At 41.0% G+C, this 144179-nt stretch overlaps 3 protein-coding genes across 4 annotated transcripts; 2 read left to right on the top strand and 1 right to left on the bottom strand.

The window, feature by feature from the left end:
- Positions 1–30211: 30211 nt before the first annotated feature.
- LOC310987538 (somatostatin receptor 3) lies at positions 30212–33136 on the top strand (the record flags this gene model as incomplete). Its single annotated transcript, XM_083973846.1, has 2 exons — positions 30212–30994; positions 32447–33136. 2 exons carry the CDS (start codon positions 30212–30214, stop codon positions 33134–33136), a joined length of 1473 nt encoding a protein of 490 aa, XP_083829972.1.
- A 1118-nt stretch (positions 33137–34254) lies between these two features.
- On the bottom strand, positions 34255–41802 carry LOC310992098 (protein CutA homolog). Of its 2 annotated transcripts, none has more exons than XM_083980087.1 (7): positions 41538–41558; positions 40192–40257; positions 39356–39504; positions 38379–38438; positions 37831–37876; positions 35995–36044; positions 34255–35834 (listed from the first exon to the last, which is right to left on the bottom strand). In XM_083980087.1, exons 2-7 carry the CDS (start codon positions 40252–40254, stop codon positions 35735–35737), a joined length of 468 nt encoding a protein of 155 aa, XP_083836213.1. In that variant the 5' UTR covers positions 40255–40257; positions 41538–41558; the 3' UTR covers positions 34255–35734. The 2 variants fall into 2 exon arrangements, with proteins under 2 accessions (XP_083836213.1, XP_083836212.1); XM_083980086.1 differs by lacking the exon at positions 41538–41558 and adding an exon at positions 41731–41802 and having other exon boundaries at positions 34256–35834.
- A 22911-nt stretch (positions 41803–64713) lies between these two features.
- On the top strand, positions 64714–139343 carry cacng2b (calcium channel, voltage-dependent, gamma subunit 2b; the record flags this gene model as incomplete). The annotated part of the gene is made up of 4 exons (XM_083971364.1): positions 64714–64930; positions 117982–118065; positions 134706–134846; positions 138811–139343. Exons 1-4 carry the CDS (start codon positions 64720–64722, stop codon positions 139341–139343), a joined length of 969 nt encoding a protein of 322 aa, XP_083827490.1. The 5' UTR covers positions 64714–64719.
- Positions 139344–144179: the final 4836 nt, after the last annotated feature.

The following is a 144179-nucleotide window of genomic DNA, read 5'->3' as shown; positions in this document are numbered from 1 at the left end:
GTTGTGGCCCATGATTGAAGCTGCAAAGAAAGAAGGAAAGAAGGCTCATTTTGCAGGTACCCGTGTCATCATTGATGGAAAAGAGGTACGTCCAGAGCAACTTGATCGAGCCCAGATGACCACTTCACCCACTGGTGCGGCTCCCCACACTTAAAAAAAAAAAAAAAAAAAAAACGGAACGAAACAAGCATACATCATCCCCTACTCTTACATCTCACACACAAGACTGTTCACGATGTTCTCCAAGTTGTTTATTATTTTTTGTGTGGTCATCACCCTATTGCATTATTGCTTAAACTTGTGACTGTTTGTGTGTTCCACCAAGAAATCTGCTAGGGGATGCTGAAGATCTATCTCTAAATTCAAGACGATATGACATAGACAATGGCTTATTATTACAATGATGGGGGACAAGGAAAGAAATTAGGAATGTAAAACGTACTTTTTGTAATTGAAAGTTTTTTTTCTTTTCAGTTTCTCCCCCTTAATATTTACCTTTTTCTATCATTTAAAAACTGGAAAAATGAAGCCTCACTACTGATATTATCTACCTCATGTGGAGATTGTTTAACACTGGATTATACAGTATTGCTGTTCTATTTTATTAAGGGATAGAGACTGTTCCCTATATTTTCCCAGTACTTAAGACCTTTACCTTTTATAGTACTTGTTCCTAGTACTTTTTGTTACATTGTCTTTTTCTGTTTTTTCTCTTAACGCCAGGGGGCTAAGACAGAATATCAAACGAAAAGCTTTATTTCTATTTGCAAAACAGCAAAAAACAGATTTTTCTTTTTTTCAAGAGACGCATTCAGTTAAGAATGATGCACAATTATGGAAAGCACAGTGGGGTAATGATATTTGGTTATCACATGGCTCAGAAAGATCAGCGGGCGCTGCTATTTTGAAGAACTCCTTTAACGGGGACATTTTACACTCTGAAGGTGATCCTAAAGGACATTTCTTTATTTTGATTATTAATATCAATGATACTGTAATTTTGCTAGTTAACTTGTATGGGTACAATTCGAAGGGTGAAAACGATATATTGCTTGATGTGTTAGAATCTCGCCTCTTACATTGGCTTTCTAAATATCCAAACGGAATGATAGTGATGGGGGGGGACTTTAACATTGCTCTGGATGGTCTTCAAGATAGGTGGCCTCCGCGATCCAATTATTATATGGCCTCCAATTTAATACAATTTATGCATAAATTCAATTTAATTGATATATGGAGAGAAAAAAATCCTGGTGTGAGTTCATATACTTGGAGCAATAAAACATGTTCTAGCTTATCTCGCATAGACTTTTGGTTGATTTCGAACTGTTTTGATAGTAATATTATCAATGTCAATATCCTCACTACTCCTTTAACAGACCACAAAGCAATTTCAATACAAATCTCTCTTAATCCTAATATTCACCATAGAAGTTCATATTGGAAACTGAACAGCTCTATTCTAAAACATGACACTGTGTCTAAAACTGTCCAATCATTAATTGAACGCTTTTGGCAAAAATCTTTATTAGAAAATAATTTTTGTAGTAATTGGGAACTTTTAAAATTCGAATTATCAAAATTCTTGAGAACATATGGAAGTTCGATTGCTAAGGCCAAAAAAGCTGAAGAAGAAACTCTAATCTCAGAAATTACATCAATAACGCAAAAAATTAATGTAAATTTAACTGAAAATGATTCTCAACGTTTAATTAGTTTACAAAACAAATTAGATGACATTTATAAATTGAAAGCTGAAGGGGCCTTTGTGAGAAGTAGAAGAAGGTGGCTAGAGGAAGGGGAGCAGAATACTGCTTACTTTTTCAGACTTGAAAAATTTTATGCTAAAAATAACACTATACAAAAATTAAATATTGATGGAGACATTACAGATGACCCCCGTAAAATAGCTAAATATTGCTCAGATTTTTATACCAAATTATATGAATCCAAATACTGTGAAGAATCTACCTGTCAATTTTTAGGGTCTCTTACAGAAACAAAATCTATTGATATTGACTTAAAGGAATCTTGTGACAAACCACTAACACTACAGGAAGTTTTATTGGCCATTGAACACCTCAAACTTAATAAATCTCCAGGCACAGATGGTATTACTTCTGAATTTTATAAAGCCTTTTCTAAACAGCTTGCACCTTTCCTCTTAGGTCTTTTCTCAGAATGTATAAGAAATGAATCGCTTCCTCCTACCTTAACCCAAGGCCTTATATCTCTAATACCAAAACCAAAGAAAGACAAACTTTTTATTGACAATTGGCGTCCAATTTGTTTACTAAATAATGACTATAAATTATTTGCGTTGATTTTTGCTAAAAGAATTAAATTTGTTTTAGACTATATAATTGATGAAACTCAATCCGGCTTCATGAGAAATAGACATATTTCTAACAATGTCAGATTAGTGCTTGATTTAATTGATTATTCGGACTTATGCCTTGATGAAAGTTTCATTCTTTTTTTAGATTTCTACAAGGCTTTCGATACAATCGAACATAAATTTATATTTCATGCCCTAAAAAAATTTGGTTTTGGTTCGTACTTTAGCAGTGCCATTAAAACAATGTATACAAATGGAAACTGCTCAATCAAATTGCATGCTGGTACTTCTCCCCGTTTCTTCCTCAAACGCGGGGTCAGGCAGGGATGCCCTATATCTCCTTACCTTTTTCTCCTATGTACGCAGTTACTCACCGACTCCATAAAGCTTAGTCCATTAAAAGGTATCTCTATGGCGGACAACGAAGTTATCATCAGCCAACTGGCTGATGATACAACCTTATTCTTAAAAGATAGCTCTCAGATACCTTTAGCCATTGATTTGATAAGTACTTTCTCTATTGCGTCCGGACTTTGCTTGAATGTAAAGAAATGTGAATTGCTTGCTCTTAAATCCTGTAATATCCCTTCCATAAGTAATATACCTGTAAAAGACTCTATTACTTACTTAGGTATTGTCATTACTAAGGATAAGGAAGCCAGATGCGATCAAAATTTTAATTTAATTATTGATAAAACCCAGAAAAAATTAAATCAATGGCTGCAGAGAGATTTGTCATTGAGAGGCAGAATTTTGCTGACCAAAGCTGAGGGATTATCCCGTCTTACATATGCTGCTTTATCTCTTGATGTTAATAAAAAGATCTCAAAAAACATTGATAAGATATTATTTAACTTTGTATGGCGAAACAAAAACCATTACATAAAAAAATCAGTAATAATGAATTCATATGATAAGGGCGGTCTTAACGTCTTAGATTTTCACACTTTGAATAATACATTTAAAATTAATTGGCTAAAACAATTCCTCAAGAAACCCTCTTCAATTTGGAACTCCATACCAAACTTTATTTTCTCTAAATTAGGAGGCTTAAATTTCCTTTTATTTTGTAATTACAATATTGTAAAAATCCCCTTAAAACTATCCAACTTCCACAAACAGATGCTTCTCTCCTGGTCATTAATCTATAAACATAATTTTTCCCCACATAGATACTACATATGGAATAATAGAGACATTATATATAGAAACAAATCCTTATTTTACCCCCATTGGTTTATGCACAACATACTTTTGGTTCATCAGTTGTTTAACTCAAACGGATCATTATTTTCATATCAAGAATTTATCCTAAAATACAGAATCCCTGTTCCTATTAGTGAATTTAATATTGTCATAAATGCAATCCCTTCTGGAGCAATTATGTTATTTAGAAGTACATTAGTACAAAACCCAACACTCTTGCCCTTTGATCCAACCAAATTAGATATAGGCCAAATTTGTTTCTCCTCGACACGCAATAGTAACCGTAATATACGCTCTTTATTTCAGAAAGAAGTCGTATCAACTCCATATGTAATAGCTTATTGGAATAACTTTGTTAATAACCTTAATTGGAAAAAAATCTGGAATTTACCTGCTAGATATATAGTTAATAATAAGGTAAAAGAAGTATCTTTTAAAATAATCCACAGAGTTTACCCATCAAAAGTTTTTTTACAACGATTTAAAAAAGATATAGATTTAAACTGCTCTTTCTGTGTAGGACACCCTGAAGATGTTTTTCATTTATTTTGGTCTTGCCCTTTCTCAACTAAATTATGGGAAGATATTTGTAACCTGATTTGTTTTTCGATTGAACCTCTTTTTTCCCTGTGCTTTGAACATGTATTGTTTGGCTTCACTGACAATCCATCTTCTAAAGAAAAACAATACTATATCATCAATCTTATTATACAATTAGCCAAATGGCACATTCATAAATGTCGTTACACTAATCAAAAACCACTTTTTCTTATTTTTGAAAATGAAGCCAAACAATACATTAAGTCTATTAAAAAATCCATCAACATGAAAGCTATAAAGACTTTGAATTTATGTACACTATATAATGTTTTTGTATGAAAGCTTGTCTCTGCATTGTCTGTATTGAAACCCCCTGGCGATGTTCTGTTGGTGTATTGAATTGTATTGCACCATGATGTCTTAATAAAGTTTCTTAAAAAAAAAAAAAAAAAAAAAGTAACAGTTGTTTCCTACTCACCGAGCCACAGCAGGAGGTAAAGAAGAGCTGGACGAGCCATTGCTGTCATTGACCATCTAATGACTGCTCTGCTGGTGCCACAGCCCTATATCCTCTAACTATCATCACATTAATATTACTTAACTGCCGGAGCTACAGAGGGCCATACGTTTATGCAAATGTATGATTTCTTATCAACAGTAACTGTCACATGACCTTCATAAAGTTTTAGGAGGGACTGCAACACCGAGGAGGAAAAAAGTCAGTTGACACTGACCAGGATGAATATTCTGTTTCTGTTTTAAGGTGAAACAAAATAATCATCAGTCTGACCTCTCTGCTTGGAAACATGAAAAAGATGTTGGACAACAGTGTTTTGTCCGTAAATGAGACGCAACAAACGTCCTTCATGTTGCTCTGACCCGTTATTGTAAAGCAATTTGAATTTTGTTTCTTAATCATGACGGTCTTTACACACAGACACCTGAAGAAGCGCTTCATTCAGCTTTACTGCCTGCAATGTCCCAGATAAAGCTGGTTCAATAACATGGTAATGCTTTCTATCAGGTACATGTAAAACCATTATGTTCTGCAAAGTGAAGGGAACACAGTCTTTACTGTGTGTCAGTCTAGGTCCTGGGTTTAATTTGACTGAATTGAGACTCAGTTCAGTTTAAAAAAACATAACATAGGCAGCTCGAGGTAGGACTGCTCTTTAAAATGTCCCATTTTATCAGAATAAATCAATAAATGTGGAAGCATTTTGTTTTTTGTTTTGAGTGTGATGAACAATGATTAATAATAATAATACAATCACACCTCCCCATACACAATGTCATTATAACGGTCCAGTTGTCCTCTTTAAGGAACACCATGACATAATAAGGTCACATGTAAGAGATATGAGCTAAAACATGATGCCTATTACATGTATAAGAGGACATCAGACTGTAGTGTTTCAGTGTGACCACATGGGGGCAGTGATGATTAAATATTATAACACAGAGCACTGCAGTAGTGATTTCCTTTATAAATGTTTTATAATCTGACCCAGGTATTTACTTTGTAGTGAACACAAACAAATGTGGGCATATGTAATGTTTGTAAAGTGTAATTTTTCCATTGTTTTTTTTTTCTTTCTTTCTTTCTTTTTGACTATAGGGTCGATCACATGAAATACCAGAAATTATGCTTTGTAAAAAGGAAGATAGCACACAATTATAATACTTGAGGCATCTAATTACATTTTGATTTACTGAAAATTAAATCTATTTTGGTACCAAATCTTTTAACAGCTGTTTATTCATGGGACATTTTGAAAATAAATTTCTAATATTACACTTGATATAATATAATAATACAATACCTATGATTAGGTTCATGCTTACTAACTAGAGGAAGAAATTAGAAGTTAATTAGATTAGAAGTTATTTTATTTACTGACAACAAAGGACAACAAACATCAGTCTTGTGGCTTCTTTATTATGAATGCTCACAGATGTCACTAGTTGTCAATAGTTTTGTTAATCCACTCCAAATAGCTGCAGACTCTCAAGAAAACACATGGTTCCACAAATGCATGTGTAGAATGACCAGAACTGCGGACACCATAAATTCTGTTGTTGAACACTGCTCCTCCACCAGAGTCGCCCTGTGAGACAGATGCACTGATTAAGACAATAATTTACCTGATGAAAGATATTCTTTCATAACTCTTCAGACTTTGAGCTCAGATCAGATCAAAACCACAAAAACTCACATGGGCGGTGGCCCTTCCACCAGTTTGGGCACAGAAGTAGTTTCCCAAGGGTATGTCTGGATTGGTCATTCTCAGTCTAACTCTAACAGGCCAGCAGGAAACAACAGGCATGTCAATACACTGGAGACGTGGTGGACTAAGATTTACTGCCAATCAAAGGAGAAAAGGACAAAAAAGAAAAACAAGGAGAAACACAGATTTAACTTATGTCAAGAAGCTGTGTTAATAAAACAGACAAATGTATCATCTTTGTTTGCTGTAAATACATGCAGGTATTGTCATGATATAATACTGTAACAAACAATCAAAACCTTATAAGTATAAAATATAATATTTAAAAAAGAAAAGGAAAAAATATCCTCACAGAATTCATTTAGTAGTGTCAGACCAACGTCTCCAAAACCGGCGACCCTAAACCATTTGTTTCTGCAGAATAATAAAAACATAAAGTCACAGTTTATCCGAGGAAAGTCACTGAGCAGTCTTCACATGAAAAGATGTAGAACTGCTGCATTTCCTGCAGTTCATTAAAAGTCATTGTTTCAAACATGAAATTAATATTTCTTCTTGTCACAGTCTCAGATCACATGTTCATGTATTAGAAATAATTAGTAGAAAAATACAAATACAGCTCACATTTTAGGATCATTTTCACACTGATCTGCAGTTGGAAAATCAAGACTATAGATGTCCCGAGGTTTCCCAGGAAGCCTCAGTAGCATGATGTCATGACCATTTGGTTCCCGATGGACATCATGAGGTGAAATCCACATTTTCTCTTCTTCATAACCTGGGTGAGCATTCACATACGCTAAGATGGGCCTATAATTAGAGGGAAAAGAGGAACCTCACATATATAAAACACATATTTGAATGTCATGGACCAGTGAACATTATCTGTCACATGTCTGAGGTGTTTAGGAGTCTGGCTGATTTTCTTTTAAAACCCTTGAACAGCCACTGGCACTTTCAGGATCCAACTGGCCCAGTATTAATTAGAAGCAACACGACCCGTACGGCAGTGGAGTTGACAAAAACTACCATGTGCTGGGGGACACATCTGTTTAGATGGAGCCCTCTCCTCTCCTCTCCTCTCCTCTCCTCTCCTCTCCTCTCTACCTCCCTTTCCCTGCTGTTAAACCGGCCCGCCCTCCCTCCCCATGAACAAGTCTGCCATCCAGTCCTCCCATTAAAGGGACAACGAGGAGTTTCTATTCGGTTATAAAAAAGTCTCTGTTAATGTGGATGAATCTACGCTACCCACACTTGTTAATGGGCCCATTTTCGATAAATATATCGTTCTGTCTCTATCGTTATTTTGTTATTATTAGTGGTGGCGGAAATGCTGGTCGAGCCGACCAGCGTTTCCTTCGTGGCGAGTCATCAGAATAATGCAGCTGAATCGCCGTTTATGGTCGGAACTACGACGGTATGTGAACCTCTTTGAACCTCTGACTTTAATTATTGATGAATGAAAACATGAGTCCGTCTTGCGCCCGGTCAAAGAAATGTGGAGGAGGCTCATAAATGTAGTGTGAAAACGCTTCGCTTTTCCAAAACTCCTCGTTGTCCCTTTAAAGGGACAGTTCAACATTGGCCCATTGCCATAATCCCTATAGTCATAGCAGTAGGTTTGTTACCTTTAATTGTCAGTGCAAGCTATTTTTGGAATGGCGGGGCAGAGCCGTGAGCTGCTCAGAGCTACGCTATGGAGGCTAATGGGATTTCTTGGTTTCCCCCATCAGCGGTGACAGCGGTGACAGCGGTGACAGCGGTGACGGCAACGCAGCAGAACGATAGGGGCTGTCCATGGTTACTTAACCAAAAGTCTCTTGAACTATCAAACAAACAGAACTATGGACTGTGGAAGTTTGAATAGTCAAAATACAGAAGTTATCATGACGTGAATCCTATGTTGCGGTAAAAAAATAAATTATTAAAAATGATTCGATGGAAACCTGGCTTTATGGGGGCGGGGCCCCCACAGCATGCAGGGGCCCTCTGCCTCACGGGGACTGCAGGGGTATACTTTACGGCCCAGCTTCAGAGACAGTTTTTCAGCAAGCAGTCTCTGTATCGGGGGGGTATTTAGCCTAGTCCTCACTGCAGGCGACCCCGGTTCGAATTCCGCGTCGAGCGGTCCTATCCTGCGTGTCATTCCACCATCTCTGCTTCCCATTTCCTGTCTCTCTCTAAACTGTGCTATCCATTAAAGGCGAAAAAGCCCCTAAAATATATTTAAAAGCAGTCTCTGTATTTACCTCAAAAACGGCTCTGTTTCGTAACGTTCCGTTATTATCTCATAGCGTGGTGAATGTGCAGGTGCTGTTGGATTGTGTATTTGATGAGTTTGATGAGTGGAAACCAAGAAATCCCATAATGAGCCTCCGTAGCGTAGCTCTGAGCAGCTCGCGGCTCTGCTGTGCCGTTCTAAAAATAGCTTGCACCAACAAATAAAGGTAACAAACCTACTATGACTATAGCAATTATGGCAATGGGCCAATTTGCCAAAATGTTGAACTAACCCTTTAAGCTGGCCTGCCCTCCCTGCCTTTCCTCCCACCACAAGCTGCCTTCATCAACTCTTGTTAACATTTCCATGTATTTTCCATATTCTGTGTTATAAAATGTTTCTTGTCTGTAACAACATCTATTGCACGTCTGCCCATCCTGGGTGAGGGATCCCTCCTCTGTTGCTCACCCTGAGGTTTCTCCAATTTTTGCCTGTTAAAAGAGTTTTCCATGGAGTTTTTCCTCAGTCGATGTGAGGGTCTAAGGGCAGAGGCTGTTGTTAGGATGCCATGTAAAGCCCTTTGAGACAAATTGTTTGTAAAAATGGGCTACACAAATAAAATTGCTTTGCCTTGCCACATACTCAGACATAACATTTTCATTGCAGTGTTGTAGATATCCTGGACATAACATTTGGCAATTCTGTCTCAGATATAGATATTTTATTAATGGATTATGTAAATATTACTCACAGTCCAGGCACCGAGCAGTGAGCTGCAGTCAGAACCCACTGGTCTCTGATCAGAGAGCCACCACAGACACCGTTGCCTATTAACATAACATACTGCCGTTGTTCAGCGTTATCACAGTTGTGACCTCCGATGATCCTCTTCTCTAGATCCATGGCTGAACTCAGTGTGACACCTGAAAGACAAAGTGGTCACCAGGTGAGTGTGAGTTAGAAAACAACAGTAGTGAGTGGCCACAAAAAGTCAATGAATTCATGGAACAGTCAAATCTTTGTGTTTGTCAAGGTCCAGAAGTTGAAAAGTCTTTGTTCCTGTAGCTCCATGATCCAAACCAAACCTCCCCCCTCATCACAGCTGGACTCAGTAAATCAACACAGTGTCACAGGATCATTTCTAACTGGTTGAAACAGTAACAGTTGTTTCCTACTCACCGAGCCACAGCAGGAAGTAAAGAAGCGCTGGACGAGCCATTGCTGTCATTGACCATCTAATGACTGACTGTTCTGCTGGTGCCACAGCCCTGTCTTCTTAAGTACCTTCACACCGTCCTGTCCTCCTCTGACACAACTATCATCACATTAATATTACTTAACTGCCCGAGCTCCAGAGGGTCATATGTTTATGCAAATTTAGGATTTCTTATCAACAGTAACTGTCACTGACTTCCATAAAGTTTTAGGAGGGACTGTGACACTGAAAAAAAAAATGTTGACTGTGACCAGGATGAATTCTAACCCCTTAAAGCCTAAACTATCAAATAATTGACAGAAAATTATACATCTAAAACTTCAGCTTTTATTGGACCTTCTGACAGAAAAAATAGGAAAGAAAATAGCGATTTGCATATTTTTAAAATGTATCACTGACAGTTGATGTGTTTATATTTTATGTTTTATAAGATTTTTAGAAGAAAAAGGTTGACACTGATGATTACTGTAGAGGTCTCAAAAACTATTTGTATCAAATATGTTGACTTGTCAGCAGCAAGCTGACATTCCTGCACAAAATAGGATGCTTGATGTGCAAATGAGCAGTCATCTAGAAAACTGGTTGGCACCCTTAAACAGATTGCGCTTGCCCACTTCGCCCAAAAGCCGCATATGAACAGGGAGCCGAACAAAGTTGTATTTCAATAAAAGTTATTAGATGTAATCTTTGTTGTGATATTAAAATGAAATAAAATAATCTTTAATGAAGTCAAATGTCTCAGAATGTGATCAGAATCAGAAGGAGGAGCACTGCAGTAGTGATCTCCTTCATAAATGTTTCATAACTGACCCAGGTTTACATTTATTTTGGCAGTGAACACAAACAAATGTGGGTATATGTAATGTTTGTAAAGTATAAATTTTCCATTTTTTTTTTTTTAGGGTCAGTAACCCGAAAGACCAAAAATGATGCTTGGCAAAAAATAAAAAAAGACAGTACAAAATTACTACAAAAATATTGATGAATACTTGAGACATCTAATTACACTTTGATTCACTGAAAATTTAATTCTATTTTGGTACCAAATCTTCAAACAACTGTTCATTCATGGAACAATTTGATTATCATTTTCTAATGTTATACTTGTTATAAAATGATAGGTTCATGCTTACTAACTAGAGGAAGAATTAGATTTACATAAAGTAAAGTTTTATGACAACAAAGAACAACAAACATCAGTCTCGTGACTTCTTTATTATGCATGCTCACTGTAGTTGTCAATAGTTTTGTTAATCCACTCCAAATAGCTGCAGACTCTCAAGAAAACACATGGTTCCACAAATGCATGTGTAGGATGACCAGAACTGACGACACCATAAATCATGTTGTTGAACACTGCTCCTCCACCAGAGTCGCCCTGTGAGACAGATGCACTGATTAAGACAATAATTTACCTGATGAAAGATATTCTTTCATAACTCTTCAGACTTTGAGCTCAGCTCAGATTGAAACCACAAAAACTCACATGGGCGGTGTCCCTTCCACCAGTTTGGGCACAGAAGTAGTTTCCAAAGGGTGTGAATAAGTTGCCCATTCTCAATGTAACTCTAACAGGCCAGCAGGAAACAACAGGCATGTCAATACACTGGAGACGTGGTGGATTAAGTTTCACTGCCAAACAAAGGAGAAAAGGACGAAAAAGAAAAACAAGGAGAACAGAAAAGCAAAACATGAAGATTTAACTTATTTCAAGTAAATGAAACAAACCTATCATCTTCGTTTGCTGTAAAGATATTGTCATCACATAAGGTTTGGAGAGTTTTCCAAACCTTATAAGTATACAGTATATTATCAAAAAATGAAATAGTAATAACAACAACAAAAATAATAATAATAATAATAATAATAATAATAATAATAATAATAATAATAATAATAATAATAATAATAATAATAATAATAATAATAATAATAAGCAAAACATGTCCTTACTGAATTTATTTTCTTGTGCCAGACCACTGTTTCCAAAACCAGCAACCCTAAACCATTTGTTTCTGCAGAATAATAAAAACATAAAGTCACAGTTTAACAGAGGAAAGACATAAGAAATCTTCACATGAAAACATGTAGAACTGCTACATTTCCTGCAGTTCATTAAAAGTCATTGTTTCAGGCATTAAATTAATATTTATTCTTTTCACAGTCTCAGATCACATGTTTATTTACAGTATTAGAAAGAATTAAATACACAAGAAAAAATGCACAAGACTATAAAACATGGAAATTACATACAATTGAATCGTCATACATGATGTCATCAACATGGGTGTGCAAACATGCTGCTTCATCAATAACTGTGTATATTTTTATCGTCCAAACAGAGAGATATAGAGATCAAGACTTACACTTGCAGATTCTTACATTGCTCTGCAGTTGGAAGAGCAAGACTATAGATGTCCCGAGGTCTCCTAGGAAGCCTCAGTAGCATGATGTCATGACCTAGTATCTGATAGGTGCTATTAGGTGCAATAGACATTTTCTCTTCTTCATAACCTGGGTGAGCATTCACATACGCCAAGATGGGCCTATAATTAGAGGGAAAAGAGGAACATCACTGCACTATATAGAACACATTTGTCATTTAAATGAATGTCATTTGAATGTCGTTTACTATAGGAGTCTGGCTGATCTTCTTTTAAAACCCTTGAACAGCCACTGGCACTTTCACTGTCCAACTGCTCCAGTATTAATTAGAAGCAACACGACCCGTACAGCAGTGGGGTTGACAAAAACTACCACACACTCGTACACTTGTAGATATTCCGGACACAATATTTGGCAATTCTGTCTCAAGTGCTTCAGATATAGTTATTTTATTAACGGATTATGTAAATATTACTCACAGTCCAGGCACCGAGCAGTGAGCTGCAGTCAGAACCCACTGGTCTCTGATCAGAGAGCCACCACAGACATGCCCACCGACTATTAACATAACATACTGCCGTTGTTCAGCGTTATCACAGTCATGACCTCCGATGATCCTCTTCTCTAGATTCATGGCTGAACTCAGTGTGACACCTGAAAGACAAAGTGGTCACCAGGTGAGTGTGAGTTAGAAAACAACAGTAGTGAGTGGCCACAAAAAGTCAATGAATTCATGGAACAGTCAAATCTTTGTGTTTGTCAAGGTCCAGAAGTTGAAAAGTCTTTGTTCCTGTAGCTCCATGATCCAAACCAAACCTCCCCCCTCATCACAGCTGGACTCAGTAAATCAACACAGTGTCACAGGATCATTTCTAACTGGTTGAAACAGTAACAGTTGTTTCCTACTCACCGAGCCACAGCAGGAAGTAAAGAAGCGCTGGACGAGCCATTGCTGTCATTGACCATCTGATGACTGCTCTGCTGGTGCCACAGCCCTGTCTTCTCACACCATCCTGTCCTCCTCTGACACAACTATCAGCTCATTAATATGATTTAACTGAAAATTTAGCATACTGTAACTGCCTGAGCTACAGAGGGCCTTATGCAAATGTATGATTCGTCATCAACAGTCACAGACTTCCATAAAGTTTTAGGAGGGACTGTAACACTGAATAGAAAAAAAAAGTTCACACTGATCAAGCTGAAGGAAAAGCCTTTGTGCATGATGTACAGTAAAACAGAGAGGAGCTCTGTGGCTTTTTGTTTTAAAGAGAAACATACTGTAATGATGCTTCAGACTGAACTTTCTGATCAGAAACACAGTTGTGTTTCACCAGGAAAGAAGGAGTTTTCTTCTATCTCTTTAGATAGAAGAAAACTCTCACAGTGACTCCAGAGTTTCTTGTTACATTGTGTCACGATACGATTTTTTCTTTACAGACATAGTACTAAGAATGACAATCTACAAATAACAAGAACCAAACTCGAATTAGCAGTCAAACATTGAATAAGGTCACAAAATGACTGACAAGTGGTTTCAGTATCACAATGAACATCATAACTGCATTGGTGTGTGTCCTCACAGCTCTGCAACACAACACTATGAGTCTTTTTTAATACAATTATGCCATTTCATCAGTTAATTATTACCCATACTGTTGGCTCTTTAAAACAGCAGAGCTCAGGTGGTAGGGTTAAAGCCAGGTTGGTGTAAGGCCATAAACTCACATGTTGAATGTTTTGCATCCTGAATTTGACTCACTCTGCGATACGTTCAGGGACAATATTGACATTTCCTGTCAATTTAAATCTTGTTATCTCATTGTTATCTTACAAAACAGTCTTTATTGTCAGACACTCTTTCATTTACCACTCATCTACAGTAACAGACACACCTGCATAATTTCCTTGGCGCTCATGGTACAAGGACACTCCCCTCAGTTTTCTCATGTTCCCATGTTCGGTATTGTTCTGTCGGGAAAACCCTCTCTCCATTTCTCTGCAGTGTGTTTCTCCTCCTCTCTCCTTCACACACTTACACATTCAGATGCTTTCTCACTCTCTTATGAAAAACGTTTCAATAAATATGTAGCTGCACATTCACTTTATCATCCAACCCTACATCTTCAAAGGCAAGGAAGATCAGAGTATAAGAGTTGTATCATGTGTTGGAACAAGTGGACGTACTGTAGCACAGGTCCAGGTTAAAGTGACACACAGAGCTCATACATCAGACTGTAGTGTTTCAGTGTGACCACATGGGGGCAGTGATGATTAAATGTTATGATACAGAGCACTGCAGTGGTGAGTTCACTAAACACAATAATATAAGATCATTCTACACAGGAGAGTCATAAGATATTGAAATCTTGAGTGTGTGTGCGTGTGTGTGTTAAAATACCTCATGCACAAACTTCTATACATGTGTGTGGTCTTCATTGTTATAGGTTCCTCCAGGACCAGAGAGAAGACACAAAGAGATTCAGACTGTTGAACCCCAGTTATGACAAGATGAAAATAACTTTTGAAACTTTGAATGTTTCTAAAAGAAAAATACAACAAATTTCCACTAGTTAAAAACAAGCTCCTACAGTGATAATAAAACAATACAACATTTTCTGTACAGCATAGTCTATGACTGAATTATAAAGTGTATAACACAGACAGAACCAGGGAGAACTGCTCTGTAAAACATCCCATTTTATCAGAATGAATCACTAAATGTGGAAGCAACAGACTGTCCTTCAGACTGTCACACACTATACTATACTGTAGATTCACTGCAGCTTCACCCAGTTCACCACAAGTCCTGCACACGTGTCACTGCCCTTTGTGGAGCTCACCAGTATAGAAAGTGTCCTGTGCAGCTTTAAATGATGATAATACAAGTTAGTGAGTGAAAACATGGTGTTACAATGAGGTGAATTGATCATGTGTTATAAAGCTGTTGTTCTGAGAGTGATGAACAATGATTAAGAATAAGGATCAGGAATGTAGGTTCATATGAGCAGGAAGCTGAACAATGTTCTATAAAAGTTATTATGAATGTGTTCTTTGTTGTGATATTAAAATGAAGTAAAATAACCTTTAATCAAGTAAAATGTCTCCTTTTTCTCACGTAATATTGTCACACAAATGTGATCAGAACCAGAAACATATTTAACGGTTGATGACTCTAGAATATTTATCATGAAATAAGATCAGCTAATGATCATTAGGAATTACACAAATGATGATGATGATGAGTTATTTATGTAGCTTTGTGGAGAGTAAAGGGCTGGAGGTCAGAGTGATGGATCAGTGTCACCACTGCTGATTTCCTCCAAGCTTAACCTATTTTTTAATGATACTGTTTATGCTTTAGGATGATACACTTTAAGATGAATAAGAACAACAAACATCACACATGGTTCACTGAAGAGCCAAGGTTTCATGGCTTCTTTATTATGAATGTTTAAATATGAAGTTCAGGGCACAGCGGTATTTTCAATCCAAACCCTGTAGCTGCAGACTCTCACAAAATAAAATGGTTGTGCCGCTGTAGGTGGATGGCCACCTCTGACGATACCATAAACCTTGGTGTTGAACAGTGCTCCTCCACCAGAGTCACCCTGTGAGGGAGAAATACAGATCATGAGAAAAAACAAAGAAATTATTATTTTTCTCAAACATCTTCAGACTTTTGATGACAAAAAATGTCAGATTAGTAATCATGACAACTTACTGGAGCGGTCTGCTTTCCTGTATCTTTGGCACAGAAAATGTTTGCAAGTGGACAAAGACCTGCATCTATAGACTGTGGACATGCAACGACCGGCACCATGTTAAGACACATAAGCTGTGTTGGAGACGGATTAACTAAAGAGAAAACAAAACAAATGTAGTTAATTAAATGTGCCTGATCGGCCTCATTTCAGTAAACTCTGTTTTGTTTTTTCAATAAAACCAAAAACTCAAGTAGCAACAATATTAAAAAACACATTTTAGAAGATAAAATTCCAAAAAATAAATATAAATGATCTCACTGTATTCATTTTTGGGGTCATAAGCAGTTGGCCCGTGACCTGCAACCTGAAACTTGTCTTTGCTGAAAAATAAGAAAAACATTAAGACATAATTATTTTTGTCAGAGCACAAAAAAAGAGAAAAGAATGAATGTTTCATTTTGTTAGTTTCCTTCGACTCTGAGGCTTGTGGTCTGAAGTGGTTCCAGAACACAGCCACACACTCAGACTGTGAAAGTCCAACAGTGAGAAACAGTGTCACCTCCTCAGCTTCTACATGTCACCAAACTAAGCAGCTGTAATAGAAACACACAGGCTGCTGTGTTCACTGTCACTAACCTGTCAGCTCCACTTCATCTGGTTACTGCTGCTGACACAAGCTCACACTCACTCATCTGATTTACTGGAAATCATTTTCTTACATTTTGATGAATACACGTCTCTGAGAAAATGTTAACTTATTCAGTAACAGTGCTTTGTAAAGACTTTACAACAGTTTACTTCTGAATAGTCTCTGAACAGTCCATCCATCATCTGTACCACTGTCTGTTAAAAGGTCACAATCTCAACAACAGAGAACCCACATATGTACAGGGAGAACATATAAGCTGCACCGAGTGGGTTAACCGAATGACACTTAATGACGTTATGACATTGACATAATGTTTATGACACGCTCTTATGACAATACCTTCAAGTAAAGTGTTACCAACTACAGTAAGATCTGACAGAGGAAGATAGAGAGAGAGAGAGAGAGAGAGAGAGAGAGAGAGAGAGAGAGAGAGAGAGAGAGAGAGAGAGAGATGCAGAGAGATCACAACTTACTCTTTAATGTCAAATTGGCATTCTTGTTCACTTGGAATAGCTGTTTTATAGATTTTGTTGGGTTTCTTCGGCAGCTTCAGCAGCACAATGTCGTGCTCATTTGGTCCCAAACGAACATCAGCAGGTGCGATATCCATTTCCTCTCTTTCAGTACCTGGATGGACATTTACAACCACTCTCACAGTACTACAAGTAGAAGAAAATGAGGAACACAAAATTAATTATAACAGATGTTTGAATGTAACAGATCAGTCTATTATCAGTTTCATCCTTATTATTATCAAGACAAGAACTGTAGTTCAGATGTTTGTGGTTTTTATGTATCTGGGTTTCAATATCATTTTCATCACAGATACATCAATTGTCAATTCAAATTCAAGAGATTCAGATTATTTCATTCAATAGTCATAGTTGTGTTACTCACTCTCCCCTCAGCACACAGTGAGCTGCTGACAGAACCCACTGGTCTCTGATCAGAGAGCCTCCACAGTGACACTCAACGCCAGTACAAGATTTTGGCAACACCTTAACATGATAGCGACGATCATCTGGATGACAGGGTTGACCTCCGATGATCCTCTTCTCTAGATCCATGGTTGAACTCAGTGTGACACCTGGAAGACAAAGTGGTCACCAGGTGAGTGTGAGTTAGAAAACAACAGTAGTGAGTGGCCACAAAATGTCAATGAATTCATGGAACAGTCAAATCTTTGTGTTTGTCAAGGTCCAGAAGTTGAAAAGTCTTTGTTCCTGTAGCTCCATGATCCAAACCAAACCTCCCCCCTCATCACAGCTGGACTCAGTAAATCAACACAGTGTCACAGGATCATTTCTAACTGGTTGAAACAGTAACAGTTGTTTCCTACTCACCGAGCCACAGCAGGAAGTAAAGAAGCGCTGGACGAGCCATTGCTGTCATTGACCATCTAATGACTGCTCTGCTGGTGCCACAGCCCTGTCTTCTTAAGTACCTTCACACCGTCCTGTCATCCTCTGACACAACTATCATCAAATTAATATTTAATATTACATAACTGCCAGAACTACAGAGGCCATACGTTGATGCAAATATATGATTTCTTATCAACAGTAACTGTCACTGACTTCCATAAAGTTTTAGGAGGGACTGCAACACTGGGGAGGAAAAAAAAGTTCATACTGACCAGGATGAATTTTCTGTTACAAAATAATTCTTCAGTCTGACCTTTCTGATTATTAGAAACATGAAGTAGATGTTGGACGACAGCGAAGTGAAACAAAACGTCCTTCATGTTGCTGCTGACCTAGAAACACATGAGGACACTGAGGAGTCTGTTTCTCTTGATAGAGGAAGACACTCTGTGGATCTAGAGTTTTGTTGACATTACTCAGTTTCATTTTTGTTGTAGCACGTCTGCAAACAGCGTTGTGGTTGCATCACTGATCAAAGTTTATTATTGGACTGTATCTTCTTCATGTACCTTGGGCTTTAGTCATGTGATGGTCAGAGTGGTGTGTGTGACCACCATGTTGGTGTGAACTAATAACGCTCAGTTGATTTAGATCAGAACAAAATCACCAATTTGAGATCCTGTACATCAAATGGGACATTCACTAATCGTCAGAGCCAGCGGTTTGATTCCCGATTCCTGTTTCTGCTTCTACAAAGATACAGAATCCCAATTTAGTGTATTATTACTGTGTGGATGTGTACAGAGAATGGTTTAATGTGTGTGTGTGTGCGTGGCCTCCAACGAAAGAGATTTGAATTTATTTTCCTTATCGTGACGATCTTTACACACAGACACCTGCACATGAAGAAGCACTTCATTCAGCGTCACCGCCTCCAATGTCCCAGACAGACTTGGTACAATAATATGCTAATGTTTTATATCAGATACAGTAAATGTAAATCCATACAGTACATACACAGCACTGTCTTTACTGTGTGTCCTTTAAGGTCCTAGGTCTAATTTGACTGAAATGAGACACAGGTCACGACACCAAGAGTGTTTCATCTGATAAGAATAAGAATAAAAATATCTTTATTCATCCCAAAGGGAAATTCATTAGTTGGGCAGCTCATCTATTAGAAGTATTTTTTAAAATGCATTTGTTAAGTTGGAGGCAGTTTTTAGTCACTGATAAGTTTTTTTTTTTTTTTCTTGGTACCTTTTACATGTATTGGTCAGGCTGCAGCAGCGGCACCATTCATCCTATTAACCTTTTTTTTTTTTTTTCTACTTTAGTGAGTTTAGAAACATTATTTTAGGCTAAAAAAAACTACATAGTGTTGTTTTAATATTTCAATAATTATTTTTTATTTTCATTATTTATTTTTTTTACTTTATTCTTTTTAAGCATATTTTTTCTGTCCTTTATGAAATATACAGGTTGTTTCTAACTCACTGCCCTGTGTGAAGCTCTTTAAAGCTCAAAGATGTTGTTTATAATAATATTATAATTAAATAACAAAAAATGAAATTAAATGAATAATTAATTCATTCTAAATGGTAAGAAACGAGTATAGGTACAGCAGGACTGTGTCTTGAATTGATAAAGGGGGAAGTGATAGAGATCGTTTCATGACCTGTATTAATTAACAGGTCGATAACGTCATTAACATCATACATTGTGTGTGTGTGTGTGTGTGTGTGTGGGGGGGGGGGGGGGGGGGGTTTCTTTCTCTCTCTCTCTCTCTCTCTCCCTCTCTCCCTCTCTGTCCTCTCAGCTCTGCATCACAACACCACCCCAGTCCAACTGGACTCTCCCTCAGCAGCAGGTTCACTGATGCAGCATCAGACTCAGAGGACAGAGGTGAGTTTAGCTTTTATTTCTTCTTATCTCTTCTCTCCTTTAGTGTTTCCATCCTCACTGTCCACTCGATATCAAACACGAGCTCAAACACTTTTTTTTCTTCTTCTTCTTCTTTTCCTACGTTTACTGTTGCGCTTCGTTGGTCAAACATTAAACATTAACCCGTTGGCTTATCGGAGGTGAGTCGATGTAAAAGTCCATAAATTCACGTTGGATGTTTTGCATCGTATAGATTTGCCTCCCGCTGTGAAAGATAATGCGCTACGTTCACGCACTGTAGTAGCCTACGGACACTCTGGAGATCAATATTAATTTACATTTCTCATTATTCTTTTATAGGCGACAACGGACTTTGTCCTCAGAGACACTTTAACGTCTGCTCATCTAACTGACGCACTAATCTGTGTGGTGGGACAAGAATACTCCAGTTTATTTATTAATATTTCCATATCAGGGAGCTGTTATTGTTCTAGCAGCGCTGGTGGATGTTGGTCCCCTGACAAATGCACGTGTGTTCAGGTGTAAGGTGCAGCAAGGTCCAAGCAGACTTTAGATTTGTTTTATTTTGTTTTATGGGGGGCACAAGGATAAAAAAAAAAAAAGTGGGGAAACCACTGGGATGGAGAGGTGAAGACACTGTGGAGAGGAGAGAGAGAAAGAGGGAGTAGTGGAATAGAAAGTGGAGGAGATGATGAACAATACTCTGTTTATCCATGTGTTTAAACATTTCTATTTTTTTTTTCTTTTCTTTTATTGACCTTGTACCTATTGAAATCTTGGAGTGCAGTACAGAAAGAAAAGCAGCACCTCTCATGACTGCTTTCTCTCTCTCTGTCTCTCTCTCTGTGTGTCTGTCTGGAAACACAGGAGCTTTTTATTTAATTGGTAAACATCCACTCTAATGTAGCTTTTAAGCCTTTTTATTCTATTCTGTTCATCTGGCCAATTTGGCCTGTAATTACTTGCATTTGTATGGACTGCGTGTGCCGCCGCGCGCTGTGTGGGAAGACTTAATTGTGGCTAATATTGTGTGTACAGAGTCACAGGCGGTGTAACACAAACATCACATAAACACACTCCAACACAGTTTACTTTCCTCTTTCTTTTCTCTGTGGTTAATGCAAAGTCTTTTATTTTTTTTAATCCTTCTACTCGGGGAACAATGACTCACTGCAAGGTGTGTGTGTGTGTGTGTGTGTGTGTGTGTGTCATGAGAACACCTGGACATAACTGTGTGTGTGTGCATGTGTGTGCAAAAGGAAAACCACATTTATTAGCGTCCTGTGAGCACGTTTGTGTGTCGTGTACGTGCGTTTTGCATGTATACTGTAGGATGACAGGCTTGTGGGAGTATTGATCACGCTCACACTAATCTTTGAGCTGTTGTCAGTCTTTGTAATGAAACATGTGGGGGCAGTATTTGTGGGATGAGGGAGGGGTGAGGGGTGGGAGGTGGGTGGGAGATGGTGGGGGTGGGCTGTCACCTGGGTCCAGCCCTGTAAATCCGTTAATTGAACAGGAGGAAGTGGAATCTCTCGGGGAATAAGACTGATGGATCGCCAATTAGCTGATGGCGTAGCATCTCTCTTCCACTCACATTTTCTTGTTCTCCAGTGGAACCGTGTCGATCACCTGTCAACTAAACAAACTGCACATTCACATAATTAGTTCCCTGTGTTCCCGCGAGGAGCGTCGAGTGCATGCGACAATGCCGCGATGCTGTACAATCAGGCTGAAACGTCCTTCTGTATGATGGCGCTTTAATTGGGCGGTGTGTGTCATTATTATGGAACTTGTGATATTTTTTTGTACTTCCACCAAGAAGCGTGTCTTATCACCTGTGTCTAGGTTTGTGAATTTGTCAGAAATATAACATGAAACCTAAAGTGATTCACATCAAACTTGATGAAGAACACAGGCCAGTGAAGAACCCAGTAAATGTCGGTTTTGATCCAGTTACAGGGCAAAAATAAGGAATACATTTTTTACAGCATGTTCTCCTGGTGCCTGTGTGGCCTCTTTCTGGGCTCCTCCCTGAGCCCAAAGACACGCAAATTATGTTAATGGCCCTGTGATAGACTGGCCCCATCCACACAAATACGCGGCTTCACTGAACCCGATCTTTTTCATAATCGTTTTGAAAAAAATCTCCGTAAACACGGCATCGTTTCCAGAAATATCTGCGTCCACACGGATCCACTGAAAACGACCCAAAACGCTGTAGTACATCCTCCAGGCGTGTGTGGAGCGTGTGTGCCGCTGTAGCGCTGCCACACATAAACACTTAAAGGGATAGTTCACCCAAAAGTCAAATTGCACTCATTATCTACTCACCCTCGTGTCGACTAAGGGCTGGGAGAAGTTTCAGAGTTATCCGTGGCTTCTCTGAGGTATGTAATGTCCGTCTTGTATTGAAGCCCCCAAATGCGAAATTGTCCTGAAAAAAATTAAATAAGTCTATATTTCAAGCTTGTTTGTAGCGGAAGCTCCTCCTCCTGGTCCGTCTAATTTGGACGAACCAGGAAGAGGAGCTACAAAAATACAGTTTTCACCTCCCGAAAACGCCGTATCCGTGTGGACGTGAGGCTGGTCCGATAAAGTATTTATCCGGATTCGAAAAAAAAACAGATTTGTGTGGACGGCCTCTGATAGATGACCTGTATGGAGAAGCAGCACTGTAATTCTGTATAGCTAATGGATGTATTTTCCTTTCCAGTGCAGGGTGAAGGCTTTTCTCAACCTCAGTTTCTCAGGATGATGTTTGGATCTTGATGTGAAGAATCAGACATAATGATTTTGAGGAGTGCAGCAGGTTCAGACCCAGATCATAATCTGCATTTATCAGATTGTTATTTCTTCTCAAAGTTAAGTGACATTTTCAGCAGTTTTGCAAGAAATGCTGTTTACATCTTGATGTCTAACATCATGCATATTTATGGTTATTATGAGTTTGTACAGTTTGTCTGGGTCCACTTAATAACGCAGATCTGGTGGAGGAAAATGATGTGTCCTTTGCTGAGTTACGTATGTGCTCCACTTAGTGCCAGTCCAGCTGCTAATGCGTTTATGAGAAGTATTTTAACTGTTGTGGCCTGTCAGCTCTACATTAATGCATCATACACACTGAAGTGACACTAAATTAAAACAGTCTTTAAGTGCTGTTTCTTAGTTACCTTCCACCACCATCTTAAATCGATTTGCTTTGATTAGCTTTTCAAACTGTCTCGTCTCAGCCCTGTGTGTAATTTATGTTCAAACAGTGCTGTTCAAATGTATAAAAACAGGTGCCACTGCCTAACAAGTCTGGTTATAAGTCACGTCAAGTCATTAACAGTAAAAGGTGGTCTGGCTTTTTAAGACATTTATTAAATCTGCTGTTGTTATTGGATTATTTTTGGTCCAAGTGCTCTGTTGCTCTTTTACACAAGACACAGTTCAGTGATGGGTTCTTCCTGGTGATTAAACATATAAAAATAATACTAATAATAAACACATAACACCCTAAGTGTGAAGCTGGAGGAGCATAAACACCAGTCACAACCTGACAACACAAAAGATTCACATTAATGACTTATAATAACTGATGTTTATTTCATAACAGAGTCATTTTCTGTGGTCGCCAGCTGTCTTTATATTAATTTCCTCTACAATGATAAAAGCAATACTCTTCTCTGAGTGCAAGCAAAAAATTGTTATCAGCAGACACACCAGCAATATCTGTTCACCAAATGATACATATTCATAGATGCAGGCCGGGGTGTGTGTAGATTGTGGTTTTATGTCCTTTGGCGTCACATGGTACTGTATGGAGCTATTACTGCATAAAACATGTGGAAACAAGCATGGAAAGATCTTTATCAATGTAAAGAGAAGATCTATAATGGCATTATGGATATTGTAGGTTAATAAATTATGTGGAAGAGAGGAAATTAAAACTCAGTATTAAGTTGCAAATTTGCAAGAATCTTTCTTCTATCAAGAAAGGAAACACATCTGCAAGGTTGGACAAACACTTGTTTCACTTTTCTTCTTGCAGTGGAAGAGCCTTTCAAACCCTACAGTCCGATAAGGCAAGGGTTATTATTGTTTTAACCAGTGCTCCTCCAACTCCAAAAAGGTTTTTTCTTGAAAATTTGTGACGTTAAACTTGAAAATCCTGAGTTTTAAACCTATGATGGCCCAAAAACACCATCAGTTAATTAACAACTCTCTTGAACATACTTAAATTCTGTTTGTTAAAATGTTATGCAAATACTGTATGTTTCAAAGTCAAAAAAAAAGAGAGAGGTCACCAAATGGGAACAACTTCTAATTAGAAACCAGTGACAATGCCCTAAAACACATTAATTGAAGGTAATAATGATGTTGGGGCGTTTGAATAATTAGCATGAATTAATTCCAAGGACTAAATGTCCAGCAACAGACGGACATTCGTTTTAATGGTGACCTTGTAGTCTCTCGATCACATCAGCAGGTTGTTTTGTACTAAGCGGCGGCTTGAACAATTACGAGGCAATTGCAGAGGCATCAATAGAGTTTTTCAGTGCGGAGGAAACATCCCAGTATCAACCGTGTAATCATGTAGAGTCCTCTCAGACTCACTAGATTCAGAAAATTCAGCTGCTGAAATTCATTCAAAGGCCGTGTGGATGTTTGTAAAAGGATGTATTTGTATGTGTTTGCCATCTCTCTAAACGTGGTCCTTTATCTGTGTGAGAGGTTAATTGCTGTCAGTAAAGTGGCCTGTTGGAGCTCAGCTGATGCCTGTGGGGCCTCACAGCACAGAACTGTGTCATTTCTGTAAAACCGCAGCTGCAGAAACGTCAAAAACTGATGTTAAAGGGGTCCTTCATGAAAAATGTTATTCTTTAAATATCAAGTACTCAACCCATAGGAGGCTTTGAAAAGTCATCACACTGGTTTCCTTCTGAAGCTCTGGATTCACAGTAGGTGAATAAACCAGTATTGATGTTGTTTGCTCTGTTCACTTTGCCTGTACATCTGTAAATACTATACACTCCCAGTGGAGCTCTGGAGTTCGGACTGACCAACATGTTGTGTAAGTGGTGGTGTATTCACGAAACAAAGACTGGCTGGAACACAATGAACATAATTAAATCAATGGCGGTGTGGAAGTGGATCATACTGCAGGAGTGGCAGCATATGGCCCCCCAAGTGGATCTTTTAAAGAGGCAATAACTGTTGAGTGAGCATGAATAGAAAGGTTCAGTGTCACTTAATTAGCCTAAATATTCAAATCAAATCAAATATGAACAAACACTTGCTTTGCTTCAATTAAGTGAAACACAAACCCTGTTTTATTTGCTTTGAGCAGAGTTCTGAGTTCTGTGGCGAAAGAGAGACTTCACTAGATTGTTGTGACCAAAGCAATTTGGGTTAATAATATTAAGATATCAATAGATTGTTGGTCAGATTAATCTTTAACTTGGATAATTTTATGTTTTGGACGAAAGAAGAGAAGTTCATCTCAGATCATCGCTCAATCAGTCTCGAATCATGTTCAGACATGTTTGACATTTTTTCTGTGTTAGTCACAACGAAGATTTGACGAATTGTACTTTGCACAGAAAACACACATTAAGGGAAAATCATTGCCAAGAGTAAAGACGTATGTTGTCTTGTTACCTCACTCTCCTCGATCCTGGTGATCAATAGTGCCAACAATCACACTAAGTAGCAAGAAGATGAGTCACACGTGCATCAATCTGTCTGTCCTCTATTTAGGTTGTTTGTGTGCAGTTTGCAGTTACGTATGAATGTAAACGTGCCCGCCATGAGTCATGTGTGATACTACAGTACTCTCCTGTCCGCAGGTGTTTACATTGTTCATAAAAAAACACATGTTGGTATGAGGCACGAGTTGAGTTACAAATCAAATGCTAATTCAAACGCACCAGTTTGAAGTTGCTCTCAGAAATATTCTATTGTTGAAAGCCCTCGAAACGTGAATTAATTACCAGCTATAATAGCGTGGTTGCCATTGTTTCCACTCATGTGAGTGGGTGTGTGTCAGCGTGGCTGAGGTCACCTGCTGCTGTGGGAACTGACACAGAGGTTGCACTGAGTATTTTTGCACAGCTTTAGCTGTATAAAATCAATGGGTGGGATCCTATCACAAAATATGTTCTACTCGCTAGTGACATCGCCTCGCTGTGGCAAATCTGCAATTTGTGTGATCGTCTCGAGGCTAAATTAGCATTTGCATTAAAGTACAATATTCATTCTCCCCACAAAATATCTGGTTTCTTAGCTGGGTGTTTCTTGCACTTTTTTGAAAATATGACTCAATCCCCTAACAGTGTTTTTTGTTACAGGGGAATGTTGCGGGGTTGAAGATTGGCTAAAAGTAGCCATAAGTCCATAATTAGCCAACATTTTTCAACATTGTTGTTTGTTTTTTCCTAAATGGTTAAGTGTCATAAATTGGAGTTTAAAGGTTGAGCTTGATGATGTCAGTCTCTCAATAAAAACAATGAAATAGCCTAGAAGCAGCTCTGCTAAATGTATAAGAGCTATGAATGCACATGTAGCTACTATACAGTTGTTCTCTCTGTAAGCAGCTGCCAGTTGCAGCTAGATATGAAGGTAAGAAAAGTGCAACAGAAAAGTGAAGGTCATGTTGCTACAGTTGCAAACATTGCTTAACAATATATAGTTTGTTATTAAAACAGAAATGTTGAGAAGAGCGGATTTAAGGTCGTATAAACTTGTTTCAACAGCGTCACAGAGTTCTGGAAGAAAATCTTGTCATAATACTTGGAATAACAAGACCTTTCTAATGCCGAGGCGTCAATTAAATTGGTATATTAGTTTTAAAATGTTCCCTCCCACACTGTCAGAAATGGCATCTGCTTTGTTCAGGTTCATGCTGTTCTCTGTAGTGTCATTTCACCGAGGAAGAATAATAACTCCCACTCTGTCTGCTACCTTTCAAATCAACCTTTGAGCTTCATTTCTCTTGCGTGATGATGAGAGATGTCTGGTTGTGCAAATTTATCTAAAAAGTCTTTTTCGTAAATGTTTTTTGTATCAGATCTGAATGTTTGGCTTTCATGTTGTAGTAATGGTTGTAAACCACTCTAGTAGTGAATGTCCCAATTTAGCCTCTGACTCAAATATGCAAATACTGAATTTTAATGTGCATCAACAGAAACAGAAAAAACATTCAGTTACATTTCCTGGAATTAACCCTTTAAATAATGTGAAACTGGCAACATCAAACTTTCCCTGACACCTCTAAATCTGCATTATCTGCACTCAGCAGACGCACAACTGAGGACACTTTTCATCACACACTCACATCTGTCCACTGTCACACAATGCTCGGTCTACGGTATGTCACTGTTTCCTTTGTACCTGAATGCAAAGAGCGGCCGGAGGCTCTTCAATCAGCATTCATTTGGACTCCCTTGTTTATCTCTTTCACTTCCTCAATACGGAGCCTTTTCGGGGGGCCTTGTTGTGATCATCTGTCACCATGGCAACCTCTCCCAGGAAGTTTCCCTTCGACCTGGTCGCATAATGATGGACAAAAGGGGGTGATGCCTTCTGGAAAGACAGATTGTCTGTCTGTGCTTATTGTGTGAATCAGAGATTAGGGTGGGAGGTTGCTGGGAGGGTGAAGTGTGTGATTATGTGAGGCGGCCAGTGTGCGAGGGAGTTCTCGTCTGAGTAGGAGGACATTCAGTGGAAAAAAATATTACTTTATTGTATGGTGTTTTGAATAGTAGAAAAATCCTGGATGTATATGTGGATTCACATATGATTTAGAAAAATAAATTAATTAATGTTGGACTGTCCATCTCCATATGTACAGAATGTTCCTGAATAATTTACCCATTGCAGATTAAAACAGCTGGTCCCAGGATTCAGGTATTCTAGTGATAAACCTGTCTCTCTATCCTCCAGGCAGGCATTCTTATGATTTATGATCAGCAGAAACCATGCATGCAGCGACTCGCTTTGCATTTTCTATACGTTCCTTCCTATCATGCATTTACTCTGTTACAAATTAGGTTTTAATGGAGTTTTTTTTCCCTTTATCATCACTGCAGCACTGTCGAGCATGCATGTGGTGTTTCGATGGTATGGTTTTCAATTTGCCTTATTTTTATGGACAGTAGTTGAGGGTTGGATTATTTTAGGTCTCTGGAAATGCATCAAACAAAAATAATAAAAATGCTTTCATATTAACCAATTTTATTAATCTTGCAGGAAAAAATAAATTCCTTACATAACATAAAAAGTGTATCAGGTCATCTCCCACCTGCACAGCTTTTACCAATTTACATTACATTTACATTTTATAATCATAGCCCTGATTGTAGGTACAGTATTACCACTTACATTCAGCCTTGAAAGAAAATATGCAGAAGCTGATGGTAATCGAACATGTAATATTTGATCAAGATACGAAGGGAAAACATGAAAAGCCTCTCCAAGCATAGTAATTATTTAACAGAACAAGGTGTATAACATTCCCTTTTATTTTCTCATGTTGATATTCTTTATTTTATCCCTCACAATTTAATTTCCTGTAGCAATATCGTTATACTTTTGTTTTTAAATTCTTCTTTTCACTTAATCCTCACACCATCATTAATTCTGTCAAGTCAAGGTTGTTGAGAACATTATTTTTTCCTTCCATAGGTCAGTGCGTATTGTTCCCAACACAGCGCCAATTATTAGCCATCGCTGTGAGGAGTGAAGGTGTGCCGTCGTGCGACCCGGTGGTTATTAAGAAGCCAGTATGGCTTCATAAACAAGTCTTGTACTAATAGAACTAAATGCGTTATGTTTCTGTTCTGGTGAAGGCTTGTTTTTGTTGTGATGGAAAGAAGGTTGTCAAGTTGATTAGTGGTTTAGTATTCTACAAGCCACTGGGCCGAGGTAAAACCAAACTTCTTACAGTTTGTGTGCACCTAATTTTCTATTCCACTTTGTCCTTTTCACTTTTTTTAATCTGTCATTTTTTAGCTCTAATATTGTATTGTTTAGTTACAGTAATGTTGTTGAATGAATAGTTTAATTAGATTCAATTTATTGCAACTGTAAGATGAGAAGATGGGTTCTGCTCTTGTGTTTGTTTGGAGGTGGATCCACAAGGCTGTAAGCCTAGCTAGGCTGCTAGCTTGGACTGCAAAAAGTGCACAAATGATCAGGTTATATCTAATTTTATCCACTTAGAAACTGAAATGTTAGGTTTAAGGGGAGTCAGAGTTTACCTACAGTAAGAGTTGACAGTGTGGAGATGACAGAAAATGAGAGAAGAGAAACAATATCTGATTCTAAAAACCCTGTGGTTCCTAGCTGATGCTTTCAAGCCATTTTTGGTTGATACATGTAGACCACCACTGCTTCCCAACTCCCATGTGATATATCTGCTACTTAGCCTACATGAAGTTCCCAGTTAAGGAAATGGTCCAGCACACAAACTCCTATTAAGCCACAACTTGTTGCATTAACGTATTGATTTTCTACACGATATTGAACAGATTTACCTGTAGGCTATTACAGGCTAGTTTTTTTTTTTACCTGTTTCCAACTAAGCTAAGCTAAACTAAACTAAACTAAAGACAAAACACCAGACTGCTATCTTAAAACAGAAATAAGAGATTAACCAAGCAAAATACAGCTTGTGCACTGTTAAAGCAGATATCAGTGGAATGTTTTTGTTAATATAAGTCCTAAATAGTCCTATTTTCCGTCAGCAATCACTTACATGAAGTATTTCAGCCTAAACACGAGTCTCTCCGTCACTCTGCTCTGCTGTAACCCGAGGAGAAAATTTTCCTTGTGGGATACAAGTGTTATCCAATGAGGAGAGAGAACGGCATGAAGGGCTGTGTGTGCAGCCAAGGGATGCGCGTGAATGTGGTGACGTAGCACGAGGACCAATTGATGCCTGACAAGGGCGGGGGCTGCTAACTCATGGTGCGTTCAAAGAAACTCGTACTTTGTGTTTTTCCTTCCTGTGAAGTCATACCAGTTCGATCTGGTACGAGTTCACGGGTCGGAAGTTACGAGTGGCCGTTATAGGGAACTTTCACAGACAACAGGATGGTAAAAACACGAGCTACGGGTTACCTGGAACGCTACCAAGTCGTAGTTGTGACTTGAAGCTGTAACTTACGGTTTCAAAAGCCTGCCTTGAACGCAGCATTAGCCGAAACGGCCGTGAAGCTGATATCTGCTTTAAGGGATAGACTTAAGGGACTTTACTTGTTTTCCGTTGTTTTCAGCCTTGTGCTAAGCAATGCTAACTGTGCAGTGTATGGTCCAACATTTCAAGATGTCAATGTAAAGCAAATTAGTTTTATTTTTAATTGAAGTGAGCTACATTCATTTATTTGGTTTTGTCTTTCAGGGATATTTACCAGTCACTGATGGGATCTCCCCGACTTCTGTTGCCTTGTACCCCATAACGCCTCCATGGAGATCATCCAGGCCACACAGGTTTCCTTGCTGCCTCAGGAAACACCTCCAGTCACTTGGAGCAACAATTCTGTGGCCCCTTACTCACATTTCCTGCTGCTCTCCACTCCCTCTGAACCGGTTGTCAGCTTCACACCAACCAACGGCTCCTTCCTCCTTAACTCCTGTCAGAACTGCACCAAACCTGAACATGGGTCGCTCCCGGGTTTGGCCGGTATCTTCATTCCTCTAATCTATGGGATAGTGTGTGTCGTTGGCCTGTTGGGAAACACTCTGGTCATCCACGTTATAGTCAACTACACCAAGAATGAATCAGTCACCAACATCTACATCCTCAACTTAGCCATCGCGGATGAGCTCTTCATGCTGGGTCTGCCCTTCTTGGCGGTGCAGAACGCTCTGCTCTCTTGGCCTTTTGGTTCTTTAATGTGCCGTGTGGTCATGACGGTGGACGCCATCAACCAGTTTACCAGCATCTTCTGCCTGACGGTGATGTCGGTGGACCGCTACTTGGCCGTGGTGCACCCCATCCGCTCCACCTGGTGGCGGCGTCCTCACGTGGCCAAGGCCATCAGCACCACAGTCTGGGTGGGGTCCTTCGTGGTGGTGCTGCCGGTGGTGGTATTTGCCGACGTGCTGAAGGATGACGGGAACTGCAGCATCGTGTGGCCTGAACCCGCAGAAGTCTGGAAGACGTCGTTCATTGTGTACACGTGCACCGTTGGTTTCTTCTGCCCCTTGCTGGTCATCTGCTTGTGCTACCTGCTGATCGTCATTAAGGTAAAGCTTTTACACAAAGCCAGATGCTTATGGGTCGTTCAGACCAAAAGCGTCAAAAGCGTCAAAAGACGCTCTTGACGCTTTTCCGCGACGCTGGTGGTCTGAACACCCTGGCGTTTTTGACGCGCGTCAAAGAAGTTGACGTCGGTTGTGGTTGGTTGAGTGGGGGACATCTACACTCTGATTGGTTGCCGCTGCTCCGCATCATCGCTCATTAGCATAAAGTTCAGGAGATTTCAACTTTCTCCTGACGCTCTCGCCGCCAAAACGCGACGCCAACGCCTTTGACGCTCTTCAACGCTCCTCGACGCTGGTTCTCATTGAAAATGAATGACTTCCGGCCACCGCGACGCTCTCGACGCTTTCGGTCTGAACGCACAGTTAGATTTGTTTACAGGGAGTTGTGAAGTGGGAGGAAATGTTTTTTTTCTTTAAAAATAGCCTCTTACTTTACATGAAGCAGAGGAAAAGGAGCAATGTAGTAGGGTATAAAGAGCCACAAAAGCCATGTCAGGATGAGGTCAGGGTGGAGAGATGGTTAGACAGGAGACCGGTTTACAATCCAATGCCGAGGAAGCGTAGTGGTTCCTAAAGCTAATCAAGTCTTTTTTCTGCCCCTACCAAGTCATGACCCTGTTATACATAGTAACCATGGTGACAAAGATATATACGCCATTGACAGTACAGTCTACATGTTTATTATTGTAATCGTGACTACTGAGGTCTGGCAAGGGCTCTATTTCAGGAGAAAGGGTCTTTGGTTCAAGTTGGAGGACTTGTTGCTATGGACACGAAGCAGTGAGTTGTACCAAAAGTCAATTTCAGGTTCATATTGTTCCAGCAACCAAGTTTTTTTTTCTTTTCTTTTCTTTTTTCTTTAATTAAATAAAGCTGGAGAAGTGCCTCAACCGTGAGCCACCAGTCAGATATTGTCAATAGGAAAAAGAAATGAAACAGCTCCTCCTACTTTGCAATACCATTGTATAATATTATTTTTCGGTCTACTAGCAAAGGAAATCAGTGCAGAAAAGCCTTTTTAATACAACCGCTTTCATCACAAACACATGGGTAAACACTAATATGTTTTCTAAGTGGACCATTATCTCTCGAGATTACTAATTATGATGGAGGACACTTACACTGTTGCAATATTTGCAGAGAAAATGGAAAAGCACACGGCGCCCTCATCAGTAGGTTATAACTCTGTGGGTAAACATTAAGTGCTCATTACAAACTCAGGCTAAGCTCAACATAGGATTACGTTTTTTTATTACATAAAGAAGCATCGATGCTATCAGTCTCTCTTGAGCTGTTTACTTTAATATTTTAAGGATCAGACATTTTCTCTCCCTAATCCCCGCTGATATTTAGTGATTGAAATATTTTATTATAACAGTGTGACACAGCAGCATTGAGTTGAGAAAGAAAAAATATCTCGTTTTTCTTTCCAAGGTGCGAACCGTTGGAAAGCGAGCACAGGCCTCGTCCTCTCGACGCAGGAAGTCGGAGCGTAAAATCACCAGGATGGTGGTGGTGGTGGTGGCCGTGTTTGTCCTCTGCTGGCTACCGTTCTACGCTCTGAACATCGTCAACCTCCTGGTGGTCCTGCCGGGGGACTTCAGGGGGCTCTACTTTTTCGTCGTCGTGCTCTCGTACGCCAACAGCTGCGCCAACCCCATACTGTACGGGTTTCTGTCCGACAACTTCAAGAGGGGCTTCAGGAAGGCCCTGTGTCGTACCTCGCGCAGGATAAAAAGCAACGACAGGGCCGTCACCGAGCTGCAGCGGCCCACAGAGGAGTGGGGCGGCATTGTGCTTCAAATGCAAAAATGTGGAGGGGTCGCCAATGCACATAGAGAAGACTGTGGTGAAAATAATGAAGATGAAGAGGAAATAAACGGGAGAGAAGGGGCCGTGCAGATGAGCGAAATACGCAAAATGTCTGAAAATGGAAACGGCGCCTCGAGGACAGGGGGTAAGCCTGAGTCGGAGGATTCTGGCCAGATCGCCAAACGACTGTCCGGAAAAAGCTTCGATCCGGCCGAGGCAACGTCCTCTCTCAGCAGTAAACGTAGGAACAGCAGGTCACAACCTGAAGAGTTATTGGACAAAAACTCTGTGCTTGAAATCAGCTATCTGTAAAAAAAAAAACACGAATCTGTGTCCAGTAGGTTAAAAAGTTTCTTCGAGACGTGAATTTTTCAGATTTGAATCTGACAAACAAGCACCATTTGTGACAGTAAAAGCTGTTTTGCAAGGGAAATTGCTCTGGAAAATCGCCTCAGTGTTAAGAAGATCAATGTGCAATTATCTTTACAAATAGTCTAAAACATGAAGAATCTGTGGTATTGATACTGACAATTTGTCATTGACATTTACGTGTTTTTTCTTGATGTTTTTGTCTCGAGTCCTCAGAGTATTGTTGTGTAAAACTTGGACTGATGAAAGCCCAGTTTTTTTTTTTCTTACTTGAAGAGACATCAGATTGACGTGGGCGGTCCGGCTTTTCGTGACTTTTCTGAACAAGCTCCAACAGGAAAGATCATCATTAATGTATTTATTGCCGTCATGTTGAAGACGACAGCCTTGTTTTTTTTTCTTCTCTCAAAGACAAAGAACATCTTGAAGTGAAACGGCTAATGCACTGTGTGAATCATGTTCCAATGGGAGACGCCACAACCCTTGAAATGAAAAAAACGTCAGCTATGTTAACCTTTTACTTTTACTGCCGTGGGTTTTACAGCAGCCCACAAAAGGTAGATTGTAGATGACTTATTTCCACAGAGACATTTCTGAATCTGTTGCTTAAGTGGTTTTTGTGATTTTTCTTCCTCATTGCAAGGTTAACTTGCTTTAGCTCGCTACACAATATGTGCAATGGTAACAAAAAAAAGATTGTGTCATATATCTTCATAATAGGTGGTTTCAAGAGGAAGTAGGCAGAACAAGAACAACATTTCTGTTTTTTCTCCCAGGTTTAATGAGTTGACATTGAAGGTCTGACTTTTTCTACATGCATGAAACGTGAAGAAATGTAGTTGTGTTGTTGCGCATTTCTGATTTGTTTCAAGACAGGTGTTCCATAGACTGGTGATAGTAAAATGACACTTTAAAATGTGTGGTTTATTATGAAAAAAAAAACCTTTATTAGGCACTGAACTAGACACACTGGGGTTTTTTGCGGGGAGAGTGAAGGATCTTGGATTAGAAATAATAAAGTGTGATACATCTCTTTGTATGGGGCTGAACTCACAGATCCAGATCAACCACAACATGCTCAGTGGATCTGTCTGTTTGGTTGCCACAGCTGGGATGTTTTAAGCTTCCAGGGATTGTGTAGTACATCACTCATGAGGCGATGTGCAGCAGACAATGGGCCTCGTCACAGTACATCTGCATGTGTGAAGTGTATTTTTATTTAACCTCATGAAAAAATAAGAGAGAAAACAAATGTTTCTTTTATGTTTTTCTTTGGTTAGTGCAAAGTCTTAGTTTTTATGTGTTACATTTCGATTTTGAATGTTTGCTCTATTTAGTTTCTTTCAATTAAATCTAAAATATGGTGCAAACTACACACCTACACATCTTGTTTAAATGTATGTATTTTGATCAAATATTTAAGGAAATGAGGAAAAAATAAAGATGAAGGTAATATAACGGATTTAAACCCTGACACACTAGAAAATGTGTTTATTCTTTTTACGGCAATTTCAAATATTGAAGTCTTACAGCAAAATAACAATACAAGTCTAGCAGAATAACGCAAATAACTTAGGTGTCTTTAAAACATCTTTGTTTAGTATGACTTAAAGTTAAGATATCTTCTTGTGCTCCTAGTTAAGCACGACTGTGTACTGACTCAGGCGATGTACAGACACTGGATTGATGATGATGGTTGAAATAACAAGGCTGTGTTTTGTAGTGTGTGGTGAACTCAGTATTTTATGTCTAATTAAATCCCAGATCTACACATTATAATACAAGGCCACACTGCCTCGTAATTCCCTTTGAATGAGTGTTTGTATTGTGATGTTGTGTTTTCAGCCATGTTGGTCAAGCACTGAAGCAAAGAGTGGTGTGTTCAGAGTGGACTAAATGAATGTTTACAGATGATATTGTTGTGTAAATACTTTGTACTTGAGTAAAATCTGATGTTGCCTTCGTGTCACTTGAACTCCTGCACATTGTATGAGCATGTACTGTATGCAGTGTGAAATGTCTTCATTAACATGTATATTAACTGTGTATCATTTGTCATTTTGACCTCAGCTGTATGTTTTTACCAACAAAGACTAAAAACCCAATGAAAAATAATCCTTCACTTTATTTCAAAATGCTACTTTTGGCTCAAGACATCAAAGATCTGACCAATGTTGGTGTGACTGTTCAATTTAAACACTCAAGTCTGTTTATTCTCCACTTGGTTAACTAAATACCAATGCTGCCCTCTGGAGGCTAGAATTGGTAGTAGTACAGAAAAAACTAAAGTCCTCACTGTTGAGTAAAGCAACATAGGAAATCCTTTATAAAATACAAGTTTTATTCATTTCAAAAAAACAAATTTGTGTCTTTGTAGTGTCCTGGCCCTAAGCACTCAATAACACCGTTACAGATGTGGATGGTGGCATCTAACCTTGTTGAAGAACTGTGTTTGTCTTTGAAACGGAGGATATTTCACATTATTTCAGATTCATTTTGACACACATCCGTTAATTCTTCTCCTCGTCCACCGGCGCCGCCTCATTCTGGTACGACCTCTCCTATCCACTTCAGGTAGGGCGGGTTGCCCTGGTCGATGGGCAGGCTGATGACCTCGGCCACCTCGTACGGATGGTTGGAGCTGTGGGAAGGACAACCAGCGGTTATGAGTCGACAGAGTGCGCGGCACAGAGAAACGGCAGTAATTACAAGGCGCGCTCTCGGACTGTGTGAGTCACAGCAGGTAATGGAAGAAATGATGAACGCTGTGTTCCTGTGAGACGGAGAGTGTGGTGGCTTACCGCACGTATTCAGCCAGAGCAGGCACTTTGGAACTTCTTGTTTTAATCATCTAAATGAGGAGAGAGACACAAAGTGATCAGGCGCGGAGGGTTTAATGCTGAAAAACAACCTTCCTCTTCTTTTCTTTTTGTTTTGCCTCCACAAAATGCTCAGCCTGAATATTAAAAACACGTAAATGTCATAACTGATGCTTAAATATGTCTCCACCTAGTGCACACATGTTAAGATGTAACAGAGTGAAACAGATGAGATATAACCCCTAAACACCAGCGTAATTAGACTAAGAAATAATCCAGTTAACTGAAGCAAAAATAAAAAAGGCTGTTTTTAATAAGCAGAAACTAAATAAAAACTACAGCAGCCAATTCAAAACTAACTTTAAACTAAACTGAACTGCAGATTAAATTAGCTTGGTTTGTGTTTTAGTAGAAATGGCCAAAGTTGCAGGAAGCCCATTATTCAGACATAGCTGAATACTGGCACTATTATTCAGTACGACCCCCTGGTAGATAAAGGTAAATGTATCATGATTAGGACTAATGAGAACATGTAGTACCGAACTTAAAGGGAAAAGTCCCACATATTTGCAAGTTCATCTTCAGAGCTCTGACAGTGAAGCGTCTACAAATCAAGGCTGTCCTCCTGATAAAACTGTAAAACAAAGACTAAAACTGAATAAAAACTGAACTAAAACTCACTTGTTGAACTAAAACTAAACTGAAATAAAAAGCAAACTGAAAAACGAATTAAAAAATAAAAACTATTGAACATGTTGTAATAACCTTGCTTCACACCCAGTGGATTGTGTTGCTTCTATTACCGTGTTAAAGGGTTAAGAGGGATTTGAAATTAGGGATCATCTAATTTGTATTTCCCACATCAGAGCATCAAAGTTCACATCATAGACTGAGGTCTGGCAAGAAAGTCGCCTAACAGCCCACACAGTAACAGGGACATTAACTACTGACTGATTTAAATATTTAAATCAACTTACAAGAGGTTTTTCTTCCCCAGCTAATCGTTTTTTCACAGTTTTGTTTATATGACTTCAGCAAAGAGTTACACCACCTCTGTTTTTTTCTGTCTTTCATTGTTTTTAAAGGTTAACTATGTTGAAACTGTTGAATTATGTGTAATTGTTGTTTGTTTTTCACACAAAGTTGAAGTAAACACAACATTTTAATTAGAGCGCTTTGAAGAGGTTTGTTAATGAGCAGCATTGACATCCTAACTATACCTGCAAGTGCTGCTGGAGCCACTTATTGTTGGTGTGAGAGCTGCTGTGCTCGTGTACATTTGAACACAGCGCTGCAGAGGTGGAAATCAAAGAACACTGACTGAGCAACATTTAACTCAAACAACGGCTTTTTAAACTTCTCCAGGAAGCAGAGGTCACTCTGAAGAGAACCGGATATTTGATTTAATCAGAGTTGACCATCAAAGCCTCTATCGGTCTGTTACTTCAGCACCACGGACAGCACCAGGGCTTTAATCAACACACAGCACAGTGGGAGACAGTGGTCTTGACATGTCTATGATTTCACTAAAAAAAACAATCAAACCAGCAGGTTTCTTTAATAAATACACTTACATACACTCCATAAAACTACAAATGGTCTCATTAATTTGAATAAAAAGACAAGAAACTAGTCAGAAGGAGGTTTTGATATATAACCTATGTTATTGTGTTGTCCATAGCTGTTAATTCAACCATCATTACTTTAACTTCCTGTTGTTCTTGCAGCAGATTTACTAATTAACACTAAGCTGTACAAGTTTCAGCTGCATTTAAAGTGACAGCGCGCACACATGTTAACAAACCACAAGGCACTCACCAGCAACACCTCACTGTCCTCCTCAATCTTCCCCTGCCACTCGTATCTGAAGGAAGGAGACAAAATGATTTTCATTATTAGTAACTATTATTATTAATAACTATGTAATAAAGCACTGATATCTGAAGAAAATAATTGGGGATGTATGATAACTCTTTATATTCACACCAGAGGTTGAGAAAGGCTAAGATGTAGTGAGTAAAGATGAATTCAACATTAAAACTCTGCCTCACTACTGTAATTACAACAAAAACAAGAACAGTTATAACTCTTCAAAAATGCATTTTTGTTTCAAATCAACTTAGGACTGAAAATGAACAAAATCAAGGCAACGTTGACTAATTATAATTGGCTCTAGTAAAGTCATTATCAGACATATCTGTGTATATTGGCCGATAATTATCAGCCAATATCGGGCCAATAATTATCTGTATCGATAGTTATCGTGCATCCATAACAATAATCATTTTGGTAAAGTCAAATGCTGCCAGTAGAAACAGACGTCCCAGTTTGGACAACAGTGAAAAAGCAGCCGTCTCTGAACTTACACAGATTTGATGGCTGGGACGATGTTGACACAAGCTGCTAATTTCTTCTCCACAATCCCCCTGAGAGACGGAAGCAGAGAAGGATTCAGACACAAGTGGAAACACATTAAAGAACCGGAGACAATCATGATGTCTGGATGGGATAAATGACAATCCACAGTCCATTAACAAAGAGCTCAGGCGCCCTTCAACTTCTCCCTCATCCATCTACAATCAATACGCTATAAAGACAAAGTGAAAGAAGGTGAAGAAAAGCTGATATATCACAAGAGACACTTTGCTCTGACACTTGGACTGTAGCTCAAGTGTCCCACAGTTTTTCTTTGTCATCTTTGAAGTGTTTCTACTCTTTGACTGTGTAGATTCATTTAGCCATGAGGAGGAAGGAACTGCACCTTCCTACAGAGACGGGAGGAACCTGAAGGGGTCTGAACACTTTCAGAACGCAATGCACATTTTTTGTTTTGCTGCATATGTGCTAAAAGTCCATTTGCCCATTTTCATTTTGCCCAGTAAGAGAGAGAAGGGGCATCAACAATATACTGTAGACTTTGCACTGACTTACGCTTTATTCAATACTAATGTTAAAGGTCCAGTGTGTAAAATGGGGGTAAAACCGTGATGTCTAGCGTTCAGATTCTAGTTTGCAGCGCTCACTCACCATTTCAGGAGCATGGAGCGATGAGGTGAAGATCTAAACCATTTTACAATATGTCTGCTGTTTCCTACTCCTCCTTCTTTCCTTCCACCTTCTTATTCGTTGGTTTATTTATGAATACGAAATGTTCAAACATGGCGGCGCAAGATGGCGACACTCTCTAAAGCAAGACCCTTGCTATATGTACCGGTATAAATAAAATAATAATTATAAGGCTACAAAAACCAACAAATATATTCATGGGTTGTATATTCAGATTTTGCCAATTATTACAAACTGGACCTTTAACAAGACAAAACACAATTACTTCTTGTATCACCTTGCCAAGTCTCTCGCCACCGTGTCGTTGGGACAGGTGACGAAAGCGGCCGAGTGTGTGCCCGACGTGTACGTCTCAGATGCCATGGAGAACGCCCTCAGTCCAACCGTCCTCAGCAGCTGGAACATAAACACACTGAGGAGCGCCGTCTGAGAGAAAAGGAAAACACAGGAGGAGGATGAAATGGAAATCCAACAACATGGCAGCAATGTGTGCAAAATAGGGATGTCACGATTACTTGTTTTCACAATTAATCGTGGTATTAAACGCCACAATTAATTTATTGTACAGATTCCTATATACCGTCACTTTCCAAAAATGATGTCAGAGCCATATCGGCAGATGTGCACCAAAGTAAAAGTAAATGCACAGATACTGGTCTGTTTACCTAATGTAGCTTTGAATTGGTGGGGATTTAAATGTTAGCGTGTCATTTGTAATAAATACATTTAAAAAATTTTTTAATAAACTTAAACATTTGATATAGATGACAATTAATGATTTTAAGATTTCAAACACTTCCCCTGGGAGATCGATAATTGGTCCTATATTAACAGATACTTAAAATATTTTGTGTAAATGATGAGTAATGTAATTATATTTTGACTATATTTGATTTTACACATTCATAGTGTTGTGAAATTAATTCATGCATAATAATCGTGGAAATCGTAATACCGTGATTATTTCTCTGACAATAATCGTACCAAGAAAATCTATAATCGTGACATCACTAGTGCAAAATACATCAGAGCAACAGCAAGGAGGCAGAACCCGCCCCTGGTGGCCATGTGGTTGTGATGCGTTAGAGACACCTGCATGCAACACACACTCACCAGAACCACAGCTTTAAAGGATCCACCTTGCAGTGTCTCTGCACTGGGCAGTCCAATCCGCATTCCCTGAGCAGGTCGGACACACAATGGTTAGCACTGACCGCACACACAAACACAAAAACATTGCATCAAACGCAAAAGCCGCGATATATTTCACCTGCATGCAGGGAAAACATTTCAGTGTGCCGACACATTATTCTTCTTTTTTACTCTTTGAAAGCAGGTGTTTAAATAGGTTTAGTAAAAATGGGACAAGTGCGTCAGGGTGAGTTCAGGCAGATGTTTGCATTTTCATCGATCAGGCGACAGTGACTGCAAATGCACTGCCAGACTCGTCTTTAACCATTTTTTTCCCCCACACAGAGCATCAATCTCAGCACCATGGAGTCTGTATGGGATCACATGAAGACAGATAAGCGTGGCAGAGCTTACATCCACTCGTTATAAAAATAAACCTACCTATTTGAATACCATAAAAATGCAAAGTAAAATCATTTGTTTGTGTATAAAAGGTTTGGGCTTTGCATGTATCTGTACAGCACTGTGCACAGATTTAGGCCATTCAAATGAAAGCTGTTACATTCAGGATGTCTTTACAGTTTTGCACTTGAACAAAACTACAAAATAACGTCAAGTCAATATTTGGCCTTCTACATTTATATTTAAAAAAAACAGCACCACTTCTCATCTATTCACTTTCAAAGCCTCAGGTCTGAAACAAACTCCTTCTGTCTCTTCATCTGATCCCAGACCAGGAAAATCTTGGGGCGCAAACTGTAAATCAACTTGCAAAGTCAATATTTACATTTCCTTTTCATTCATGATCCTCACACACATTGTCCTGACACCTTTGATGACAGATAGGCTACCAGATTCTTTGAGTGGCCTCTTCCACGTTTCACCAGTGTTTAAAAAAAAAGAGGCAAATTTACTGGTTGCACATGTGCAAGTTGATAAAAAAAAAATTACTTGCACTGTCTAAAATTTTAGGTGCAAAATGGAGCCCTGGGCGCTGATCCTGGCTAATCTCATCTCATAACCCTGACTGTGTGTTAGTTTGCACAACGATGAGGAAATGGCTGCATGATTTCTAAGCTGTGTTTATGCAGCAGCTCCTGCTTTGCATGTGTAAACACGGTGGTTTCACTCTGTCCCAAAACCATGCTTACATCCATTATGTCTATCACATTACAGTATAAAGTTGGTATCTGATAAGTTAATTAAATCAACTCTGCAGCGCGATAGAGACTCCAAACATACAACCAGAGTTAGGCCTACTGTATATTATATAAAACTAATGAGCTTGTGAGGAAGGGGGCGGACGTGCAGACATGCTAACTTGTAACAGCTTAGCAAACAAAACACATGTTAACTGTTGTTCAGTCGGGTTCAACAACAACACTGACGACTTCACAGCTGCAGCGGCGACGAGTTAAAACTGTACACAGCGATTATTTTTAATACGTGCATGAAAACAACAGCAGCAGTTTGGGTTTGTGTGTAGTTTTGTAGCAGTTTTGTATCAGACTGTAACGTTACCTTCTGCTGTCAGACCAGAAGAGACGCTCCGCTCTTCTTCCTCTGCTGTGGTTTTATCAGCGGGTCGCCAACACCGCCGCCTACTGACTGGAGTGTGTAGTACCATGGTTTAAATAATAGAAATTATGAATAAACGAACAAATAGTAATAGTAATATTAACAACAAACGAAATAATTAACATTATAATTATTTATCGTTTATTATGCAATTGTTTATTACTTGACATTGCTCACAGTGACTGGTTAGATTGGTCTCTACACCCATACTGTAGGTACAAACATAAAAACATTGTGGGCCTTATTTGTTGTTTAATAGGTTCATCTTTTTATTCTGTTTTTCATTGTTTACTTTAAATAATACTACTAATAATAATAATGATAAAAACATTTGATCATATTGAATGACGTTTCACTGAGCTGACTGAAGGAAGAAACCACATCACCAAGAATGCACTTCAAATTGATTTATTTTAACTTGATTTTTTAACTTTGTCTTATTACACAATAATTTTACTCATATGACTGTTTTTGTTTTATTGTCTATCACTGTGTTTATTACTTTCAGATTGTTGATTAATATTGTTTTTAATTGTTTGATGTTTTGTTTAAGGCACCTTGAGATGCATTTTATGTATGAAAGGCACTATATAAAATGATGATGATGATTATTATTATTACTTCACCTTGATGTTGTATAAGTTCTACCTCTTGACCACTTAATCAGTGCACAAGGGCCCGTCACTGGGTTGCAACACAGTGACAGACCAGTAGAGGACCCCACAGACCTCTAACATCCTCACATTTGTGTGTTACAGTTTTTCTCAGTCGCTTTGGTGCTATTCTCAGATCAGAATGAAAGTTCTCATAACGATTAGTTCAACCTCCACAACATGTAGTCATTTGTCCACATCATAGTAGCAGTTTCTCCTTCCTCTGAACAAATTGCAAATGCTTTTGGACATGTATCAGTTGCTCTCATACAATTCTCTGCTGTTTTACAACATTATCATTTGTTTATGTCATGTCAGTCAAAATGAACTATACTTTTGAACGCTGAATAGTCTTTCCCTATAAAACTAATAGTCCTCATTTCATTGCTTGAGTCATTACATACAAAATTGTTGAACTAGTTTTCAAAATCTGTCAAACTAATTTTAAATGTTGGGAGAAGCACTGTGAATTCAATTATTCAAACATTTCAGTAAGGAAGAACAGGTAGTATGGTATTGGACAGTAATTCAGCACTAAACAATCTGCACTGCTGTCATTGTGTCAGGCATTACTGTAAGCTACAGTGGGACAAGAACTTTTTTACATTTACATTTAGACTTACAGCTTCACTAGAGAACAGATTTACTGTATTGTAATGTATTACAGCAACCACATCTTTACAGTACGGTACTGTACTACAGCATTTTACAAGTAGGAAGCACTTTTACAGTATTGTACACTACAGTAATAATGGTTGATGCAGTACATGTACTGTACATTACTGTAAGTTTACTCTGCATCACATAGGATTACAAGACAACCTCACAGAGGTGGAAGAGACTGAGCCCTTTTTACTCTGCTACAAGAACAAGACATTTGTACAATGGCGATTACAAACAATGGCATCAGGTTGAAAGAGATACAATGTAAGGATGACATTACTGTATCTTTGGGAATATTGAATCTGTTTCAATCGCTACAATTGACAGAGTGATGTAGATGAAAATGTGACTGGAACGTCTGGATGTGCAGGAATGATTTACAGTACTCTGTAGGTTCAGTTACTAGCCTATATGTACTGCAACATTGTTTACGTAAAGTTGTACCCAAAGAGTGTTTCTTATGTTTGTTGTAGATGACTGTAGTGTGTTTTTCCTTTGCACAATGCTGTGAACAAATCAGAATTGCACATACATATTCAGTATCTCCACTAAATACAGTAATGTGTAACTTTACTGTAGTTTTCACATGGCTGTACAAGTAGTGTTTAGTGCTGTCTGGAGCATTTTCAGGTAGCATCACTTTTTGCATTGGAAAACACTTAGAGAATAAAGTGTCCTAATGAAAACATGACAAAGCCATTTGACTATCTTGTTCATAAACGATGGTGTCAGGACTTCTCATTTTGACGACACTGACAGTTTCATTGACATGAGTACTTGCTTTTGAGGGATGGACAATCCATTTTGAGCAAGTGATGCGCTTTTGCAGGTCATCCACTAGGTTTTGCAGTTTGTGATAATTGTTCTGAGAAATGCACTAACTGTTGTGCAAATGTTAAGAGTGATGTGAGAATAGCACCAAAGCGACTGAGAAAAACTGTAAAGGGGTTTGATTCCTGGCCAAAGCAAATCTGAACTCTAAACACACACACACACGCACATGCACACCCAGCATGCCATTATGACCGTGTTACAGATAAGCAAGATACTCCAAGAGTTTATTGGTCGTGCAGGTGCAGGGCTCAAAGCATTTAAAGCAGAGTAGTATGCCAGTCATTTTGTGCATATGAGATGCATGTCATGCAGCACACACACACACACACACACACACTGATTTTTCACTATTTTGTCACCAACTCTTTGCCCTGATTGAACAGTGCAGTGGCAGTGGACAACCATATGATGGCAGCTTTTATACAGGAGACAAGACAATAATAGGTTTTATGATAAGCACTGGTAGGCCAGTTATAACACACACACACACACACACACACACACACATGCATTAAATCAGTTCCTGTCACCAGGGTAGCAGCAATGTGTTTGATAGTCTGTCTGCACGCAAATGATGCTGCTTACCCTATGTGTGTGTGTGTTTGTGTGTGTTATTTCAGTGCACGAGACAGAAATCCACTTTGTTTGATAACATCCACCACCTCCCTCATACTATAGTACTCCCCCCACTCTCTCTCTGTCCACCCTCACCCTTGATTAAAGAATCAGACAAGCATGTCACACATACAAATATGCATGACACACATACACACACACTTATACACACACTTGACACGTGCACTCAGAGCAAGACAGATTGAGCTGTAGCTGATGTGAGAGCTCTACCAGGAATGCACGCGCGGGCACACAGAAAGACGCAGCGAAGACGTATTAGCGGAGCTTGTCAAGCTTTTTGCAAGAGCAATGAGGAGCGATGGAAGGAGGAGGAGGAGGAGGAGGAGGAGGAGGAGGAGGAGGAGGAGGAGGAGGAGGAGGATGGAAGGGGGGGTGGAGGGGCTTGTTCCCATGGAAACTGTGCAGTCAGCACATCTGTACGTGTTATGCGCTGTCCTCTCTCATCGGCATCCCGCGGCCTCTCCCCACCGCGGCTGGACATGACAGCACGCGGCGCTCGCCTCCCTCGCTCACATGTAGCTACACACAGAGGAGCTGCTGGATGGGTGGATGCGCATGATGCCATGCACTCGCACGCAAATGCGCACAAACAAACCCGCTTGTCCTGACCCCGTTGCCGTGGTGACCATAGCCCCCCTGAACCCATGGGATGTTATCTTGGAATATGAAACAATGCATATGTGTGTGTGTGTGTGTGTGTGTGTGAGAGAGAGAGACAGAGGCCAAGCATTTACACACAAGTTGCTGCTGGCACTGCATGGGCAACTGTCTTGCCCTCTTCTGTTTCTTCACCAGATATCTATCCTCCTCCCTCGTTTCACTCCCCTCCTCCCTCTTTTCTTTTCTTTTCCTTCTTTCCATCTTTCTTTCTTTCCATCTTTCCCCCCCCCCCCCCCCCCCCATGTCTTTCTTCTTCTCTTCCCTCCGTCTCTCGCCCCCTCTCCCTCCGAGCATGAGGAGAATCAATATGTTTTCAATTTGCAGCAGAGCCTTCCTCCTCTGCATTCTAATCAGGCTCCACTGGCCCTTTAACTTACACAGAGAGAGAGAGAGAGAGAGAGAGAGAGGGAGAGAGGGAGGAAGAAACAGAGAGAGAGAAGAAGAAGTAGAAGAAGGTGGGTGAAGAAGACGGACCTCAACCACCACCACCACAGGACATTTCAATATGCAGTAAAAGTGTCAACCTCGGGGTCAGTGGAGCGTGGTGGTGGTGGTGGTGGCCCTGGAGAACATGTTCTGCAGTTTCACCACAGGATGCACCGCCATGATGAAGAAGAAGACGACACAGAGAGCACACGTTATGACGTCACGTCCTGTCCAGCAGACGTGATCCCAAAATGTGTCCACGGGGTCCAGGGTTCAGCCATATCCTAAATCTGAAGTGTTTCTAAGATCAATAAATACAACACATCTCAGCATGTGTCACTATAACTGTACTTACTATGATTATATTCACTATGTAATCTCACTGTGTGTAACTAAAGGAAGACAAGACAGACCATGTGCACTTAGTCCTACTTAGTCTGACCCAAAGCCCTTTGCTGCAGGTCATCCACTTCTTCCAAATGAATCTGCTGCTTGTCTGTGCAGGTTGCCAGTCGTATCATATAGAGACAAACAACGTCACACACTCACATTCACACCCATATCACCAGTTCACCTGTTGTGCATCTGGGATTCGAACCCAAAAGGAGCTTTTTTGCTGAAAGGTGAGAGTGAACGCTGCTGCACCCCCCACATAAAGGCATAAGTGCTCCAAAAAAAAGTTGTTTTAATCATCAAATTGTTATAACAACCAGGAAATGGAAATTTATTTAACACCCCCAATGTGTCCGTGTGGCCTTCACTGATAAGGTATTGCCGAAAAAACAAGCATACGTGGACGTTTACACCAGGACACAGCTCATCCTCAAATTAATTCTGTTATAAAGGTAATTATTATTATTTATACTAATATTATTGTCTTTATTATAAAAAAAACAACTAGTGTGTCATGTCTGTGGCAGATGGCATTCAAAGGTATTGAGTATGAGATTAATAACAGCATCATGTCCCGTCTCTTTTCATCTCTGTCTACAATAATAAAGTGACTCATACGATATTGTGAAGCACAGTCCTGCTCCAGAGTTGCATATTTAGTCATTCACTTCACTACGACACTTCTGAAACAACATCTGGAAGTCTGGCTCCATATTGTAGCTACATACAGTATTTTCTCTGTGACATTACAGTGTTGAAGTCGGCGGCAGCTTTTAACATCCTCCGATTTGACAGTTTTTCTCTTTTATGTACATTTGCAGTCTTTATGGACTCCTGTTGCTGTTTGCTGCACTAATGAATAGGTTTCCCCGCAGGGGTCCGTCATTATCATCCCGTCGTCTCGTGCTCGTGGGGCAAATAAAGTCGTCCTCGTTCATTACGACGATATTATGTCTGAATCTCTTTTAATAGTAGTGTAATCTGGTTCTTTCATTATTCCAAAGTTCAGTGTGTGCAGAGCAGACATGCGGGGAGGGAGAGGTGGGGGGGTCGAGGGCTTGAAGCCGAGGCCTCTGGTTGGTGTAGTGAGTTCTTTACAAGATGCAATTAACAGAGGTTTGCATCAACTTTACTTTTTCCCCAGAGTGTCACCCCTCTGTCCACGACTGACTTGTAATACAGAAGGCCAAAGTTATTAGTAAAAACACAAACTTATAATTTAGGAAACTCTTTGGTGCTACGTAGTGAAAGTTGCACCTCCTTATGTACAGTAATGGAAGTCCGCGGGTATATTTGCTCTTCCGGTGGAATTTTATGTTTACATTTCTATGGTTTCGGTAGTCGTGGTCAGGTCGCGGTAAATGCATGGATTTTTTTTTTTTTTCAGTGAAAATCTATAAAACGCATGGATCATCACACCAGCTTTTAACAATGGATATCACACAAATTGACATCCGTGTTAAAAGCCAGCGTTAATAGATCCATGCATTTACCGCAACTATATGACAACGACTGAAACCATGGAAACGTAAACGTACAATTCCACGGGAAGTGCAAAACCGGCTTTAGGTTTTGACGTTCGGAAAAAGGTGGAAAGCCACAGTCACGACGAGGTACCAGTGAGGAGAAGTGACGACGTGTGGCGGTTAGCGGTACTGAAGTTAAACTCGCTCGCCCATAAAAGACGTGCTAACCCCCTTGCCAAGTGGTCATTGACCTCTTGGCGAAACAGGTTGCATCGTTGCCTGCAGTGCGGGAGACAAGGGTTCGAAACCCACTCAGGGAAGGCCAGACAACATCCATCACACTTATAAAGAGAGCTAAGACAAGTGTATTTGTTGAATAATGAGATATCATCTATATCAGTTTGACATTTTGGTCTTGGGGCCGCATAGACAGGCTCAGTCTTGCCCATTATGGTTTAAACATATTTATGTGTGCAAGTTGAGGTTTTGACCTTGCGGTGGTATTCAGAGGGAAGGTCAGAGGCTCATTAAAACATTAGGGCTCATCCTCCAGGGACCAGGAATATCAAAAAGGGAACTTTACGAGAACGCTGACCATCACTTTTCAAGGTAAATTGTCACTTTATGTGTTAATGAAGTGGAAATTTTGACCTGATAGTTGCACTTAATTAAATGTCAAGAACTTTCGGCTTCTCCTCTGGAGACCATGAACACTGAAACTGTCTTTAATTGACCAAACTGTTGTGATTTGTCTTTCTAAGTTCTGACTAGTTGATTTTTTTTTTTTTTACTTTGTTTTAAAGCAGAAGTAAGCAGAATGTTTGCGTTAATATAAGTCTTAAATAGTTATATCTTCTGACAGCAATCACTTACATAGAGTGTTATGTCCGAAACACGGGTCTGTCAGTCACTCTGCTCTGCTGTAAGCTGAGGAGAAAACGTCTTGTATACTTCCTTGTATCCTACAACCTTTATCCAATGAGGAGAGAGAACGGCATGAAGGCCTGTGTGTGCAGCCAAGGGATGCGCGTGAATATGGTGACGTAGGGACGAGGACCAATAGATCCATGACGAGGGCGGGGACTGCTAACTCCATCGGCTGACAAGAAGTTAGCCAAAACGTCCGGATCGCTTACTTCTGCTTTAACACAACATAGAAATGTGTCTACCCCTTAGATAAGATACCAATCCTACAGGTTTATATAATGCAGCATTTCAACCATCAGTTTGAGAATGTAAATGTCCATTATGTGACTGGTTTTCAAAGCCAAGAACCACATATATCCACATTTCTATTTCTATTTCTGTTGTTTTCCGCTGCTAATCATTTACATCAGGACAGTCCAAGGTGCTCCCACTGTCGGTCACCTCACATTGTCTACGCAAGTGAAATAAAGAACTGAAAATAAATTTGATTTTTTTTTTCTTTTCCTCCAGAACCACCATCAGCCCAAAATAACAGCCCACTTTGCAGCGCTACATGAAACAGGCGTCCTCTGACTAATCGCGCTATACTTGCACTGCGAATACACAATAACTGTAATTAATCTAATGTAGAATAATGACGTGCAGGTGACAGCGGATCAGGTGGGCACTGTGTGGGCTTGCTGTTCTCGGATCTGATGCGTCAGTCCAGTATATTGTCCACACGCTGTGAAAAAACCACATTAGAATTGAAAAGAGAGAGAAAGAAAATGGAAAAAAGCAGAGAGAGACAAACTCTTGATTGAGCTCCTGCCTTTCTCTCCCTCCTCTTGTTCTCCTCTGCCCCCATTAACACTGACTTCTGAGGAGGGAGGAGCGCCCTGGGACCTCCCTCCTTCACCCAGGAGAGGAGAGGAGAGAAAAGTTCACCTCTGTAACAGCAGGGTCTGGGAGACAATACCTCTGAGGACTGAAAATCCACAGCAATTAGCTCGTCTCTCCCTCTTTCCCTTCATTGCACTCATTCCTGCACTTATCTGCTTATTTAAATTATACCCATGGCTTAAGGAAGGAGGCACACATATTGTTCGGTGATTAGCTCTCTGACCTATGGCCTCGACCTCGAGTACGACGGCTTTCTATAGGTGACTAGTCGCTCAGCTGTAAAACTGCTGATCAAGCAGTTACACAGCATTTTAATTATACAGTACCTGTGTTTTTTTGTGTTTTTTTTTAGCCTTAAGTCAAAAGAGTCTGCAAGATTTTATAAAATCCCCTAAAACCTTTATACTGGGTTATACATGTTGGTTTTAACAGCACACAACCATAGGCTACAATGTGGTATGATTTGTTTCTGTCCAACAAGAAAAATGAAATGGGCCTATAAGATAAAAATAAATAAATGTGGGATGATGTACTGTACTCTTTTAAAGGGATAGTTCAACATTTTGGCAAATTGGCCCATTGCCACAATCCCTATAGCAGTAGGTTTGTTATCTTTATTTGTCGGTGCAAGCTATTTTTAGAACGGTGGAGCAGAGCTGCGAGCTGCTCAGAGCTACGCTACGGAGGCTCATTTCTTGTTTTACCTCATCAAACTCATCAAATACTCTGTCTCGTAATGTTCTGTTATTATCTCATAGCGTGGTGAATGTGCAGGTCACAACTTGTCCACCAGAGCGTTTTGGAGTTGTTGGATTGTGTATTTGATGAGTTTGATGAGGGAAACCAAGAAATCCCATTAGCCTTCGTAGCATAGCTCTGAGCAGCTCGCGGCTCTGCTCTGCCGTTCTAAAAATAGCTTGCATCGACAATTAAAGGTAACGAACCTACTGGCGTTCCCTTGACAAAAAAGTTATGGGATTTTACAATGGCATTTATATCATTGTAAGAAAAGAGATCTCTGTTAATCAGGAAAATCATAAAAACAACTTATATCATTTTTGTGGCAAATGCAGGCTACAAACAAACTACAGAACAATTGCATATCTTCAACATCACTGCCATTAACTTCTTCCATTTGGTTCAGTTTAGCTCTTGGTAATAAAAGTGCGATACAAGGTTGCACTTAGTGAGTAGATCAGTTTTTTTGTTATTAAAATTAAAAAGCTATGGAGACTCATTGGGCTTCTGGTTAGCAACAAGCCTCTTAAAGATCTTTAAAAAATCATGACTGGGGTTTTTACTGACATAGTTTAAGTTGTAAAATAAAACCCACAGATTAAAATGAAACCCACAGGTGCTATAAATGCTAAGTGAATTCCAAGATTTAGGACTCATTCCTCCAGCGCTGTGGAGCTGGAACAGACAAATGTAACATGTACATTTATCATTCAGTGTTATTGTCAACATGTTGGCCTTTCAATATTTTAATAAATCTGTCTTTTGTTTCCCCCCCCCTAAATGTCTTGAGGTGAATTTCCTCCCAGCTCCTCTTCAGTCTGATCTTTGTTTGAATGTGCTACAGAGGAGCCAACATCTCGACACTGAGAAAGAACACAAAGGAGTGAGTTATGAGAAGAACAGAGGACTCAAAGTACTGGCACATACAGTAGTACTGTAGGTGCATGCCGCCGCCATGCTGAGCATAAACACGAGGACAGAGCAACAACAAAAGCAACAAAAAACACACATTTCCACTGCAGTTAAATAATCTGATGATTTAAACAAGTGTGCAGTATTGTGCATTGAGAAAATGCATCTGTGCCTTTTTAATTTTTATCATTTTATATTTTGCTACATGCTTGTAAGGATTGGGATAACTCTACTACAAATGCTGGGCGTGAGTGCATTGATGTATTATTTATTCAATGCAAGTGATTCCTGAGAGAAAGGTTTGAAAACAGCAACAACATCAACAAACAAACAAAATCCTTTAGTTGTGACAGGAAAGGTTCTTCTTACCAATAAAGATAAAAACTAATACATGTGGTACCAGAAATAATGTACAGGCTCTTAAAATCCACATTTCCCTTTGACTCCTTTTTGTAAGTGCAGTGAGCATGTTGCTGTTTATCCTGTGAAGAACATTGAAGATGTATTTGTCAGCTGATGCGAACACTGGATAAAATAAACTGAATCTGCAGAAGAATAATAACAGATCCAGGTTTTGTGCAACACAGTAATGAAGCAGATTCAACATCAACTTCGACCTGTGTTTAATTCAGCCTGTCGTCTCAGTGCCGGTCTAATTTGCTGAGGGGAAATTATAGTGATGTCTGAAAATGAATGTGGACATGATTTATTCAAGTGATTCCATTGTAAATAAGAAAGAAAGCAAAAACAACAGGGAAGTGGAACAACAACTGAGTCCGAATTTCACTTCAGGTCTTTTCCTCCCCCCAATATAAAAAAAAAAAAGAGTTAGAAAATGAAAGACGAGTGAGAGAACAGCTGGACAAACAGATGTGGAGCTGCGTCCTGAAAGGCTTTTCAATGTCTGGTTTGTCTTCCATCGCTGCAGCAGCAGCAGATCAAAATCTGGGAAAATCCAGAACAGAAAAGCCCGCAGCCCCTCACATCAACGCCTGGCAGGAAATTTCCCATTGTTCTCCCACTACAAAAAAAAAAAAAAAAAAACACAAAACAAAACAATGAACATCTCGTCCTCTATGAAGTACTGCCACAATGTGAACGCGGGATTGAAGTGCATTCAAAAAAATATATAGTAGCCTATATTCAAATCTCCACACTTTTCTCCCTTTGCTCCGCTCTTATCTCCCTCCACATTGCTAATTCACCAGCCCACCACCCTCTTTTCTGTCTGGCTGTGACTTTGCTGGTGGCGCTAGTGCAGAAGAGGAGCAGGGGTGGAACTTTCGAAGTAGGCCAGGTTGCAGCAGGTAACGCAGAGTCATTCATGCAGAGTGGAGGCTCGCAATGAGAGCGAGAGGAACAGGACACCCTGGCTCACCCTCAGGCAACAAGGGGGAGAGTGAGAAGAGAGAGGAAGAAAGAGGGAGGGAGGGGGGGTGTTGTAAAGGGAGGAGGAGATAGAAAAGGACTTGGGATTATGACAGAGAAAGAAAGAAAGAAAGACAGGAATAGTGAGAAAGAGAGCAAAGACAGATAGGAAGAGGGAAGATGAGAAAGAGCCTAAATTAGTACATGTACAAATGGGACGTTTGCGTGTTTGAATGGACTGTGTGTGCCTTTAAAGATCTGCTGGTGAAATAATCACAGATCCTCCAGTTTTTTAAAAACCCACAGTAGCTACACACACACATACCTGCTGTGCATGCACACCACTCACACGACACAGCGAGGACCACTTCAACGCCAACATTACTCGCTTCATTTGAAAGGAACAGCTGTGGTTAGTGCATTTTGATCCCCGCTGCAAACTTACAGTTGATCTCTTTAAAAAAAAACACACACACAACTTTGACACATTTATTAATGGTTACTCTGAAGATGTGGAGCATAAAAGATGAAAGTGGCAGTTACGAAATGAAAATATATCACAAATTACTGGAATTTATATTGTTATATATTACATAATATGGGAAACTTGCTCTTATATGTCACAATATATGGATGGAGCATCTATTGATTAATATATTGTAAAATACACTTACACACCAACAAAAACTGCATTACATTATTGCATATTGAAACAATGTGTTTGTATGAGTTACTGCATCAAAAAATAGTGCAAATCTCATTTGCTAAGTTTTACAATATCAGTATATGGATGGACCAAATACCCTCTACCTGTGGATTTTTGGGGTATTGGGTTGTTTGAGCTCAATGGGTTGAAGACAGACTGGGTGGGACCTGCATGATCTGTAAAAAAAAAAAAAAAAAAAACTTCTATCATGTGATCATCTTAAGTGGACACCACAGGGGAATATAAATATATCCAGGAAATATCGAGCAGCATTAACATTCATTTGGTGTTGTGTCTCCTGATGTAAGTCCAAACAATCTGAGGGAAAAAACAAAAAGAAATTGTGGCTCACTAACGGCTAAATGAGCCATTTTCCTCACAAATGAATCACATTTGTCCGTCTCCTGTCTGACGCTGGGCAGTGTCTCTGGAGCACTTTTCTCCTTGATGAGAACAGTGAGACAGAGCCTGAGCGATACAAGTTTTGTTGTGTGTAAAACCAAAACAACGAGCTGAAAGTGCTGAAAGTGCTTCACTGAGCTGAGGGGCCTGAACTTTTGTCACTATGAGGACAAAACAGTCCAATGATTGACTGTTGAAGGTGTGAAGTTTTCTCTGCTGGTTTCCACATATAAATACCTGGGTGTGCTGCTGGACAACAAACTGGACTGGTCCAGCCACATGGAGGCAGTCTACAAAAAAGGGCAGAGCAGACTGTTTTTCCTCAGACGGCTGCGGTCTTTTAACATTTGTCAGCCTCTGCTCTGTTCCTTTTATAAGTCTGTAGTGGCAAGTGCTCTTTTCTTTTGTGTGGTGTGTTGGGGGGCCGGAGCCCGTACTTCCGACCGGAATCGGCTGAACAAGCTCATCAAAAAGGCCAGCTCCACCATTGGCACCCCCCAGGACAGCGTGGAGCAGGTTGCAAACATGAGGATGTTGAGGAAATTGAACTCCATCCTGAACAACGACAGGCACCCACTCCACGCCCTTGAGGCCTTCAGACTGAGCTCACACAGCAACAGGCTAATCCCTCCCAAATGTAGAACTGAGAGGAACCTCAAGTCTTTTTTACCAGCTGCCATTAGGCTTTTTAACTCACAGTAATCATGTGCATATGCCATTTAGCTTCTCTTAATCATGTGACAGCGTCTCTCCCTCCTTTTTAAAAATCTTATTTTAGACTTTGCCACTTTTACTTCTTTTTAAATAGCATTTTAGACTTTGCTGTTCTTATTCTCTGACATAAGTTTGTAACGGGTTGTGCAATATTGTTGTTATTGTATTATTGTTATTTTTTGTGCATGATGATGCGTGCTTGTGGTCTTGTGCTGTCTTCTGCTGCTGGTAACATTGTAATTTCCTGCGAAGGATTAATAAAGTATCTTTAACTTAACTCACCAAGAGCTTCAGCCATCATTTAGTTTAGAGGACAGGAGGTTGGGCCGGGAACACACTGCATGCATCTTGTGGATGGTGGTGGCTGCACGATGTCTTGTCGACATCATGCATATGCATCTCCGAGCAAAAATAGACCATAAAAAAGATTACGTTTAATGATAGAGACATGCATGTGGAGACAGTGCCATCTTGGAAACAAAACAATTTTCTTATGAAAGGAGACCAAGCAGACACCGTACACTTTACACAAACATTGAAGTATACTGACTTCACTCAGGACGACTTCTTCATCCTCTCATGCTGGACTAAGGCCAGACTGGACAAGTAAATGATTCACTACCTCAAATGGTATTGGCTGGGGATAGCCAGTTAGCATGCTAACTTTAGCAGAAGAAAATAAGTAAGAAAGTGTATAAGAAGTAGTAGAATAATAAGTAAGAAATAGATGTAAAGCAATGATAAGTGGACTTACTACACTAATATAGCGCTTTTCTAGTCTGTAGGACCACTCAAAGTGCTTTCCACTGTTTATTCTCCCATTCACACATACATTCATACAGTGCTTGTAGCTAATTTGTACTTGATCTAAGCATCCACACACACACTCACTCACCAATTATAAATTGAGGGCAAGTGTGGGTTCAGTATCTTGCCCAATACACTTCGACATGTGGACTGGAGGAGCCGCGGATCAAACAATCAACCTTCTGGTTAGTGGACGGCCCACTCTACCTCCTGATCCACATGGAGTTCATTAAACACTTGAGTTTAATTAAGTTTCCTCTAGACTGATCTGTAAACAGCTAACGCTCATGTTGATTACGTATCTATCGCAAAAACCTTTCCCCATTTAGCACCTTGATCAGAAAAATATTTATCAATGCAACAGACAATTATTTATGATCAGGCCTGACCTGACAATCTAACAGCCTTTGTGTCTGATCTTGTGTAGTCGAGGAGGTACACGAACCCCCAAACAGATTGCATTTCCATTGAGATGAACCACAAAGGCTATTCTAATTTGATTTGCAGACTGTGAGATGAGGATCAGCAGATTTCGAATGAGTGTCCACATAAAGAAACAAAACAGATTCATGTTTTTTTTTTTCTTTTTTCTCCATTTGAAACACTTGATATTTGTTGCTGCACTGAATAATTTCTTGACAAACTTGGATTGGTAAAAGATGAAGTTAAAAGCCTTCTGAACGCTGAAAACTGCAACTTGTGCCATCCATCGCTTGCAGCAGCAGAACGACTATAGGCTACATAACGTGCAGCTGCATGCACACAACAATGCAGTAACAATGCCACACTGGTCATGATTAAGGGATTTTCTGTGCCTCTCCTCTCGTCTCTGGCCATCAGTAACCAGAGTGCAGCAGGGACTTGAGGCTGTGGCTGGATGAGAGGAGAGGAGGAGGAGTAGAGTAGAATGTTAAACATGTCCTCTAGACCCCAGAGGAGGAGGAGGGAGGGCGGCCAACATGGCAGACTGTTCTCGCTCTGCCTCCCTCCTCTTCTCTATGGCTCTGTCTCTTCTTTTTTTTTTTTTTTTTTGCTTCTTCTTCTATCTTTTCCTCTCACTTTCTTCCTCCCACTCTATCTGCTCTAGCTTCGTCTCTTCTGCTGTGGAGATCTTTTGTGTCTTTCGTTTTTTTGGAAACTGTTTTCCACATTTCTCATTCTGTGCGTGTCTTTAGGATTTCTTTTTTTTCTTAGTTTTGTCGCTGTAATTGTAATGCACTTGGTGTATGAAATGTTATTAAGCTAAAGGATTTACGTCACTAAATGAGGTAACGCTCATTTGAAAGATGTAGAATCTGCTCGTTCAGAATGATTGATAGTGCAATATCATAATACCTTGCCGTACTTTTCAAAATTATTCAGGAAACTCAGGCGCTCCCCTCTTAAACAAATCACATCGTTTTTTGGTGCTCACTCGATCATCATACTTTTTGAGCTATTACCTTTGTCATTGCCTTCCAAAATGACCGTGTGAGCATGATCTGATATGGTGGCCCTAATCAGCAGGCCAGCATCATTTATTACTGCCCTCCAAGAGGCAAAACAGAATATTTCAACCTGCTTTTTTTCACTGTAATATTAAGGTTTGACTTTAGGTAAATAAATCTCGTCAGTCAAAGTAAGGGAAAGATTATGGTCATGGCTAAAATAACCAAAAGTTGAGTGTTAGAAGAATGTGCAAATTAGTCCAAAGTCCCAGTCTATTTTTCTACACCAAAACCTCTTCCAAGGCGTTGTTTGTAGTATCTTAATGTTCCTTCCAGATTTACCTATGGGACAAAACAGCAGTCACCTGTGTAGTTATTTAGGTTTTGTTACTGCTACATACAATGTTAGCATTAAATTAACAGTCTAGAAGACGATGTTAGTATCAAACATCAAGAGTTGTCTCTAGTGATGTAAAGCAAAAATCTTTTCTGCTTCTATTTTTTCTTTTGTTCTTCTGATGTTAGAGCTCCAGCCACACTGCATTGGCTTATACATTTCCAGTAGCAACTGAGACTCTGTGGTGTCCATTCGGCCCTGAACAGGTAGCGTGGAGGCGTGTTTCTTGTCAAAGTCATGATGGCTGAAGCTCTTGGCCGGTAATTAACTCAGTTATGTTGCAATAGCAAAACTTTCTTGCTATAATATAGCAAGAAATATAATAGTATCAACACAGCTCTTTTCTGTGGTGAGGACACTATGGGGCACTTCAGCCATATTTACACAACAAGACTTTAGCTAGTAGCTGACAAGATTGATATCTAACCCTGTTTTGTCAATGTAGTTAGCAGCTGGTTAGCTTAGCATAAAGACGGGAAACAAGGCAAAACTCTTTATATCTTGTTGGTTTAATCCATACAAACTAAGTGTAAAAGCACATTATTGATGTGAGGTTGCTATGTGTAACCAGTGATACTCCAGGAGCCAGGCTCCACTCATCTAAACTTTCTATGGCTGGATGAGAGGAAAAAAAATCTAGGCCTATTATGTATAAAATTTAAAAATTGCATTTTCAGCAGTAAGATGTAGAGGCAACTTTGTCTATCCAGGACAGAAGGAAAATTTAGAACAGAGGGGTTTAAGTACGTATAAAAACAACAACCCAGAAAAATCAAACAACCAAACTCCAGCAGTGTCACTGCGCTCCATGCATATCTAAGCTCCATGTATCAACATGGACCAATAACAAGGAAAGAACTGCACTGTAGCTACATATCATTATCCGTAAATAGTACAGCAGAGCCTCCCTCATTACATCCAGATCAAACTAGCGCTGCAGCAGTTATGGCCTTTCAGAGTTTGAAGTTTTGACATTTAATTATAGCATCCCCAACAGGCAACTTAGTGTAATTTGAAAGTGCTGGAACAATCCATTGTTCCAAGTTTCTTCAACAGTAGATGTCTCAGGCATCATCTGACACATGCGAGATGGATGGATGGATGGATGGATGGATGGATGGATGGATGGATGGATGGATGGATGGATGGATGGATGGATGGATGGATGGATGGATGAACTGACAGGCTGATCCAGCTGCCTCTCGGTTTATATATTCACCCCTGCTCTCCTGAACTGCTCTTTCAGGCCTGCACCAGCAGCAGCCTCGTCGCTGAAGCTGCAGCGAGCAACTTTGCATATCAGAGGCTGCAAATGGCAGCAAGAGATAAGTGTGAAAAATCTGAACTTTGGTACCTAGAAATTGTGAAATACTGTGTAAGAAAGGCACCTCCTCTGTGAGGTAGCCTTTGTACTATAGCCCACAGCTACACTGCTGCTACTGCTGCTGCTGCTGCTGTATATGCAGGATGTTAACTCCATGAAGAGTCATAAACATCTATTTCTTGGTGCCTCCATCCAATCACTCTCTCTAAATGATCATCTTTGCCATTATCATTCAACGTTTCCAAGATTGTGTTAGTAGATGGTTTATGGATGAGCTTTGTATTTATTTCCTTCTTGAAATGCAAATCTGCACTGACCAGATCAAACGTTATTAATTGGTATGTTCTACACTTGTGATCTTGGAAGTATTACCATTATAAGTTTTAGTCTTATATTTATTTATATGACGGGAATCTAGTATCTATCCTATAATGATAATTCCATCTTGCTTGCTGCTGTTTCAATGACAGTTTGGTATTTCGATACCAAAATTTGGATTAATGACTTCCTGCATGTTTCCGCAGGCTTTATTTTGCTCAAGTAGTGCAAAGCTCTCATCCAATAATTTCCTCTGTAACAGATTCCAGATTTGTGGCAGAATAACTAGGATTAATATTTGGGGATGCGAGATTGTTTCTGTTGGCAAACCCACCAAGAGTGGTCCGCAATATTTGTTGGCTTGTAAAACAATAGACTATCTGAAATAAAACAATCCAGAATTGCTAGACTTTGATGCAGTAAACATTTTTCTTTATCCTGTTGATTGTCTCATGAATCCTATAGGACATCCACAACACTCTACACTCACGTGTACCAGATGTTTAAATTCTCATTCCAGTCTACGATCAGACTGACTCTATGATCTATACCTTTAAAGAGCAGGATGTGCAAAGCAAGAATGGAGATTAGCTTGTTTATTTGTTTTTGAAACTATCACTTTACTTTCTTCACCTAAAAATGTTGCACAGTTACATTTACTCATTGATCTAATGTGATACCGGTCTCTGTCTCTTTATGCTTGACAGTCACCTTAGAGTTGAGAGTGATTTGGAGGTGGATATTTTAAAAACATTTTTACCTGGCTTGTCCTGTGTAAGAATTTTAAAAAGCCAAGGAGAGAAGAGAAGCAGTCAGGGAAAGAAAAGCATCTCAAGCACTTGAGGACAGTGACCTGATGCGTTCACAAACACCACATCATTATCAAACCTCGGCTCCTCTTCACATGACATCGAGTGGGAAATTATAGACTGTGTTTCTCTTTCCACTAGCCAGGCCTGCTGCACTGAGTATCTCTGTGTGTTTGTGTGTGTGTGTGTGTGTATGTGTATGTGTATGTGTATGTGTGTGTGTGCGTGCGTGCATCTGTGTCTATATCCCTGGCAAAACCTCATGAAAATACCATGTGGCTACAGAGCAGCCTATCACAAGAGGGAGACAGTTGCCGTGCTTCTGGATCCAGAGAGGGAGCTGTCCATTTCAGCACCGCAAAGAGGCAGCAGCAGTAACCATGGTGCACCGGGAGGATGAACAGGATGTGACTAATAACAACATAAACAAACAAACTTCTGAATACATCTTTGAGGGGGAAGCTGAAAATATATGGAAAATACATCACATGTGTGCAGATATACGCATTCCTTTTATTGCACACGACTATTTCCGGCTATACGGCGGCTGACATCGACGTACTGTATACACCTACTTTATAAAGTGTACAGCATATCAAAATTAATTAATGTCTGTGGTAGACGCTTTAATAACCTGTGGAGCAAAGGCCTAAATATAATAAGAAATATATTCCAGTGGTTATGACAGTATGGGAATCATTGTCTTCCCTGTGAGGCGAGGGGATATGAAACATATGACAGAGTCAAACATACAGGCCACGGATCACTGAGCTTTACAGCCTAACCCATCTATTCCTGCCGAAGCCATCCGAGCCCATAACTGCCCGCTGAGGTGTTTTACACTCACCCCTTTCATCATTTGTGTCCCACATCTCTCCTCCCGCCCTCTCCCACACCCCCTGCACCCACTTCGCCAGGAAATTAAAACACACCGTCAGTCTGTTGGAAAATAATAACCCCCCAGTTGATGGTAATAATGTGACACCTTATTGATCCCTGTCCGAAAATTATCTTTTTTTCCACCCCCCCTTCTTCTGTCAAGAGGTCGGAGATCAGAGGTCAGCCGCAGAGCAGCATCCCACAGGCAGGTATAGGAGCTGAGTGTAGCGGTGCCTCGCTGCCAAGTGGACTTGAACTTGGGTTAGTTGTACTCTGTCAGCATTAGACACACCTGCCTCTCTCCAAACAAATGAGTAAAATAATAAAATAACGGCCGCCTGAATAAGTCATCTGTTCTAGATTCAGGTCACTGAGGTCGGGGGCTGTGAGGGGTTTAACAACCATGGGGGGAAGCTACACCTCACCGTTAAATGAAAAGATGGACGATTCTTTTTATGCTTATCCCAGATTTATTTTTTAGACGTTGAAGGGGACATATTATGGAAATATCACTTTTTGAAGGCTCTTTAACATGTATTTTGATGTTTGTCTTTCCTTCCGACCCCTAAAGTGTGAGAATTGATTAAAAAAAATCAATAATTTTCAGGCTCCCGAGGTTAAAATCCATGTGGTTTTACGAGCTATTGCCTCAATTGTAGTATTAGTTTTCGGATTTGCATAATACCGCCCCTACCTGTGGGTACTGGTAGAGGGGGCGGGGCCAGGTGAGCAGTGGCTCATTTACATTTAAAGGGACAGGCACTGAAACCAGCCGTTCTGAACAGGGCTGTTTTGAGCAGGTGAAAAGAGCTGTGATGTTTGATCCTTGGGGTATTTTGACCGAAGCATGTCACAGACATGTCTTTAAGACACCTGGGAACTATTTTAATTTGTGGAAAAGGGGCAGAATATGTCTCCTTTAACATGTGATTTTAAGATAACTGAAAAAAACAAAGACAGTTTAGAACTAGGACGCCCCACGACGAGTCAGTTACCTGTATCTGGGTCATGACGTGGGATTTCGTTACTACCACCGCCCCTTTAGGAGACTAGCAGCAGGTCTTGAGTCTGTTGACTCCAATGGGAGAAGTGAACGTGAGCACAGATTATGGTCGATTCCTTCGCCCCGTAGTCACCAAAGCAAATATTTGGTGTTTTTCACAAGCCACATCTTTTCTGAACATTTTGACACAAAAATTGTAAATTTCAGACGGACACATCAGGAGAAAATCAACTTTTTTCAAAACGTCTCTCTGTCTCAACATCACACTCGGCGAGATCTGCCACAAATCTCGCTCGCGAACACCCGCCAACGCTAACAAATTTTGGTAATGCTGGACTGTTAGCTGTGTACATTTAATGTTTTTATAAGAAAATATAAACAGCTCACTTTCCTCTGTTGACAACTATTATCCATCCACGCACGAGGTGGGGGTACGGGTGACCACGCCCACTTAGGAGACAGGAAGTGTAAACCAGTTCATATCATTGGTGCAGCTTGTAATGAGCCATCTTAGTAGAGTATCTCTGAATAGAAGCAGGGAGGAGGTTTTTCATACTGTATCTTTAACTGGGAAATAAAATCCTCACCCCTTTTTATTTTTGTATAGAGGTCTGTAGTTTCCAGAGAATAACTGAGCGATTATAGCAATTTAATGGAAAACAGAGAATATTCTTAGACAGTTATTAAAGAATAGCTGTCGATTTCCTCTTCCACCTGTTTCAGCTCATTTTAAATGCAACAAAAAAAGATGTAATTGAACAGCTCACTCAATTAATAAAATATGAAATGTTAAATATTTCAAACATTTTTGAGAAGCTATTCTTAGTGTATGGGGGATAATGTTTCTGAATTTTTCTTTTACTTATCTTTTTTTAAGGAGTATTGAATGGGAGGAAATGGACAATTTAACTTGCTTTCTTTGAGACAGCTTGTATTTTATCTAATGGTATTCATTTTTATGCCAATTTATTCTGTGTTATTGTATTTTAATACTGTTGTCAATGCATTTTTCCATCTCATGTGTTGTGTTTGAGTTGTTTTATCTTCAATATAAGGTAATAAATAAAGAAAAAACACAAGTTAGATCAAATTAGAGAGGAAAAAAATAGTGGGATCAATTCACCAGGCTGCACATTTTGTTATTGTTTTGACATTCAGCCCTGGATGAACTTACTTGTTGAAAAAAATGTTGTTGTTTTTTGCAGTGCGCTTGTTTTTGCGTAAAGTGCGGCTGCTGCTGCGCACGGAACATCTCCCTCTCTCTCTCTACCTCTCTCTCTCTCTCTCCTCCTCGCTCTCTGTTGGTTGTGTCGATTTTTTTTCGTCCTCTGCTTCCAACCATCATCCACCCCCTCCTCCTCCTCCTCCTCCTCCTCCTCCTCCTCTCCTCTCTCCACTTCTATCTCAGCTCCGCGAGGAAGAAAAACGAGGAAACCAAGGATTGGTGTGTTGCTCGACTTGAAATTTTATATATATATATTTTTTGCGCACATTACGCCCCCTCCTCCTCTTCTTCCTCCTTCTCCTCCTCCTCTTCCTCCTCTCTCCCCCCCTCGACCACGTCTGACAGCCTTTTGCCAAAGAAAATCATTGCTTTTGGTGATCTCTGATGATTTTTTTTTTTTTTTTCCCCTCTCTGTCTGTGTGTGTGATGACAGTAAACGGCTGTGTGCGTCTGTGTGCGCTCGGCGTGCTCTCCTCCTCCCCGGTTGGCCGTGATATAACCGTCTAGGATCGGTTTTGGATGCCGGAGGAAGAGGCTCTGACTCTCCGGGAAGCTTCGTCCATCCCTCCGTGTCCTCCTCCTCCTCCTCCTCATTCCTGCGACCGGCTGCATGACCGGTGATGCTCGGCCTCTTCGCCTGGATGCGCCTCTCCTCTCTCCGCGGTCTGCCGTCGCTGCCGCTGCCTGTATCCCCCCATAGCAGATTTCCTCTGTCGCCGGAGAAAGGTCTAGGGACCACATATGGAAACTGGGGACCAGAATTTTAGGAAAAAGGAAAACTAAGCAGGCTGTCGTTTGATTTTCACAACTTAATCTTTTTCCTCCTCTCTTTTGGCTTGATTTTTTTTTTCCTTTGGAAAAAAGGGGGTTGATCGTCCCTGGTTGGTTTATTATTTCCCTTCATCTCTAAAGGAATGGCTGGTTTTCATGGCAGTCATGGTACCAGCTGATTATTTGGCATTATTTATCACTCTGTCCTTGATTTTTTGGGGGAGCGCTTGATTCTGCCGGTTTGAATCTGTTCTTTCATTTCTTTCAGCACATCCAGTCCTTATTTTTTTCCTCTCTCTCTCTCCTTCTCTCCCTCTCTCTTTCTCTCTCTTTCTCTCTCCCCACATATCCTGGGCCCTGCCTGCCTGTCTGTCTTGCCTGTCTCCCGTCACCCTCTTCCCACAGAATACATGTGATAGCCTGATTCCTCAGGAAAAAAGAAAAAAAAAAGCCTGAGATGAGCCTCCATAATTCACTGATCCACTGTGTTGCATCAAGGTAGTCACATCTCATCCTGAATTGTGTCATCATCTGTTGGAGGTCTCTTCTTCTTCTTCCTCTTCTTCCTTTGCCTTTCTTTCCTTTCCTTTCTGTCTCTTTCTCTCTCTCTCTCTCCTTTATTTTTTTTTCTCATTTTGGGGCCATTTTAAAGAAATCAGGCCGCCAACTGTGTTAGTCTTAACCACTCTCTCCGCCCCCACACCCCCGTGTTTCTCCATCCCTTTTCAGTATGAATTAATTCACACTGCATGCATGCGTGTGCTTGTCCATGTACAGGTGTGTGCGGGTGAAAGTTTGGTTCCGTGAGCAAGTGTGTGCACGTCTGTTTGTGTGTGTGTTTCTGTGTGTGTGTGTGTTTGGGTGTGATTGACAGTGTAGGTTGTATGTGACGGCCTGTGTTGGGGGGACAAGAAGAAGGAGAAGTAGAAGAAAAACAGAAAATCAAGCGCTACGTGCACATCATTCCATACATCACCGTCAAAGCTGTGAGGATTGTAATACATGTAACTGCTGTAGTCAGCTCCGAGAAGCCAAATTCAGGCCTGAGACAACCACAGAGAGACGGAGCAACATCCTCCATCTTCTCATTATCTCTCTGCCTTTTTTTTCAGAGTTTGACGTTTAGAGGCCTTCCAACTCAACAAAGTAGGCCTAGATCCCAGACCAGGTCTCTTGAGGGATCTGCTAGAAGCCTGTGTTTTTAGGTCAACATTTTTTTTTTTTTTTCCAGAGCAGGGCAACTTACTGCCACTTGAGGACTAGAAATTAGGAACCTTTGTAGCTGAGGGTTTCTGCCGTCCTCGCCAAAGTCTGTTTGTCCCGTCTGCCGGGGGCCAAACAGCTTCTTATCCTTCACCCTCGAACATCTTTATTTTTCACCTCTTTGTTGGGAACCCCCCCCAAAACCAACCATACGATTTCCCCCGAGCTCCCCTAACTCCCCCGCCCCCCCAGCGGCCCCCCGCTACCGTCGTCCGCCCGACGCCGCCCACCCCCCGTTTTCCGAGCTGGCGTGGCGACGCAAACTCACAAATATTTACTTCCTGTACATCAAGAGGAAAGGGGGCCCCCCTTTCGTGGAATGCGGCAACATGGGCGTGTTTGACCGCGGAGTTCAGATGCTGCTGACCACGGTGGGGGCCTTCGCCGCCTTCAGCCTCATGACCATCGCCGTGGGGACAGACTACTGGCTGTACTCGCGCGGCGTCTGCAAGATCAAGAGCACCAACGAGAACGAGACCAGCAAGAAGAACGAGGAGGTGATGACGCACTCGGGCCTCTGGAGGACCTGCTGCCTGGAAGGTGAGCCGGGGATGCTCCGGACAAAACACACACACACACACACACTCATAGATACACTGACGGCACACGGGCTGATCGATTCCTACATGCCCACACACACACACACACACACAAACACACTGTCCTGCATTTGCACTCACATGCCTACACATATGCTCACATGCCCACACTGTTCTGTATGTACTGCACCCATTTCCACACATGCAAACCTGCACTGTCTCTAACCTACACTCACACCTCTTACATCCATCTATCTATCTATCCATCTATCCATCTATCTATCTATCTATCTATCTATCTATCTATCTACACCTGTAACCTCTGACATCGTCTTTATGTTCCCCAAGAGCGACTGTGTTCCTGCACATTTCCAAAATGGTACCCTTCATTGACAAATTGCCGCATCCTTCATCCCTCTTCTGTTTTTTTTTTTTAGTAAAGAGTAGAAAGACTTAACTACATGTTCAGATGTTGAGTGATGGTCACAGCTTCCTCTTAAGAGGTGATGTGGAAGAAGGGGCCTTCTGGTTGCCCCCTCTCGTCCGGGGTTGCAGATGTCGTTCATCTCTGCAGATTGGTCTATTTTTTTTATTTCTTTATTTATTTTTTTGAATTGTCCCAGCAGAGAGCAGCTGAGCTCACTTTGAATCCCCCACAGGATGCATGAGATCCATGCCAGGTATTCAGCTGCTGTGCTCACCCACCACCCGTCCTGCTAGGAGCTTGTTGTAATTGTTGTCGTTTTACACGTCGTTGAAAGGAAAAGGTGGATAACACTCGGCTATCTTCACGACCGGCTGATGAACACAAAATCCAGATGTTTGAATCTCCAGCAGGCTGTTATTGGATTGATGATGGATGAGACTGTTGATTTTACGTTCCTTGACTGGCCTGTCCCTTAACCTCAGTAATTCATCCTCCTGTCCCTATTAGCCTTTGCGGCGTTAGCTAACCTCTGCAGCTTTAAATGACGGACTAAATCCATGGTTTGGATTGAAAATGGAACTAAATCCATCCTTGTTTGGTGCATCTGTGTTGGTACAGTGTGTACTTTGTACTGTTTCCAGTGATAAAACCAAAGACGGTAACGGCAAACACCTAGAAGTTGGTAACTTAACAGTTAGTCTGGTTGAACTATCATTTGAGATTCACGCCTGAGTGTGTTGTGAGGGAGGGGGGAAGGATTGGAGACCCTGAACACAACACTGTCTGACTGCACCACGTACAGTTTCCTGCTCAGATTCAATGCCCGACTGTTTCAGGATCTTAGAAGTTTTCATATTCCACCTTCGACTTCATGTATCATCTGATTTTTTCTGTTAAAATCTAGAAATGCAGCCACACAGAGTTGGAAATGCTCATTACGAAAGGGCCAAGACGCTGGTGTGCGGGTCTGTCGGTGAGCTGAGGCTTCGTCCCACATAACGTGTCTTTCAAATTTAAATGAGAAAAAAAAAGAAGAAGAGTGTTGGGTGCATCGGAGCATATCCGAGAGAAAACACAAAAGCAAAACATGATGTAGTGTGTGATGCAGTGTTTTAGTGCTATGGAGAGGGGAGAAAAAACTGTCAAGTGTCTCTTTAAGTGTGAAAACAAATTTGGAGCTTTGTTAAGATCTTGTAATCGGAGCCCATTCAAGGCCTGAACCCAAAAAAATCTCTTAACGTCAGCCCTTTGGCCTGTTTTACAGTCTAACTCGAGCCTCAAGGCCTCAAAGTCCGAGCACACACACACACACACGTTGTATAAAGACAACACACACACATCCTTACACCATGCATCTTCATCCTGAATCACACAATAGCCTGCCCCAGATTCACCTGAATCAGAGGACAAAGCCATGTTGCTGCTGCTGCTGCTGATGACGACGATGACACAGATTCAGAGCTTTTGCAGGATTTCTCTAATGATTCATTCACTCTTCATCTCTGATTGCTGCCATAATGGCCACTGTCATTACAGAGAGATGACCTCACTTGTATGTACTGTACACTACTGTGCTCTAACGCCCGTGGTCATGGTTAAATGGATACCTGGGAAAAAAAAAAAGAAAACGAATATCTAACGAACTAACGATGACGAGGAATGACTCTGGGTTTGATGTACTGTAGGTCACAGCGAGCACCTTCATATTACTCACGGTCTGCGTTTGTGCAGCCATGCGCGTCCAGCCACGGCGTGGACGCTGTGACATCAATCCTCCGGTCTCTCCGTCCAATCCTGTCACACACCTGGTGTAACATTCAATTCAATCCAATTCAAAGAACTTTATTTTTCCATTAGGAACTTCATCTGTGAAGAGCGACAGTGCATAATAAACAAAATAAATACAAATAGATAAATACAAATGTTAAAATGTTAAAAAATACAAATACAAATCCAGCACAAGAAAAAAAAAAAAAAACGTAACCTCACCTCAACTCAGTGATCGATCCCTGAACGCAACAGTAGCATGTGTAGCAGGAGTCTCGCCTCATGTTGTTATCTTCATCTGATCTGCATCAGCACTGCAGACGGCTCTTCTTCTTTTTTTTTCTTTTCTTTTTTTTTAAACCTCATGCAGAAGTGGAGCAGTGTGATGCTTAACAGCATGCTAGCTACATTTCCTGGCTCTGACATTACCACAGAAAAATGAGCGAAAAAGTTGGAGCTGCTTGAGTAAAGAACATGACATTTTGAAATCTGCATCTTAATCAACAGGAACCATGGTGTCAAAGTGATGTCAGTTCGCTCGTCTGAAAACGCTGTCTAACCCCATTAACTGGTGCAAAAAAAAAAAAAAAAAAAAAATGCTGATCCTGAAGCCTGGGAGGTTCCTCTGGCAGCGGCTCCTCCATCCTGCCAGTTGACTTCATGTCATTAACCTCGGCTTTAACGTGCGTTCTTGCTGCTTCGCCATGTTTGATTCCAAGCCGGGTTAAACTATCCTTTTTTCTGATCGGTGATGTTCGGCAGATGTTGCAGCACGCCGCCGAAGCTTGAGACATTGCAGCAGACAGACAGCTGTAAATCTCAAATTACATCAGTGTGCTCAGTAACCCGTCACTCTTCACGGCCCCAGAAAAAGGTACATTTACTCTGCTTTCCTAAGTACTAAATCTTGGCCTCCTTCCCTTTGCTACATTACTTATTCTGCTACGGTAGCTAACTCAATTTTTAATACAAGGCTACAACCCCAGAACAGATTGAAACACACCGTGTGTCTTTGCTCTTTCCTGCAAATTCTGCATGACTATTATCATTCACCAGACTTACAGAAGCACATAAGTCACTTTTATCACCCAATGCATTGCACAGCTTTAATATGTTGAGGTTTCAAATCAACATGGAGAAGCGAGGGGACCTGGTTACATTCGTTTCCATCGGTTTTACAATTGATTTTTTACATTTTTTGTTGGTGCTGCTTAAGCTTTTGTCCCAGTCTTGCCTCTGGCTACATCTTAAACCTCTTGACCCCTTATGGGGTGAAAGGGTCAGGCCTGGGACAGGGTTATCTCAGCTTCTCTCTCTTCTGTGTCTAAGGAAAAAAAAAAGATAGTTTGTCCGATCGTCACCCTGTGAAATTACTGACTGGCCAATATGATCAGTTCTGTCTGTGTCAAACTCTGCCGCTATTAAATCACAGTGTGTTGTTGTGTTGCAGTCACAGTAATCCACATCAAACTGTGACAAATTAAATGTGATATTAATTTAGATTCTACATTAATGGGAAAACAAGTCAAATATGGCCTTGACATTTGCAAAGGCACGAGCGGTCCTGATTGTTCTGATGATCGACGCGCTCCCAGTTTTCAGCCTACGGTGACGAACCTGGTTGAAACAAAGCTTCAAACTACATAACACCTCGAAATCCCCTCAGTCTGATACACACACGTTGATCATTGACGCAGATAAGTGGGTTGTAACAGAGAGTTACAAATGCAACTGTGGCTCTGTTAACTCTGGATGACCTTCAGAGACCCTCGCTGGCAGCGATGAGACCGTTTTTAGTGGAAAACTCCAACCTCTGCAAGGCTGATCAGGGATAAAAAATATTTAAAAAACCCAAAATGATAATACCTGACACCAACAAGAATAGCCCCAATGTCTGGGTGCTCCATATGCCTAAGCATCATAAACACACACTGCTGCTGAGCCTCTAGAGGACAAAACTGTAGCTCCGACCAATCGGCTACGATGCTGCTGCCGCAAAACTAGCTAAAGCTAGCTCACGCCTGTGCACATAAGAGTTTGGTATCAGGCTCCTTTTTCAGCTTCTTACATCACCCAGAATGAAAGTGAAATACTGATCACGATTTTTAATGAGAAAGAAAAGGGGAAAAAAAGAACTTTGAGTGAAGCCCATACTTGTTTTGCACTTGCTACGTCGGTGCAGGTGTAATGAGAGTTAGCGTACACCATGTGTTATGTTAAAAGGCAAGGTTGTGGGAATAAATTTGCTGCCGTTGCAAGTTTTCGGAGCGACTTGGTCGGCCGATCTGTCGGTCGGTCGGTCGGTCGATCGTGAGTTTGAAGTCAAAATGTATTTATTTATTTACGCAAATCTTGGCAGAGGTTGCCAAATTGTGTCAAATCACCAACACATTTGTCGACGTGAACGCATGCCACGCCAACTCACTCCATGTGATATGCTTATTTTCCCTCGCTAAGTGGCTTTACTTTTCACACTCCTCAAGCTCGCTCGGTGTCCTTGGCACCGGAGGATTTTTTTTGAAATGGTTAAGAGCGGAGAGAGAGAAAGAGAGAGAGAGAGAGGGAATCTGAGAGGGATCCAGCTCTTCTCTCACTCGCTCTCCTCCTTGTGTGCTTTCGCCTTCAGAGCTACAGTTGCTTTAGAGCTGCGTGGTGCAGAGGAGAGAGGAAGAGAGAAATTGGGAGGTGTTGAGAAAGAGAAAAAAAAAAGAGGGAGAAAAAAAAAAGAACAAGAGAGAGAAAGAGCAGGCAGCCCTGGTTTGCTGTCACACCCCCTCAGGCGTCCTGTGCTATCTTTAACACACAGGCCTACGTTCTATCTAACCTATCTTGCCCCGGCTTTTAACATAATACGTCACGGTGTATGCTTTTATTTTAATGCTCGAGACATGATGTACATTATTTTTTTTTAGATAACAGTGACTGACTGATTGTTGCACCTTTGTCATCATCATCATCATCACAGCGAGACGTTCGAGTCCCAGAGCAGGAGAGATCACACGTGACAGAGCAGATTTGATACTGTTTCTGCTGTCATGGTCGGGCTTGTATACAGATGTAAGGGTGTTTGAGTGTGTGTGTGTGTGTGTGTGTGTGAGGCCGGCTGTCTCAGAATTGGACTGCATTACGGCGATGACATTAATTATGCTAATAGCCATCAGCTCCGTTAGCTTTGCGGCGCTGATCGTCAACAGAGCCTCTCTCCACGCTGCCTCTTTATCTAAAGCTCCAGCCAGCGATATACGCCAGGACAGGGAGTAACTAATTACATGGAATCAGATTACAAAAATAATCCGCTTACACAAAGAAAGAAAGAAAAAAAAAGAGTGAGAAAAGGACCATCTCTTTATCTGGAGCTCCAGTTTAAAAGGTTTTAGTGAATGGGGAGTACAAATGGTATGTAATCTGATTCCTAAAGTAATCTGGTTATAGGTAATGATGGTAATGAAATCGCATGTAATCTGATTGCACACAAAACACACACTGGCACTTTATCTGAGCCGTCACTGCTGCATGTGACGTGTTGGGAAGTGTTGATTACAAGCAGATTAATTCAAAAGTCGTCTGATGATGTGTGAGCTGGGATGTGAAAGCTGCCAGACAGAGGGGCAAAAAAAAGAAAAAAGAGAAATTAAAAGATGATAATTTTGCATATTCAAATCGCCTTGAGACAAATAATCACCTTGCGGCGGCGTTTTTTAAATTTGCTTGGTCAGATACTGCGACACCTGTGAAAATGTATTTCTTATTTGGCCATAGTGTATTATCCTATATGTTTTCTGAACATTGTGATTATACTGGGAGGATGCTGAAATCCATGGCAGGTGTTTCCTACATTCACCCCAGGTAATTGTGTCTCACGGCTGTTTTAGTAAGTCTGAACTCCTCTGTGCACTAAGGTGTTAGAATGAAATTAACATTTTGGACTGAATACACAGGATGCTGGTGGATTATAATGCTGGGTAAAGGAAATAAGAGCCATTCTTCTCTCCTCTGCTTATTGAGGCTGGAGAAACAGTCAGCATCCAGCGGCGCTCTGTGGGCGGGCTGTTGTTGATACTGTAATAGAAGTGACTGACAGGTCACGGCAGCTGTCAAACCTCAGCCATCAGCTCGCTGCAACCACCCAAGTCCTGGAGACTTCTTCTCCTTCTTCTTCTTCTTCTTGGCAGAGCAACACAACAACCTATTTCTGATTATTTTTAACCTCATAACTTATTTAAATGGAAATTCCAGTTTATTTTATTCTTCCCGGTCGTATAAAGTCCAAGACCACCAGCGTGGTTTTTGGGTCAGAAGCTATCACCAGTTCTCATAGTGCACATCCATGTGATCTGTCCATCCATCCTTCCATCCATCCATCTATCCATCCATCCGTCCGTCCGTCCGTCCGTCCGTCCGTCCGTCCGTCCGTCCGTCCGTCCGTCCGTCCATCCATCCATCCATCCATCCATCCATCCATCCATCCATCCATCCATCCATCCATCCATCCCTCCCTCCCTCCCTTGGACTCTAGGTGGCCAAAGGTCAACATCACTGTGACCTGGGCCATAACTCATGAACCGATATGTTAATTACGACACAATTCAACACAAATGTCTATTAGTATGAAATTTTAAAGGGATGACATTTTATATCCAAAAGGTCAAAGGTCAACTTCGCTGTGGCATTATAATGTTCTCGCCCATTATTCAACGATATCACTCATATTTCCTGCATCTTATTATCTGATTCTTGTTTTTTCTCACATTGTTCCACGTGTTGTATCTGGGATGGCTCTTATCATTAACCCCTTAATGTACAGCTTCCTCATTTCTGCCCCTTGACACAGAGATAAGTCATTTGATCCAGAATCAGAATAAAGATATATTAATGTCCTGCAGGAAATTGTTATAAAAATGATAATATAATTTTTTTTTTTAAATATACCCTGTTAATAACGTTAATGTCCCACACAGTATCGACATATCAATGTTGATACTGTGTGGGACAGTCGTGACGTGATGTTTACACTACGTGAAATATTTGAGGTGGGTATTCTTGTGCATCATTGTGAATTAAACTCTCCAAAACAGAGCTGATGAATCTGGGATTTTTGACAACGTTGGTTGTGTTGAGCTCGATATGCGAGTGTGTGATGATGGACACACTGACTGGTCAGTCTTTGAAGGGTTAGACTGTAAAACAGTTTTGCCGACATGACGAGCGTTTCCAGCAGACACAGCTTCCATGTTTTAGCATTAGATGCTAAAAACATTTAATGAAATGATCAGATAGAAAAAGCAAATGTTACATTAAAGCAGATATCAGCTTCACGGCCGTTTCGGCTAATGCTGCGTTCAAGGCAGGCTTTTGAAACCGTAAGTTACAGCTTCAAGTCACAACTACGACTTGGTAGCGTTCCAGGTAACCCGTAGCTCGTGTTTTTACCATCCTGTTGTCTGTGAAAGTTCCCTATAACGGCCACTCGTAACTTCCGACCCGTGAACTCGTACCAGATCGAACTGGTATGACTTCACAGGAAGGAAAAACACAAAGTACGAGTTTCTTTGAACGCACCATGAGTTAGCAGCCCCCGCCCTTGTCAGGCATCAATTGGTCCTCGTGCTACGTCACCACATTCACGCGCATCCCTTGGCTGCACACACAGCCCTTCATGCCGTTCTCTCTCCTCATTGGATAACACTTGTATCCCACAAGGAAAATTTTCTCCTCGGGTTACAGCAGAGCAGAGTGACGGAGAGACTCGTGTTTAGGCTGAAATACTTCATGTAAGTGATTGCTGACGGAAAATAGGACTATTTAGGACTTATATTAACAAAAACATTCCACTGATATCTGCTTTAACGCCAACACAGTTGTGTTGTTTTATCACACATTCTAGTCAAATGAAATCTCTAACTTTAGCTGCTAAGTTCAGCCTTCAACCATTTAATATCAAAGGAAAATGAAATAACTTTTCAACAAGCATAGCTGTTAAATTGGCCATTAACGTAATATCAAGTAAAAAAAAAAAAAAAAAAGCTGCTAATTTCATCACAATAGACGAATGAAACAATTGGAAGGCCCCATGTTGCGTTAGCTGGTTTTTAACTATCCAATGTCAAGAGCAAACAAAATAAATGTTGTAACAGTAGCTGCTAAAATGGCCATTAATTATCACATTTAGTTGAAATATAATATTTTCAGTAACATTAGCTGCTAATTTGATCAAAGATCTAATAAAATGATTAGATAGCGACTCTGGACTAGACTGACAATTGGACCATCACATTCACAGTAGTGGAGCTGTGGTGGCGAACATGTGGTTCAAGCAACATGTGCACAGCAAAACATTGGCAGTTGGCAGCTGAACTCCACATCATACACACATGCACCATTAAACATACAGTATGTGTACATTTGTGCTTATAACAGCATGCACTTCAGAGAATACACACACATCTCAGCCCTCCCGATATCCACACATCCCATCACACAACCCCGGCCCACACACACACACACTCGTCCATCCAGCAGCAGCTATCGAGCCCGCTCCAGTTGGATTCACTCAGTGGGCCTGTCAGCCTGGACGGATGGCCCCCGTGTCGGTGGTCCAGCTGTGGAGGCTGCGGCTCCAGAGATCCAGCCTGTCGTGGACTTTTCATGATGGATCTTGCCCCAGGACAGTCTCCCCGTTCCTAGGCACAGACCGGAGCTGCCCTGGGGGGGCCCCCAGCCTTGACAGGTGGAGCTCAGCAGGCTTTAAATGCTGCTATTAATCTCCATCACGGCGGGTTTGAGAGCGAGCGAGGTGCGTGTGACAGGAGATATGTTTCTGGGAATGAGGTGTGAGTGTGTCTGAGAGCGTGCGCTGCGCTGTGTGTATGTGTTTGTAACCGGCATTCAATTTTAGCTTTCATCCCACTCAAAATGATTTTGTTAGTGAAGACATCTGAACCCTCTGAACCTGTGAAAACCTCACCAGCTTTAGTAATTCCCATCTAAGCAGCACTGACCTGGTTTGACAAAACACAAGGTCCTTCATGATTTGAAAAAATGACCTTTGGGCTTAGGAGTACTTAAAAAAAAAAAAAAAAAGCTAAACTGCCAATTTAAGATCAGTGCACGTTTTTTTCTAAGCTCTGACAGGGACACGTTGTGAGGTTTGATCCCGACGGTGTAAAGATGAAGTTTCAGTGGTTGTTATTCCACAGAGGTGATGCTGCTGTAATTGGTAGAAAAATATGCACGTTTGTTTATGGTGTGTCACATATACAGTACTGTATGTTGTGTGTAATTGTCATTCACCTCCTAATTAGAGCAGATAAGGAGTTTTTTGTTTTGTTTTACTGATTCAGGATTAATTAAAATGTAAGTTGATATACAGTATGTTGCCTTGCTACTTCTCGTAAATTCAAAAGGTGTTGAATTGAAGGTCAGAACGGCCACAATTAAAGTAATAAGGTTGAAAAAAAAAGTGGATTTTCATGAATTAAACTTCAGCATAGTGTGTTTGAGTGTGAATAATGGGAGCATATACTGTGTCCCTGTGTACATTATTTAAGCTTCGACGTGATGTTTAGTTAAAATCAGGCGCTCATCTCATCATGTTTGGAAATATTATAGAATTAAGTACGAAAAGTGTGTGTATGTGTTTGTGTGAGGTTTAACTGGTTCCTTGTTGGTTGCATACACGCTTGTGCACATTCAGTGTGTATGTGCATGTGGTATATGATGGTATACATAAATAGCTTCCTGGAAAGCTGTATATATATATATATAACATACTACATGAACATAAATATACATAACATACACATGTCTTTGCTGCTTCTGCACTTTGCACTTTCATATTGCACTTTATAATTACATCACAATATCATAGGCCATTGTCTTTTCTTGTCTGTCTGTCTGCATATCTGTGCTTATTTTTAAATATCGTTGATGTCTGTGTTCATTTTTATGTATATGTGTGTGGTAAATGTTGAATGTTAATTGCACATTGGAGTTTGGGGAAACGTAATTTCGACCCCCTGTGTAACTGACAGTTACATAGTGTGATTGACAATAAAGTTCACTAACTAACTAACTTAACATCTTTTTGTGATGATTTATGAGACAAACTTTTTTAATTCTTCTCTCAGATACATAGACAGAAGAAATCTTTCCATAATATTAATCTTAAAGCAGATATCAGCTTCACGGCCGTTTCGGCTAATGCTGCGTTCAAGGCAGGCTTTTGAAACCGTAAGTTACAGCTTCAAGTCACAACTACGACTTGGTAGCGTTCCAGGTAACCCGTAGCTCGTGTTTTTACCATCCTGTTGTCTGTGAAAGTTCCCTATAACGGCCACTCGTAACTTCCAACCCGTGAACTCGTACCAGATCGAACTGGTATGACTTCACAGGAAGGAAAAACACAAAGTACGAGTTTCTTTGAACGCACCATGAGTTAGCAGCCCCCGCCCTTGTCAGGCATCAATTGGTCCTCGTGCTACGTCACCACATTCACGCGCATCCCTTGGCTGCACACACAGCCCTTCATGCCGTTCTCTCTCCTCATTGGATAACACTTGTATCCCACAAGGAAAATTTTCTCCTCGGGTTACAGCAGAGCAGAGTGACGGAGAGACTCGTGTTTAGGCTGAAATACTTCATGTAAGTGATTGCTGACGGAAAATAGGACTATTTAGGACTTATATTAACAAAAACATTCCACTGATATCTGCTTTAAACATCATATTTCCTGTTTTTATATTGGGAAGCAAAGACAACACAACACATTACGAACCCAACAGGTGGTCGTCCCACATGAATCACAACTGCAGGACAAATATCTCACTTTTCAGTTGTGTTGTTAACACACATCCTGTCATTATGTAGCTGGACCAACTTTTCTGCACTTTGTTATTTCCACACTTTATAGTTTTATCTGACGTATCTGTTCTTGGTTGGTTTTGTATTTAATTCATATCATGTTGTATTGTGAAATATGAACTGTATTTTCAGCCCCTGGTTGTGCTGTAAAATCTGATGGAGTTGTATGAGAAACCATACGACATCAGTCAGCGTCGCGAACATCAATTTAATCATTGAACATGCGATCCTACATTTTTATCCGGTATGTTTTTACTGTATATATACATCATTTTTATTACGCTCTATTACCCACTGGTGGTTAAATCTCTCATTAACTAATTAATGCAGTCACCAACCCCCTCCCCCTCCCCAACCCTTCCACCTTCCCCCACTTTGCAGCAGCAGCTCTCTCTCCTCTCGTGGCATCTACGTACGGCCACGCGGCGCTGCGTAACTATGGCGATTCAGCGGCTCCATTGGCAGCACAAGGCCGCCTGTCAGGCATCACGGCCTCTCAATCAAAAAGACTGTTTACGAGCACTCGCACACACACACCACCTGGGACTGACACACACTCCGCTCCGCACCACAGGAGGGACATCAATCTCTCTCTCACACACACACACACACACACACGCATATGGATACAGGTGTAGTGGAGACACAAGGACACACTGAGCTAACACACATCAGGCATTTACAACACGTTTAATATAAAGAAATGTGACAACTTGGATGTGAGCTCAGCACAATGTGTTGCATGCTTGTTTATCACTGCACTGCGCTGTATGTGTGTAATGATCCTGGTCCAGGTGCAGCTTAAACATTTATGAGCTTGTTCTATTATTAACACTAAAAAAAAGAAGATTGTGCTTTCTAGTCAACTCCCTCAGTGTTAACTAGAAAGCACTAAACTAAACGCTGGAAACAGATGCTGGATCTAAAACACTTTTTTTGGTTTTGTTTTGTTTTTTAAAGCTACATTGTGTCCCATCTAGCATTGCGGTTGTATATTGCAAGCAACTCAATTGTATTTTTCATGCTGCATTCACGTGAAATTAGGCAGACGGCAGACGGACAACAGCCGCTGCACGTAACGGCATAAACGAGCCTCTATGTAAGCAAGTGGTCCGTCAGCATGAGGCAAAACAATACACGTGACAATATGTTGTCATGGCGATGTCGTATTGTTGACCTGACCCACGTTTTACCGGCTTTCTCTCGACTTCTGTGACTAAAATGACATCTGGTTTGTTACCGACGGCCGTCTGTCCGACTGCACCTGAATGCAGCATCAGTGTAACGCTCCATTCCTCCTCACTGCGTTACCGCGGTGACTTTTCACACAGACACGTGGCAGCCAGCACCGAGCTTACCCGCTCCATGTAGATATGAATGATATGAACGGCAAATTCAGAGCTGAAAGGAACACTTCAGTTTGTTGATTACTTATTAATGAAAAACAGACTTTTGAACGAAATAATCAATTTTCGTGAATAGATAACAGGAGATGTTACACAATGTCCCTTTAAATCCAACTGTGATGTTGTTATATATCATTACGTTTTTAAAGGTTTTGCCCTTTACTCTCCTCCTACAGAAGTGATACATACTTTATAGTGTAGGGGCTCAGGAAGAAAGAGCTGAACGGCAAATCCAACAGGAAATTTTATATTTTTCAAAACTATTTCAAGTCCCATAAGTAGGCTACATTTGGTAGGAGGCCAGTATCCAGCGCCAGAACAACCAATAAGGACACTGAGGGCATGTCCTCGGTATACCTGTTTGCAGTTTACACTCTCAAACAGGATGTTGACACCTCCAGTGCCAACAGAATAATACATTCATAAACACGTCCTTATGGCTAAAGTCAAATGTACTCCAGGTTCATTCATTCAATAGGGGCGATGACATTCAACATGGTTTCAATACAAAGCATGAAACTGATCTGTGGCACAGAGGTTGTAGCTGTTGCTAATTTTCCACTCTAAGCTTGTTTATTTTATTTATTTTGTTATGTGCACCGTGTAATTAAAAGAGTCGGTGTTCATTATAAACCAGCAACATAGGCCTTCAACAGATATGTAAATACAGTCAAATACTATATTGAAATGGAATTATTGAGATGTAAAACAACAAAGGGAAATAAAACAAAAATAATAAATATCAAAGAGATTCAGTAAGGCAATTAATCAAAATGCAAAAAAAAAATCCAAATGATTAAAAGCATTATATTTCTTACATCATGGATTTGAACATAACATACTGTATATTTGTTTATTTGGATCCCAATTAGTCATTACTCATTGTAGGAGTAATGGCTATTTTTTCTGGGGTCACCCACATTCAATTATATAGTAAAACTATACAACAACCTTAAACCACATTACGCATTAAAAAAATCAGGATACCAAAACAGTTAAACAGTTTTAATGTTTTGAAAATATACGCAACAATAACCAGGCTTATGAAATGCAACAAAAAACAAACAAAAAAACAAAACAAAAAGGAGCCAAGAAGTCATCCTGTTCTTATATAATCCTTATATATATACACAGTACATATACCTTATATGTAATATTGGCTCTGGTCCTACTGGTACACATACACCATTTTATTCTGCTGACAGTCAGCAAATCTCACAGTTTATACAGTGATGTGTTCTGTTGTCATAATGTACGTTGTAAATCTTAATTTGTGTGTTTGTGTGCGTGCATGTGTGCATGCGTGTGCGCAGGGTATCGGAAGCCTCCAGTGTTAATCTTAAAATTGCCTTCGGAGGCCGCGGCGGTGTGTCCACTCGTGTGTTTGTTCTGCTGCAGATGCTCAAGTGTTTCACTAACAGGGTTACGCAACAGGACAGAGCTGTTGGCGGTCTGTGGTGTGACAGGAGGCAAGTGTGCCAGAGTGGTGGAGTAGCTACGTATAGCTGGTCGCCCACTGACTGCATACCATGACGACAGTGTCAACACGCAATGGAAACCCCCCCCCAACACCACCACCACCCTCCTCGAACCCCCACCTACCCCATTGATTATGTACTGTGAGGTTCCCTTGAAACAACAGCTCGTCGTTGAGCTTCTGTCATTGTGGTCCCCTGTGTTTTTTTTTAATGCATTGTTCCATGAAAGGTTGACAGTTTTATTTCAAGAGCTAATTGGATGAACACACACTGACTGGCCCTTTTGCTTTCAGTGTTTAAACTGGGAAAAACTATGGCAGCTGTTTTCCACCAAAGTTGGTCTTTGAGGCTGGAAATAGGTCATGTGGGTTGGCACCCAGCTCGGGGGGGCCACATGAGAAATCTGCAGGGTTGGAACACAATGACAGAAAATAAGAAAAACAAATGTTTTCTCTTCATCTGTGCTTTTTTTTTTTACTCCCAGGCTGATCTGAAAATGAAAAAAAAAGTCACTCTTGAGCTGAGCTACTTACCACAAATATAGACACACTGAATGTAAAGAGCAGTGGTTTCATTGGATGGGGTCATAAGCAAACATGTTGGGATCTACTGAACCTGATCAAAATGTTTTACAGTGAGTTGGTTGTGTAGTTATGGTGCAGTTCATTTACATTGCAAGTCGGAAGTCAGAGCTCGGAAATGATGTTGAGTGATTTCCAGTTCAAAAACAAACACAGAAGTCGGAAAAATGGACAGTTAATATTACAAAACAAAAGTATAACAATGTCTTACTTGTAAATGTTAGATTTCAATGCAAACAATTCATAATGTATTTTTAAAAAGCCGTACAAACGTACAACAAAAACATATAACATGCAGCAAAACAAACTGGCGCTAGCCAGTGTTAGCAATACTGTTTTGATAATAACACCCTAGTCGGTTTTTACACTTCAAAACAGCATAGGAAATTGTCCAGGGACAAGAATGAAACAGTACTGGCTGACTTTAATGTGAAACTATTAGGCTATAAATGAAACAAACAGTAAAACTACAGTGTTGATCCATGTACAGTAGCAGCCATCTTGAATTCTTATGTCGGGGCTTGTGCGATTTGTCCAATTTTCTGAGACAGAGATCCAACCTCAGTGAGCGTTCAATATTAAAACTACAACCTGAGTTCTGTTTTCCAAGTACAACTTGAATGCACCATTAGTCCAGTGTTTTACAGTATACTGTAAGAAGAGCAGGTCAGGGACAGGGCTGTGGTTTAACAGCATGAGGACGTCACAAGATTTCTGCATGGACAAATGAGACTGGTGTAACTATTTCCCACCAATTCAAGACCAACAAGGTGAATCCTGACTTTAACCAGGCTCAACAAGCCAACAACTTAAAAAGGTTGGGATGGGGGTGTTCTGGTTTGTGAAGACAGTGAACACCAAAAATCAATTAATAATGACTGTTTACTATATTTACTTTCTCCTCAGAGATCATTTTGATTTATAATAGTAAATAATAATGAATTACTTGTGATATGTTTAAGGATGTTTGGAGGTATAATGGGGTATACACTAGTAAGAAAGTAAGAAAACAAATCCCTAGTTTATTTTATCTCTAATTATCTTGGCACTCTCTTTATAATATTTGTTAAAGTGGAGCTCCAGCGTCTAACGGCGTATAGCTGCATTGTGTAGTAGTACGTGATTTCTGCTACAATAATAACAATATGTCATGTGCTGTGTTTCACAGTGGAGTCCGGCGTTTTTACAGTAGTAACAATATGTCACGTTCTTTGTTTTACAGTATAGTAGGCTGAGCGTGGTGAGGCAGGGAGCTGTTGGCACCTCCACACAGGCTGTTTAACGCCTGGTGGGAGAGGTGCTGACAGGCCGACTGCTCCCTAATCCTACAGACATCAGGAGCCAAAGGGAATGACCAGGGAGCTCAGTGTGTGTGTGTCTGTGTGTGTGTGTGGGAGCATCATGTATGCTCAGTGTGTGTCCTTCTACACAGATAGACACGCTGGTAATTGCCTTGCTGCTCTTGAGCTTAAGTCACTTTGTTTAAATACTCGTGGTGTGCGGTCGGTCGTCTTAAGATGAGGACACACACACACACACACACACACCAGCCGTGTTTGTATAGATGGTGTGTTTGCTAATCAATGGATAGATACATGATGATGTCATCAGAGCCAGTTGGTACGGTGGCCCTGAGGTGCAAATCACAACAGCAAATCAGAAAACACAACAACAAAAGAGAAAACACAACGACAAAATGACAAATTACTAAACACAACAGCAATTTGTCGTTGTGTTTTCTGTTTTGTTGTTGCGTTTTCTCTTTTTGCTGTTGTGTTTTCTCTTTTTACCGTTGTGTTTTCTGTTTTTGCCGTTGTGTTTTCTCTTTTTGCTGTTGTGTTTTCTCTTTTTACCGTTGTGTTTTCTGTTTTTGTGTTGTGTTTTCTGTTTTTGTGTTGTGTTTTCTGTTTTTGTGTTGTGTTTTCTCTTTTTACCGTTGTGTTTTCTGTTTTTGTGTTGTGTTTTCTCTTTTTACCGTTGTGTTTTCTGTTTTTATGTTGTGTTTTCTCTTTTTACCGTTGTGTTTTCTCTTTTTGCTGTTGTGTTTTCTCTTTTTACCGTTGTGTTTTCTCTTTTTGCTGTTGTGTTTTCTCTTTTTGTGTTGTGTTCTCTCTTCTGCTGTTGTGTTTTCTCTTTTTGCTGTTGTGTTTTCTGATTTGCTGTTGTGATTGGCCCCTCAGGGCCACCGTAAGTTGGCCCCGCCCACCCTTCAATCGGAGGAGATGAGGGACAAACCGGTGGTGTAAACGCAGGGTAAAAAGCCGCCGCCGCTCCATTATAGAGTTTGTATTGGTGGTAACATATGGTCGAACTGATGGAGCAACAATGCTGTCATCTGTAAGCTATGTGAGTCATAAATGTAGAGAGTGTGTGTGTGTGTGTGTGTGTGTGTGTGTGTGTGTGTGTGTGTGTGTGTGTGTGTGTGTGTGTGTGTGTGTGTGTGTGTGTGTATTTCCCCAGTCTCATTTGCCTGTGTGTGAAACATTAGCCCATTGATTAATTGATATGCATTAGAGAAAGAGTAAAATACACTTGCACACTCACACATACACCGTTTCAAAACACAATTATGTGCACACACTTACATACTGATGAGGTAGTAGCAAATTTAATTTTACTATCCAACTGTTATTAAAATAAATACATACACACATACACACGTGCTTCTATTTTCTACAAAAACAGCACTCTGCTTCACTCTGCTTCTCTACTCTCATGTGTTCAGATGTGGTGGATGACCTGTCACCAAAAAGGTCAAAGGTTAGAGGTGAAAAGTCAAAACACAAAAGCATCAATCGCTGCTGGTCTCCTATAGATAAAGCATCATCTGATTATTTAATGTATTTATTGAGCATTTAAATCCGAGTTAATGTCCGTATAAATTGTCTTGTCTCTTGTTTTTTTTTTACCATTTTGTCAACGATGGAAGTTTAATATGAGTGGTTGGCTCAATGAACGACATCATTTTTCATACTGAAAATAAGTTTGTCTATTAATCAATACACAAAAATAATGAAACAACAAACACACAGACTGAGGCTGTAAATTAAAGCAGTACACCACCACCCAGAGAGCCCTGTAACCTAAACCACCTGGCAGCCGACACAGGAACATCTAACACCCTGATGTTTCACTATGGTTTTGGAAATTGAGACTGCGTTTTACACATATAGATCTAATTCATACTGAATGCTGAAATAATGACAGGAGAATGATATTATGTAGCCTGATGAACAGGTGCTGTGTTTCACTGGTGTTTTTAATCTCCAGCATGTCCCTGTATCTGTTGTTTTTTTTAACCCTTTATCAACCTCATTTATCTTATTTAGACCCCAGTAGTGTGTGGAAGCGTCTTATTTCAGATTTGACTGTGCAGCTTAAAATGAAAAATGTACTTTCCAGCTTTAAAGCAGAAGTGAGTGATCCGGTCGTTTTCGCTAATGCTGCGTTCCAGGCAGGCTTTTGAAATCGTAAATTACAGCTTCAAGTCACAACTTACGACTTTGTAGCGTTCCAGGCAACCCACTCGTGTTTTTCCGACCTGTTTTACCGGTGAAAGTCACTATAACGGCCACTCATAACTTCCGACCGGTGAACTCGTACCAGATCGAACTGGTACGACTTCACGGTCGGAAAAATACGAGTTTCCTTGAACGCACCATAACAGTCACTCGTCCCTACGTCGCCACATTCACGGCGTTCCTTGGCTGCACACACAGCCCTGCATGCCGTTCTCTCTCCTCATTGGATAAAAACTGTAGGATACGATAAATGTTTTCTCTTCGGCTCAGAGCAGAGCAGAGGGACTGACAGACCCGTGTTTCAGTCCAAACACTCTATGTAAGTGATTGCTGTCGGAAGATATAACTATTTAAGACTTATATTAACACAAATATATCACTCACTTCTGCTTTAATCATGTAAATTCATGTTTTGAGCATTTTTACACTGAAAATGAAGAATTCTCCCTTCCAGTAAAACAGATTCAGGCGTTTGATGACTCATCCTGCACTCGTGGTGGGAGGTCCTAATCTTGCATAAAATTAAAATCAAGTTTCTCGAATGTTTATTTCCTACAACTTTAAATTATCCCTGTTTCACACAACCTCGATGCAAGATCTGCTAACTAGTTTGAGAGTACGGAGTACGTGAACTCCCGAAAAAGTTGCAAACAATGCGGCGCCTTCACTGTTCTCTGTCGGCAAACAAAACCGTGAAGAATCAGCATCACTGTTAACTTCAGCTACAGTACAGGCTCAAGGATACATGGTCTTACTCTAGAAACATTTCCATCGATATCATCATATCAAGATGTCTGTTGCTGTCATATCTCACAGGTGGTGCTTGACATACAGTGCAAATGCTATTGGCTACTGTAGATGTCAATCAATATCAGCAACAAGTTCCTCCCTACCAGCGTGTTTTTACTGAAAAAAATGTGATTATCAAGAACTGAATGGCATCCAGAGAGTGATTATGATAACAGTTATTATTATTATTATACTGTAATAATGCAGACATAGCAATAGCAGATGAACAGGTTTGTCTCTAACTGCTCAAGCATTATTATCCTATAATAGTGTGTGTATGAGTGTGTTTCTAATGTGTTTCAATCACTGGACCAGCGGAGACTCCAGTCACTGTCCGATCCGATGAGACAGACTCTAACCTGGTTGGTGGCTGCATGTGTGTGTGTGTGTTTATGTGTGTGGCATCCAGATGTCTTCATGACACAAAGTGAAAGCCAGCGAGGTGTCGGGTTATGATTCATCATCATCACATTTTTATGGTCGGTGGAATGAGTTTACAGCTACACGCCAGATGTGGCTTCCTCACGTTAACGGTAATGGTGCAGCATTAAGCAGGCCATGATGAACTCTGGTGTCTGCGTTTTATGACTCGTGGTCTGCAGTAAATCCTCCGTGTGTTTATGTACTGGTGGTATGTGTAAGTGTGCATGTGTGTGGTATGTATGTTTGAAGATGAACGTGAGACCTTGAAATTGAAAATATTGATACTGTTTGGCTGCTGTCAAATATTATAACACCTGAAACATGGACTGAGCTTGTTGCATTGTGGTCAGTCACAGTGCAACAGTGTGTTTCATTAATTTAACATATTCTCTGAACAATCAGAGAAAAAGAGACAAACATTTTCTCACAACTCTTATTTTGAAAAGGCTGTACAGACCATAGACATTGTTTGCTATTAAAAACAAATCAGGAAGCACTGAGCTATCAAGCGCTCTGTGCGAACGGAGCTCCACACAAAAGTATGGCTGCATTAACAAAGTCGTCACATTAGCTTGTGTAAAACGACTTCTGACATTTCAATATATGTTTATTTCTGAGCAGATTCAAACTGACATTCACTCCAGACTCACTGTATAGGTACACACAGAGGAGTGGGACAACGCAGGCAACAGCGGTTTGATGTTATTTCTGTTGTGATAAAATGTTCCTCCTTACATGTTGGTCCTGTGGGAATAATAATCATTTTGAAGTGACAGAACTATAAATTGTATAGAAGCAGTCTTGTGATACAAGGTTGCATATTTGACCTTTTTCTATCATTAGTGTCGTTGCCATCATATCATCAGTTCTCACTTGAATGTTTTTTTTTTCACATGCAGAGGCGCACCATCAGGAGAGGGAAACCAGGCTAATGCTTAGGGCCCCCAAAGGCCCTTATATTGGCATATTTTGCAATGACAACTATTAAATCAAATTAAACCTCCCATAAAGACACTACAGTGCACTGCTGCTCCCCCCAAAACCCCACTAAGTGTTAATGTGCTGCCATCTACCATTAGCCTGCATGTGAGGCATTCACAGAACATCTGTCGATTCTAGTGTCAACCAATAACCTGCATGTGAGGCCTTCAAGGGGCTATCTATAAATTGTCACATCTGGCACTATGTGTACGTTATACTGTAGCAGCTACATATTGTGTCCATCAGAGGCATTCATTGGACAATTTTAAATTGTAGCATCAGTGAATATCCTATAGCATTTGGTGCCAATCGGAGCTCCTGAGTTAGAAACAGGCTAATCACCCACAAGGATACACAATGCAGCAAGTTGTGATATGGTCAAACCACCAAGAACCAGCAGAGAGGCAAGACAGCACAAATCTCAAGCAAAAAAAAAAGTAATTTTCCAGCATAACCACAAAACAAATGTTCAAAATCTTAAAGGAGCATTATCGCAAATACAGCAGTAATAGCATAAAATAAGCTGAAATATGCAAAAGATGGGTCGGGGGGAGCCATAACTAAATTTACAAAAAAAATCGCCAACAGTATAGTGTCTGTGGGGCAAATGCAGCATTTGTCTTTGTTATGATCCAAGCCGGCCCGGCGCTTGCTGCGTTAAAATGCACTCGGAACTCGCAAATCCGACCTCCGAACCGGACAAATATGCAACAGTAAGTAATGTAGCAGTGTTAGGGTGCTCACAGTCACTGAATCGCTGGTAGAACACTTTGTCTCCACGTCCCTGTGTCTTTCTTCAGCTGTCCTCTCAGCGTTATTAAGGAGGAGGACGTTTCAGTTGTTGTTGTCGTTGTTGTGGTTGTGCGCGACGTAGAGCTGCCGCTTCCACTAGCGAGTTTTCTTTTTCCCGCGATTGCACGTTCATTCGGCCTGGTGAGGGAGGAGGAGGGGGGAGGGAGAAGGAGGGGGGTCGGGGGGGGGGACTAAACGAGGCTGCTCTCTCTCTCTGACAGCTGCCCACTTGTTTATATCTGATAAGCTCCGCCTGGCTCCATCTAGTGGCCGAATTTTGCGATAATACTCCTTTAAACAATAGCGATTATTTTCAGTTGTAACCACCACAAAGCAGAATGTGCAAAATATCCCACAGCAGCAATAACAGCAACAGAAAAAGTTCAATTCAGTCCAGAGAAAGTTCATTTCAACTTAGTCCGTTAAAAAAAAAAAAAAAAAAAAACTCCAAGTGACCCCTCTCGCTCAACAAAACGTCTTTGGGTCAGGTACCCCCCTTTTTTTCCCACCCGAGTAACTCCTCTTCCCAAAAGAAATGCTTAGAGGATCTCTGCGCTAACAACAACACTCTCCGACGGTTTAGTTACCGGATTTACTTGAAACCGGTCGTCAGGCTCCGATAATCCGGTGTGAGTCCAGACTTTACAATCCACAGAACGAGGGCGAAACTCCTCCGACCCGACTCGACCACGGACTTTATTCAAAAGCCAGAGATAGGTTCGCCGTTACAGAGATGGACGCTACTGCTCCAACACGGTGAGCCGCCATCTTGCTTCTTGTGGCACCGTTTTTTAAAAACAGGTGCGTAGGCGTTCGGAGTGACGTCGCACCGTTCCAGTTGAAAAACAAACGCGGAAGTCGGAAAAATTGACGATGAGTAGGCTACAAAGAAATTAACAATTTAATATTTGTACATGTTAGATTTACAAACAATATACTATATTTACAAACAATATATAGTATATATTGTTTGTAAATCTGTTAAAAGCAGTAGGGGGCATAGCTACTCAGAAGTGAGATTTTCCTTCTGCATAGGAATTTTATTCTGGAACGCATTTCCAACAGCTCGTTAAATGTTTTTGCTGTTAGTTTGTGTGGCTCAATTTCAGTTAAATCTTCAATTTTTCTTATTTATGTGTTTGTTCTTCAACTGGAAAGCACTCAACCCGAAGGTGATGATAGTGCCAAATCATGAGTGTCTTCTTGTGAGGTGTTTGGGGTAGCCTGCTTCTGTAAATTGCAGTGTAAATTGTGCTTCTGCCAGTAGTTCTTCTCTTTGTGGCTGAGCTAGATGTAACGTTCACTGTTGCTTGTTCACTTCCCTGTCCAGTTGTGACTCTGTCCACACTGGCCGCCTCACCTCTCAGCAGGGTGTTAACACCTTAAAGAGAGGAGAGGGCGAGGGTGATTACTGTAATTAGCAGGTGAGTGTTTCCCTGAATTAATCCTCGGTATCCTCCAGCCTTTCTGAGTGCGGTGCAAGAGCATGTGAACGAGGAGGAAATGGTGCAATGGTGGAAATTTATATATAGGAAACTGAGCCCGAAGAGATTAAAATAGATCATTATTCCGATTTTGTGCTTTGCATGAATTAGCTTTCGGATGTTCTTTCACAAAACAGTTACTGTGGCGTAGCCTTTTGGGCATGTACAGTGATCTCAGGTGTAGCTTCTGATAACTTAATTTGCATTTACAGTAGGAGATGAAAAGTGAGTCGGTGCGACTCGGGGAAATTTATTCCGAGCAAGAAACAACTGCAGATAATTTGGGTGACACGAACCATGTCGTGGAGGGAAGCAAAACTGTGGATGTACTGAAGATAATTATAATTACAAAGTTTAAAATTCTGCAGCACCGCTCTCAGCCCTGCAGGACTCAACCAGAGAGTCACAGAGAGACTGAACAGGAAGCAGCTGTGGACTGAGTCACTTTTACTGAGACTTTTCACCAAGTATTGATCCAGTGTGTCTGCTAAAAGACCCACTAAAAGACTGGGCAGGTTTGTGTGTGTGTGTGTGTGTGTGTGTGTGTGTGTGTGTCAACGTATTGTGTGCTTATCCATTAAAGGGATAGTTCAACATTTTGGCAAATTGGCCCATTGCCATAATCCCTGTTTTAGCAGTAGGTTTGTTACCTTTATTTGTCGGTGCAAGCTATTTTTAGAACGCTACGGAGGCTCATAGGATTTCTTGGTTTCCCTCATCAAACTCATCAAATACACAATCCAACAACTCCAAAACGCTCTGATGGACAAGTTGTGACCTGCACATTCACCACGCTATGAGATAATAATGTAACGTTACGAGACAGAGTTGTTTTAGAGGTAAATGCAGAGACTGCTTGCTGAAAAACTGTCCCTGAAGGCAACGCGCATCAGCGGTTTTGCATGAATTTCCCTCTAAAACAACTCTGTCTCGTAACGTTCCGTTATTATCTCATAACGTGGTGAATGTGCAGGTCACAACTTGTCCACCAGAGCGTTTTGGAGTTGCTGGATTGTGTATTTGATGAGTTTGATGAGGGAAACCAAGAAATCCCATGAGCCTCCGTAGCATAGTTCTGAACAGCTCACGGCTCTGCTCCGCCGTTCTAAAAATAGCTTGCACCGACCATTAAAGGTAACGAACCTACTGCTAAAACTATAGGGATTATGGCAATGGGCCAATTTGCCAAAATGTTGAACTATCCCTTTAATAGATGAGCATAGTTATAATTTACAGAGGAAAAAAAGAAGAGTTTTTCCACACTTATAATCACCTGCTGTGAAGTTAAATGGAAGCTTACGGGACAAAAAAACCTGACCTTTGACCTGTTGCACATTCTGTTGCAAGGAGAGATTGGCAGTTTTTATTTTGAGCAAACTAAAAATACTTTATTTGCATCCACTTTTGGAAATGTCACTCAAAATTAAAAGTTGTGTCCCACTTGTCAACAATAAACCACTAGACAAGAGCAACAGCAAAGAGGGAAGTAAAGCACCGTTTCATTCAAGCTACAGTACGTGTCCTCAGCTGCCGTTTCAGTTCACGTAGAGCAGTTTGCACTCGGCCGAGGATGCGGTCGCTGCTGCGTGGAGGGGTCAAGGAGCTTCTCCCCTGCAGCAGGTACTGTAGCGCACGAGTTGAGTCAGAATAAAGCGAAAACGATTCAGCAGTTTCCTGAAGCCGGCTCTCGGAGTCCAGGTCAGTGCAGTGACAGCAGCATGTGGACACAAAATGGCCTCCGGCGGGTCGGCCTGTTTGTTGTTTTGTAACTCTAGCTGCTGACAGGCAGGTGACACACGCAAAAAATAAATAAAACAACTACTCTGATTTTATTCAGCGCACACTCATGTGTTGATTATATGTGTGTGTGTGTGCGTCAACTCTCTCTACATCACATTCTGCATCCCAGTGTGTGTTTGCTCTTCTCTCTTACACATGTCAGAGCTTTTCTATAGCCACTGAGTCATTTAAAAGTAATTTTAAACGCCGCGAAGGACACGACAGTTTGCACAGAGACAACGAGCTCCGTCGCAGGGACAGAAAGAGGATTCAGAAGAAACACAATACAGTACAGCAGCAGGAAGTCTAGAGTTCTGCTGCTGCTATTCAGAAACACCTGCGATCGTGGCTTTTAGCCCCAGATGTAGGAGAGACTTTGGGAGGCTTTGGTCTCGGTGCCGTGCAGCGCCAGCTCAGTCTTCGCTCTTCAGGTTACAAACTCCAGGCTGATTGCAGTATTTTTAGACGCAGGATATTCAAATGTGACGAGGTGGAGAAAAAAATAAATGAATAGATAAGTAAAAAGGATTCTGTATTCTTCATGACATTCTCCACCAGAGTTTTTTTTATTCCTGATGGCGTGAAGAAGACTTTAATAGAGCGTTTAAACTTCTGTATCAGGAGGATCAAATGCTTACTTATGCACTTTTATAGGAACTTAATACAAAGATAAATTTAAGGTTAATTCAATCACAGATTAGTTGATTGCAGGGTCCGACGTTAAGGTTTTTTCGTACTTGCCCTGTCGGGCAAGTACTTTTCAAATCTACTTGCCCCATCTAAATTCTTACTTGCCCTGCCTAGGTTTTTTTTTCTGGTTGTGTGGTGCATACTTTCGCTCATGACTTATATCTTACTAAAATCCTTCCTGTTGACTATACACAACACTACACAACACTTCTTTCTTCAGAAAGCAGTATTTATTATTATTATCTATAATTGCATTTAAATGGCAATCATTGCAGACATGTAAAATTAACTGCTATTTCACATAATTTGACCAGTAGCAGTTACACCCTCCATGCCCTATCTGAACAGGTGAGCCACCTGTTTAATGCCCGATCACAGTTGAAATCTTGAACTGAAGGGCCTTTTAATGGCTAAAACATTAACCTGGACAACATTTTAACAGATAGCTGGCTCCTCCAATCAGATTTTATTCTTTTCATTGCATTCACATGCTGCAGTGGACAATTTAGCTTCAGTATTAATGCAGTATCTAAATATATATATATATATATATATATATATATATATATATATATATATATATATATATATATATATATATATTTATATATATATTATTATATTAGAAAAGACCAATTTAAAAAATAATTTTGAATATGAAAATGTTCATGTCCATCTATATGCTCTCAATACTTGGTTGGGGCCATTTGACTTGAACTACTGGAAATAGCCTAGACTTTTCCATGTTACTCTAGTTTATTGAGTTGCCCCTGTAAAACTCAAGGATGTGGGACATTGAAACAACAGTGACAGGCAAACAGCCAATCATGTGTGTCAAACTCAATTTAGTTCAGGGGTAACAAACAGCACAATTTGATCTCAAGTAGGCCTAACCAGTAAAACAATATCATGATAGCCTATACATATATTTTAAAATTTCTATTTTTCCTCTGTTTTAGTACATTATTAAGATGTTTACAGTTAATGAACTATCCTTTTACAAAACATATTATGAACCACCTGAAATTTCTTGATAAAAATATGTGCAATTTAAAATTTTCACACTTGCTGAGGGCCGGATTGGACCCACTGTTGGGCCGGTTTTGGCCCGCGGGCCGCATGTTTCACACCCCTGGTTAGCGCCGTCTCCACGTGTGTTTATTGACAACAGGATTATAACCTAAAAAGGGCACGTTAGCTCGTCGGTATGGTAACTAAACGGTGCGTCTGCCCCGAGTCTGAAACAGCGGCGGCGTTAATGAAGCAGCGTCAGGCCGCTCACCGTCAGTGAAATGCTCGGTGAAATCGCCGATTACGGCGAGCCGCGAGCGACGTACCTATCTCACCTGGTAGAGCACCCGCTGCAGCGACCCAGTTCGATCCCACCTGACAGTGCCTTTGCTCCGCGTCAACCCCCCCTCTCCCCCCGTCTCTCTCCAGCTGTCCTTTCAAAATAAATGCATAAAAAGTCCGAAAATAAAAAATAATAAAATCTGAGTCGGTGCTTGCCCGACCGGGCAAGTCCGCGCAGGTTCTACCTGCCCGCCGGTAATTTTTACTTGCCCCGGGCAATCGGGCAACCGTTATTGTCGAACCCTGGATTGACTTCAGATTTCCAAGCATGTGACTTGAGAAGATTTATCTCTTTTCTACGACGGAGTATTAGGGCCACATTGAGAAAAAAAAAAAAAAAAAACACAGACTTCGAGAATAAAGTCGCAAATTACGAGAATGAAGTCCTACATTTCCTACGAGAAAAAAGTCAAAACATTACGAGGATAAAGTCGTAAATTTACCACTTTATACTCGAAATTTGTGATTTTTTTTATTTGTCAATGTGGCCCTAATACTCCGTCGTACTTTTCCCAGATAATTTAACGTCTAGAAAAATTTGAGTTCTCCCTGAGCGGTGTGACTTTACAAAGGCCGTATACAGTCTGTTCTTCTTCAAAAGTTTCCCTGCACTCAGCCAAAGTGATGACACATAAAGAAACTTGTCATACAAATCCGTTTTCCTTTTAATTCTTTCATTCAAATGAACATTTTTCTTCATATCATATATAACATAGGCTATAGCCTATTGTCTTAAAGCAATTACGTTTCTGGGAGGTCTAACAAACACTCCCTTCAGTGCAAGAGGGGAGTGGTAATAGGTGTAAACCAAACTCCTGAAAATAAAATGCACAGAAAAGGAATAAATATACAAAGTTTAAATCCATTGATAGTAGAAGTAGCAAGTAGTCCGTGTGATGTTTGAAATGATAGCCTAATAAGTTACTAACAGATTGTCCTGCTGACATTGCATCAAAATGTGTGTGACTTTCAGTGTTGCAATGATGCGTTACTGTAATCTCATTTCTGTTTTAGTAATGGGGTAATGTAACATGTTTTAATTTCTAAAATAGTAATTAGATTACAGTTAAGCCCATGTAATTATGTTTACCATCACCAGTCTCTCCGCTGCTCCCACCCACACTTAAGCACCCATCCTACTACTTTTAACTAATTACTTTTGTAATAAACTAACCAGTACAGTAGTTTAGTTTTAGTTAGATTACTTTTAAAATGAGGAATAAGTAATTTGATAACTCTTCCAGAGTTGCTCAACACTGGTGACTTTATAATTCATAAGGATGTGGAGTTGGTTTTGGACTGTGATGATGTCAGTAAATGATGTTCAGGTTTTATTTTCTTCAGCTGCTGCTCTTTCCTGAATAGGTTCCACATATTAAAACAAAAACAGGTTGATATCTGAGTTTTAAAATAAACCCTTTGCTGCGGAACGAGCCGGTGTTTTAATATGCTCCTTGTGATATTAAATGAGAATATTCTGCACATTTTCCAGCGCCGGCGTTGAATTAGAAAGTGTTTTGAAGTTGTAGTGAGACACTGACGCTGAAGGCTGGCCTCTTGGTTTCAAGATATTTATGGAACTAAATAGTTTATGAACTATAGGAGGGGCAAATATTTTTGTTTTTGTTTTCTAAGCACTTCACTTCACCCTCCACCCCTCCCTCCCTCTTTCCCTCCCTCGCTCTCTCCCTCCTTCACGCTGTCTCTGCCCTCCGGCTCCTTCCTGCTTGTGAAAACGCTCGGGCATTTGTTGAATATTCACAGATAATTTAGACGGCAGAGGACACGGGGGGTGAGGCAGAGACAAGAGGGGAGGAGAAAAGGGAGGATGGATGGATGGATGGATGGATGGATGGATGGATGGATGGATGGATGGATGGATGGATGGATGGATGGATGGATGGATGGACGGACGGATGTGATCTGGTGGATTCAAACTCTGCACCCATTGGCTTTTTTCTTAAACGAAGGACCGGAGGCGAGAAAAGAGCTGCAGCGAGGCGCTACTCAGAATACTGGATGCTCCGTCCTCCCTCCTCCTCCTTCTCTCTCTCTCCTCCTCTCCTCCTCTCCCTCCTCTCTCTCTCCCTCTCTTTCAATCCCTCCCACATTCTCAAGGAATCAATAGTCGCAAATTAATCATTCTGCCCAGAGCACTTTGAGAGAGAGGGAGAACCAGAGAAAGAGAAAGAGAGAGAGATGGTTTGCATAAAGATAGCGAAGCAGCAGCAGCAGCAGCAGCAGCAGTGTGCATAATCACACCTTCAGTGCTTTGAGCCTGATTAGATGTTATTCATTGTTGTTTCACTTGTTTGGGGATGAGTAATCATTGTTGTCATGGCGATTGTTGTGGCGCCCCCCTTAGACGTTCTTTATAGCTTCATCTTTTTTTTTTATGCTAATGCTAACAGGAAGTGAAACATGATAAAATGTCTAAAGGACAAACAAACACTTTCCCCTCAGTTGACTTTCCTGTTTTTTTACTCTTTTAAAGTCAAGACACTTTAGTTAAAGGTGTAGTTCGACACTTTCACTTTCTTCTTCTTCTCCTTGATGCAGCTCTGAGGCTATGCTAGCAGCAGGTTAGCTTAGCTTAGTCAATGAAATAAACAAAGCGGATATAATGACAGATAATAATATTGATAATAATGATCTATAATAGCTGTGTGCATGGATCTAGTCACTTCCTGGCTTCTGGTTCTGCACTTTCTCATCATCCACACTCTCCAACATGCTGTCGAGAGTTTTTCTTTCTTCTTTTACCCACAATGCATCATCTTCTGTCTCTCTGTGTTTTGTTTATGTTCATTTGTATTTTTTTGCTGATGGTCAGCACCCATTTCAAGGCTGATTAATCTATTGATCGCTCAATCAATCTTTCCGTCTATAGAATGTCAGAAATAACGACAAACACATCACACGCAACAGACGCCAAAAGTGATGTCTTACTCATGATCAGCATGGACAGATATTTACCCCGCAAGTGTGTGTTTGTATTTTATAAATAATATATAATGAGGCAAAAAATATCACACATTTTAAAATCTTAAAATCTTCTTAGAAGAGGAAAAGTTTGCATGGCGCCATTTTAGAAAAGGAACATCCTCTTTATTTATAGGCTGTTCCTAAAAACTGTCACGGGGGAGCAGTGAGGTGAAGTGACGACTTGACTTTTCTCAGATATTTTGCATAAAAACATACACACAAATTATGTCAGGATTGAAGTTGAATGTGTTCGCTAACTAGGGGTACCAAGCCGCAACAGTAGATTTAAAGATATGGGCTGTTTTATTCAGCAATGTTTGGCGCCCAGAGGGTTGCATGCGCCACTGATTCCACCCATCAAAAACCGAATTATCATAAAAATGTCCCGATTGTGAGTTTTCATGAGTTTTCAATCGATGTTCATCTTAGGGCCGAGATATACTTGCTGTAAACTACGCGTACGCGAGCTGCCGCGCGTATCCTGCGTCGCGTCACCTCGCGTCTATATGTGCGTTCGGTCGCAGCCGACGCATCAAACGGACGCAGGATAGCCTACGCGCGGCAGCTCGCGTACGCGTACTTTACAGCAAGTAGAGGTGTGTTAGAGTGTCGATTTTTGTAATAAAAAAAAAAAATATATATATAAAATTACATTTTTGGCATTCAGTAAGTTAAAATAGGCATTAAAAATAATTATAAAAAACAAACAAACAAACATTTTAAACATTCAGATTATCAGGACAAGACATACAGTACACTTTGCAATACACTCTTGCCAACATGTGTTTGAAAGAAAAGTGTCGTGCTCATAGCGTTATGTAATAGTAGGTTATTACATATTCATGTAGTGTGTTTGAGGGGTGTGTGTGCTTTCAGGTCAGAGTTCAGTTTGGGATAGAAACTGTTCATAAACCTCGTGGTTGTGTGTTTTGATGGAGCTGCAGCGTTTCCTGGAGGGCAGCAGGTTAAACCGGGGATGGACGGAGTGGGTTGAGTCTTTGAGGATGTTCTCTGTCTTCTGTAGGCAGCAGGAGGAGAAGATGTCTCATTATATGGCCCGTAGTTACGTTTCTTTTGGTTTGGTAACATCTAATAGTGTTGTTTTTTATCATCACCATGTCAACAAAGATTGATGACATTGACGAGGTATTTCTTTTAACCCAAATCACACTGGTAACACTTTATAATAAGTACACACTATTAAGCATTAGTTAAGCATTAATAAATACTGAATTCTTCATTTATAACACATGAATACTCATTAGTATGTAGTTTATAAACACAGTTATCAATGATGACTAAAACATTTTTAACTGTGTTTATAAACTACATACTAATTAGGGATGGGCAATTCGAATAATTTCCTAATCGAGTAACCTAACCTGGTGTTACCCGGGTAACCGATTACTGTAATAAAAAATAAAATTACGTCATGTCTGATGGACAGAGCGCAGCCGGTGCATAAATGCGCTCTGTCCGTCAGACAGTCGCATTACTGACACACAGCGTCGTCAGACTAAATATCAGGTGGATAATAAGAGTAGAGATGGAGTTTAAGATGCACATACGGGGCAGATGTGCATCTTTATGCCGGGTAATAAAAGCGCTGCATGCGCTCTGAGCACTGAGCGCAGCGCATTTATGCCGCGGCTGCTTCGGAGGAGGAGGAGAAAACTTTTTTTTTTTTTTTTTTTTTTTTTAAATCATTAGCGGTGCTTATTTATTAGTCCACACTACATGTTGGTGCCTTCGGTCCTCTCTGCCGCGCATCGTTTCAGGAAATAACTGGGAAGGTTTCAGAATGTTTGTAAACTGAAAGCTGATTTTCTAACAGACTTGATGTTAGTTAGTTAGTTAGTTAGTTTTATTTGTCCACGATGTGGAAATTTGTCTTTGGTCTCATAAAAAACAACAAGCAGGACAATAACAGCAACAACAAGCAGGACAACAACAGCAACAACAACACTTACACACAGACATCTTCATGGCAAAAAGCAGGACAGCAGTGGCAGTTACATGATGATGACACCTGTCGTCTCCCTCCCGACGGTTTACGCCGAGGGAACCACCACAGATTATTGTAAAAGGTTTGAAAGTCCGAGGCTCGATCCAAAAACGCTTTTACACAGCAGAAAATCACGTTGCTTGATCCGAAACTGTTAAACACTACAAAAAGCCGAACCACGGCATGATGATGTAGTTTGATCCGACACTAGACTGCGCTCTAACGTGACGTTTTTTTAATCCTAGGTTAACCGGATAATAAATTCATAACCGAGTAGCAGATTGCCTACTCGGGTACCCGGGTACTCGGGTAACCGTGCACATCCCTAATACTAATGAGTATCCATGTGTTATAAATGATGTATTTAATGCTTAACTAATGCTTAATAGGGTGTACTTATTATAAAGTGTTACCATCACATTTTTCCCCCCAAACATAGCCAATCCATTAGCGTAATTGTAGTAACTACGGCAACCGCATCCCAAATGTCTGCTACTGTCACAAAAAAAGGTTGTTCAGGTTGTTTGTTCTCCTTTTATTTCCATTTTTTACATTAATGGTGTCACCAAACCTTCAGGGTTGCGTCGTCGGTTCCTTCCAGCGGGTTTTCTGGTTCTCACACACACATACAGACACACGCGCACACACACATGTACACACACACACGTCCGGGCAACAGCAACATTTTGTGCTCGGACCAGAACTCAAACCAGCAGCCTGGAACCCCTCAGGAAAATCATCTTCAAACACGAGCATTAAGTTGAGGCCGGGGTATAAACATATATACACCCACACACACACACACACACACACACACACATACTTGCACACTCTTTTTTTCAACCCTGCACAGCTCTCTGCGCCACACACACTTCCACACACACACACACACTTCCCCAGCTTGCGTGACAGTATGTGTTACTCTTTTTATCCAGGCTCTAAACATATGACTGTGACAACTCTCCCCCTCCCCCTCCCTCCAGCCCAAAACAACAAGTACTTCTTTTTTGCCTCAGGACACTTTTCAGTTTCATTATCTCTGCAGGAGAGATCGTCTCTGTCCAGAAAACATCTGAGAGAGGGAGAGAGAAAGAGAGGGGTGAGGATGGAGGAGAGAAGCATGGAAACACAGGAGACGGAGAGGTTGAACATGTGGGAGAGGGAGGAAAAGAAGGAAGGAACGAGGGGTGGAGAGAGGAAGGAAGCTTGGGAGAGGAGAGCAGATGGAGAGACAAACAGAGGAGAAGGTGCAGCATGAGACGGAGCGGCGGGGACGGGGAGGGAGAGAGAGCGAGCGGGGACGGGCAGACATGTGCCAAACAACATCTGCGAAGGTGGGAGGACGAGGGGGGAGGGAGGGGAGGGGAGGGGAGGGGAGGGGAGCCGTGGATGTGTGCGGGGCGAAAGCCTTCCAAACAACATCTGTAATGAGAGCAACATCTGTAATGAGATGGAGGGAGGAGAGGAGGAGAGGAAGAGAGGATCTTAAAACCCAAAGTGTGGCGAGGTGACGACTGTGAGCGATTCTTAGTCAGAGTTGATGTCGTTGACACAGCGAGAAAGAAATCCTGACACAGGGAAGAAGCTCGATTCACGTTTTGGTGACCACGGAAACACCGGCCGATAGTGACCGACTGCTTTCATCTTGTTTACTCCTCTGCTGGTTTGGGGGTTTGGGGGTTGAGGGGGGGGTAAATGGGCTTTTTGGGGAAACATCATCCATCACCTCGCTGCGCTATTTCTCCCATCTGTCACTATCAATGTGCTGCAGCTCTTCGGCCGCCATTGCGCATCAGTAGAGGAGCTTTTTTTCTGCTGAGACCTGTGTCATTTTAAAGTTTAAAGAGACCAGAAGAAAAAAAAAAGAAAAAGAGGAAGAATCAAGTTTTTGTGGAAAAGATAAAACAAGAACGAGAGGAGGGTAGTTTCTCATCAGCAACAGGCTGGAGACAGAAATAATCTGGCAGGTAACCGAGGCCCAGTGTTTCTGCTGCTGAGGGAACTCATTAGGAGGATTTTGGAAGTAAAATCTTCACGTTTATCGGCCGTTGGCTTCGTCTGTACTCGACAGTGATTATGAGGATATTAAAAAATGAACCAAAACAGTGAAACTATGAGCTGCAAAACTGAAAACAATTAGAACATGTGTTGTCATTTGATTGGAAAAAAGCAGCTTTAGGATCGGCTTCATTGATTTTTGGTTAAAGGTTCAGTGTGAAATCCATCACGGGAAAATGTTTTAAAGTAGAACCAATCACCACCGAGGAATAGATGGACATTGTACATGTGATTTATGTCGTAGAAAGGTGTCATTTTCCTATATCAAGAAAAAGTTTTATGGGATCTGGACCAAATGGGCTGAGAATGTAAAACCTGTTAGATCTGATTTCATTTGGATGTATTTGCGCTTTCAGTGGTTTGGTTTGGTTTGGTTTGGTTTGGTTTGGCTTATTAAGATCCCCATTAGCTTTTGCAGGGCAGCAGCTATTCTTCCTGGGGTCTTTTCATATTCATAAGTGACAATACAAACCATCTGCAAAAGTAAGAGGAATGTTTTTGTTATAAGTCTTAAATAGTTATATCTTCCGACGGCAATCACTTTTATAGAGTGTTTGGTCTGAAACACGGGTCTGTCAGTCACTCTGCTCTGCTGTAAGCCGAGGAGAAAACTTTCCTTGTATCCTACAACCTTTATCCAATGAGGAGAGAGAACGTCATAAAGGAGCGGTCCTCTCTGTGTGTGCAGCCAAGGGATGCGCGTGAATGTGGTGACGTAGGGACGAGGGCGGGGACTGCTAACTCCATCGGCTGACAGGAAGTTAGCCAAAACGACCGGATCACTTACTTCTGCTTTAATACAAAGAAAACAAAAATGCATACAGAAGACTCATACTTAATACATACACATACAAAGACGAACACCAAACATAAACATTACCAGCTCCTACATTGAATCCTTACAAAACATTTACTATGTATCCTGTGACACAAGGATGCCATGACCCAATTTACAGATTTACACTAATGGTCAAAATTATGATCCAAATAATAATCTCTTAGTTTCATTTTAAAATGAACCATGTTTCTTTGTTGTATAACATAATTCGGAAGGGCATTCCATTCTTTCATAGCTCTATATAATACTGTACGTTGAGGGCCTACACCCTCTTCTCTTTTAATGTGATGGTTGGATGGTTGGATGCATAGGTGGTGCGTGCTCCCTTGTCCTGTTGTTCATAACTAAAATAACAAATTATTCATAATAGAAAATCTCAGAAAAGCAAATATGGACAAAAAAAAACATGGATTTTCTGCATTTACCCTTCATTATTTCAATAGGATAAAAAAAAGAGGGACAAAAAATGTACTGTGGACTAAAGAACATCTAAAGTGTTGTAATTTCAGATAAAAATGAAATAAATAATACATTTTTAAAAAAGAACGGACAGTGGGGGTCATTAGCATGTGGTGCGTGGTGTATTACCTGCAGCATAGTGCTCGACCAGTGCAATGTTTAACCATGTAAAAGCAGGTCCACAGGAAAAAGCCCATATCAATTTCACCGTGCGCTTTATTTTGAAAATGTTCACCTCTGTATTTTGCCGTCACACAGCTGTATTTATTCCTGCACACAGTCACACCGAGGCTCAGCTGTGTCTGCGTGAAACTGCAGCATCACACACTTCACTTTTGCATAAGGAAGAATCACATCACCTGAACTATCGCTCTAATGTTTGGGCTTGTGCACACACACACACACACACAAACACACACACACACAAAAAAAGAAAAGCTTGACATGAGATCAGTCATGTGTACATGTGTCTACTTGACAAACCTGCAAAAACTGTGCACATGGATCATTTCCTGGGTCCCTCTGACCTGTTAATGGAGTGTTTATAACCCAACTACACTATCAGCACTGGTTGCTATGGACCTATATGAGCTTTTGCACAGTCGTTGCTATGCAGAGAGAGAGAGAGAATGAGCGAGCGAGCTAGAGAGCCAGAGGCCCATGCAGTGGATGAGTCATAGCCCCCCCCAGCCCTCCCTCCCCTCACACTCATATCCCCTGCCTTCCTTCCACTGACTCAATGGGACCTCACACACACAAACACACACATAGTTGGGCGTATACATGCATGTGTGTGAACGCAGCAACAAACACACACACACACACTCACACACACAGAGCTCCTGGTGGTTACTTACCAATCCTCTCAGTGGTAGCCAAACCTGTTAACATGTCTCCCCTGTGGATAACACTTAATGGCTCATATTCATTTGCATGCACGCAGGCACACACACACACACATGCACATACAAATTCCCAGATGCACACATACAGATGTGGCCATGCTCATGTAAATGCACACACATACACATTTGCTTCCTGTATATATGCATGCACACATTTCATGCACAAACATAGGCGCATGCATGGACGCAGCAGCAGATACACTTCACACATATGCATTTACCGGCTCGACTCGACTCGGCTCTGGTACCAGGTGCTGTTCTAGAGAGCGTTTCCATTACAGGATAGCACCACCTTTAGAGTAGGCGGTCGACATTTAACTAGACTTATCTGTTAATTTAAAAACATTTATCGATGTAAATGTGGTGATTTCTGTACACACTGAGCCCCGAGGCAGCGCTGCTCTTCTGTCCGGTTCACACCTGAAGCTTCACTGATTCAAACAAACTAATGTGGCTGGTACAGTTGTTTGTAGAAGACAGAAATTTATCTGTCAGAAGAAGCGGTAAATCTCCAGAGAGCTACAGGTAACTTCATCACATCGCTTTCTCCCCGCGATCACGACGGAGGTTGACCGGCCGATCATCTCAGGAGATGACCGGCTTGGTGACGACTCTCTGACCAATCAGCGGTCTGCAGTGTTTACACGGCACATTTTAGTACCTCTTCACCTGTTTTGGAACCGCGGCCGGGCCGGTACTAAAACAGTAATAACATGTACCAGATTCCAAGTACTTTTACTTAATGGAAACGCAAAAATGTCGAGTCGAGTTGAGCCGGTAGCACGTAGTGGAAACGCTGCAATACACACACACATACACACAGAGATGCACTATTCTGTTTTAAAGGAGACATATTCTGCCCCTTTTCCACAAATTAAAATAGTTCCCAGGTGTCTTAAAGACATGTCTGTGACATGCTTTGGTCAAAATACCCAAAGGATCAAACATCACAGCTCTTTTCATCCTCTCAAAACAGCCCTGTTCAGAACGGCTGGTTTCAGTGCCTGTCCCTTTACAGTAAATGCAAATGAACTGGTTTTACTGGTACAATTCTTGCATTTTGGGGGCAAAATGCAAGGCAAGGCAAGACAAACACCCAAATATATGTTAAAGAGCCTTCAAAAAGTGATATTTCCATAATATGCCCCCTTTAAATACAAACACACACACACACTCTGCCCTCAATAACCACTGCTGACTAGGTGTTGTTTGAGGGGAAGTATTTAACCTTGTGGCTGCATATTGAAGGACTGTGGGTGAACTTTGAAGCTCCGAGGTGTGAATGTGTGTAACCGACTGAACAGACACATGACAGCTCATCAGGCAGGTGTTCGCATCATTTTAAACACCCAACAATACGTCGGTGGTCTCAGATACATGTGGTACTAGTGGAGTTCTTATGGGGTCACAGATGAACTGAGAGGGTGAGGATGGGGATAGAGGGATCTATGTAGGACACAAGGACGGATGATGGATGTTTAAAAGAGGAGAGACACAGACTTAAGTGCAGCTATGCATGGACAAAACCAACAGCAGGATGAATAAGTGACAATGATGAAATGAAGTGGGATGGAGGAGAAAACATTCAGCAATGTAGTTCAGAGCAGGACAGAGGGAGGCATGTGGGACAAGAAACAAAAAAAACCCCAACAACTATCCATTGTGTGAGTGCTGCACACAGCAGCAAGGATTAAAAGTTTTGTGTTTAAAGTTGGAGAGCGGCTGAAAACTGGTGCCGGCATGCAACGTGACAAATTAAAAGCTGCAGTTCCTCAAATGGCCACTCGAGGCCAGTCCCCAAAGACTACAGCAAAGACACTTTTGTTTTCAACCTTCTACAAACAAGTGGATTTTGGTTTCTACGGCCTTTTTCCTCCTTCATAACTTAATAACTGTGAACAAACCGTTTTTACAATATTCTTTTTGGGGGTATTTTTTGCCTTTATTGGACAGTGGTGATATGATAAGGAACATGGAGTGAGAACAGGGGAAGAGATACAGTAGCAGTAAATGATCATCTGGTTGGGAATCGAACCGGCAATCTCCTGCATAAAGGGCCTGAACCCACATGGGACGTTCTCTCGAACCACTTACTACCAGAGCAACCCCACTAAAGTCCGTGTTTCTGGTGGCTGATGAATTTTCATTTTGAAATCTAGAAAGTCTAAATCAGGAAACAGTGGATTTCCCAACAACCCCCTAGAAATAGAAATACTTTTGGGGTGTACACAGCTTTTAGTGTGAGCTGGAGGAAGTTTGCTGCTGCTGTTGGCTGACCGGCTACGGCAAAAATTCTATTCATCAAGCTTGGCCCATCGTCTTCAGTGAGCTAGCGTCACCTAGGCCCACTAAAAGTAACAAAATAAACCAATAGACAATGCATATACAGTTCTGTTTTTGGTTTTAAATAAACTGCAACAGCAATGTGCAACAACAATGAATTTTTTTTATAATTACGCAGAATTTCTCTATGAGTCGACAGACGTTAAACACTACAGCTTTAAAACGTTAATTGCCCTTTGGGGGGCCCCAATGGTCACGGGGCCCTAAGCAGGTGCTTAGTTCGCTTATGCCTTTGGGCCGGCCCTGGCTAAGACACATTGGTCCCAATGCACAAACTGACCCATTATTTTCACTTGTACTGTACCAGCCAATAAAACGCGACCTCAACAACTATGTAGCACCAACTTACTGAGGCTTAATGGGACAGAGTTTTTGTTGTTGTTCAAGATCGAACAAAAATAAACACGCCAGATGAATCTGCAAATAAATCACAAGCTTTTCGAAATCCATGTTGACTCCATCCTATGGAACAAGAAAGCGCAGAGAGAGGGAAACATTATCTGAACGTGGGGAGGAAAAGTGGGATGCTAGAAAGATGTGGGGAAGGATGGAGTGAGAGAAAGAGGGGAAGAGAGAGAGGACCAGTGTTGCTGCTAGTATCTTGGTTATTTATAGTTTAAATGTCCTGGCTCTTTTTGCCTGGATTCATTGTCTGTCTCTTTCCCCCTCTCCCCCTCTAGCCCTCTCTTTCTCTCTGTCTCTCCCTCTCATTTTTTACTCCCTCTCTCTCTCCTCCCCTCCACATCTCCCCCTCTCTCTCTCTTTTTTTCCGTCTCCGTTCTTCCCATCCCTCGTCTCTCGTCTGACTTCACCTCTGCCCCATCTCCATCTCGTGTCGTTCTTTATCTCCTTTTTTCCTCCCTTCCCCTTCATCTCTCTTCTCTTTCATTAGATATTGGGTCAGTGCTCTCTGTTCAACCCCCTCCCCTCCCCTCCCCTCCTCACCACCTCCACTCCCACACCCACTCCCCCCCTCCCATCCATCCTCCCCCTCCCCCCAACCCCACTGATGCTGATGCTCACTGGTGTGGTGTTTCTTTAGTAATGTTACGCAATGGCCATCACAGACACACTGGGGGGCATGGGAGGGTGGGAGAAAGAGAGATAGAGGGAGAGAGAGTTGGATGGGGAGGAAAGACGGAGGATGAGCGACATTCAAGCAGAAGAGAGATAGAGAGAGAGAGAGAGAGAGCTCCTCATTGCTCATTGACCCACTATCTTGCCTGGTCTCGTGGTCGCATCAGTCAAATCTCAACCTTCCTGACCTAATGGCTGATTCTTTCTGACCCATTTTTTACACTCGCCGTTTTCCACTGGACCGTGAATGTATTTTAATTTTAATGTGGTGTAATGTGTGACATTATCACCACAAACATCTTTTTTTTTCATTCATCTTCTTTTTCCCTACACTTCAAATCTCACATTGTAACAACACGGCCTGTTTGAGTGCATGTGTATTTGTGCTGCTGTGCATAATAATGATCACATTTTAATTGCGCTACAGCAGCTGTAGAGTTACTCTCTGAAAGTAAGACCTCTCCTTAAATCATTTATTAGATCAATAGGCCACTTCATCTAATATGCAAAGGCACCAGAATATTCTAGGACACATGAAGAGGATTGCTTTAACATTTTCAACAAATCAACATTGAAACATTTGAGAAAGAAAAATCAATGACGACGCTGCTCTCAGAAAGCGATTATGCAGAGATAGGATGACTCAGGAGTCGTAAGTGGGGTTAATTAAATGCCAACAATATTTTTGTAAGGGCGGTGTAATCTTCTGAGTCTGAATATCTTACCAGTGTAAACTGGAACAATCATTTCCTTCAGCTGAAACACATTTGAATAAAATCTGTGTAGTTAATAACTGCAGCGCTGATACAGTATTGCATGAGATGATATACTGTATGCAATAACACCAGTAAAACACTGTAAGTCCTCAAATTTGTCCCGTGCCCTCAGGGGTGAATCTTTTTCCCCTCCTGTTAAATATCCACTTCTGGTACAGATCATATTTTATGATTTTATACGCGTTAAATCTCAGAGGAGCCCTGTAAATATATTTCATGTGATGTTGAGCCCATTTGAATGTTGCTGCGTGCTTTTATTGTGAAATATCGCTACCGAATTTACACACATTGTAGAAACTGAGGTAGAATAAGAACATGATTTAGAGAAGATATGATAGGTCCTGCAGTATAAACTTACTGTAAGTGCACATTGATATTTCCATCAATTCAATTTACACGAAAATATCTTTATTCATAAATTATGACTTTCATATTGCTATTGTTATAAATGTGTTGCTACTGCATTTAAAGAGTAATGTTAAATGAAAAGTTTATGCAAATCTACTAAATTGGATGGTGAACTACAGAAATATGTGCAGAAATGATAAAAACAACATTTAAATCATTTCCTTTTGATTGAATATTGCTATTCAGATTCATGTTATATTTGGGCATTTAGTGACTAAACTGACTAATGGCACAACAATATAAATCCTAACCTGAGCTCACGTCGTATAGCGAAGCTCTGCTGCCCAACATGTTGTAACAGAGAGGATTTTGGGAGGATGTAATGTAGAACTGCAGAATGAGGCCAGGTAGCTGTTCCACATATAGCAGCCCGGTGTAACTTTACACAGGACCAAACATCTTTCCCCTCATTTATCAATAAAATCAGCTTCGGCGGGGACAAACGTCAGCTTTGTGAGTCTCTCACATTTCTGTCACCTCTCTGTCTCTCACATCTCGTCTCTTTCCCTCTCCTCCCTACACGCTCTCTCACTCTCTTCATTGCCTCGTCCTCCTCCTCTCTCTCTCTCTCTCTCTCTCTCTCTCTCCTGTGCCAAAGGAAACCATCAGAGTGGGAGGAGGGGGAGGAAAACATTGCAGAAAGTTTCACTAAACAAAACTAGGATAGAGGAGTGAAGGGACCAGAGAGAGAGAGAAAGAGCCGAGGGAATTCTCAAAAGGGGGACAGTGTGGTTGTTTGCAGGATTGTTTAATTGTTTGACCCCGTGCTGTTCTGAATACAGTCTACAAATACATGCAAGCGTGCACCTATAGACGGAGGCCCAAAACTGTCTTCTGATCACATGATATACTTGTTGAACATTGTTTTTTTATATATTCTACATGTATGCACAACAGTTTCAAAGCAGCATTTACAACAAAACAAGCCGCATTTTATTGCTGTGAACCGATGCAACTGCTACTGGTGAATTTGCAAACTTCTTTGACACTGTTGACCCATGTGGGAACAGAACAAAATGGAGAAACTAACAAATAAACTAAATGATCTCACACCATGTAACTTTATATGACCCGGGTCATCGTTGTTTGCATTAATTTTGCACATACATTTCCATGAATTACCTCAATGACCAGCAGCACTTACATTTTTTTCCGTCTTTTTCCAGCATGAACTGAGTCAGATTATGTGTGCCTGTGTGTGTGTAACCAGATGCTTAAATCTTAATAGCCACCCTGTTTTCAAAAAACGCATTTGTTGTCTGATGCATTTTACCTTGGAAAGTGTTGTATTTCCAGCTACATCTGGTCCTGTCAGATTGCTGTTGTGAGGATTAGCGAGGTGGTTTAATGTGCTCTGAAGATCTGCGCCTGTTGTTCAAGAATAGTGTGCACTCAAGTTGTACCACTCTCGTCCTGAGAGTGCTACACGCCGCTGACACACTGCTACTTTCAACAGCTGAGAAAGAGCTACAGTTTTGTCCCCCGACCCCCCCTCAAAAAAAAAAAAAAAAGTGTTGCTCTTTTCCCAGCTTTGTGATAAGAATTAAAATGACATTTTATGCATTTTAAAGAGGATCCATATAACGTAGGAGCTGCATAGAGCGAGATATATGCAGCTATATGCTGGATACATGAAGAATGCATGATGGGTACTTAGCGGATGCATTAACAGTGATGCTAACATGCTTTTACATTATATATGTCCCTAGCTTGGGATCTAAGTGGCCTTTCTTTAGCGACACGGCGCTTTTCACATGTTCGGCTTGTAAGATTCAGCAGTTTGCTGTCGGCAGATACACGACTAAAGCCTGGAAAGAGCCAACGCTGAGACGCCACGTTGAGCAGGTTTACTTGTTGTGTTCACTGGCTCCTGTTGACAAGAAACACAGTCAATATCTCACTGTGGGGGACACCTGTATGCTACCAAGCTCTTCAAGTTGTAGCCTATATTACAGAAAACAGAATGGCAGTGGAGCTCGGTGGAGAAAGATGACATTAGTTGACATTGTGTAGCTATGTATTTTTGTTGCCCATCCTGCACAGTATCAGTGATGCTTATAGATGTTGCCAAAAAAGAAACTGTTAAAACATTTTACATAATCAAGAGTTTTGCAGAATCATTATGATTTGTCTTGCATATTAGTTTAAAGGAGCATATTTACATTTTAGGTAATGCATTCAATGTAAAGCTAAGGTCAACAGCAGGTTTAGCTAGCGTGACGTAAGGTTAATTAAACTGGCAAATCCAACAATTGTTAGCTAGCTAATTAGCCGAGATAACGTGCTACATGAGTGCAGCCACAGATAACTGCTAACTAGTGCTGATATATGAATAAAAATAAAATAATCCCACAGTTTTGCTAACCTAAAAAAAAAGACAGACACCACAAACATGGCTGAGCAGTCAACTTACGTTCTCTGTCTTTGGACTATGGATGAAGCCAGAGAACTTGAGGAAACCCATGCAGACACAGGCCTAGAGACAAACCTTCTTGTTGTAAGGTGACAAATGATTCAAAAAAGTTGGCTAAAGAGGAGAAAATAGTTTTGTATCAGGTTATAAACAGGTTTTTCTGCTGTAGAGTCGTACATTTCAACCTGTGAGCCTGTGCGAACTGACTCACTTTTGGAGCAGACCTCAAGTGGCCATGCAAGGAACTGCAGATTGTGGTGCTTCTACGTTAGCTTGATTTTTAGGCCCTTGAGGTTTGCCGCTTGCTCCTACAGCATCGTCCACTCTGTAGGACCTATTTTTGTTAAAAACACTGCGCAGCCCTACCGTGTCATGTTTAGTACTTTTTCACCGGTCTGAAGCATTTTAGCCCGGTTCATTTATTTCAAACACTAAGGGACATTTGGGCAGTGATGAACACATTTGGACAGAAAGTCTGAACACCTGGCGATGGGACAGTCTCTGACCACCTGGCCTCTGCGGCGCCCTCCACCCCACCACTCATATCATGCCAAATTACAATTAACCAGCCATTAGCTCCTCTCTGTTGTCTGCCACATGACAAAACACTGCTCCATTTCCCTCAACAATCAAACACAGGATGGAGGATTTTTCTTTTTCAGTTGCAAACTCCTGCAGTTTTCTTTCTTTGTCAACTCCACATCAAACTAATTTATGTGTTGTATGTGTGCACACATGTGCGTGCCTGCTGATAGAAAAAGTAATTGCTTACTCTAAATTGGTTAGAGCAAATAGGCTGAGAATCTAATTCTGCACTTATTACAATTATCTTTAATAGGTCTCTCCATTGTCGAATGTGTTCTGAAATTGTGCGGAAATGAATTGGGCTGTCCGGGTTCAAAGATTAAAATGAAATACAGCTCACAATGAAGTTGTTTAATGAAGTGAATGTTTTTTTTTTTCCAGTCAGCTCTGTTCCCCCATTTTTTTTGGTGCAGTAGAACAAACTCATGTCATGAGTTTTTAATCTGTGTAAATATGTGTTTACAGAAAAGAGTTATTCTGAAAGTTTTTTGTTTTGTTTGTTGAATGTTCGTTTATCCCCAATTTTTACTTGACTTTGTGAATATTCTCAGGGTGTATTCAGACATGTGGCTCAGATCTGATTCAGGGTGTCGTGGAAATTTTGGTTCTGCCGGTGGCGAGTCAAAGAGCAAGACAGGAGAGGTAGCATGCACCCAAGTTTATTCTCCATTCTCCACAGAGAAGGGGAGAAGGGGACAATACATGTTTTGGGACTCCGGATGGAAATTAGCATTGCTGCTATAATCCGGCACATTTACATGTTTTTGTACATTGATGTGCACTGTCCCACCCAAATAAACAAATAAAGAAAGAAAAAAGACACAGAACTACATGACAGGTAGCAGTTCAGAGTAGTGCCCCAAGAACAGAGATTGCAGTCCCTTCTTATACCCCACTTTTTGACTCTGGTTACTTCATTCCCAGACAATAAACCAAGTCAACAGATGTGTTACTCAACAAATGGCTACCCCAGTTGTTGTTGTACCTGTAGGAATTTACAACCTAGATCAGTTAGTAAACAAGGTTGTACATGGGTCATCCTAGTGTCCTTCCTCTGCCCCCAGGTTTATTGTAGTCAGTACATAAATGTCTCCACTAATGGAGTTAACAGGATTGCTACAAGATTTTACTACAACATTTCAAAGACTACCCTACCACTTATTACAAGGAGAATACCAATGGCAGCAATTTTCTACCACAAGGGGTTAAAATATAAAAAAAATAAAGTGTTGCATTTTTCTTTTGGGTCTTTGGGTTCACATGGTGACAGTGTAAACAAATGCCATGCACGAACCAATTGTTCTCTCATTGGTCAGAAGGAGAGAGGGTTACCCCGGAAAAACAAAAACCATGGAAGGTCTCAACGGGCCTGAAACCCGACCCGGCCTGACCCATGCTTGAATCCTGGACCCGAGTCATTCGTATATATTGGCCAGGTGGGAACCATGGAACATCAGCACACTAGATTAGTACACAAACAACGCACAGTATATGATAGGGGTGTAACGGTATATGTATTTGTCCCGTGCCGTCACGGTACGGGGGTCACGGTTCGGTGCACACAGTCACACGACGAATACGTCTGAATGAATATTAAAAAAAAAAAAGTTGAGTCCTCACGCCAATCTAGGTGGCAGTAATGAGCCTCAAAGCTGCCTGCAACCGTCATAACAGACGAAGAAGAGAAGTGATGAGAGTGTGAAGTTGGTTAGAGGAGCTGCCTGCTTCATTTATGTCACTGTGGCTTCTCAATGAAACACAACGGCGACGGCTCGCGACCGCTCGCGACCATAGAAAGCAGCTCGCGACTGGTCGACCGGATAAAGAAGTCCGTCGGCGATGTTTCACGGATGCGCGCTGCGTCGCTAGAAACGCATTAAACACGTAGCGCATGTTCACCCCCCCCCCCCCCCCCCCCCCCCCCACCCCACATGTCAATCACTGGTGCAAGGAAAAAGACAAGTTGTGTGCAACTCATCCCGCTGCCTCTTGACATGAACACAGACAGGACCAGAAACATCACCAAAGCAGCTGGCATCTAGTCTAAATTAACTGTGTAAACCAACATTTATGTTAATTTCTTGTTTTGTTTTTTTATAATAGTTGCCAGTTGTCAAGTGCAAGTTTTTTTCCTCTAGAATTAATGAATGGCATGATAACACTCCTAATGCAATTTTATATTCTTTTTTTTTTTTTTTACTTTTATAACACAAGACAAATTTTAGTTTTACATTCAATAGTGTCTGTTGTACCGAAACCGTACCGAACCGTGACCCCTGAACCAAGGTACGTACCGAACCGTGACTTTTGTGTACCGTTACACCCCTAGTATATGACAGAACATACAACAGAAATCTTAAAATGCTTTCAAATCGCTCAGGTTGTTAAACCATGAAAACTTATTTTATGTTTTGTTTTTTTTCCAGTGTGAATCTGCTGTGTTCAGTTTATACATGAATGAATCAGCCTCAGTGCTGCTGGTTGATTGTAAACAGAAACCATTGGCATCAGCTGTTGGACATAGGCTTCCTGTACCGCCGTGGTCCAACTCAGCACAAAGCTGCCACTCTGTCTCCTTCCTCCAGCTCAGCTCCTTTTGCAATAACTGTGAGAGAGTTGGCAGCTTCACTGTAAAAAGCTGCAACAGCCTCCTCCTCCTCCTGCACCACCTGTTTGCTGCTCGCGCTCTCGTCGGCCTAGCGCTGCTCACACACCTGAGTCCACACCCGCTGTGACCCAAAAGCCTGTAGCTACAGAAAGTAAAAGATTGTTATCAAAGTTGAATGTCACTTATAAAAGATGCAAAACATCAGTGAGTTTCAGCAGCAGACCCTTATAGGCAGCGGTACCCAGGGTCCATAGGTGGAATTGTTGTTTTATTCTCTCCTTTTTCAAGAATAAAGCAATAAACTGAAGTTCATTTCAGATGCCAGTTTATATTCAATACAGATGGGGATGCTACAGAATACAAAGACATGTTTATAAATGCATGAAAGGAGTTTGGGGGGGAAAGGAGCAACACTCGTGAGAAAACGCTCTCCTGGATGAATTAACATTACCACATCAAGAAAAGAAAAGGAAACACATTTTCTGTGCATCACACACTTGTAGTCGACTGAACGGAGCCAATAGCCATCTTTACTGCGCAACGCGTTCCCCTTTTAGGTCTCTGATCTTCATCCACCTTTGCGGTTGAGGGATTACTTTAATGGCATTTTAGCATACAGATAGACTGAGCCTCCATTAGCATAAAGAATAAAGACACAATGGCAAAATATATTTGCATAACACAAAGCGCTGGTTCAGGGAAGGGCATTCGTACTTTACATTACATCTCCTATTGTGACACACACTTTGTGCTGCATCTCAGCGAGTGGGTTAGGATGTTAATACTTCATAAAAAGGACGTCGGCTAGTGTTTCATCACACTAACAGCCATGAGATCAGTCGACAAGCAGCCCTCTGATTGGCTTGTGACAGTAGGGGAGGTCAAGCGGGTCCTCTTCTTATTGGTATAAATCATCTGCAGAGAGTCACCGAGGCCCCCTCTCGCTGTGAGGGTAAGTGGGTGATGGATCCACCGTGACCCCTGAGGTGCAGGTTGGTCTCAGAATAATAGTATCTGTTCCATGTTTAAGCGCGATGTATAATTTAACAGGGCCAATTTGGAAGAGTGACACCTCATTATTACGACTGCAGAGACAGAACGGGCAGTGGAAGAAGGAAGGCAGTTTCTCAGATGGGACCCTTTATTCAGTTAGACACTTTGGTTTTCTCCTTCACAAGTTAAGGAGTGGTTTATGTTACGATAAACTACAGGAAAGAACATGCAAGCAAACACATGATAGCGGTTCAAGTGAATTATAGTTGGAAACACAGATTTATCTGGTTCATATTCCTTGTCCTTGTATTTAACCCCCAAATCAACTACGAAACAAAAGCCAGTTATTAGTATAATATTATTTTCTCCTTGTCTTTAGCTACCCAGACTTAAATAGTTGCTCAAAACAGATTTAACTTTACAATTGTGTTTGTTTAAGACATAATTTAAATATTGGTGTATGTTTGTGCAAAGACCGGATGCATTTACATTTGTTTTTTGTACTGAATGTAATACTAGGACATTATTTCAACACCAGTAAGGTAATGTTATCCGAGGGTCAACCTAAACCAGACCCAAACCCAAAGTGAGTATAAATCCAAAGCACTAACAAGTTGTGTGGTGACTGTAACTGATCGACAGCTCCTTCTCTTCTCTCTCAGTGTTGCTGCTGCACCCATTAGGGCGGGATAACTTTTTAATTTATGGCTCTTATGATGTGTAGTGGCTGAATTACTGTGACGATTTATCTTTCTGTCTTAAATCTTCCACCCATATGAACACCTTCAAACCCAAAGAGTGAGTTAAAAAGAATAAAATGATCTCACTGTTGCGCTCACACAACTTTTTAAAGGAGCTATGTGTATATTGTTCTGTTTTTTTCTACCTATTAGTGTAGAAGAAACATTACAGGTTCATAATTAAACTTAATTCCTACTCTGAAATGAATTTGGTTTTACTGAAGTTATTGCGCTTATCAAGCAGCCTCAGCCTGACTCATCTGACCAAGTGACAAAGAAAATCTTCCAATGAAAACTTTAAATCAACCCGTACACAGTTTCATTAGTGCAGTGTTCAAGTTTATGTGTATCTTTGGTCTGTGTGGTCAGTTACGAAATGGCATTTTGAAATCTGGGAGATGATCGTATGAAGTCTGGTTGTGACTTATCTAAACATGTTATAATCAAACCTACTGGACGTATCCAACACAGATGTAAGACCCATCTGATAACAACAGAGAATATTAGCCTCTACATTACAGTGTGTGTGTGCAGCGCTCAGATCATTGAGAATAAATGTCAAATAATTGAGACTCATACCTGAATAATAATTAAAAAACAAACAAACAGATATTTCAGATCCCCCATTTGATTTGCTTTGGTTTCTGGCCATCTGTTAGTGTCAGTATTATCACTGAATCTCAGATGATGACATAATCTAATGCTCAGGCTGCACAGGTTTCTTTCTTCACAGTCGAGACAATAAAGTGTGTTCTTCATTTGAATTGCAGAAAGACTAAGGAAAGAGAGAGAGGAGAGGAGAGGAGAGGAGAGGAGAGGAGAGGAGAGGAGAGGAGAGGAGAGGAGAGGAGAGGAGAGGAGAGGAGAGGAGAGGAGAGGAGGGCTGAGCTGCCAGCTCAGTTCAAATGGGAATCTGGTCCTCAGGGTGCATGCACATGTATGTATGTGAGAGACGGAGAGAGGGAGGGCTGTGTGAGATAGCAAAGAGAGGGAAGGGAAAATGCAATTCCAGATTACATGTGCTTGTGCTGCAGCGTGGGTGGGCATGTGTTGGAGGGAGAGAGGGAGAGTGTGAAAGAGAGAAAGAAAGAAAGAAAGAAAGAGAGAGAGAGAGCAGTGATGGAGGAAGACAGCGAAGATGATGGAGTTTCCGGTCATGTGTATGGATGTGTTTGACATTATGTGGGATTGTCATATGGAGACAGCAGCGTTCAGAACAATAAATTCAAAAAAACAAACACAGATACAAAGAAGTGTTATTATTAAAGTTGGGGGAGTCATGGTACAGCACTGTATTCCTCTTTACACATCTCCTAGCAACCACAGCAGACACCATTTTGAATGTTTTATGATACTGTAGTTACATATATGTTGGATGGTTCAGAAAACAAGCACATCACGAACCGATTTTTACTGAAATGCAAAAAAAAAAGATGGGATTTTAAACTCTGAGCTGGTGTGTTAGCATATGCAAATCACAGACAGGAAGACTGAGCACAACCCACAGAGACACATCACACATAACGAGAGACATCCTGTAACTGCCAGGTTGAACCTGCTGATTTCACCCCGTGTCCGTGCTGTGAGGTCTGTCGGAGCAACACAATGTAAACAGACCTGTCACCTGTGCAGCTCAGGCCTGTAAGCACAGAAACACTATGGCTACACTGCAATCTGGAATGAGAGGGTGAACGCCGCCCTGGATTAAGTTTCAGACACAAGAATCAAGAATCAAAGTTCCTTTTGCTGTATATTCCTGCTTTTTGAAAGTTTAGCCTCTTTGTATTTGCAGATTTACCTTTTATAATGTGTTTATACAGCTTTCCCTAAACAATCTTTCCCTTAAACAGAGCATTGTTTCAAGAAACATCTGCATACATGCAAAAATGAATGTAAGCGCTATAGTATATGCCAGGCCTGTATGAGTCACTGTAATCACAAGTCACAATTAGACGTTTACGATGTTGTCCATGATCATTTGCTGCTCACCGCAGTTTTAGAAGAAGGCCCTGACAGACTCAGTAGCTTCTGTAGCACAAACACAAGCCTGTATCATTGTTGTTGTTGTTCTGTCACGTTTAGCTGTGTGGCTGAGGTTAGAGAGGGGATCATCCCTATGTCTCCCACTTTGTATGGGACCGGGGAACATAGGAACCCCGCTTTTCCCCCAAACATGCAATCTTTGTTCCCATATCTGGAAGTGGAGTTGTGACTTTGTAGATTTTTGCCTATTTTTGAGTGAGAAGTGGAGTTGTCCCATTGGTTGGGTTTAGGCAATGAAGAAAGGAGTTGGTTAAGTTTAGTAAAAAGACCAGGTAAAGGCTAGACAGCTAGGCCACATACGTAGATAGAGTCCAGATAAGTAGAGAGAGTCCATCGACCGGCAACAGCAGGGAACATAGGACCCTTTTTCAAAAAGATCATCCTATGTTCCCCAATCGGGGAACATATGGACCCGGGGAAAATAGGTACACTCCCGTTAGAGAGGTGGGGCTATGATGTCATAATTTCTCAAAATTTGTGTATTTGTTGTATACGTGAAAACGCAAGGGTGGCATTTTAAGACTTGTTCATTCTGGGACCTGTTTTCCCAAAACACCGATATGATAGAAAACTTTACGTACACCATGTCCCGTCTCCAAGTGTCAGGATTAAATGTAGAGAAAGTACAGCTTCAGTCATAGTTGAACTCAGCCCATGCTTACATTATCCAAGTGTGCGACCTAATCACAATGCAAATTTTAGCTGGTCTGAGGTTAAAGTTGACAAAAATAAGGGAAGCAATTCTTTGTTTGATGAATAAACTTTTATTTAGAGTTTTGATGACTAAAGGACAGCCTCTGAAATTTAGGTCTGAATTCTCACAATGTTATGCAGCGGCACATTTACAAAGCAGCCGATCAGAGTAACGCTATATGCTAATGCTAATGCAACTTCTGTTCTGTGTGTCTGGATAATGACACTCCCAGATGCATCATTGCTACAATTTTAATAGTATTAAATGTCATGCTTGCAGCATTGAACAACTGGAGATATCCTGTTACTCACTCTAAGACAAAGCCAATAAGAGCTTACAGTAATAAAACTCCAACTGAACAAATAGTGATGTAATGATTCTGATACGAAGGGCTCAGCCTTTTATAAATACACAGAGCTCCTTCATTTCTACTGGAGGGCAAACTACACCACCAGAGAGACCTCTGCTCAACAACACTTTGAACATTTATTTCTATACTCACTTCAATTAAATAACTCTTCATTACACATGACGTGATTCAAGTTTAACTTTGTAGTATCCCTCACATTTGCATAACAAATAGACATTGTAAGTAAGTGAGACAAGAGGCCGTATGAATGCGAGGCTCCTGAAACACGGCGCTTTTGTTCATCGCAGCCCCCCCACCCCCCCGGATTTCAACACGCAGCTCTACACACAGTTCACATTGAAAATTATGAAATGATGAAAGCATTTTTTTTTTTTTTGCGGGATGCTGAAAGATTTTCCAAGCCGCTTCCTTGGTGAAGTATCTTTAATGTATCTATCAAAGTCAGGCTGATGAAAAACACTTTGTTCGTCTGAGTGTTTGCTGAGGTGTGTTAAAGATATGTAAATATGAAACAGGGCTTGTGGTAGAGTCCTGTCATGATTATTTTCTTTTTGGTATTTTTTGTACTTTTATGTCTCAGGCTTTGGTATAAAATTGTTCTTTTTTCTCTCTCTCTGTGGCCATGATGAAAATGCAAAACATCTGAAAACTTAGCCGTAAGTGCTGCTCGCACCATGATGAGTGAGGAAGCCAACGAGACTCTCGACAATAAGGCTGATGCTACAGTATGCGAGTGTGTGTGTGTGTGTGTATGTGTGTGTGCCTGCTAGTGCGAGACTTTGGGAGTGTGAGTGTGTGTATGTGTGTGTGTGTTTGTGTGTGTAACCGATGCCCATTTGAAAGCCGGGAACTAGTCTTTCGTCCTTCAAACGCCAATTAACAAGGGCCCATTTAATTGCAGTGGTTTGGGAGGGCATACAATTACCACTGGAGCTGAACCAAGCTAAACAACCTCACACTCACACACACACATACACACACACACACACACACACACACACACACACACACACATTCCTACCTTATAAACAGTGGACTGTAATGCTGCAGTGATGAAGTGTAGATGGCTGTTATTTAAGGTCCTCTACCATGTAAGTGTAAAACTTAACAGGTCTATCATACAAACAGGGGACTGTAGCCAGAAGTTGAGCTGTGAGGACCGTAGACTGGAACATGACAACTACATTATTTTTTAACATGTGAACAACTTACTTCTTGCGAGATATTTGCACTTTATACATGGAAAGTATGGAATTTGATTTTATACATTTCCAGGTCTGTAACGTAAGGTAAATGAAAACTATTGTATGGAAATATATTTGTCTTAATACTTATCTGGGTTTGGTCTTATCTTAAGTTATTTGAGTTAATTCTGAATGCACTATTGTATAGCTACAATCTCCTGGAAATTATTTGGTGACATAATGGCATATAAATTCAGAATAATGAAAACCAATAAATAAAATAAAAATAAAATAAATTGCATAATTTATTTACATGATATACATCTAATTACCCAAATGTCACAAAATATTTGAATTTTTTTTACAGAGAAGTCTGGAAACTAGGGTCTGGAAAAAATTTAAAATATGTAGGAACCCTGTATATAACACAAGAGCCTGGTCAACTAATATAAAACTAACTACTTAAGTACGGGTCTTTTTTTATTAAATGAAAGCAGCCTAAGTTTTGATGCTAAATATGACGTGACACACCAACACTGGGGTCTCTAACTAACCCTCTACCCTACCAGCTGCACTTGAAGCTTTTGTCTGACCACTTTCCAGTCTTGTCCACAATTGGATAGATATGCAAACACACAGAGATAATGTTAATGAGCAGCAGTGTCAGCTCTTCTTTCTACGTCTCTTATTTGCATTTTTTCCTGTCCCCTCTTGCCACCTCCTCTTCCTCCTCCTCACACCTGCACTAACAAGTTGTTTATATCGAACTCCTCCCCTCTTCTTCTCCTTCTTCCTCCTCTGTCTGTCACTCTCTGTGATATGTTTCCTTCAAAGATGTTGACAAATCTCTGTACCTCTAATTGGAGTCATTGTCTCAACTTATAGCATCAAAGCTTCTACACCTTGCCTTTCCTAATCACTTTCTTTAAATCCGTCTTTAGCTCCTCTTTCTTTTCTCCCCCTCTTCACCTTTCTCTGACTCATTTCTTGGATGACATTTCCCCTGTCCTTCTGTGTCTCTCTTTTTTTCTACCTTTCATCTGTCATTATCTTTATTTTACTGCAATGGAAGTGTTGAGTGGGCACGGAAATGTGAGAAGCGCAAACATTGACACATTATTATTTGTCTTGTCATTGCAGTGAATGTTTATATTGAAATTATAGTGCAAATGTAAATTCTAACTCTCCTCTCATCCCTTTTCTTTCTTTCTTTCTTTTTTTCTATTGATCTCAAACAGGTTCCTTTAAAGGCATGTGTAAGCAGATAGATCACTTCCCGGAGGATGCTGACTATGAGGCAGATGCTTCTGAGTACTTCCTACGTAAGTCTGTCCATCCATTCATGTTTTGTATTTCTTGTCCTAATGATACTTCATGTTTTATATACGTGCACTGCTTCTGAACAGGTTTTATACATGTCTTTCCAGAGCTGTTAAGGAAATCAAACCCTTTGCCATATCATGATACTGAAATTATAGCGACTCTAATGACTAGTTTTTGCAAATATGTCCTGGTTTCCGGCACCATGTAACATTTTGGTGAAATTCCCAAGGTTTCCAAATGGGTGAAACATGTCTATGTATAGAAATGTGTGATAAGAGTTTCAGAGATGTTTTGTAACAGGTAGAAAATGTCCCAAATCTGTGGGATCGCTCAAGTTTGAGCGTTATAAAGTATCTGGGAGATAAGAATATGTCAGCGTCAACTGTGCCGCCTAAAACCTCTCACCTGTTTTAAGCTTGATGTGAGACGGAGAGACAAAGGGAAGGTATAGGAGAATAGCAGGAAGCAGTTTGACGAAAAGGGGGAATGAAGGGAGACAACAAGAGTTAGAAGTGGAGGGTAGGAGTCGAAGAGTTGCACAAAAGCTTAAGAGGAGAAACTGGGGAGGACGGTGTAAAGTTAGAGAAGGGGGAAGGGTGTAGGAGGTGAGGAGGTGGTCATGGAGGTGGGTATGAAGGAGGAAGAGGGATGAGTACGGTACTCGGAGGAGGGCACAAAAGGAGAGGAGGACGAGGCGGCACACGAGGGCGAAAGACAAGGAGAAGGGAAGGTTAAGGAGGTGAAGGACAAGGAGTAGGGTACCAGTGCAGCGCTGTTGCTTTCCCAGCGGCTTGCCAATTAGGACACTTTCTTCTATAAATACTCCGGGCTCCGCTATGTGGGTCACACCTCTCCCTCTCCTCCTTCTTCCGTCCATCCATCCACCCATCCATCCATCCATCCATCTATCCCTTGCTTCCTCCTCCTTCTTGCTTTCCATCCATCTGTCTGTCCATCTCCACCGAGGCCCTTGCACGCCTGTCCGACAGCTGGTGGTGGGGAAACATGGGGATGATGGTGGGGGGGAAGAGGACAGGCAGGGAGCTGGAGCTGGTTTTTAGTTTTGGGGTCTACTTGAAGTGACTTTTCACAATGTTTCTAAAAGTTTAAAAGTTTAGTTTGGCGAGAAGAAAAGGGTTACAACACATTTTCTCTCTTAAACTCCAAAGGTGGCACATTTCTAAGGAGTTTTTTTCAAAAAGCTATTCAAGGACTTGATCTCGTTGGCTTTTTCAGGGCTGAACAGCATTTTCACATCCCCCTTTTGTTGGGTAAAAGGTGGAAGCAGCATCCATGCCAAAAAATGTACCCGGTCTGATAAATAATCCCTGACACAGATACAGTAAGACATGAATTGATTGGTGCTCTGGTATCATTTACACTGGCGCGGCCTCAGAAACAGTGGTTTGCCAGTTTTCGGACTGGAAGACCGAGAGCCTGCTATTTGTTTTGAATTGACTGTACTTGGCCCAGATGAACCACTGATCTCGCAGAGCTCCCTCTCCTGCTGTGCGTCACCGTGGCAACTGAAATATCTGTGTAGGTTTTGAGTCATCAATTGGGAGGATTGGAGTATACTCCATCAGCTGATCCCTCGCCTTCTACTCTTTATCATATTTTTAATATATAGCTAAGTTATACAGTCTGATGATGGCTGAATAGTGTATTCAAAATGGATTTAGACCTTTTCACTTCGTTCACATATAGGCCTATTATTGAAAACCATTTTCCTTTGTTTTCAGTAAAATAAAGCAAAATAGCATCCTAAGAGTTTGATTAAAAGTCAAAAACTGAAATGTCACGTTCACTTAAATATGCAAATCCTTTATGCAGGCCAAACTTGAAGGTCTTCCAGGTTGGATAGCTACACACAGCAAACATTTGATGTATAATGCCGGCTAACATTGCTGTGCCACATCCTTAATTGTATATGACTGTGACCATTTGCAGAAATTGACCTTCTGTTCCTCCTCTGAGCTCCACTTTTATGGATTGCCGGCTGTAACATTGCTCTAACGCACTGACTCTTTGCACTCTTTGCTTTTGGTCTCCTCATGTATTCCCCACTGATGTGGTAATCAAAGCCGATCCTACCGCTGCACTCGCTCTAAGTCACTCTGACTAACGGTGTCAGCTAAATTACTGGAATGACAATGTAAAGTGTAGACGATGACACGTTCTGACAGATGGAAATGATGCAACACTTGTTTATAAGCGTCACCCTGCTTCACACTCACTTTATCATACACATTCCCACCTGTATGCTTCCCAGTAGAACTGTAAGCTCCTGCTAATGATCCCTGAGCAGCTTTACTGGAACAGCTGGATTCCTTGCTCTATATAACATCAGCTAGGAGAGAGGAGACAATTCCCGTTCCCTTAAACCCATACCAACCTGAAATAGTCCAGATCAGCGGTACATTGAATCTCTTTTGTAATGTTTTTACTGTCTGTTGTTTAGGAAGCCTGAGATAATGAATTTAGCAAGATGAGCCAAGGACGCTCCGTGAAACAGCAGCCGTTTGTTGACGAAAGCTCCAGATATCCTCAGTGCAATCTGTCTACCCCGAACAGCTAGAGTTATTAAAAGGAGGCCCAGGTCCAAAAACCTAAATCAAAGATGTGAGCTTCATACCTAATCTCCAAAATAGGCACGCTTCAAAATGAAACATATTCACAGCCAGGATTTACGTATATGAACATTTTTCTGACCTGCCACAGAGCTGGTTAAGTTTGGTTTTGGGAAAATATCACTAATTATGTTTAAAAGCACCCACATTGACCAAGAGTAGGAAGAAAACATCTGTCCCAGAGGTTGAATTACACCCAAGAAACCACTACAATCTCTGTCATCATATTCTAGTTTATTGGGGTGAACACAGTGTCTGATTAGCCAATCATCTGTCAAGGCGTTATGTCTCAAAGTCTTGTAATAACCTGGCTGAAAGACAGGACAGACTAGAGGTTGGAGTCCAGCCAATCACAGCGTGCCATCTTTTTGTTACTTGTGTGACATAAATATGTATAATATGTATGTGATGGGTGCTAGGCCTGACTTCACCAATCAACCTAATACAACAGACAAGGCATATTAATGATTTTAATCAGAAGAGAGGCTCACAGCCTGTTGTTACAGCTACAGCAGAAGCCTGAAAGAGGAGACGTAAAACAACATTGAACATTTAAATCCACAAATATATATTTGTGACATTACGTTACACTGGAAAGGTGTAAAATATAGACCCTTTAAAGGATTACTTCACCCAAAATCAATAATTCACCAATTTTCTACTCACCGTCATGCCATGGAAGGATTTGGAGAACTTTCAGAGTTATCAAAACGCTTTAGGAGTTCCAGGGGGGGTCCGACTGGCAACGGATTTTCATATAATGGCGGCGGATAGAGTTCACTTTTGAATCGTCCGAAACACACACTATGAAACATCCAGATACCTCCATACTGCCCGTCCGTACTGACCCAAGTGTCCTGAAGCCGCCACATGAAAAAGTTGTTTGGAAAAAAATAACTTGATCTCTGTTTTTAGCCTTGTTGTAGCAGTAGCTCCCACTACTCTCCAAACCCTTCCTTGGCATGACAGTGAGTAGACAATTGGTGAATTATTGATTTTGGGTGAAGTATCCCTTTAAGACATAACGATGCATCCCTGATGCTCAGTTGTCTTCAGCTAGGACCTACAGTAACACCTGCTGCAACAAGACTAATTTGAGATGTGTTCACAGAATAGTGCAGTGCAGCAGCTGTTTCTGGACTTGTCTTATTAGTGTGGATTCGCCCTTTAAACTGCTTCAATCAAACTGATTTGAGAGTGCAAAGGAATGCCGTAGCTTGTCAGTTTTTAGTGGTAAAATCCTCAAATGGAGATGACTCAATCCATCTCTGTAATAAATGTCATCATTTGCGAACACGCTGCCACTATTTACACCATTTGTGGCGACTAAAAGAGTAGTAGACGTTGAACAACATTAAACAACGGATGGATGTTGTCATTCATCTTGGATTCTTTACGCTCTTTTTCCCATTGTCAGTCTCCCTCTGTTTACCCAAGGGTCTTTTCAATCTCTCTGCCTGAGTCTCTTGCTCTCGCTCTCCGAGCCACCCCCCCCCCCCCCCCCCCCCCCCCCGCCCCCACCCCCACCCACCGCTCTCTGGGTGAATTTGTACATGTGGTTATGTAATGGCGAGCAGTCAGCCTTCCTCCTGCAGCAGTTGTACTATCAGCCGCAGCCACAGAGAGAGAGAGAGAGAGAGACGACAGAGCCACCACCCCAGTCCTCCACTACAGCATAATATAGAGGACAGCATTTACAGGTTACCTTGACGATGTATCCATCCAAACCAAGGAGCATCTGAAAACTGAGTGTCTGAATTAATACTAATGACCCATCCTCTGCGTGTTAGCATGTCTAACATCTGAGTGGGGATCATAGCAGCGGTGTAGCATCAGCAATGATCACATGCAAATTCACAATTGGAATATTTTAGGAAATCAGTAGCTGATGTGAAAGATTTATGTAATTAAATTACTTCTTCTTTGTGATTCACCAATAATAAAATGGTTAAGAAATGATTATCTTCTCTCTAATGATATATTGTGAGTGCAGCGAGTGAAAATAGGACCCTCAGTTATGCATACAGTACAGTATAAATTAGTCTGTGAGGCATATAAACGAATTATTTTTTGGAGTTTGTTTTTTATGAATTTATATTCATTCTTATTATTATTATTATTATTATTATTATATTATATTGCTGCTCTTGACCACGGTTGCTTGTTAATTGATAGCGCTGCATGCTGGTGCCAGTGTTCGTGTTTTATCTCTGTTAGGGGCTTTTGGAGTCAGTCACATTGCGGATCAGGTCTAATTTTGCTCAGGTCCCCTTCAGGGTCTTTTTCTTTTGAAAAGTAATTTATGCATGTGGTGTTGGGGTAGACTGTGTACCGGTTAAATGTTGAAAGCGGTCCAACAAATTTGAGCAAGGAGACCTCTACTTCATATTCTTAGGATATAGAGAGAAATTGACACTGGAGAATTGTCCAGTGCATGACTGTCTTGTATTGGTCTGAAGGGGAGCATTTGAGAATTACTACCTGCAACTTTTACAAAAAAAAAAGAAGCATGTTGTGAGTTATAAATTCTCAAAGACACTGTCAGATAGAGTTTTGATATTGGACAATTTTACAAAAAGAGCCCACTGATCGTTGGTGCAGCTGTAAATTATGACCCAAAGTTCATTATTTTGTAAGGTGACACCTAGTGGCCACAGTCATCATGACAGGAGGTTGTGCCAATGAGACACAGGTACCACAACCAAATTCTTACTCTTGTAACCACAACAACGGAAATCCAAATTCAACCCAAACCCTTGTGTTTTCTTAAACTTTGTCGGCCTACCAAGTAATTTTTGTGCCCAAAACCCAAGTCACAAAGACCCACATAGCTGCAAGCTTGTTATTTCAATGGTCTGCTATGCCACTTTCAGTACACACCACATACATTGTAACTATGACAACCAGAGTCCAGTGTACCTGCTGCTGTGTTTCAGGAGACACTCCTGTGGTTCGCGTTAGATGGTCATTCAGGTTGAAGGACATGCTGGTTTCATGACACTCAGAGAAAGATCCACCTCCTGATTAGTTATTTTCTAACAGCAACAATGACTAGTTACTGCCATACGCTTTCCAATGGTATTGCACCAAAAAATGCAAGCCTCTCAAGTTAATTAATTTTAGACCATTAATTTCAATGAAATTGGGATGACATTCAACTAAAGTCACAAGTTGTCCTGAAAACAAAAATGATAGGAGGACATAGCATTCACTCCAGCCTGCTGAGATTCTGTGTTGGCCTACATAAGCCAGTTTCTGATGTGTAGGCCAATGTGTTTCACATTTCTTGCACTTTCTGCTGTTATTGTAGTAGGCTACATGGACCTGAAACCTGTGCTGGTATTTGTTCAATTGCAGATTGGGGTGGAAGGATGAACACCTGTTCATTAGCTGCACTCATGCAAAAAGAGATTCAGAGATTCACTAATTCTGACTAATGACTATTTAATCTACTTGCTTCCAATCTTAATGAGACAGAGTGTATGTTTTGGCTTTACACCTGAGGAGATGTGACTATCTGCATGTGGTTGCTTTGTTAAAATGTAAAAAAAGAAGAAAAAAAAGAAGGGAGTTTTGATTTTGGTAGCATGTGCGTGCCCAAATAAATGTACAATTCTATAGGAACAGTGTGTTTGTGGAGTGAGTGTAACTGGAAACAGTGTGTGTGTTTTTGTATGTGTCAATATATAAGTGTGTGTGTGTGTGTTGAGAGAGAGAGCAAGTGTGTGGGGTGTCTATGTGCGTTGTCACGCATGGACCCCTTGAATGGGATTAGATGTGGCCAACAGCTCAGCTCTGGGCCCTAAGTGGCTTGAACAATGCACAGGCATACACATGTGTGCACCTCACTTATATAATGGATTCTCTAGACCTTTACCAAAACTGTGCATAAGTGTTGATCAATCATGAGCGAGGCATTTCACTCTCAGTCACTGTCAACCTCCCTGTGTAGGAGCTATTTATTTGTTGTTAGTGAGTAAGTCATTTTGTCCGATTATACCAAATATTTGATTTCATTATGATTAGATTTTAGTAGTATATATAGTATCTACAGTAGTATCTTTTAGTGGTTTATTTTATTTAACCATACTGTGGGCACCAAAGATTGATTTGTATTTCATGGCCATCCCATATGTGCCCAATTTTCATGTAGATATAGTACCGTTACTTGCAACACTTTTGTTTTCCTATACTACCACCGGTATAGTACCGAAGTATGAAAGTCCAAAATCTAGTGGCTTCAGCAAAAGTATCAATACCACAAAGTACAAAAAGTAGCTGAATGCATATAAGTATCAAAAGTAAAAGTGTTAAATTTGGACAATTACAAATTTAGCTGGTTGAGGCGGAGCAATTTTAATACTACAGATTCATGAGGTAAAATATGTAATGTGTTGTGTAATTCTCTCAGAAATGTAAAAAAAAAAAAAAAAAGAAAGTAATGGAAGCTGTTATTATATATTTGTATGAATACAGATGTTTAACGAAAATATCTTCAAAGTGGCATTTGAGAGCGATATTTTTGTAATAATATATCTTAATTGTGTCTTTTTCTTAACCCACAAACAGGTGTTTCAAATAAATGAGGATCAAGCAAAAAGGTCCTCATTCATAAGGTTTAAGCTGCGGTCCTCATATAGATAGAAATACAAGAACACAAACACACACACACACACACACATAGAGTCCTGATTTGCTCTGAACACTGAAGTGGAAGCAGCGCGCAGTGTTGTTGCTGTTGCTATAATTAGACGGCTGGATCCTCGTACATAATGCTAATACTCCGGATCGGGTTTGCTAGGAGACACGTGACGTCACCCGCTCAGTGACATCATCATCCGACCCGCTGATGATGTCACGCGGCTATTTTTGGTGGGGAGCAAAGTTGTGACATGAAGGCATATCACGATTTACATGAGTAATACGGTGGCATAGCGGGCAGGCAGGCGGCACTGGCAGCTTTAATACTCACACAGGCACGTGCACAAAACACACATCTGTCTGCTGGTGGTGTGTGTGTGTGTGTGTGGTTGTGTGTATGTGTGTGTGGAAATGTGTATGTGGGGGTTTGGTTCATGCTTGGAGTTTTCTTCTTCCCCCTAAATAAGATCTCTTCATTTTCTAAAAACAACTCTACCGGTGAACATGTTTGATAATCTTGTATGGACGCACATGCACACACACACACACACACACACACACACACACACACACACACACACACACACACACACACACACACACACACACACACACACACACACACGCACACACACACACGCACACACACACACACATCATGCACTATTAGTTATTCCCCTGAAGCTGTTTTGCCCAGTTCCCACTGCCAGGTTCTTTGCTGCTGGGTTCTCCCACGTGGGCGAAATGTGTGTGTGCATTTGTGTGTGCGCAAGCTCTAAGTTAGATGAGTGCATGCGTGTGTCTGTGTGTGAAAGAGCAAGCGAATCATTCCTGCGTGGGTAGTGTACAGTGTGTACGGGAAACACCCCACTTTGGAGCGGGAGAGAGCGCAAGTGAGGGGGCGGGAGGCTGATCGATGAGTGTGTTCACTTTGTTGCTTGTTGAGCGAGTCTGTACAAAGTAATGCTGTAGTTTGTGTGTGTGTGTGTGTGTGCGCGCATAGATAGGTGTGTATAGGTGTGTGTGTGTGTGTGTGTGAACCCAGGGTGCTCCCATGGTGGTGTCCACCCCCACCTCTATAATTCAGCCACAATTACTGGGCTCTCCTCTGCTGCAGCTAATGAAACCATACGTCAGCCAGAGACACACACACAACACACACATACAGTATGAACACAACACACTCTGCCGCAGCAGAACTAACCAAGCAGTGGGAGAAATGAAGGAAAGGTGAAAGTGTAAAAAAAAAAGGGAGAATGAAAAACAGGAGGTTTTTAGAGAAGGAGGATAATTGTCTGAGTTTGTGCAGTCGTGATATAAAACCTCCCCATCTCTCTCTTCTCATTTAAAATAGCATCACTAAACTAATAACCCTGTACGATCCAACAGGGAAACATAGAAACAATATTACAAATCACGTACATGCTGATGAGCAGGAGACGTGTGACCTTTCCTTAAAGGGATAGTTCAACATTTTGGCATATTGGCCCATTGCCATAATCCCTATAGTCATAGCAGTAGGTTCGTTACCTTTAATTGTCGGTGCAAGCTATTTTTAGAACGGCCGAGCAGAGCCGCGAGCTGCTCAGAGCTACGCTACGGAGGCTAATGGGATTTCTTGGTTTCCCTCATCAAACTCATCAAATACACAATCCAACAACTCCAAAACGCTCTGGTGGACAAGTTGTGACCTGCACATTCACCACACTATGAGATAATAACAGAACGTTACGAGAGAGAGTTGTTTTAGAGGTAAATTCATGCAAAACCGCTGATGCGCGTTGCCTTCAGGGACAGTTTCTCAGCAGTCTCTGAATTTACCTCTAAAACAACTCCGTCTCGTAACGTTCCATTATTATCTCATAGCGTGGTAGAGCTCACGGCTCTGCTCCGCCGTTCTAAAAATAGCTTGCACCGACAATTAAAGGTAACGAACCTACTGCTATGACTATAGGGATTATGGCAAATTATTGCCAAAATGTTGAACTATCCCTTTAATGCCCAACATAAACTGGGATAAACTTCATCCACCAGACGACTGTACAGGAAACATGTGGCCTGAGATTTAAAAAAAAAACTGATGGACGCAGGTAATCAACTTTTGATTCCCTTGTTAGTGACACCTGCTAACTGTTTTGAAATTTCATAATTATCTCTTAATACAATAATATCTAACACACTATTAAATCTGACTGAGCTAATGTGGAGTGGAGTTGTAACAGTTTTAGTTGAAACATCATAACCGAGGCAGTAAAAGCTTGATTTAATAGTTATGAGTTGAGGGGATGTGCCACACCTGTGCTCACAGGCTCCGAGGTTACGCTGCAGGCAACCCCAAAGCTGGTGTGCTGGGTTATCAAAAATTTAACTACACACTGGGGCAACAGTGAAGATGAAAAATACCCCCATGGAGAAGGTGAGAGCTGTGATTGGCTGCCTGTGTTTTTTTTTTTTTTTCTTCTCCCCCTTTTCGTGATTCTGTCACCGGTGGAGTTTGTCGAGAGTGAAGACAACATGAAACTGAACGACTTTCTGCTCTGTATGAATGAATTAATGAATGAATGAGAAACGGAAAAATAGTGTGGATGTAACTCCAGGTCAACAAGTAACTGTAGGGAATACGAAGCGTGATATGATGTGTTATATGTCATGTAGTGAAAATGGCATCAACAGATGAATCAGACTCTCAACGATTGAACAGCGGCGGCTCTCTGGCTCTCTCTTCCATTAACCCTTTGTGTGTCAGTGATGAATTCAGCTCAGGTCTGAAAAATCTAATTAATCAGTTGCCACTATCTGCTGCTTGAGAAACACACACCCGGCTAATTGTTTTGACCCTTACATATGGCGGGGGCAGTGACATCCATCAGTTAATACATCTGTGGAAATAATTGGAGAAACTCCCAAAGCTGTAAGAGGTTACAATGTGCAAAGACTACTTTAGAGTCTATTTCATGGAGAAACAACAAAAAGTCAATCAAGAGTCTTTTGATAGAAAAACTGAATTTTAAAGATGCCCTGGAACATGACCATCTCTCTGGTGCTGCTCAGTTCCACATAATGACATATTTCCAGTTAAAACAGATTTTGATTGACATCTACAGTAGCCAGTAGCGTGGAATATGCATCAAGCGCCACCTGTGGGATTAGACGGCAACAGACATCAGCGCATTGTTTGAAAAGTTTGTGAAAGTAGACTACAGCTTCAGCCCCATACTCTTAAACAAGCTAGTAGGGCTGTCACTTTTTATTCGATATTCGAATATTCGTTCGAACGTGGGGTGAAAAGTTCATATCCCAGCGGTAATGACCTGCTCGAAATGTAGGCGGAAGTGCCTGCATAGCGCCGGGGATCGTCCACCGGACGCGGAAGTGCCGCGAATAGCCGGTGTCGTGTGTCAAACATGTCGAGCTGGGCAGGAAGTCAAACATGAAACAACGAGAGAATCCGGTCAATTTTCAAAATTAAAGGTTGACTATGTAGAAATACAAGAACAACAACAGAAAAAGAATTCCAGTAGTCGATTGCCAGACCGTTGCTAGGTAAAACGGGCCGTTGCTAGGGACTCCGCTCTGAACAGAGGACAGCAGAGGAGGAGAGCTAAGCAGGATATTTACCTTATGTTTCATTTTTACCGTCATTAACAGCATAATAAATGACATGTAGCTTGTTACAGGGACAGTGGAGGCTCTCTGCCTTCCACACCGCTGCTGCTCAGAGCCTCCGCTGTCACTGCTCTCGTCAAGTTGGAAAAAAAAAAAAAAAGGAGCTCCGTGGCACCAAAAGTCCGCGACGATAAACGTGTTTATGACAGATAAGACTACACAAATACACCCATCCTAACAAGTATATGATAATCCATTGATCCACCGATTGATTATTAAAAAGGCTTGGTTGGAAACAAACGCATAGGACCGGGAGGAGGCAGGAAAACAGCGGAGAACTGAGCCACATGTCAGCTACAGGCAGGTACGAATGTAAACAGAACGTTGACAGAAAGTCATTGTCGAGCCCGTCAAAAAAATTAAAAATAATAATTCAGACTAAAAAAAATTTTTTTGTGGAAAAGCAATATTTTCATTCTGTACCCCTCTAAAGGCCCCATGGATGTATTATTTTTGAAAAAATATAGCTTTTAATAAATATTCTACATATTCAACCTTTAAAACAATTTTCAAAATAAAAGTATTTGAATTTATCCAAGCAAATTATGGGTCATTTGATAGGCCCTATTCGTTCGAACCTCATTTTTCTAAAAAGTGACAGCTCTACTAGCTAGCAGGTCCAGTACTGAGGTCGCCATGCGGACTGGCAGAATTTATAAGGTGTATCCCTTCGGAGGACGCAACCTGTACGCGGTATACGAAGGCGACGGCTTTGGAGGCATCTCCAACGGCCGCATCAACTGTTGATCAATAGGACGGTCTAGCCTTCAGAGCATTTCCTGATTGCGCCAGAATGCAACGTCAAATATTCGAAAGTCGCAGCTTTTACACGCTTCCAACAGCTACTCAGCTCCTCACATCGACCACACCTCCAAGCTAGCCACAAAGTGGGGTTACCATGGCTACAGCAAGGAGCCCCATCCAAATTAGCATGCTAGATGGCTAATAATTACCAGCGTGCAAAGAGTCTTGGGATACAGGACTCCACGAAGGATAGGAGCGATGTGTCCTCCTAGAACAGGCGAGAGAAGGTTGGATTTGGAGGAGCCTTCAAATTGGGAAAGCTAGGCCTTATTGCAACGCTGTGATGTAATCGACCTTCAAATGCATCGTGCGAAGGATGTGGCCCCCGAATTGAGAGGAGGAGCATAAACATTCCAGAAATTGATTTTACTTGGTTGCAAAATTAAAATTCATCAAATACCTGAATTTGTTTTACAGGAAGAGAACATTTTACATCAATCTTGATGTAAAAAGAAATACTTAAAGGGACAACGAGGAGTTTTGGAAAAGCGAAGCGTTTTCACACTACATTTATGAGCCTCCGCGCGCACCGTAAAATTCTTTGACCGGTGCAAGACGGACTCATGTTTTCATTCATCAGTAATTAAAGTCAGAGGTTCGAAGACGATCACATACCGTTGTAGTTCCGACCATAAACGGTGATTCGGCTGCGTTATTCTCATGACTTGCCACAAAACCGAAAGTAAGGAAATGCTGGTCGGCTCGACCAGCATTTCCACCACCACTAATAATAACAAAATAACGATAATATTTTTTGACTTGAATTTGGTTTATATCAAGAGATAAATCCACTATTAACATGTAATTTCCAGGTTTATAGCTGGATAAATACATTTTTCAGTTCATGGCATCTTTTACTGGAGATGCTACAAGAAACTACAAGCTAGTAGTTGCAAAGCCTCAGGACAAGCAAAGACTGAAACAAAACGTCAAGGGGTCAGTTGATTTATTTTTGCCATAGTCCTGTATACAGCAGACATACAGTTGATGTTTGTGAAAAGTTTGACTTGGCAAGATGCCGTTTGGGCGTGATGGATGATGTGTGCAGCGCGGTGCAATGAGGCAAGGATGGCCTGCAGTGCACAGAGATCATCTCACAAGCAGAAAAGTCAGAGGTTCAGTCCCCAGTGCAGCCTGAAGCGTCCTCAAACCAAACTGAAGACATACTGCAGACATCGTCTCCACACACAGTACACTGCTGCTGCTGCTGCTGCTGCTGCTGCTGCTGCTGCTGCTGCTGCTGGAGCTCGTTCACTCTCAGCTCACCTCCTTCTCTGTCTCTGCGCTGCGATGCGCTTGGTGGCGGGGTGCGCCTGGAGGCCGGCGCATTTGGTTAAAATTCCTTCCTTTTAAACTCCCTGCCTTCTGCTTGGAGCGAAAAGTGCAGGGAGGGAAGGAGAGAGAGAGGGAAAGAGAGAGCGACAGAGATCGCTCGCGGCAAAGCAGCTTCACAGAGAAGTGAAGGCCTGCAGTCTTCTCGCTTCTCCTCTTGTCTCGTCTTCTTTTCCCTGCTCTGTTTTCACTTCTTCTTCTCTTCCATTCTTTTTTTTAACATTCTTTCCCCCCTTTTATCCCACTATCCCTCTTGTATTTTGTCAATTTCAGCTTTTTGCCACAGTTTCCTTTTTATGTTTTGTCCTGCATTTATATCACTTTTTAAATACTGACATCCAGGCTAGTTTTAACACCTCGATATGATCTCATTGAACGATTCTTCTATCAATGTTTTTGCAAAAGTGAAATATGTTCTCAGGCATTTCTACCCTTATTAAGTACATTTATACACTTGTTCGAAAATGAACGTACTTGTTTCTTTCATATCCAAGATACACATCGCTGCCACTGACATGTTTTTACTAAATACAGCTTTCTGTATACAGCATTCTTCAACTATGTGCCAATATTGAATTATCTGACACATATTTTGAGAAATACTTTTATATGTTTTATTTGTCTATCATGTGTAGAAACACATTCTGATGAACTTATTTAGATAATATACTGTATAATTATTCCTCATTTTAAGTAAACATTCAGAGGAAAGCATCATTTTGATCACACTTCAAAATTATTATGAACATAACCCGCGTTTTCAAAACATGTGGGGACAGAGTGAACAGTGTGACAGGAAAATACTGCAGATTCTAAGAAGATTTTCAGGATTTTGAAGCTAATGTGTTTGAATTGTTTAGATAACAAATGCATTTTAACTGTTTTACTTAAATCTTTCAGTCAAGTTCTTTCATGGAACAATCTTGAGTTTTCCAATCCCAGAAATGAAATGTTACCACGGCTGCATCGTTTATAAAACTGCAAGTTATTATACTGTATGTGTCATTTCTTTAAGACTAGCAGGGTTTTGTTTTCAAGTTACCTGGAAGCTCAAAAAAACAAGTTAAATTTGGACTTTTCAACCATATCACACCCAGTTTTAGCTAAATCTATCAGCAACTTTAATGTAAGCATTAACTTATGTACTATACTCAGCTTATTATCTCTTATTTCACTGAAATACGTGCATATTGTTTCAAAAATGTAAACTGCAGATGTTGCGCTCACTCAACATGTGGAACAACAGTAGCTAAAGCAGCTCGAGCTTGGCAGACATTCAATAGAAATGAGATTTGAGAAGACAACCTCGCCGCTGCCATACTGTGGTCGTATGTGTGTATCTGTGTTTGTGTGTGTCTCTTAACATCGTAAAGAGTCTCAGCCAGCAGCGGTGTGTGTTCACCCCCCAGTATGTGGTAAATCAAGTGTAGTACAGGTGTATGGATGTGTGTGAGTGAGTGAGTGTGTGTGTGTGTATGTGACGGGACAGGAGGCATTTCCGCTTACTCTGGGAAAAAAAGATAAGTGTGTGTGTTTGTGTGTGTGCATATAGTATCTGGCTGGTGTGAGGGGCTTTCCACCTTGAAGAAAATTTGCCCTGACAGCACATGTCAATGAAGAAGAGGAGATGGGGTTAAAACAAATAGGATGGAGGAGGAGGAGGAGGAGGAGGAAGCTTGGTGCAGTGCCAACTCTGAGGTCACCTTAATATTTGATCTGCTTCAGTGAATGGAGCCATCACAGTGCAGCTCTACGAGAGAGAGAGGGAGGGAGAGAAATACATGGACGGAGAGAAGAAATTAAGGAAGAAAGGGGGAAGGAAAAGGAGATGGAGAGTCATCACCAAACAAGATCAAGGACAAGCCTGAGCGACACGCCCTTTCTCCGTTTAACAGCCATCTTTAGGCGCCCTTGAGCAAGACAATAAAAGCTCATTCTGATTTATTACAACCTTATTTTGCTGGTTTTAACCCTTGTCTCTATTGGTCAGGAGCATGGAAGCTGCCTATCAGATTTCTTTTTATTGGTTTGTGTTCTCCAATCTCACCAATAAATTTAGTGAGTAAAAAAAGGGATAAAAGACAAAATTACAAATAAAAAAAATGACCAAAAAGTAGTTTCTACTTAAAAATGATGGTTCGTAATCACATTTTTGTCAACTGAACATGGATAAATACTGTATATTATATAGTTGAGCGATACAGATAGAAATCAGTTGATTTCAAGGTTTTAGTGTTAGACTAGACATAATGGTGTAGCCTATAAATAAAAAAAACACATTAACTTTGATAACTTACTTGTCCCTTTGTGTCCTTGAAGAACGAGGAACAAGGGACTGATGAGGGGGGCGTGAAAACTGCCCAAAGTTCAGGAATGTGACATTGTTACGCCGGACCGAGCTCCGTGACACCGAGGCAGCGCCATGACAACCCCGAAGCCAATCAGCCAATCAGCCACGCAGAGGGCAAGCAGTCGGACAGCTGATGGACAGACCCGATAGGAGAGGGAGAGAGGACAGAGACAGATGGAGGAGAGGTTTAGAGAGATGGAGCGATAGAGCGACAGAGAAGGGGGAGGACAGACACTTTGTCCATCGGAGGAGAGATCCGCAGGACAGATACAAAAGGAGGGACAAGTCTTTTGCACTAAATATAATAATAATAATCCTCCTCCTGCCTACATCACCTGAGAACAATCATTTATTCCAGTCTGATTGCTGCTGAAGCCGTAGTAACGTGGCAGCGTAATGCTTCAGACAGGCTTTCAAAACCGCTCCCTGTCGAGCTGTTCAAGTGGCGGTGTCACGCTGGGAGTCGGCTGTCAACCGGCAACAACCAGCCATTAGAGTTCACATTATACTTTTCCAAAACACTCGTCGACCGACCGTCCTCTGGGGGCAACGCAGCTCACAAAACGACTAAAGAAGAAGTTTCCAAAACAGCCTCTGTAAGGACATTTTCTGGTTATGGCGCCAACATCTGCTACTGTAAAAACTTGTTCATCTATGTGATCCATGTCATGCCGTTTGTACACTGCAAAAACTCAAAATCTTTCCAAGAATATTTGTCTTGTTCCTTGTCAAAGTGTCTCATTTCTAGTCAAAACAAATTTTTTCCACTTAAAATAAGACTTATCACCTAAACATTTACTTGTTTTTAGATCATTTTCACTTGTTTCAAACAAATTTTCACTTGAAATAAGTAGAAAAATCTGCCAGTGAAAGCAAGTTTTTTGTGCTTGTAATAAGGAAGAAAAACTTGATCCACTATCAGATTTTTCTACTTATTTCAAGTGAAAATATCCTTGAAAGAAATAAAAAGTGTCTAAAAACAAGCTACTTTTTCTTATTAAAAGTCTTATTTTAAGTATAATGAGATTTGTTTTGTCTAGAAATGACATTTTGACTAGAAATAAGACAAATATTCTTGGTAAGATATTTGAGTTTTTGCAGCTTTTTTTCCCCCTGATGTCTTTCAGCTCTATACAACAGCCCTAATAACACCTGTGGTGACAATGACAACTCTATTTGCCTCCCTGTGTCTGTGTGTGTCTGTGTGTGTGTCTAGGCGCTGTCCGAGCCTCCAGTATCTTCCCCATCCTGAGTGTGATCCTGCTCTTCATGGGGGGGCTGTGCATCGCCGCCAGCGAGTTTTACAAGTCACGCCACAACATCATCCTCAGCGCTGGCATCCTCTTCGTCTCCGCAGGTACGATTCAAAGAACACAGAGTTAAATTATTATTTTATCAGAGTGATGCAAGTTACTCATTTAACAAATGCAGCTAAACTCTAACGAGCACAAAAGCAAGAACAGAGTGGATTTCTTTGTGTATTTTAGTTTTTATCTCTTTGTAAGTGACGACTCACACTCTTTTATCGTCACTGAGGAGAATAGTTTGAACAGATTTTTGGGAAACTTTGTAGGAAAAGTACGTTGTCAGCCCAGCGTGCTGCAGCTTAAACAAACACATGCAAATAAACAAAACCCAAACAAATACAGGAAACAGCTTCATCAGTTTGAAGACACATCTACAGCAAATAATAACAGGAAGTTTTTCCAGGAGGAGACAAAAACCTGTCGAACGCACCTAAAATACACTGTAGTGGACTTATGGTATCCCACAATGCATTGTGTGACAGGTAGTGTAGAACTGATGGTTCCCTGGCTAAGAAATATCCCATCATGCATTGTGCTGGAAGAAAGAATGAAAGATGGCAGAGAGAAAACGACCCAGGTTGTGTCCCAAAGTGTTTTTTCATTGCACAGATGAGATCAGTATGGTTGTGTACATGGGACAGTGGGGGTGGGGGTGGGGGAGTGCGTCTCAGCCCAGTTTGTCATTTTTTTTAATGTGTCCCCTGCAAACAGTTGTGTTGTTGTTGTGTGTGTTTGTCATCTTTGGTTGTTGGTTGTGTGCATGAAGATGGAGATGTTTTCTGAGTTTACATGAGTCGTGTTGTGTGTTTAGTTCTCACTGTAGGAGAGTTAGAGCAAATACAAAGTCAGGTTCTTCTTCTGTTGTGATGCAGTTCTGTTTCTAGAAACATTTTCAATACTTTAATTCACCCAAATAACAGGTTTTTAACAGTTTTACATTTCTTTTTCTTTTAATGACCCAGAATTGGTCGCAGGATGTTTTCCATAAAGTCAAAATACATACATTTGAGAGATAGACTCCTGTGTGTAATTTGTCTATTTAAAGAACAATCAGTAACACTTTATAATAAGTACACACTGTTAAGCATTACAGTGCGTTCACACCAAACGCGATGGACACGATGAACGCCACAACTTTCCATTAAAAGTCAATGTAAATGGCGCGATGACACGCGATGGCGCGTTGGGCGGCGCGTTTCGGGCGATACGAGCGACGCGATGAAGCGATGACGCGTCCATCGCGGCCATCGCATCATCGCGTCCATCGCTTTAAGTTGGAAAATTTGAACTTTTCAAGCGACATCGCGTTGACGCTGTGCCGCGACATCCAATCAGTGTTGATATTCAACCACGTCACCGACACAGCTGCAGACACACATTTCAAAACATGGTGGAGAAGATCACTGTGGCTGTAGTCTCGCTCACCAGACCCTCGTCCAGAGAACCTGTGGCTGTGTAAAAAAAAACAAAAAAAACCCAGGGGCTGTGTGTGTTTTCCTCAGATCAATAATATACATCCATGGCTGTTTCCCGGAGCTTTATGACACGACGTCGTACTTTTACCGCGGTCGTAATAAAAAAAGATATGCCTGCAGAGGGTCAGAGGACCTACAGCTTCCTCCTTGTGAATATTTCATATGTATTTATATTTATTATTATTTCTCAGCCATGGTTGACGAGAGAAAGAAAATAGCGGGAGGTGGGTTGCATCATAGCGCGATGAAGCGATGGTGAAAAATGTGACAAATATGTCAAGCGACGCGATGCTCGCGTTACGGGCGATGGCATCGCGTCCATCGCGTTTGGTGTGAACGTACCGTTAGTTAAGCATTAAATACTGAATTCATTATTTATAACACATGAATACTCATTAGTATGTAGTTTATAAACAGTTAAAAATGTTTTGTTCAGAACGGAACTGGGCAAAAAGGCTTTTAATTTTCTGCCCCGTCTACCTGGAACGATGTGCAGCAGGACTTGAAATCGACACATCTCTGGGGGAATTCAAGTCAATTATAAAAGACAGGGAAATGAGCTCAATCGGATCTTGTGATTGCATTGTCTAACCATGTAATCCCACTTTTCCCTGAAATGTGTGATTGTATTTTATCTGTGTCTTTATTTGTGTGTTTGGTGTAACTATTCTGCTTGTGTGTGCCAGGTCACTCTTGGAAAAGAGGTTTTAAATCTCAATGAGTTTTTACCTGGTTAAATAAAGGATATTGATTGTTTTACTCATCATTGATACTGTATTTATAAACTACATACTAATGAGTATTTATGCGTTACAAATGAAGAATTCAGTATTTATTAATGTTTAACTAATGCGTAATAGTGTGTACTTATTATAAAGTGTTACCGAACAATCTTATCTTACAGTAAAAAGAAACACTGTGTATAATAAAGAATATAAACAGTGAGAGAAAACTCTTGAAACACAAATAAAGAGGTGAAGGAGAGAAGAAAATACACGCACAACGTCCCGTCTGGGAGGCGGCGGCCATGACGGCGCTCGCTGACCACCAGGTGACGTGTTGCGTGGCGTTTGACGTGTGTGTAGCGTACAACAGACGCCTCAGGTTGGACAAGGAGGGGGACAGAGAGAGCACAGGTTGCTGTTTTGCCTTTTTTTTTTTTCCTGCATGTGTGTGTGTTTTTGTGCGTGTGCATACATGTGTGTGTTTGTACTCTGGTTCTAGGCCATGGCCTACTGCGCTGCACTAGATAACTAGTTCCCCTCCAAGTCAAAAGTGAGAGATGCAGTTCTCTCCGTTTCACTCTCTCTCGCTCTCTCTTTCCCACTGTCTGTGTCTGTCTCTCTCGCCCTGTTGCTAGGCTAAGAGGAGGCCACTGGGATTACACTCTAAAAATAAGGTGTCCCTGATACTCTTCTGCTCTGATCCATCTCAATCAGGCCCTCACAGTCCTCACACCTCCGTCTCTTTATGCATTATTGTTATTATCACCGCTTGAATCTGCATATTTATCTGTCTGCCCGTCCTCGTGTCTAATCTGTGTGTGTGTGTGTTTACGGATGCACACAACCAGAGAGACGTGACGTACGACAAGAGGAACAGACAATCAAAATAAAGAGCGGAAGGAGAGGAGAGGAGAGGAGAGGAGAGGAGAGACAGATGAGATTGACAGGAGGATGTGAATCTGAGCGGTGGTGGAGGTGGGAGAGGCGGGAGAGATAAAGAGGAAGATATTCAAATAGAATACAAGAAACAAGTGTAAGAGTGAATCTGCCCCAGTTTGGATCTCCAAAAAGGGAAAGAGGAGGATCTAGGGGAAGACGGAGAGAACATGAGAGAGAGAGAAAAGTGTTTGAAATCTGTGTGGTCTGTTCACAACAACAGATTCTTCTCATGTTTGTGTTGCGGACACAATGGGTCGCTCTTTTATCAGTTCTTCTGTCCTCGATCGTCTATCTTCATCTTCTGTGTGACCGACGTCTATTCAGCCACTTTGTCCAGTGTTTGACAGAAATGACTCCAATGTAAACAAATGGTTTAAAAATAATGAATTTTGCTTTTCTGCTCAACAGCTTCACCACAAAAAGGTTGAATGGACTATTTGCATTCAAGCTATTGCTTAAATCTGTCACACACACACACACACACACGTACCATGGGGAGTAATTTGGGGATTCAATGTCAACTTGTGGACGATGTGGGATTGGGCTAAAATTAGCTCAAAGTCGAGCCAACACGACATTTAAAGAGAACAATTCAACAACCAATTCTCACATTGGAGCAAACTGATTCATTGTTAGAGGTTACATGCAGGCCTTTCACTTCATTCATAATAGCTGCAGCACCCAGAGGGACCACAGTGGTAAAGGTTGATCCAAAAATTGTTGTGTCCTGTCTGTGGTAGCACACGGTTGATGAATAAAGCATTTTTTTTTCAGCTGTGTGGTCTTCGTTTGTTGAATGTGTGGGTTTTATTTGAGCATCACTTTGGCTGCGTTTTATCTTTTATCTAATCTCCCTCCGTCTCTTCTCGTCCCAGGCCTGAGCAACATCATAGGAATCATTGTGTACATATCAGCCAACGCTGGGGACCCTTCCAAGAGCGACTCCAAGAAGAACAGCTACTCCTATGGCTGGTCCTTCTACTTCGGCGCCCTCTCCTTCATCATGGCCGAAATGGTGGGCGTGCTGGCCGTGCACATGTTCATCGACCGCCATCGGGAGTTGCGCGTGGGGGCGCGAGCCGCTGACTACCTCCAGGGTGCGGCCATCACGCGCATCCCGAGCTACCGCTACCGCTATCGACGCCGCTCACGCTCTTCATCCCGCTCCACCGATCCCTCGCACTCCCGCGAGGCATCGCCGGTGGGCCTGAAGGCCTTCGGGACGCTGCCGTCCACCGAGCTGTCCATGTACACGCTGCCCAAGGGCCAATCGGGCACCCCGACAGCCACCTATAACTCCACGGAGAGGGACCACAACTTCCTGCAGGTCCACAACTGCATCCAGAAGGACCTGAAAGACTCAGGCGGCCACAGCAACACCGCCAACCGACGCACCACACCCGTATGAAACTGACAGAGCGCCCTCGGACACTTAAAAAAAACAAAAAAACAGAGGGGAATTTTGGGGGGAGGCGGCAAAAAGACAGATCACGGTGTAAGGAAACGGAAAGAGGAAGAGAAAAGGGGGGGCTTGACGGCGGAGTGAGGGGGTTAGGCAACAGGAGGGAAAGGTCTGAGCGCTCCACAGCACCTCAGATGATCAGAGTTTAAAAAAAAGAAACAGAAAAAATGCATAAAAAAAGAAACATGCATGATTTTCCCATCTACCATTGTTTAACGAGTTTTGAACATGTTTATAAAGATTTGAGAGGGGGGGATGGGGAAAGAGGAGTCGGGAGGAGGGGTGGCCGGTGGTTGTCTGTCTCGGGGCTGTGGAGCCATGGCGTGGTGGTGGTGGTGGGCTCGGCCAGACTGCCCGTTTAAAGAAGTGAACTTTATATTTTTTACTCTTCCTCAGTCTGATGAAAAGGGGCGTAGTTTGCCCTTCGGCCCCGCCTATGATCCCGCCCTCGCACTACCAACCCACAAGCCCCCCCCTCCCCCCAGCACACACACACACACACACACACACCCTAACCTCTCTTACAACCCACTCCTTTCTTTAGTTGCTGTATCTTCTTGATTTCATTCTTTATTCGCATTAATACTGTGAACCATTGCGGTGTGGTATTTTAGCAGGGAGCAATTCAGGCCGCAAAAAAAAAAAAAGTCAAAAAAAGAAAAAAAAACACATAAGTTAATATATGTATTGATTATATATAAATATATGAATATATATGTTAATAAATCATGACTAGACTTCCCTGGTGCAAAAATATCAACAAGAGGAATAAAAAAAAGAAAAAGAAAACAAAGTAACTCACAAGTGAAACTAAATCAAGTCGTCATGGAAACCAAACCAAGACGGAGGATTCATCGTGACTGGCTCCTTTGACAGGCGAAAGGCATCAGCCTACTTGACAAACTGATACTGGTTAGTATTAGACACATTATCACATTCTTTTACAATGACGAAAAAAAAAAAAAAAATCTTTTGGCCTTTGGGCCGAAACCTTGGCAGCCATCTTTGTTTAGGGTCAAACTAGAGGTGAAAACTTGACCCCACTTCTTTCTTTTTTTTTTCTCTCTTTTTTTTCTTCTTCCTTTTTCCTTGCTCCACAAACGGGGCGGAGTGAAGGGAGAACTCTGGGTAATGGAGATCTCTCTGCAAACTTGAAGATGACTGTGGACTATGAAAACGTCACTACTGCCAAAGACACAAAGTAGTGTACGTGAGAGAACAATGGCTACCAGCGAGGTGAAGCTAAGTGACTCCAAAAAATTAAGAATTTACATGCATGCTAATCAAAAATCATCTGATCTGCTTTTAAGTAACCTATGTTTTGAACAATTGAACAATGATACCATGTAAGGGCAGTGGGAGTGACAAAGTAGAAATTAATATTACAGTACTGTGTCTATTTCAATTTTTCTTTTTCTTTTTTGAGTGGTTAATTTGGGGGCGGGGCTTCATTACGCTTGAAACAAAAAGAACAAACTTTGGAGAACGTATCGAGGCTTTTTTTCTTTTCTTTTTAAACAGAAGAAGATCTTCTTGCCTTTTGATTTTGTTTTATTTTCTCGGTTCCTTTGAACTCTCACACAGCCTTAGTCTCTTTTTCTTTGTCTCATTTTTCTTGTTCTTTGGTTTTTGCGTTGTGTTGTTGTAAATGAGAATTTAAAAAAAGCGTAATGTCTTTCAAGGTGCCAAAACTGAATGATTCTGAACTTGGATGCATCAATCCTGATGACGAATAAAAATTGAACCCCCCGTAGGGAACAGAACAAATCACTGTTGTATCGTGTCTGGTTCAAGAACTCAAGTTTAGCATGAAAAAGACAGAGAAAGACCAGAGAGAGAGAGAGAAACAGAAATTTCCAAATGATAAAGGCAGGGAGAGACAATAGCTGGGTTTCCATTTAAATGTAATGCAAAAATTTACCAAGTTTTTTGAAATTTGCTAAGAGAAAACGCAAATTTATGTGTGTTTTCACTTTTCATCCTCGGCTGGAGTGACATTCAAGTCAATGTGATTTCTAAATCTCATCATTTATTCACAAAATCTGTTTCCATTGCACTTTTTTTTGCTTTTACCCGTTGTTGACACACCACCTTTCCCACCTCCTCCAAGCGTTTTTGCAATATTTTGGGACTTTTTCAAAATTTTCTATGTTTCCATACAGGTATTTCTATGTGCAAATTAATAATGTTCATAAAAAAGAGTGATGGAAACCCAGCTAGTGCCAGAGTAGTGTTGGTCATTTAAAAGGTAAAGGTCTCACTCAATGTGGTGCAACACAAAGCAAAGGTCTCCTCTTACTGTTGTTTGCTTGGAAGCTCAATGATGTTTTGGCAAGAGAACATAATGCAGTGCTAAGGCAGGTTTTTGTCTGTAAGTTTGCATAGGATAAGGTCATCATTGTAGTTCTGGGATCTCTGTCTATGAATGCTGTAGTCTACTGATTGGTCAAAGTCACTGTCACAACTTCGAAGCTCGCAAGTATTGATGCTCCTACAGCAACAAACAAGAAGTGATGCAGGCAGAGTTGCAGAATGTATTTGCCACCAAATTCAATCCAGCTTTCTCACTAAACATGGAAATGTTCACAGCTAAAATTAATTTAGCAAACTAGCCGTAGTGCAATCATGTTTAGATGCTATAAGGTGCAGATTGGTGCAGGTTTGTGACATCGCCTGGACTTCACTGTAATACATCACACAGCATACAACCTCATCGTGCTACACACATAAGGACTATGTTCTCTATTGGTATAGCATAACACGCCTCAACCATTAATTATATACTGCACATATCCTCATAGAAAACATCAGATTAGCTTTAGCCTTAGCTACTGGCCTAATGGTTGCAAAAACAAAAATAAACTTGCAGTACATCCTGGACGTCCTCAGGTTGCAAACATTGTGTATCATGATGTGTGATTGGGATTTGTTCATATTGTTAAACAATTTTTAATCAATCGGTAGAATTTTTTTTGTCTTCCTCTAATTTACTCCATTTACTCTGTCACATCCTGGTTCACTCATTCATTTATTACCTCTCTCACACTCTTCTCTTCTGTCCCCCTCTCCTGTCATTCACTCACTCGTTCACTCCCTCCTCCATCAGTTGTAGAATAAATGTCAGATTCTTCAACATCAGCCTCAATGTCCTGCTGCATGATACTCTGTCTCTGTGTGCTCCCTCTCTTTCTCCTTCTCTCCCTCTCTCCCTCTATCCCTCTTTCTCTCTCTCTGTCTCTCTCTCTCCTCCCCTGGTGCGATGATCAAAGTGGCTGGCATGTCTCTCTGCAGTACTGCTGTGATCACTGAAGAGAGGCGAGCGAGGGAGGGAGGGAGGAAGGGAGGAGAGAGAAAAGGGAGTGGATGGAGAAGTTGTTCACCCCGATTCGAGCAGCACCACACTGCCCCCCTCTGGTGTGGAGGTACATGATGCTTTTCTCCTGTCAGTCTTCAAACAGGATGACCTCACTGACGTGCATTAAATCTGTTTCAGCAATGTAAAATACAGTGGAAGGTAAAATTTGGTTGAGTTTCTCATTTGCAGAGCAAGAGACTGAGCTTCCTCTACGACTCTAAACCGATGGATATGGGGCCAACACTGTTACTGCTGGAATAATTAACAGTATTTATCAGTTTATGAATGAGAGAGAGATAAATATAAAAGCTATCATAGGGTGATCAATTAAATTTACATTTTAATGAAGCATTAGCATTAGCCTGCCTTGGGTAATCAGAGCTCCTGCTGCTCACACAACTTTCCAGTTTTAAACATGAGTTGTGAGACTGAATATGACAGGTAGGTAAACAATTAAGATTCATCACAGATGGAATAACAAAAAAAAAAGCAAAAAAACATTTAGAAGCATTCATCAAAAGAGCACAATAAGGAGAACTGCTGCTTTTGTTTTGGATGGGAGGAGCTGCGAGACAACCTGTGGTGAGGAGCCGGCAGGAAGTTACAGCTCTGGCCAAGAAATGGTCTGGCACATAACTCTCCATAAAAATGACCCGCTGTTGTGTGGTTGTGTTTTACACAAATGAAACAAATCAAATATGATATGTTAATTAATAAGCTTTAGAGGTCCTGTTTAATATTTCATCCAATTAAGTTTTGGACAGAGCCAGGCTGTTTCCCCTTGTTCCTGGTCTTCTTGTTGAGCTTAGCTAATAGGCTGAAGGACGATAAAGATGTTGAGCTATTATAACACAGGGTTAGGGTTAGGGATTGATTGATATATAGTCATCTATACCTCAGAAATTAGTAGGATTTGTTGCAATTTACAATATAGATGCTAATATTTGTATTTTAAACCAACAACCACAGCTTCAACTAGTTCATCTTAAAATGTGGCAAAAACAGATAGAGCTCAGAGACATTACAGCTATTCAATATGTTTTTTTATATAAGTATAGCACTACAGGGGACCTTATGTCCTTTAAAATGTGAATGCAAATTGCTTTTTTTTTCGGTTGCTATGGGAGTTTTTTTTTTTTTTTGCGAGACAGGACGTCACGTTTTTCTGAGACGGCAGAGAACGATGTAATGAAACATTTCTGCTGTTATGCAGGTGAGCTCGGAGGCATTGTGGCTGTTTTTCTGTCACGCTGCAGTTCAGACAGGAGGGTATAGCAGATTTGGGGGAACAGCTGCTGTGTCCTCGCTCACCTGCAATTAGCAAGCTTTTTAGGTCACGGACAGTTCGGGGCTATGGAACAAGCCATGCTTAGATACACACACCTACACACACAGAGAGAGAGAGAGAGGGAGGGTGAGACCTGGGT

Source organism: Trachurus trachurus (assembly GCF_905171665.1).
Source record: "Trachurus trachurus genome assembly, chromosome: 1".
Taxonomy (NCBI): Eukaryota; Metazoa; Chordata; class Actinopteri; order Carangiformes; family Carangidae; genus Trachurus; species Trachurus trachurus.
Note: the sequence above shows the minus strand (reverse complement) of the source record. Positions and strands in the feature narration are given on the sequence as shown.

Bases quoted from the DNA above. Each gene is read 5' to 3' on its own strand.
- LOC310992098 (XM_083980086.1), bottom strand. From the start codon at position 40,254: ATGCGGATTGGACTGCCCAGTGCAGAGACACTGCAAGGTGGATCCTTT. The intron at 39,505-40,191 runs GTGAGTGTGTGT...CTTTTCTCTCAG, and splicing joins CCTTTAAAGCTGTGGTTCTG to ACGGCGCTCCTCAGTGTGTT. The intron at 38,439-39,355 runs GTGATACAAGAA...TCCGTCTCTCAG, and splicing joins GTGGCGAGAGACTTGGCAAG to GGGGATTGTGGAGAAGAAAT.